At 34.3% G+C, this 144,179-nt stretch overlaps 1 protein-coding gene across 1 annotated transcript; it reads left to right on the plus strand.

Moving 5' to 3' along the window:
* Positions 1–28,977: 28,977 nt before the first annotated feature.
* On the plus strand, positions 28,978–108,578 carry SMPX (small muscle protein X-linked). The gene is made up of 5 exons (XM_031959492.1): positions 28,978–29,318; positions 38,230–38,286; positions 55,371–55,457; positions 68,689–68,834; positions 108,124–108,578. The coding sequence occupies exons 2-4, from the start codon at positions 38,248–38,250 to the stop codon at positions 68,818–68,820; spliced, it is 258 nt and encodes an 85-aa protein (XP_031815352.1). The 5' UTR covers positions 28,978–29,318; positions 38,230–38,247; the 3' UTR covers positions 68,821–68,834; positions 108,124–108,578.
* Positions 108,579–144,179: the final 35,601 nt, after the last annotated feature.

The raw sequence follows: 144,179 nt of genomic DNA on the forward strand, positions 1-144,179 counted from the left end.
TTTAAGAGTACCAGAGTATACTGGGGAAGGGGTAAAAATCTAATCTAACAGGTCTTCAGATTTTGAAGACCAGAATAGTCAGTGTTACACAAAAGGCAATAGATAAGGGCAGTTAGATGGCATAGTAGAGTACTGGCTCTGAGGTCAGAGAACTTGGGTTCAAATCCTGCCTCAGACACTTAACACTTCTTAGCTGGGTGACATGGGTAAGTCATTTAACCCCATTTGTCTCACTAAACAAACAAACAAAAACTCCAAAAGATAAGAGCTTTAGAGATGGAAGGGGCTTTAGAGGGACATCTTCTACAATTCTACATCCTCATCTTCAAGATGGCCAGAACAGGATAAACGAGTGACTTAACTCAGATAGTTTGCTGCAATAGGGATGGCAGTCATGCTCAGGTTACCTCTTCAGCATTCTTTTGCATCACGTCTGCAATTAAAAAATCATATTCACTTAGGTAACTAGCTTCCTGGAAAAAATGTTGAACAACATTGTGATTTTCATTTAATTAAAGAAATGAGAAGGTTGGACTGGACAATGTCTGAAGTACTTCCTTATCTAGCTCTATGCTTCTATGAAGTTAATTAGGGACACATGCTATTCTACTCTTCCTGTGTATTTTGGTTTCAGACATACTTGCCTGCTAATCAATACAAAAAGAGTGGATTTTGATGTACTTATTTGAATTTTAGAAATGAAAATAAGATTAATCTGGCATGACATGTTCCTACTAAAACTGTGATGACCCTTTGTAATCATTACTTCCTTTTATTATTCCCTTTGATAACAAATCTTAGCATTTGGACAGGAATCAAAGTCAAGTTTGTTGGCTTGTAATTGCATACTTAATTCTTTTTCTCCCCTCCTCCCTTTCTCTCTCTCCCACCCTCACTCTAGACCTTTGACTTTCTCTGATCTTGCAGTTTCTCTGCTGTTCTTCATTATTCTTAACAGCTCATTGATAATGGCTCAGCAATCATGTCTGCCAGTTCTTTAGATACCCTGGAGTGTTCATTTGGATTTGGTAAATGTAAAACATGAACTGAAACTAAGTATTCCAATACTAACTCTTTACCTTCTTGGATACTTTTCTATTTGCTTTATTTGTTCTGTCTTTTGTCATCCAAAGGTTATTCTTCTTGGTAGAGAAAATAGAAACAAAACAAGAGCAAATCCTTACTTAGTCTCTTTTGTCTATATTTTACTTAGCTTTTACTGTAATATTTAGAAACAATAGAAACAGATGATTCTGAAAAGGATCATCATTATTTATACCCATGTCAATTGCTTTTGTATATTTGTTTTTCTAGATTTCTCTTGATCCAATGTTTGCATTTCCAAGTTTCTGCTAAATTCTGATTTTTTATTTTTGCTTTTGAATCAGGAATACCTAAAGGTCCTCTATTCTATTAAACATGCATTTTTCCCTCCAGCAGAATTTACCCTGTTTTAGAGTGTAAGTTACTCTTGGTTGTAACCCTTTATCTTTTACTTTTTTGGAATGCTGTACTTTTGGAATACTGCTCTTTTATAGTAGTTACAGTCAAGTTTATAATGAGAATCCAAAACTTTCTTAATTGTATTTAAAGCATTGGGTTTATATAAAGTCTTGGTTCCTATTTACCTCCTTTCCTATGCCTCCAGCAACTTGGCTTTAAAATTAGCCTTATTTTGATGACATGAAACAAATTGTCAAGAAATCCTTTTGTAGGATTGGGGAGATTTGGACATGTCTCTAGGAAAAGGGGGAAAAGTTAGTAGTGAAGGACAGCTTGAAAGCAGTAAGAGATAACGGATGAATAAGGACCATGAAGAGATCAGAAGGGATATCTATAATCTAGTATATATTAGCATTTTAGATTTTTTGGAATGTTTTTCAGTTACATCTCTCTATCTTTAATTCTAATGGATCTAATTATGCAACTGTTAAAGAAAATCTTTTGAGGAAGAAAAAGAAGAAGGGTCTGGGATTAGAGCCTTGTTATACTATAATAGGAGTATAAATTGCCTTTTGTTATCCTTGGGCAAAAAATCACTCAAATAACCTTTTCTAGTACTATGTAAGAGCAAGATAGAGCCACAGTACCTTTATCTTCTAGTTAGACCTACATAGTTTTTCTTTTCTTTTCTGCTATTTAAGTACATTTCTTTCTATGCTTTTCTGACCTAATAAAGCCTTTTGTGAACTTAAAATGTTTACTAACTTCCAATTCCCTCCTCTCTAAATGTCCTTATCTTCAGTGATGAAGGTTGATGCTGTATGTCACATATTTCTAGTTGCTCCTGTTTTAAGTCAGACACACCAAGAAAGATTGCTGACAGACATCAGGTTGTAACTTCATAGGCATTTCTCCAAGTGCCATCTACAGACATTGGAAGACACTTTAATCCCATGTTGGTATGGCTCTCTTGAGATGCAGTTAGTAAGTTTTTGATGGGGTTCTCAATCAAGAAAAAAATTAAAAAGTCATCTTTTTAAATAATAAAACAGAGAGCTGATAAAGAGAGTTCTCCCTGTTTTTACCTGCAAGGAAAGCAAGGTCTACTTAAGTGGCATTAATCAATTCATGTAAAGCATTGAGTTAAATTTCACTGACCCTTGGACTTTACCCTTGTTAATCAAAGAACAAAGGAATAAATTACTATATATTAAGAAATCTGATCAGTGAGGGACCACATGAAAGCCACTAGAATCCAAACTTAATTGTTAACCTCTAATGCTTTTGGGGAAAACTCTTGAATTTCTCATTTCTTTTACTCTTGTTTTATTTGTAAACTGGATAAGATACTTGCCTTGATTTTATATCTTCAGAGTTCCTTAGATTACTTCAGCAAAATAAAGTATGTGAAAGCAATATAAAACTGACTCGACTAAAATTGTATTCACAAGTGCCTATAGGATTTAAATGGCCACATTTAAGGTTTATCCAGTTAAATGTCAAACAATTCTGCAAGTTTTTTATTCTGTATTTAATTGACTTTTTAAATAATAGCTTTCCATTTTCAAAATATATACAAAGACAGCTTTCAACATTCACCCATTCAAAACTCTGTGCTCCACTTTTTCCCCTCTTACTACCTCCCCCAGACAGCAAGCAATTTAATATATGTAAAACATGTGCAATTCTTCTACACATATTTCTATATCCATCATGCTGCAAAAGAAAAATCAGATCAAAAAGGGGGTAAAATGAAAAAGAAATAAAAACAAGCAAACAACAACAAAAAGATGAAAATACTATATTGTGATCCACATTCAGTCCTCATAGTTCTCTATTTGGATACAGATGACTCTCTCCATCACAAGTCTATTGGAAATGTCTTGAATCATCTCTGTTGAAAAGAGCCATGTCCACCAGAGTAGATTATCACATAATCTTATTGTTGCATATAAAATGTTTTCTTGCTTCTATTCAATTCACTTAGCATCAGTTCATGTAAGTATCTCCAAGCCTTTCTGAAATCATCCTGCTGATCATTTCTTGTAGAACAATAATATTCCATAACATTCATATACCATAATTCATTCAGCCATTCTCCAACTGATGGGTATCCACTCAGTTTCCAGTTTCTTGCCACTATAAAAAGGGTTGCCGAAAACATTTTTGCACATGTGGGTCCTTTTCCCTCTTTGATGATCTCTTTGGGATACAGGCCCAGTAGAGACAATGCTGGATCAAAGGGTATGCACAATTTGGATGTAGGATGGGAAAGGACCTTGAATTCATATCATAAGAATAGTTTGAAGAAATTAGAGATGGTTAATTTGAAGGGGCAGCTAGATGGTACAGGCAGGATAGACTGCCTGGCCTAGAGTCAGAAAGATGTCTCTTAGTTCAAATCTGGCCTCAGATACTTATTAACCATATGATCTGGGCAAGTCATTTGTGTGCCTTAGTTTTCTTATCTGTAAAATGATCTGGAGAAGGAAATGACAAACAAATAACTATCTTTGCAAAAAAAAAAAAAAAACAAAAACAAACCAACAAGCAACCAAATTAGATCAGGAAGAATTAAATACAATTGAAATGACTAAACAGCAACAACAATCTGGAGAAAAGATGACACTATGGGAACACAGTAACTATTTTTTAAAGTATTTGAAAGTCTGTCACATGAAGATGAAATGACACTTGTTTTGCTTGACCCAAGATGGCAGAATTTGGAACAATGGGCAAAAATTATAAAGATGCAAATTTAGACGAAACACTGGGAAAATATGTGCCAGCAATTAGAATTGTCTGAAAGTAGACTTTGATGTCTGGGGAAGCAATGGATTATAATTACCCTTCATATCATTGCCATAATTGTCATTGTATAGCTCTACAAAGTTTATGAAGTGCTTTGTATTGATTATAACTTGGGCATTATAGAAATACTATTACCCCCCTTTTATTGATGAAGATGCTTCAGAGAAGTTGCAGTTTGCTCAGAGTCTCTCAGGTAATAGGTGTTAGAAGTAGATATTTTAGGGTCTTTTAGCAAAGTTTGACTAGCCACTTGTGGAATTATTTTTTTAGAGAAAGAGTTTTCTCTCTGTGTTTCTCTCTCTCTCTCTCTCTCTCTCTCTCTCTCTCTCTCTCTCTCTCTCTTGTTTCATGGACTCCTTTGGCAGTGTGGTGAAATCTGTGAATCCCTTCTCAGAATTATGCAGTAATATGTATAATACTTATAAAAGAATAATGAAAAAAATAGGAATCAATAGACATATATATTTTTTTAAGTTCACCCACCCTAGATTAACAAACTTTGTTTTTGAGGTAATTATTGTTCAGGTATGGGTTGAAATAGTTTTAATTCTGAGATGCTATTATGCTGTGATGATGTAGCACAGTAGTTCTCAAACTTTTGTTTTCAGTATCTTTAGCCTATTAAAAATTATTGAAGATCTCTCCAAAGTGGTTTTGTTTATCTGGGTTATATTTATAGACATTTACCATATTGGAAATAAAAACTATTTTTGAATTTGTAGACCCTCTAAAAAGGGTTTCAGAGATCCCCAGGATTCTCTAGACCATACTTTGAAAACCACTGATGTAGCACATACAATATACAGAATGTCACTTTTGGCTATTAAAAGAAGATAGGGCTTTGTGAATTACAATGAGGTCACTAGTAGCAATGAATGAGACAAATCTTAGCACAAAACAATATTTCTTTCATAGAATAGACTTCATCACAATTGTTAAGAGTCTCCATTCACAATATACTTTTCCCTCAGAACTAAAAATAACTGCTTTAGTTTAGAATATCTTGCTTTAAAAAGCTCTAGGTTGATTTTTAAAGAAATGAATAAGAATTTCTTATTGGAAAACCTTATTTGGTTTGGTGAACTGCCTCTTCAAATATAGATAGAAATCTCTGGCTCTCCTTGTTGGGGAGAAAAAAAAAGATGATTCAATATGGCTTGAGACCATATGGGAATGTCATGACAGTGCTAATCCCACATTTCCTGATTTAGAAAGCAGTTAATGATCATTCTGGTTATTGTTTGCATTTCTTAACTAATCAAAGTCTTCTTTTCAGCTGTGATTCTCTTTTGTGCCACTCCAATGTGGCATAACAAAGAATGAATGTATTATTTTCTGTGTTCTGAAACACTTCAGCTATGAAAACCAGAAACGAACAATTTACAAGGCTGAGAACATCTGCTCTCTATCTAGAGAGTAGAAGTGCACTTGTATCACGAATAAGAACATTTCATCATCTATGTATAGCTAGACAATGTTCTCAAAAGAGTTTCTTGAAGAAGGAACTACTATAGGGAAAAGTTGATGTTCAGCCAGGACAAGACTGTTGTTATTATATATGTCCATACAGATGGGCATAGAGAATCTTATAGATTTAATGCAATAACACAAACCTGTCACAAAACTAGTTAAGAAAACAATTTGTTATAGACTGCGAATTGATGAATCCTCCTCTTTATTTAAAGTTTGAACACAAATTATATCGGGAATTAACCAGAATCTTTCTAGAAATTATAGAAACTGCATCCCTTCTTCCTGTTTTTTCCACATCTGGCTAGAATTTTTTCCTTCTTCTCTTTGGCTTCAAAACACCTCTTTTATTTTACATTTGATCACTGCCATACACAATAAATGTCTTATTTATTAAAAAATCTTATAGGATTTTATCACCTTGACCTGAGCTTGAGTTCTGCCTCTTGTTGTATTACTTGGGGGTAAATCAGGACCCAAAAAAGAAAATATCAATGGGGAGAGTTAAGTCTTGCATTATCATCTTTATAGGATAAGATGAATGAAAATGTACAAGAACACTTTATGTAAACAAGAATCATGTATTAGTCTTCAAGGAGAACCTACTTTTTTTTTTTGTCTTTTCTTCTTAATCTTGACCATTTTTTGATTATTATTGTTTAGTCATTTCAGTTTTGTCCAATTCTCTGTGACCACATTTTTTTCTTTTTTAAATTATAACCTTTTATTTCTAAAATATATACATGCATAATTTTTGACATCCTACAAAACCCTGTATTCTAATTTTTCCTCCCTCCCCCTCTTCCCCACTTTGCAAGTGATCCAATATGTTAAACATGTGCAGTTCCTCTATATTCCACAAACATCATGTTGCCCAAAAAAAATCAGATCCAAAAGGAAAAAAAAATGAGAAAGAAGACAAAATGCAAGTAAACAACAACAAAAAGAGTGACAATACTATGTTGTGATCCATACTCAGTCCCCAGAGCCCTCTCTCTGGGTGCAGATGGCTGTCTCCATCACAAGACCCTGAGGTGAGATTTGAACCCAGTTCTCTTTCTTTACTTTTTTCCAACATACCACAGGGACTCTCGTATTTGTTTATTCACTTTTTCCTCCATTGATGAAGATTTTACTGCTTTATTCAAAGAACAGATGGTATTTGAAATTATAACTTGGGCAATAATACAGCTGCTCAAGGATTATATTTCAGTGTTTGTATGGGTTATGTTCAGAATACAGTTTGTAAAAGCTTAATATAAATTCTTGGAACTCAGATAATACCTCTGTGGCTATTAAAAGAAGTTAGAGCTTTGGGGTTTACAGTGAGGTCTCTTAGCAACAACAAATGAGACAGGTCTCATGAACACAGAACACATTTCTCCACTGGACAGATTGTTATAATAAGAATGTTGTCATTCTTTTAAAAAAAAATGCAGAGTTAAAAAGTAAAGAAACACATTTTGCAATGAGGTAACTTGGAATCATTTGCTTATTTCCTGTCTTTTAGTGAAATTGATAATAATCAGAACTCAGCACTGTATGACAATTATGTTTGTGGAACAATTGAGAATGCCTCATCCTGCTGTTAATGTTTCTTATGTGGTTCTAAAAGAACTTGGTTGAGACTGGGTGGTATTTTTGACTTATGAAAATGGGCACAGGTGATCCTAAGAGAAAAAGAGTGAAAAGAGACTAGAGAAAGTGGAAATGGGATTATTTATAGTGTAGGTAATTCCAAGCATGGAAACTTCCCCCACTGATGCAGAGCAGTAAACCATGTGTAATTTACATAGTCTTAAATATCTGAATTACTGAGAGAGATTAAGTGACATTCACTATTTGTTAGAGGGAAGCTAGATGACACAGTTGATAAACTACTGAGCCTGGAGACAGGAAGACCTGAGTTCAAATGTTGCCTCAGATATTAAATAGCTGAGCAACTCTGGGCAAATTACTCACCTCATCTGTAAAACAATCTGGAGCAGGAAATGGCAAACTACTCCAATATCTCTGCCAAGAAAACCCCAAATGGGCTCATAAAGAATCAAACATGACTGAAATAATTGAACAAGTATGTGTCAGAATCAAAACTTGAACCCTGATCCTCCTGGTTCCAGCATCCAAAATCATTAAAGAAATAGCTTTCTTGACAGATGATAATATAGGCAGTTGGATGTAGAGAAGCTACTGGGGATGAATTACAAAAGATGAACAAAAGATGCCTTATGTACTTTGATGATGCAAAAGAGCTATGATTTCCTCAGTGTGAGAACTTCTATCATTTATATAGTTTAACACCTTCTTCCTTTTCCCATTGTGTGCTACTCTTATCCATCTTGTTGGAACTAGGTGACTCAATTGATGGAGTGCTGGGTCTGGAGTCAGGAAGAACTAAATTAAATGTAGCTAAGCTACTTATTAGCTATGTGATCCTGGGGAAGTCACTGATTCTCTCTTTGTCTCAGTTTTCTCAACTATAAAATAGAGAAATTAATAATACCTACATCCTAGAGTTATTGTGAGTATCAAATGAGAGAACAATTATAAAGTACTTAACATATGTCTAACATATAGTAAGGCCCATGTAAACATTTGCCACTAAGATGTACCATTACTATTCTTTAGATTATCAGTCCTGGAGACCTTTCTCTTTTTTCTATACATTGAATATACAATTATGTGACATGGATTGTCAACAAGTCAAGTCAACATGCATTTATTAAGGACCTATTATGTATCAGGTATTGGAGAATACAAAGAAAGACAAAAAACAAAATGAAATTCTAAAAACCCTCTAAAAACCTGACTCTCTATTGTCTCTCACTCTTAAGGAGACTTTTGATAACATGGCTCCAGTCTATCTTTCTAGGATTATTAGGCAGTAATCCTCTTTAAGCACTCTGTGTTAGAGACAAATTGGCCTTTTTGAAATTTATCTCATATATATAGAATCCCAGCTCCCAGGTCTGTGCCTTAGTGCTAGTTTTATACCTTCCCCACCTCTCTTCCCAGTACCAGCTTGTACCTAAAAAGTGATTTCTCCACACTACTATGTCATGAAATTCCTAGTTTCTTTTTAAGTTCAGCTCAAATTTTATCTCTTATATCAGGGTTTTAAAAAATGAATTCATCCTAAGGAGACCTAAACTCAAAGGAACATTGATCACAATTCTCTCTATTTCTCTGATCCATTGTCCTAATCTCAGAGTGGTGCTGAGGAAATCTAAAGGAAAGCTTAATATAGCTCATGTTTAAATTATTCCCCCCCCCCAATGTATAACAGTATATTTTCTAAAAAAAAAATTCATTGTGCAATATAGGCTTTATTTTTCAATAAGCAAAAATCTGCCTTTTTCTCCCATTTCCAATCCCTCTTCCCCCTGAGAAAAAAAGAAATAACAAATCTCATTATAAACATGTACAGTTAATCAAAACAAATTTCTACCTTGGCCATATCATCTATTTTTTTTTTTTTTTTTTGTCTCATTCTGCACTGTGATATCTTTATCTCTGTATCAGGAGGTGGGGAGCATGTATCATCATAATCCTCTAGAATTCTGGTTGGTCATGAGACCACTGATCAGAGTTTCTAATTCTTTCAAAGTTTGCCTTTACTAAATTTCTGTCACTGTACAAATTGTTTTCCTGTTTCTAATCCTTTATTTTGCACCAATTCATGTAAGTTTTCCCAGGTTTTTCTGTAACCTTGCTCTTCATCAATTCATATCTGAAACTTTACTCTTCATCATTTCATGTAATAGTGAATAATATACCATAACTTGTTTATCTATTCCCCAATTTATGAGTTCCCCTTCAGATTCCCATTCTTTGCTACCACAAAAACCCAACAAAACAACTATAAATATTTTTGCATATCATTAGAATTTCTTTTGCATAGAACTAATCTCTCCCTTAATCTTTCCTCCTCTAATTCCTTCTCACCATTCTTCTTTTTCCTTCTTTCTTGTTGAATGAAATATATTTCTGTACTCAATTCTCTCTCTGTTTCTTTCTCTTTGTCCATGTCTCTTTCTCTCCCTTCTTTCTTTTTTCCTCTAATCAGTGATGAGGATGTTATTAAATTGTCAGGTATTCCCCCTAAACTGTCATCCTTGTTTCTTTGTCTACTCCTGCTCCCTATGTAAGATAATTTCCCCTAATTTTCTTTCTTTTTTCTCACCACGTATTCCTGTTTCCCCCTTTCCCCATTCTTCTCTTAAGATCATTAAGGCATAATAGAATGACTTCCAAACCTCTATGGTCCCTGACAATGTTTATATCATGTATCATCTCTGAATATTAGACTGAAAGCGGTTTAGTTTTATTTAGTCAATTATCATTGTTCATTCTTTTTTAACAATTTATGTTTTTCTTCACTCCGATGTTTGAATTTCAATACAGCTCTGGTCTTTTCATTAGGAATGCATGGAAATCCTCTATATAGGATAACACACACACATATATACACATATATATTTATCTATTTTTTTTCCAAGTTTTTTTCCTTTCCTCCTCCTTCCCTCTATTCCTCATTGAGGAGGCAAGCAATATAATATTAATGATACATATGCAAAAATATTTCCATATTAGCAATATTGTAAAAAAAAGGCAAGAAAAATAAAGTGGGAAAACTATACTTCAATTTGCCCTCAGAATTGCCCTCAGTTCTTTCTTTGGAGGTAGATAACATATTTCATCATGACTCCTTTGGAATTATCTTAGATCATTGCTTTGATCAGAATAGCTATCTTTCACAGTTGATCATCATTACAATATTGTTGTTTACTGTGTACAATGATCTCATAATTCTACTTACTTTTCTTAGCATCACTTCATATAGGTCTCCTCATGTTTTTCTGAAATCACCTTTCGTCATTTCTTATAGTATAAAGTAATCCATTATAACCATGAGTTGCAACTTGTTCAACCATTCCCCTACTGATGGGCATCCCCTCACTTTTCAATTCTTTGATACCACAAAAAAAGTTATTATAAACATTTTTGTACATATAGATCCTTTTTCTTTGATTTTTTTTGGTGTATAGGGATATTTCTTGGGTTAAAGGGTATGCATAATTTTTTAGCCTTTTGGAAATAGTTTCAAATTGTTCTCCAGAATTTTTGGATCAGTTCACAAGTTCACTATTAGCTCATTAGTATATTTTCTCTCATCATTCTTAGTTCTTGTCATTTCTTATGGATGTCAAGTGGTACCTCAGAATTATTTTAATTTGCCTTTCTTTAATCAATAGTTATTTAGAGCATTTTTTCATATTACTATAGATAACTTTGATTTCTTCTTCTGAAAACTATCTATTTATATCCCTTGTAGATTTATCAATTGGAGAATGGCTCTTATTTTTAATTTTTTTTTACAAATTTAACTCAGTTCCATCTATATTTGGGAAAAGAGAAACTTGCTATAAATTTTTTTCAACATTACTTCATTGTCTATGGCACCTTTTATCAAAATGTAGTTTTTCTGGTTATTTCTTTTATTTTTGCTTTTCCTTCATGTGAGGTCATGATTGTTAGCCCTAATTTTTTTCTTTAGCTGAAGCATAATAAATTCTGCTCTATCTCTTTTTTTTCCAATTCTGTGTATGTCTTTCTCTTAAAGTGTTTCTTGTAAAATCATATTGTTGCATTCTGGTTTCTGAATCATACTGCTATCCACCTTAATTTTATAGGTGAGGTTATCCTATTCATATTCACAGTTATGATTATTAACTGTGTCCCCTTCATCCTCTTTTCTTCTGTTTGTTTCTCTCTCTCTTTTTTGTCTTATTTCTTCTCAAAAATCTGTTATTCTTCTGGCCATTACATCTCTTTTATTATGATCCCTACTTTCTATTATCCCTTTTCCCTCCTGTTTCTCTGTTAGATAAGGTAGATTTCTATATCTAACTCTGTGTGTGTTTGTGTGTGTGTGTGTGTGTATTTTTCCTTCTTTGAACCAATTTTTGAACCAGTATATATATATATATATATATATATATATATATATATATATATATATATATATGAAGTTTCCATTCATTAGAGATTTTTAAGTAAAGGTTGGATGATTAGTTGTTGAGTATGTTGTGTATGTGATTTTATACAGGTCTAGCTGGAACTATATGGCAATTCTGAGTTCTTCTCCAACTCTGAGATTCTATGGTAAGATACAATCATTGTGAACTAGGGCAGCTATAGGTGGTTCTGCAGAGTGTCAGACCTGGAATCAAGAGCTCATCTTTGTGAATTCAAATCTGGCCTCAGATACTTACTAGTTGTGTGTGGCTGTGTGACTCTGGATAAGTCATTTAACCCTGCTTGTTTCAGTTTCTTCATTTGTAAAGTAAGTTGAGGAAGGAAATGGCAAACTACTCCAGTATCTCTGCCAAGAAAATCCCAGGGGGGTCATGGAGAGCTGGATATAATTGAACAACAACAACATTGTAGCCAGTGAAAAGCTGTTTGGCTTATATAGTCCCAACCATTCTTTTCATTCTATTATTGGATTGACACAACTAAGGTTAAGTTCTTTAATTCCTTACTCCTCATTTCTTACTCCTCATTAGATAATTTAGAAAATGCCTTACTATTACTGGAGACAATAGGGCAGTGTCTCATTTATATCTTATTGGCTCTCAATCAAATGGTATCCAAGTTTGAGCCCTGATGAATTTGAAACTATTTCACTGTACTGTGTATTGCTCACTGCAACAATGGAGATCACATACTGAATTTGTCCCTGCTAACAGTTATCCTCCTCTATGTTCCCTTGTAAGTAGTAATAAAATTTGTTAAAACTGTCTTCATAGATACTGACATTATTCATCTGAATTCCCTAGCATTATTTTGATATATGACTTCAAAGAAACCACTTGTTTGAGAGAGGACCCTGGAAAGGGAAGTCCCTCAGATAAATAGAAACTTTGTGCCCCCAGAATGACTAATAAAAGCTCTTTTAAATTTATGCTTGTCTTCTAGAATTTATAAATAAAATTCTCATGTTATAAGGAAAAATCTCCTTTTTCAAGGATATAGGTAAAACTCAAAATAACCATTTATCTTTTGTAATATTCCTCTGGGTCCCAAACAACATCCTGATTGTGATTACCTATGATAAGGCAGACAAGAAGACTTTTCTCTAACAGACTTTCTCCAACAGACTCCAACATGTTTTACATCCTAGTGTTTCTTCTTTTTTATGTAGCTGTTAGGATTTTAAAATCAATTGTGCAAAGTTGTCCTTGTCTTAAGGAAAACCACATTATTTCTCCTAAATTCTTGTCATCTATTATACTTCACTTGAGCCTTCAATTAAGGATTGCCACCGGAGTTCATTATAATCTCTGTGATCAAACAAATCTTGCAAATGAAATTATATTTATAAAGCACTGAGCACAATTACTGGAACATAGTGGATACTATATAAATGCTTATTCCTTTTTTTCTTTCCTAATAAGATTTTTTTTAAAAGAGAAAGAAAAAAATCATCAAAATTAACCAACAATTAGCTGAGTTCCTTCCCTCTGTTGATTATCTATGATTTATCCTTTCTATAAAGTTATTGCACAGTTTCTTTCTCCCATTAGACTGTCAGCTCCTTTAGGGAAGAGATGTCTTTTGCCTCTCTTTGTAATTCCTGTACTTTGCACAGTGCTTGGCACAAAGTAGGTGCTTGATAAATGCTAGGTGATTGACTGAATATATTCCTTTATATCTATTATAAAGTCTTTCTAACTTCATTTTTACCCCTCTGCCCAAACAATCTTACCAAAAAGTGAAGGCACTTCCCCTTATCACATAGTTACACTAAACTTTAAAGTTATTACAGGACTGTATATATTTTATAATAAGTCCCAATCCCCACATCCTCATTTGGAACCTAATTTCCATTTATCTTTTAAAAGAGAATCAGACAATCTCTGAGTTGGGAGGCATCCTGGAGATCATGTAGACCAACCTAAACTTAATGGACTTATATTTTATGGGGGAGACAACATGTACATATATAAGTATTTACCGAATGAATATATATGTGTAGTATGTATATATACTTTTATATATACATTAAAAATTTTTTACATATTATATATATTTTGTTGCATACATACATATATGCATACATATGTGTAGGGTATATACACATATGTGGGTATATATATTCATACACTTATAAATTAATGCTTGTGTTTGCACATGTACACACTTGCACACACACACACACATACCACATACCAAAAAATATATAGGGAAGTAGGGCAATAGTAATTCAGGAAATGAGAAAAGACTTCTTATAGAAGGTGATGCTTAAGTTGTATTTTGAAGAATGTATTTTGAGAGATTCTATAACATGAAGGTGAAGAGGGAGTGTATTCCAAGCATGGGGAATGAAAAATCCCACTAATGAGTTCTGTGCTATCTTCAAATATTCTGTGCTATCCTACCTGTGTTATCATACCTCCTTATTTTTTTTTTAGGACATCTCTTATGCCTGGAACATGTTCTCTCCATATTTTCACCTTTTGAATTGCTATTCTTCTTAAGAAATATTATTGTTCTATAAGAAATGGTCAGGAAGATGATTTCAGAGATGCCTGGAGAGACTTACATGAACTGATGCTAAATGAAATGAGCAGAACCAGCTCATTGTACATGGCAACAGCAATATTATTCAATGATCAATCTGTTAGAGGTGACTTTTTCCAACAATGAGATGATTGAGGCCAGTTTCAATGATCTTGTGATGAAGAGAGCCATCTATACCCAGAGAGAGGACGTAGGAACTGAGTATGGATAACAACATAACATTCTCACTCTTTTTGTTGTTATTCATTTTAATTTTGATTTCTTATTTATTTTCTTTCCTTTTTGATTTGATCTTTCTTGTGCAGCAAGATAATTGTACAAATATGTTTACATATAGTGGATTTAACATATATTTTATTATCATGTATAACATATATTGGATTACTTGCCATCTAGGGGAAGAGATGGGGGGAAGGAGGAGAAAATCTGAAAACAAGGCTATGCAAGAGTCAATGTTGAAAAATTATCCGTGCATATATTTTGAAAATAAAAAATTTTAATAAAAAAAGAAATGCTATTCTTCCTTCAATGGCCAATTCCAGTGCCACACCATCTCCATGAAGCTTCTACTGATGTCACCCACTGAACGTAATCATTTATCCTTTGTTCAAAATCCTTGAGTCTTCTTTCTATTAGGCTTTTCCAAAGCCTCTTTCTCCTTCACTGCATAGCACTCTCCTTTCATAGGGTTAGTGCACAGTAGTCCTGGATAGCAGACATCATTTATTAGAAAGTGAACATAATCTTATGACACTAGGGTTAGAGAAGGGAGAAGAATTCTTATTATTCCTTTAAATCACAGAATATGGTCTCAAACCTCATGTCTTGGGATTCAAATAAAGATCCTTGTCAAGGTTTATCTTCCTCATGTAACCTTCCCCTCTCCCCCACAATCAATATAATTCCTTGGTCACTGTCACTGGTATAAGGAACAGCATGAGTCAAATTCTAAAGGCAACAAAATGCTGTGTATATATTAGCTGTGGTCAGAGAATAGCTTAGGTTAGAGAGGGGTATAAATGCAGCCAGAAAAGTAAGTTAGCAGCAGATGGTGAAAAGCTATTATTGCCAGATTCAATGCTTGGCAGTGTAAGTGCTTAGCAAATGTTTTTTTTTTTTTTTCCACTCATGCATTCATTCACTCACTCACTCATTCATTTATAGGAGATTGAACTTAGTAAGCAAAAGGACATCAATAAAGGCACTTAAAGGAAATCTATGTATTTAATTCAATTCAGCTTTTTAAAAAAAGTCTCTATTATGCATAAGGCATTGTGTTAAGTAAAAATTTACTTGGTTGCTGTCCTCAAGGAATTTATAGTCTAAAAGTAGGGATAAGTCATTCATAAATAAATGTGATAGCATATAGAAAGAGATACTTGCTAACTATGGATCTAAACAAGATTCTTTAAGGAGATGTGAAGAAGGAAAGATTACTTGCAGTTGTAGAAGTTAAGGAAGGTTTCACTGAGGTGATAGTAAGCTTTTTGATCCTGGAAAAAGAAGAGGAATATGTTTCAGGTATAGGCTATGTCTTGTATAAATGCATAAAGGTAGGATGTGAAAGATGTTTGGGAAAGTGCAACTAGTACAGTTTTTCTGAAACATGAAGTGTATAAAGAGGTGTTGTATAAAAGAAGGACAAAAAGTAGACCAGATACAGATTATATATTATTTTTTACCCAATAGAAAGTGGGGAGTAATTGAAGGAATAAAAGAAAGAATTAATAAGAGATTGAGGATGACATTCAGCTGTGACAGAATCAAGATGGAGCAGCATTATTTTTTTTTCTCCTCAGGTTATTTTTATCTTATTTCTAAATCTGATCTTTCTTGTGCAACAAGATAACTGTATAAATATATATATATGTTATATTAAACATATACTTAACATATTTAACATGTATGGGACTACTTGCCATGTAGGGGAGGGGGTGGAGAGAAGGAGGGGAAAAGTTGAAACAGAAGTTTTTGCAAGGGTCAATGTTGAAAAGTTACCCATGCATATGTTTTGTATATAAAAAGCTATAATAAAAAATTAGCAAAAAAAAAAAAAAAAAGACAGAGCAGCATCATGTGAACTATAGAAAGAATGTCAAAAAGTAGAATAACCAAAGTGTCAAATGTTAAAAAATGATCAATAAGGATGAAGACTGAAAAAAGGCCATTGAATTTAGTAATGAAGATATCACTGATGATCTTGGATACAGACATGTTAGTAGCTTGAAGAAGCCAGACTAGAATAGGAATAAGTGAGTTTCGGAAAAGCAGAAATGTGAATATAAGTTCTTATTTTTCTATAAGTTTAGCAGCAAAGAACAGAGGTAAAGAGTTTCCTGATTTAAAGGAAGGTTTTTTGTTGTTGTTTTTTTAATAATAAGGGAAACAAACATACTGATAAACAGAGGAAAAAGAATCAGTAAAGAAGAAGAGATTTAAAATGAGAGAGAAGGAATACTCAGGGGAGTAAGATTTTGGAAGTGATAGGAGGAATAGAATGAAAGACAAAAATGAAGGGGCCAATCAGAAATGAGCAAAAATGACTGGTATTAATTTGGAACTATGCACAAAAAGTTATCGAACTGTGCATACCCTTTGATCCAGCAGTGTTTCTACTGGGCTTATACCCCAAAGAGATACTAAAGAAGGGAAAGGGACCTGTATATGCCAAAATGTTTGTGGCAGCCCTGTTTGTAGTGGCCAGAAGCTGGAAAATGAATGGATGCCCACCAATTGGAGAATGGTTGAGTAAATTGTGGTATATGAATGTTATGGAATATTATTGTTCAGTAAGAAATGACCAACGGGATGATTTCAGAAAGGCCTGGAGAGACTTAAACGAACTGATGCTGAGTGAAACGAGCAGAACCAGGAGATCATTATATACCTCAACAACGATACTGTATGAGGATGTATTCTGATGGAAGTGGATTTCTTCAACAAAGAGAAGATCTAACTCAGTTTCAATTGATCAAGGATGGACAGAAGCAGCTATACCCAAAGAAAGAACACTAGGAAATGAATGTAAACTGCTTGCATTTTTGTTCTTCTTCCCGGGTTATTTATACCTTCCAAATTCTATTCTCCCTGAGCAACAAGAGAACTGTTCTGCACACATATATTGTATCCAAGATCTACTGTAACCTATTTAACATGTATAGGACTGCTTGCCATCTGGGGGAGAGGGTGGAGGGACGGAGGGGAAAAATCAGAACAGAAGTGAGTGCAAGGGATAATGTAAAAAAATTACCCTGGCATGGGTTCTGTCAATAAAAAGTTATTTAAAAAAATAAAATAAAATAAAATAAGAAAAAATAAAAAAAAAATGACTGGTGTTGAAGATCTGGTAAAGGATGAGTAACATGAATATATAGCTGACCAGGTCAGCAAAATTTAGTGACTCGCAGGTGGAAGCAAAGAAAGGTAACTCATAGTTGGAGATTAATGTCATAGGTGCAACAAAGGGCTTCTGAAGTGGCTATAAAGAAGGTCAAGACTAAAGGCAGGAAGTAAAGGTAGAAATGAAGCGAAGACTAGAAGATCCAGGTACTAGAGCATATGGGAAGGTCATCAGAATGGGTTCAATAGGAGTGAGAGAGAGAAGAAGGAGCATAAGGGATTGTGTCCAGAGCTGGATTGAGGATGTTACTAAAGATTGGAATGGAGAGGAAGATTGTGAGCCATATGCTGAAGTCTTAAGAAGGGGAGTTTGTGCATAACAAAAATCAGGCTGCAATCATAGGATAAGTGCAAATAATAATATAATGATTATAACTGTATGTAACATATAATTATACATATTATATTTATATATTAAACGTTTATAATAGATTATATATACTATAACTTATAATCATGTAGTTATAATTATAAATGAATACATAATTATAGTAACATGTTATATGACATTAATATAATAAATTATATAATTATAATAAAAACATTTATATAACATTTAACATTTGTAAAGCTCCTTATTTATATCATTTGATTCTCACAACAAGCCTCAGAAGAAGATGCTATTGTTATCTCAGTTTTACAGATGAGGTTAATAAGTTGGAAAGGCTAAATGACATACTCAGAGTCACAAAACTTAAAAATGTCTGAGGCAGGATTTGAACAAGAAATCTTCAGCTTGGATCTCCAGATCCCTAAGGGAGTAGGTGAATAGATTTCATGGTGTCTGTAAACTTAGGGGAAAATCTACAACTTTCTTTTTACAAACCTTTAATTAAAATTTTCACAGTTCTTTCCTTTATATACATAGATAGCAAATACTATTCTAAGTCTGGGTCAAAAGACTTCAGCAATTTTCCAATGATATGAAAAAGATAGGAAGTCCTGACCTAAAAATTGGACACCATTATAGTTGCACTCAATCTTACATGGATCCTGAAAGTATCAAATACTTTTAAAATCTTGAACATATGTATAGAAGTCAGTTATTAATACTTTTTTTTGTTTTACTTCACTCTGTTGTTTTCATATCACTCAATGGAATACTTGGTGTGGAAGGCAGGGCAGAAGTGAACAAAATATTAACAGTTGAATCAATAAGGAAGCAGAAGTAAGTCTAGCATAGATTCAACATTCCCTAAATCCTAGTGCAAGTGTTATATTCACATCAAGGAATGGGAGGGTGGTGCTAGAAATAGGGAGACAGAAAGGAAAGCACACAGCAAGCAGATGGTGCCTTGGTTATTTGCAGCATTGTGTGCTGACCACACCTAATCATTCCCATTCCAGATATATAATAATAGCAATAATACTTAGGGTTTCTATAATGCTTTTCCCACAGAGGGGAATCCATTTATTTTCAAATATATTATCTCATTTATTTTCAAATATAGAATTAATATTATTATTAAAATAGTTTTGCAGAGTACATAGAGATGAGTAAGCTTTCTATATAGTACAGAAGGGCAGATATGATTTTCCATGCTTTACAGGACTGAAATGAAATGAATCACAGAGGTAAAGCAGCTTAGTCCATACAAGCAGTATTAGGAAATCTGGCTCATGAGAAAATGAAGTAAAACATAACTTTAAATAAATTTGCATAATAGTAACTAAGGGTGTTAACTTCAACATAATATGTAACTAATAATTTAACCCCCCCCCAATTCAAGCTTTTTAATAATATAGGCCAATAAAATATATCTAATTTAAATGAGGATTTAAAAACTTTTTCTTATAGATACTTTTTTTGTGTTACCGTAACTTTCTGTTAATTACATCTTTCCACAAAACTCCCATCTAACAGATAAATAAAAAACAAAGTAAAGCAAAACTAATAACACTGCTTCTGGAAATTATGTGCCTCATTCTGTACCTTTTCTCTGAAGATCTCCTCCAGTTCTATTTTTTTACATTATTTTGCTCTTCTTGTAAATAGTTCTTCTGATTCTGCTCATTTGTCTCTGCATACAAGTTTTAGTACATTTCTTTAAATTCTTGTTATTTATTATTTTTATGGCACTATAGCATTCCATTCCATTCTCAAATCAAAGTTTGTTCAGCATTGCCTAATCAAAGAACAATGATTTTCCTTTTTTATATAAAACAATCTTATTTTTATTGACATTTTTTGTTTTATGTCACTTTTATTTCCAAACATACCCCATACTTTCTTCTGTCAGTGAACCATCCTTTGTAAGAAATATTTTTAAAGGAAAAAGAGACAAAAATGCTCTTTGGAAAAAAACCCAGCCAATCCATAAGAGCCAGGAAGGTTAACATATTTTAATATGCCTTTTGTATGTTAAGGAGGTATACTTAATCAAATCTAAGAGCCATAATGAGAAAGTGCACTGGAAAGAGAAAAAAAAAGTAATTTTGATGTTGGACTATATTTACAAACCACCTGTGCAGAAAGAGGAAATATATGAGGAGTTTGGAAAACATCACCTGGTACAGGTGACATCACATACTGGCAGTGATAGATAATTTATTCATCTATCTGCTGGACCTCTCTTTTTGCCAATAACAGAGCAGTAATAACTTCTTGACTGCCTTAGTTATAATTTCATCCTTCAAAAGGTGGAGGAACCATCAAGGAGCAAGTTTATTCTGTACTTAATTCTCAATAGCAGGGAGTAATTGGTTTCTGAGGCAGAAATAATAGGAACTTTTGGGTGAAGTGAAGAATAGAAAATGCAGGCAAAGCGTTTAATATGACATATACCTTAGATTTTGGGAAAACAGAAACAAGAGTTCAGAGGGAAGAAAAGTAGAATCATATGGATGAAATTTCTACAGGGGAAGTCAGCTCAGGAGAGATAGGAGATGCTCAGGAATTAAATTCTCAAGACAGAAAGGAAAGCAATTCCAATTAGCAGGGGAAAATGAGGTGTGTCTAAAGAGACCAATGTGGATACAGAGACAACTTTCCAACCAATTTACATTTTTAAAAGGAAGGTACAGGAGATAGAAGCAAATAGAAGTTAAATTTAGAGAAAAAAAAAAAGAGGATCAAAGAAAGGATGTGTGTTTATACTTGACATTGCAGTGTGAGCATTTACTGCCTTAGAAATCAGCAATCACTTCAAATAAGGGCTTGGTTTCTTATTTTGTTAATTGTGTAGGTTTAAATGATGATAAAAATATTGATAATATAAATTAAACTTAAAAGTATATTAATCATATCCCCCAGCTGGTTGTTAAATATTTACCGGCATATCCCTTCACAGGTAGGGTAGTGATGATGATAACAGAAAGAAAGAATAGCTACTCAAATCTTATTTTACTTTTGTATCTTCTGTCAAAGAAAATGACCTCTGTCCTGGAAATATCAGAACAAAAAAATTACTTGAGTAACAAATAGTTAGCTAGGAAGGTTATGGGAAATGGTAGAGTTGCCATAATTTTGGAGAAGGGTAAAATACTGTCCCTAATTTCAAAAAAGGGGAAAAAATGGAATATGAAAAAGTGTGGGTCAGTGAGCTTAACTGTTATTCTTTGGAAAGTTTTCCAAGAGATTAGTAAAAAGATGGTTAATGTATATCTATTTAGAAAGGTCAGCAGATTTCAGAGACATTGTGACTTCAGCAAGAAAGCATATTTCAATCATTTCATTGACTTTTATAAATACTCAAAGTTACTACAAAGGACATATGAAGGAGCTATTTGCACCCAGAGAAAGAACTGACAAATAGAAGTAGTTATAGAATGATATTTTATATATATATAAGTATATATACATTTATATATATGCATATTTGTCTAATGTTAATTGTCTCTAGGAAGAGAGGGAAAAGAAGAGAGGGAAAAAAGAAATTTACATGATAACTTTTTAATATTTAAAAGGAATAACAATTGTATATAATAGATTGCAGTTTCATGAGCAACATTTTTTATTATTCTATATTTCATAAATTAAAAATAAAATAAATAAAACAAAAATATCATTTCAGACTGACCTCATATCCTTTTTTTGATAGTAAATTAGAGGAATATTATGGATATAGTTAATTTGGATTTTTTCCTTTTTAAAATAATAATATTTTATTTTTTCAAATTACATGTAAAGATACTTTTCTTTTATAAAATTTTGAATTCCATTTTCCCCTTCTCTTTCTACCTTCCTCCTAAAGATAGCAAATAATCTGATTTTTTAAAAGCTTCTAATAAATTATCTCCCAGTATTCTTTTGGAGAAGGTGGAAAGATGTAGACTAAATAAGATAATTAAATTCAGAACTGTTCTTTTGCTTAATTCAGAGTAGTCAGTCAGTCAAGAAGCATTTATTAAGTTCTTGCTATGGCCCAGGCTTTGAAATATGAAGAAAGACAAAAAAATTCCCTGACTTTCAAAAAAGTATTCTATGCTTATAACTAGGGACATATGAGATACGTTATTCAATAGGTAAAAAAATAGTGAGAAAAGATACCAACAACTGAATGGGAGAAAATAGTTTGAGAAAAAATACTAACATCTGGACTTGGGAGATATGATAGCTATTGCCAAGTACTCAAATGGGTCATAAATTAAGTAGGAATGTGACTTACTCTCTTTGCCCTTGGAGGACAGAACCATGATCAATGAATAGAGAAGTTGCAAAGGAGCAAATTTAGTTTTGAATTAGCAAAAAAAAAAAAAAAAAAAAAAAAAAAAAAGCTTCCTAATAGTTACAGCTGTCCAAAAAGGTAATGGAATATCTCAAGAGGTAATGGGTTCTTTCCTCTTAGTTGTGTTTAAGCAGAGGATAAATGATCTATTTAAAGAATATATTATAGTGGGGAATTTTTTTTCCTATGGATTGAACTGGTGCATCTTTCAATGCTCAAATTTTGTCCTCTGTGTCTCTTAGGATATACAATATTCCACACCCAATCTTCTCTGAAAAACCTTCTTCTACAAAAATTCTAGTACAAATTAACTGAGGGTCTTCTAAGATAGTTTTTAATTTGGTCATTCTAAAATCATTTATTTGGTGTCTTTTAGGTACAAATCAAATGAGATATTCATTTAAAGTTCTTAGTAATGTTCCTGTTACATAGGAACCCTAATAAAAATATTTATTCCCTTTTCCTACTTTAATTTACAGTAAATATACACCTCCCTCCAAAAAATAAAATGAAATTGTCCCTTCTTCTAAGTGGCTCTATTTTCTTTTTCTTTTCTTTTTTTTTATTTAATAGCCTTTTATTTACAGTTATATGCATGGGTAACTTTACAGCATTAACAATTGAAGTGGCTCTATTTTCAACATTTGCCAATATGTGTCAAACTATGAATGTAGTTTTCTTTCTAAGAAATTAGGGAGAATGAGTGAGTTTCCCTCATAAACAAAATGTACTCAACATAATGGAGAAGAGGGGGTGCAAGCAATTAGAGGGATTAGGGTAGGTCTTGAGTAGAAGAAAACAGTTGAGATGAGTCTGAAAACCCCCAGATGTTCACTATAATATACATTTTCTAAATGAAAGTAATAAGTGATATAGCAACATGTACCTGTGTCTCAAAGTGTTCTCAGTGCCATAATAAAAGGCACAGTGTATTTATAAACAAAAGAAAATATGTCAAGTGATATTTAGCAGCTTTGAAGCAACAAACCTAAAAATGTATGTAAGATAGTCTAATGTTAATATTGTGACACAGCCATAGAGTTTCTATCTCTTAAATCATGATGTAAAGTTAAAAGCACTTTACCAAACATTAAATGCCTGCTATGTGCAGACCCTTATCCTAGGTGCTATAGTGTGGGCAAGAAACTGTCCCTGTCCTCATGGAGCTGACAGTCTAATTGGGGATATGACACATATGTAAATAATTTAACCTCATAGTTATGTAACTTGTCAGTCAGTAAGCATTTATTAAGCATCTACTATGTGTTTGGGGGAAGGATTTTTATTTGAGCACAAGTCCCCCCCTCCCTTCAAAAAAAAACTGGCAAAACAGACCGTGAGGAATATATCAGCTACAAATATGGTGCTCTCCAAGAATGAGCTTCCAAGAGTTAATTGTTAATAGCTTATAAACACTGGAAAGAGAGCAAAGGACAATATATTTATATCCATTGATTTTTCCCTGTTATAATCCATAATGCAAAATGTTTTTCTTGCATAATGAACAAAGGCCATTTTCTTTGTCTAAATTTAGCATATAAATCTAAGTGCAAACCTTATACATGACTGGCGTCTAGACATATGAGGGGAAAAGAGAATAGAAGGAAAGAAAAGTAAAATAAGAATGAACATTAGAAAGGGAGGAAGGAGACAAGAATTTAATTAGACACCTACTATGTGTCAGGTACAATGCAAAGGTTTTTATAGATATCTCATTTGATCCTCATAAAAACTCTGGGAGATATGAGCTATCCCCATTTTAACATTGAGGAAATGGAGGCAGACAGAGGTTGAATTGTCCAGTATTTGGGCAAGTTAAATTTGAACTCATCTTCCAGACTCTCAGCCTAGTGATCTATGACTAGTACCACCTAGTTTCCTCCATGTTATTTATCAATGGCAATATTCAAGACCATAGGATCAGAGGACACTCTGCACGTTGTAGAATGGGTACTTCAGATTAGGCTACCCCAGATTCAAGATACTCTGTGGGTCAGTCACTCAAAGCCATAGTTCATGAACTCCATCAATGACTAAAAACCTAAGCCCCATTAGGCTTAAATTTCTTTTTTGAACTGAATTTTCTGGACAGTGGTCTTATGCCTCACCCTAGCTTAAATTAGAAATTCTATAAGTTTTTTGACTTTAATCTATGATAACTAAACTACAGCTAGTCATTTTCTATGTAGAATCTACTTAAGTAGCAACTTCTGGGCTTCTGGGATCTTCTATCTTCTGAATTATATTATTTCATGGATATTTGAGGGAGTAGAAGTGGGAAAGGCACTGAGAGAAATCTAAGTCAAGGGGAAACATTATTGACTCTCCCCTTGTGTTTTCAGTTCAGTTGTTTTTTGGTCATGTCCAGCTCTTTGTGATCCTATATGGAGTTCTCTTGATATGGGTGTGGTTTGACATTTCTTTCTTTAGCTCATTTTATAGATGGGGAAACTGAGGCAAAGAGGATGTACTTAGATATAGATATGTGTATGTGTGTATATGTGTATATATAAGTATATATGTGTGTGTAATACATATATTCACACACACACACACACACACACATATATATATATATATCTACTATACATGTTATAGATGTATAGATATATTGTATGGGTACACACATATCTCAGCAAAATAGTAAAGTTTTTCAGGCTTTGGGCCTATGTTTCCCAGTAAAAGGAAATTTAAAATAAACAAAAAAAAATCCCTTTATTTTTCTTGATACTCCATCCTACTTATGTTTGTTCTTCTACTAGCCTCAGGAGTTTTTTGCCTGGTAATACATGAAATGAAATCATTTTTTTCTCCTTGTCTGAAGTAAAAAAAAGTTATTCACATTGAGAATCTAATTATTTCAAAAATATATCATGACTGTATATTATTCTTTTCATGATAGAATCCCATTTTGTCAAAGAAAACATCTAATTCTGAAGCAGAATCTATAATGTTGGTTTAATTTCATATTTTATTACTGTCAAATCAAGAGTTCTTTCCTTTAATATATGTTAGATGTCTACTTAGGAGCTCCAATGGCAATTTCATTGAAATTTATCAGTGCCTTTAACCAAAGCTGAAGAAGGTCTGACATGGCTCTAGGGTGAGAAGTGAATAGGAGGAAATATTCAATATCTGAATCATATGCTTACACTATTTTTCCTTTTCAAACTATTAGACCATGTTGGAAAAAGAAAGAAAAACATATCTTTAGGAAGCATGAAGACAGATGACCAGTAACCCTGTTACCATTAAAGACAGGTATGGTGAAGATTTAAAAAAAACAAATTAACTAACATTTGAATATATCTTTAATTACTACTGACTTGGGCAATATAAAGCAGGTCACTAAGACTATGGAATTTTTCTTTCTTAAATCTGACATCTAGTCTAATTGATTTTTCATTTTGTTGATTATTTCAATTTTCAATTATTTCAATATTTCAGAGGGATCCATTTATAGACAATTTTACAGATGTTATATATTGAATAATTTTTTTCTTTTTTTTTTTTTTCTATTTTGTCATTTAGTTTTTTCTTGGTTTTTGTCCCAAATTGTGAATAGTTTTTTGAAGACAATGTGCCTGAGACAGAAGGGTCTTAAATGAGATTTTAAAATGGTGATAGTTGTTATTTTAATGTCATAATTTGACATCACAAGCTAAATATTTCAAACTCATATAGTAAATTTAGCTCAACTTTATTTCTTTTTTGTGCTTTTTTTATTAAAGCTTTTTAATTTTCAAAAGATTTATATGGATAATTTTTTGACATTAATTCTTACAAAACCTTGTTCCAATTTCCTCCCTTCCCTCCACAACCTCTTCTAGATAGTAAGTAATCCAATATATGTTAAACATGGTAAAAATATATGCTCAACTTTATTTCAACGAACATTTGTTAAATACTTACTGCACTGCATTGGGTTTTGAGATACAAAGATGAAAAGAAATGGTTCTTGTCTTTAAAAAGCCTATGTTGTATCAGCATAAATGCATGCTTATTATAGAATATTCATAAAGTAAATAAAAGAAAATTTATAGATGCCATGAATTGGACTCTGTAATTACTTATACTTGTAGATAGAAATGACTTAGAGGATAGAATGCTGAGCCTAGAGCCAGGAAGGCTGGAATTCAAATCCAGTATTAGATATTTACTAGCTCTTAGTATGATTCTAATTGCCACAGTATGACTCTTGTGAGTCACTTAACCTTTTATCTGCCTCTGTTTTCTCAGCTATAAAATGGGGATCATAATAGCACCTATCTCAGAAAGTTGCTATGAGGATAAAATGAGCAGTAATTATATAAAGCACAGTGCCGGAAACCTATTAAGTGCTAAATAAATGCTTGGTTTTTTTTTTCTTTTTTTCCAAGCTCCATAACCTATGAAACTATGATGCAGACATGCTAATGAGATTATGGGATTAAACTAGATGATTTACAATGTTTCAACCCCACATTTATGAAACAATGAGGTTATAACCTAAAGAAGTGACTGATAGTTGGTACAAAGTGAGGAGCGAAAGCCTGGGAATCATAAGTATCTCATCTCAGAACTGAATATATTGTTGGAGGGGCTCAGGGTGGTAATGTCATTTCTATAGTTGACTTCTCTGGTTCTCAATGGGAGAAGCCAAACACTTCTGAGAAAGCATTAAGGTTTTCAAAGCCTGTACTTGTTTTTTAAGTGCAGGAGAATAACTCCCTCATCACAGAAATGTGTTTTAGAAGGGTGTTATGTAAAAATGAATCCTTATAGATCAAATCATATTTTAAATGGGCACTTGAGTCAGACTGAATAATCAGGCAAAAACCAGAACCAAGCCATGTAAATCAGCTGAATGCCAAAAAATACAGAACCAAACTATTGCCTTTTCATTTAACTGACAAATAAGTTGGTCAAAACCAAGTCAAACTTTCCTTATTCCCTTAAAAAAAAATTAGGTCAAATGAGACATGAATAAATATGTTTTGGGAGCAGTTGAGTGGCACAGTGAATAGAATGCAGAAACTGGGTTCAGGAAGACCAGAGTTCAAATCTAGTTTCAGATATTTACTAGCTATGTGATCCTGGGTAAGTCATTTAATTTGTCTGCCTCAGTTTCCTCATTGGTAAAATGAGGATAATAGAACACCTTCCACTCATGGTTGTGAGAATCAAATGAAATGTTCATAAAATGCTTTGTAAATCTTAAAGCACTATTTAAATGCAAGCTATTATTCTTATGGTTTTTAAATTTTGATTTAACCAGACCGCCACTGAAATCTTGTGATATCTCATCATGGCATCATTCTGAGTTCCATAAGACCATAACAATGAAGCACAAGCTAATACATTCTCCCAAGTCAGAAAAGCTTTTAGTAGGGGCCCAATGATGGACTGTGGGTCTTTAGTCTGAAGACTAGCCTAGCCAAGTTTAGCCAAGGCCATCACCAGATTGGCCAGAGTAATGATGATCTACTCAAGGTACTGAAGGTAATGATTTATAATTTGTGAAGGAAGTGCTCATGTTTACAAAATCATAGGGCTGGAAATATTTGAAGCACAGTGTGTCCCAAGCTCGAAAATATAGTAATGCTTTTGGATTAACCTGGAGAAAGCATTACAAAATAGAGCAACAAAATGCTTCCTGAAACAAACTGACAATTCATTCCATTCAAAGACACTAGAATGAAGTGCCCTGTAAAGGGCAGAACTTCTGTAAAGTCCAATTATAATTTTTCTGTTTAGTGGATTAGATTTGTCCATAAGATTTTCTTACAGTAGAAAACAATGGGTTTTCCTTTTGCAATTAAAGCAGAATTATTCCCAATTGTAAATTTTCCTTAAAAATATATTTATTAAGGGAACATACAGCATAGTGAAAAATGACAATTTTGTGAATCAGGAATAAGGGGAAGCCCCAAAATGGCCAATACTGATGAAAACTTGTTTATTTACTAAATGTAATCATTTACTTCAATCTCTTCATCTTACAAATAACCAAAATCTAGGAAAAGTCAAATGAATTGTCCAATATCTCAAAAGGAGTAAAAGATTTTTAACCCTGATTCTTTGATTTCATAGCCAGTATTTATTCCAAGGATCCTTAACTCTAAAAGGATCTGTAGATAGATTTTAATGAGTCTGTGAACTTGGATTTTTTTTTTAATCTTTATTTTCACTATCTCTAAGTGACAGCATTTTTTCCAATTAAGAATGTAGGCAACAAACATGATTCTGATAAGGGAGGCATTGATTTCAGTATATTGTCAAAGGAGTTCATTAAACAACAAACAAACAAACAAAAGTTGAGAACAGCTGCATAATCCTGTATTGCATTAAGAATGTTTGATCTCATTTATTAAGTCTGGACTCTTTTCACATTTTCCTAAACCTCTTATCAACACTGTTTATTGTCTTTAGTGCTTTGGGATCACATTTGCATTGGGCACTTACTCCAATCTGCCCACAGAGCCAGGTCTGGAAACTTTCTATTTCTCACACTTTGAAATGCCCCCTTCCGACTGCATAAAAAGATACAGCATCAGCTGTGAGAAAGAGGAGGCCAGAGAATTAACAGCCCAAGGTGTTTTCTTAGACACTTACTACTGACATTTGAGCCCTGATTTTAGCATGGCTGAGCCTTTTAGAGGGAATGGAGTTATGAGTTGTGTCAAACTCTATATTTAGGAAGAACAACTGTAAGCAATGACAGGAATTCTCTTTTAACACTTTACTTCCAAACAGAGTTCTACTCCAGGCTGGAGTGACTTTCAGTGCCGGCTGGGACACAGAGCACTTGAGTTATTTCAGCCACATGAAGAGAACCAGAAACAAGATCACAGCTTACTGAAGACAGTATCTTCTTCCCAGCCTCCAGGAAGCATTGTATTCGCTCACCTGACTGCTTGGATTTTTTCCCCCCCTTATGCACTAAATAAATAAATAAACCAGGTAAGCTAAAGGAGTTGGCTGTGGAAATTGGGCTTTCTTCTAGGACGAATTCCTTCATAAATGACTTTGAAGTGGTTACTCCTTTCACAGCTTTGTCTGCTCGTTGGCAGAAAACAGGGGCAGCTGATTTGTGAGTTGATCGTACATTGCAATGGCTTTTAGGCATTTTTTTAAAAGTTTGTTTGGCTCCAAAGAGATGTTTAGCTGAAAGCTCTTCTCCTACCTAGTGAAACAAACAAACGACAACCAAAAAGAAAAAAAAAAAAAAAAAAAAAAAGCCAAAGTATTGGAATGAAATAAGTGTGACCTGAAAAAATGCTGTAAATTTGGGATGAATTAAAGTAGGCAAACTGCTGCAAACATATTTGGGTCTCATTTCTAAAAGGTTATGATGCTTAATCAGAAGGGTGGTGGTTTGAGAAAATTTATAATATTGCTTTTGTTTGACTACAAAGCAAAGTAGTGGCTATGTGTTATTACACCTTTTCAAGTTCAGAAGGGTTTTTAATGTTTCGAATATTCTTCTGAATGCTAGCCTCTATTTAAGTAGTATAGTTCCTGTCCAATCTATCCATGATCCTGTTGTTGTAATAGTGTGCATCTATTTACAGTATGGGTAAGAGGGCAGCATTTATTGACTGTTCTTTTTGTTGTTGTTAGCACCAAATTATGAAACATGGAGAGGATAAGGATATTTTTCCTCCTGTCTCCCCCCCTCCCTTTCGTCAGTGTATTTGAGGCAAATTGAATAAGAAGTCAGTTACTCCAGACAGCTGCATATCTTTCTACACCCTTCTCAGGAATTATATTTAACTGCCAGGCAGAAGATAATTCCCTATGGGTTTTAGATTTACTTTTATATTTGACCTTTTAATAAAATTTTCTCCAAACCCTGCCTTATTTCTTTATGAGTTCTTCTAATGTAATTAACAACTATTCACCTCCTTGATATGATTTTGCTAAGATGTATAACAAGTTTGCTTTAAAAGGAGAATGTTAAATACCTGAAATATAGGGCTTGCACTATTTCCAGTTTATATGACTAAGCATAAAATCCATGAAAGGTTAATGTTAATGTGTGGAGTAGCCAATAGACAGACTTCATCTTTTCATCCTAAAGTGGGAAGAGTATCCAGCTCAGTAAGGTGTTTCTGAAAATCAAAATCAATAGAAGACTTTTTGGTTATATAGTTTTCAGATTTTAGCAGAATACTAAAAGCAAAAGGGACATTATTCTTGAACTAAAGAGCTTTATAAGACCTTGGGATGTGGTATGAGTAAATCTATCTGTGGCATAGCTTTGGTAAAAGGTTTGAAAATGTGTTAGAAAGATGAAGCAGCATTCAATACAATAATGGAGGTGAACCGAGGGATAGGGAAACAGCCAGGAAATATTGTCTATTTTTACTCATTGGTCTGCTTTTGCCCTGATTTCTCTGGAAGTAAATGAGGACAGCAGGAACAGCCGCCTAAGAGATTTATATAAATGTGTCATTCGTATACCTTCTCTTAGGAGCTAGGGTTGGAATCTTACCAATTCCCTGTAGACATTCAAAACAGTTTAAGGTATGTGTCAGAGAGATTTGTATGTATATCTGAACTGTGTAGCAGGTTTGAGCCCCAACTATAATCCATCTATAATGCTCAGAGATGTACAGGAAGACAAGGGAAAACACTAGTGGAGCAGAAGACTTAGGAGATGCTTATTATAGATCAAAATAAGGTGTTAGTTCAGACAATACAATGAAAAACTTAGTAAAAACAATTTCATGATTTTCCATGAAGTGAACTTTTTCACTTTTTAAGCAGTTAGTATAGGATAGAAAGCAGGATTAGAGATCATCTAGTACAACTACATTCCCTCATATGATAGATGTAAAAATTGGGGATCAGGGAATTAAAATAACTCACCCAAAGCTGAACTGTAATTTAAATCCAGGTCCTCTGATGCCAAATCCATCAGCCTTTCCTTTCTTAACATGATTATCCTTATCTAAAAATAAATTCATTGTATAACTGTCCATGTCTGTCTGTCTATCCATGTGTTTATTTTTCTCTATATTTCTGTATGTATTTATATATCTATCATCTATCCTCTCTTTTCTGTCTCTATCTCTCTTCTCTGTCTGTGATTGCATCCATTTCTCTGTCTCTGGATCTGTCTTTCTGTCTGTCTGAGAGAGAGCCCTCCTTTCTGGTGCAGATCTGTGAGTTCATTTCTGCAAGGAACTTCTTGTATGAAAACATCTTCTCAGGATACAAGTTGTGCATAACTGTGTCTGTTATGGAATGATTAAATGACTTGCTCCTGCTCATACAGCTAGCATGCCAGAGTCAGGACTAGGACTTAGGGATTTTTCTACTTCATACTCAGTCCTTGTAGTCTGAGAACCAATACAGCAAAATTTGGACAGGATCATTACCAGCTTGAGCTGGTATAGAGTGCCGGGTCTAGAGTCAAGAAGACTCATCTTCCTGAGTTCAAATCTGGCCTGAGACATAAGCTGTGAGACTCTGAGCAAGCCATTTAACCCTGTTTGCCTCAGTTTCCTCATCTGAAAAAATCTTTTCCAAGAAAACCCCAAATGGGTTCACAAAGAATCAGACATGAGTGAAAATGACTAAACAGCAACAAAGTACCAACATGGCCACAGAGTAATGAAATTTTTGTACATAACCACTTGTACAATGATCATCTATTACTCCATGCTGTATCATAACATTATTCGAGACTTAAACATTCACCTTTAGTAACAGAATAATAATAACAGCCAGATCTGTATAGAATTTTAATGGCTTACAAAGCATTTTACAAATATTATTTCATTTGATCTTCACAACCAGTAGGGTGCTATTATTATCTCCATTTTACAGATAAGGAAATTGAGGCAGGCAGAGATTAAAGTGACTTACACAGTCACACAATTGGTAAGTATAAAAGATGAGATTTGAACTTCAATTCTAGCACTCTATCCATTTTGCCACTTAACTGCCTCTAATATATGGTGTATCTTCTTAGATTATAAATAATATTTTTAAATGTGCTTTTGGGGTATGGTCTTTTAAAATTTGTTTAATTTCTAATTTCAACAGGAAAGACAGAGTATATTTTTCTGAATACATTTAAGATCCATTAGGAGATTGTGGATTTGTAGGACTTTAAATAGCTATTGAGGATAGATGTATTAAACATCATAGTACTATAGTTTTCCTCTGAGAATTCCATTGTGTCCTAGATCCAATGATTCAACACCATTAAAAATGTACGTTCCTCTTAGTTCCTACTATCTTCCCCACCAACTCTGAAATTTTATATGTACTTTGCATATATACATATACATACTAATATATGTATGTATAAATAAATGTTTGTATACATATATGGCTACATATTTCTTCTATATAGATTATATATACATATTTCTCTATATACATATCTATACATTCATATACACACATATACATTTGTATTTACTTATATATGAACTCCTTGGAACCAGGGGAAATTTCATTTTGCCTTTGTATTAGAGCCTGCTGCTTGGTTCATCCTAGACACTGAATCAATACTTGTTGATTTAAATTCAAACAAGAAAAACAAAAAAGGTGGCATTCAATCAAACTATATACAATACAGCAAACATATCCGCAAATTTCCTGTTTCATTATTACTTTTAAAATTTGGAAATGGGCTAACAGAAAAAAAAAATAATCAAAATATCAATGAGATATTATCCAAAGGTGCATAAAGGAAGCTTGTATCTAGATAACAACAAGGCAATGATTTACCAGTTTTGTCTTCATAACATCAACCACCTGCAAGTTTGATGGCAAAAATGATTAGCAGCATTTCCTCTTTTGATTGTTTTGTTTCATGTAGACACATGACAACATAAACATGTTTCACAAATCCCTTTCTCCTATACTTTACCTTCCACAATGTTTACAGGTACCAATATTTATGTTGATACTTTATTCTGTTTTTAGCTACAGACAAGACAGGAAAAAAATCACTTTGTGTTTGTTTTTATAATCACTTTGTTATTAATATAGTGTGAACTTTGTTGTTAGGCAGTAAGTCACTCTAAAGTTGAGCCTATATAGGGTCCTGTCACTGAAATTTTGCAATGAAATTTTGACCTGCAGAAAATGTTAACACTTGAACTCCCTTCGAAGTAGATTAGCAACTATATTTAGTTACTAACTACTGGTTTAGCATCTTATTAGCAAGAATGATTATTTTAAATTAGAATCTACCAGATCATATTATTAATAATACCTATATATGAGCCCCCATCATAACTATTTTCCCTTTCCATGCAACTGAATTTGTCTTATTCCTTTGAAATACATTTTGAAATCTTGGTAATTGTATTACTTAGGTTTTTCCCCTGTATTGCTCCCCTCGCCCCACTCCCATCAGCCTTTTAAATAAAGATTTTTAAAAGAAAAAAAAAAAAGAAAACATTCAATTAAACTTAATAATATATTTTAAAAAACCATCCAAACTTTATGTGTAGTGTCCTACATGTCTCCAGGGTAAGGTGTTTTTTTGCCTCATTCTTTATAGTATTGTGAAATTCATTTTTAAACTGTTTTGTGATTCTTTCCAAACCACAATGTTGCAGTCATTGTACATAGTGCTTTTTTGGATCCATTTTCCGTCAATTTATGCAAAATTTTCCATGCTTCTCTGTATTAATGTTCATTTTTTTTTTTTTTTTTTTTGCTTTCTGCAGTGTAATGTTCCATTACATTCATGTGCAACAGTTTATTGAGCCATTACCCAACCAATGGGAATCCATTTCTTGTTCAGAACAACAGATGTCTCTATTATACTCTTGGGATATAGGACAGACTCTCAGGAGAGTTGTGGGACTGCTAACAGATTTCACTTTCATTTTAATCTGCAAGATTTGAAAAAAAAAAATAACCTGGAGTACAGTTCTTTTGGCCAACCAGGGCACGGCTAATTCTCCAGGCAGTGGTCATCTTTTCTTCCAAGAAAAGTATATATTCAGTTCTCTCTTCCCATTGACCAACTACTGAAGCTGGAAATAGCTATCTCTTAGGATTGCTATATGTTTCCCTGTGCTCAGAGAAAGAAACATAAAGCAGAAGAGGCAGCTAAGAATACAATTTTGGGCTCTTACTGTTCAATGTTTGACTATCATTGTTGCTTCTAGGGAGAGGTATGGGAGAAAAATCTCCCCATATTCTTCCTTCTTGAATTCCAAAGGAAAGCTAGAGGAACTTTGGGGGAATACACCTGAAGGAGAATAAGAGAGAAAGAGGCAAATTATCTTCTCCTCTTAAACCTTTGGAATGGATTACTTTTCCTGGATCATTAATTAATTGGGTTTGACTCTTTGTGCCATGGCTACCTCGACACATAAATTAAGTTCAGGAAACCTTTGTGAAACTACAGTTATTAGCAAGGATACAAAGAATGTTTTAGGGATACAAAATGAAAGTATAAGCCACTTCTGTCTATATAATCTAATCAAGTCAATTCACCCTGGGGCTGAGATTCCTTATCTATAAAATGGGGGAGATTGGGCTAGATAACCTCTGATATCCCTTACAGCTTGAGATTTATAATACTCTTTTGATCCTATAATGTCAACAAATATTTCTTAACAACCTATTCTGTGCAAGACACTGAAGATACACAGAGAAAATTACAAACAAACCCTGTCCTCAAAGTATTTACAGCCTAAGGAGGCAAGGATAAAACATGCACACAGATTGCTTGAATATAAATTAGAATATGATCAGTTTAACAAAGAATATTAGAAAGGGAACTGGCTCTGAAATAAGAAAATGTATAAATGTTTATGTACAAAACTAAGCTCTGCACTTTACTGACTGTGTGACTTTGGGTGAGTCACCTCAATTTTAAGGACCTACAAATGAGGGAATTGGACTAGATGGCCTGAAAAACTCTTATCCAGCTCTAAATCTTTAGTATGTAGGAAAAGTTCTTTAAAGAACAAGAAAGACTTGGGTAAGGAGGGAGCTGGAGTCTGGAGAAGATGTCCTTTAGAAAGTAGTGCCTGAGCTGGGATTTCTTTAAAGGAGGATTTCAACCAGTGGAGATATTGAAATTATTTCATTTGCTTTCATAGTAACCCTTTGATGGAGTTGGGGACAGAATTTTTAATCTCATTTTTCAGATGAGGAAACAGAGAGTCTGAAACTAAATGATTTCCCCAAAGTGATGCAATTATTTATTAATTTTTTAAGAAAAGGAATTTACTAAATTGTCAGAGCAAGTACAATAATTACAAAGCATTTTCTTCCAAAACGTGCGGCATGTTTTCTCACAAATATACCCATAGTTCATATGGGGAAAGTTAACATAGACAAGTTGTTGCTGTTCATTCAGTCATGTCCAACTCTTTGTGATCCCATGGACCATAGCATGCCGGGCCTTTCTCTCTTCCATTATCTTCCAAAGTTTGTGCAAACTCATGTTTGTTATTTCCATGACATTATCTATCCATATTATCCTCTGCCATCCCATTTTCTTTTTTGCCTTCAATCTTTCCTAATGCCAGGGTCTCTTCCAGTACAATAGCATTAAGGCACATATGCACAAACAATTCACAACTCTTTATGATCAGAGCCTTCATGCCCTTTTCTTTTCCAGAGAATCTCATGAATTTTGCTTCTTGGTATGGTATCAATGATGCTCCAATGCTGTTCAACTGGACCGGCTTCTTGCAGGGCATGGCATTTCTGCTGGATGGGCAGCTCTCCTTATAGGGGACGCTGGATGGCCAATCTGGTGTTTGTGCCAAATGGGCCACTTGGCTGCTAAACTAGCTTCTCACTAGGCTTGGCTGCTACTTAACTGAACAGGCAGTCAGTCACTCAGCTACTGGGCTCTTCTCATGGGATATACTGGACAGATCAATCTTCTGTGTTGCCTTGGTTCATTTTTTGGTGGATAGTTGCTATCTTTATTCCTTCCAGACTTTAACTTGGCTGGGTATTTTGGTGCTCTTTCCAGTTGAAGTGTTACAGTACTTTTTCCAGCAAAGGGTCTTAGGACTAGAAATGGCAGAAGCCTTTTCTTAGAATGTTGACTCTGAGGTTTGTCACCTTCCAGCACCTTTCCTTTTGATATTCTTTCCTGGTTCAGAGGGAGCTTCCTCTGAGTGATCCATCTTTATCTATTTTCAATTAACATTTTTTTCCTTCTTCTCTTTCTCTGTCTACCCCTTTCTCAAATGACAAAATTATTAAGTAGACTCTAAATCTCTCTTATTGCAAACTTGGTTCTCTTTCCAAACATACTGTAGACTAGAGTGGAGAAAGTCCAGTACTAAGAAAGAACTTTCCAGATCTCAGAGATTTAAACAAATGATGTAACATTAATTAAACTGAAATGCTACAAGGTATAGTAAAACAGATATTGGACTTGCAGGCAGGAAAGCTGAATTTTGCAATTTGAAATTGGGCAATTACTAGCTGTGTGCCTTCAAGCAAGCCACATAATCTCTCAGCCTTACATTACTTGTAAAATGGTGATTATTATACTCACACTACTTACATCACAGAATTATGGTGATATTTTAAGAACTTTAAATGATATACAAATATGAGATTAATACCATACCCTTTAAAGGTAAGTATTTTCTTGTTAAAAGGAGAGAAACAATGCTTGTTAAAATCCAAAAGAAATCAACCAAAATTTGAAGAAGATGTCAGTTTCTTCAACTATAAAATTAAGGATTTAACTAGACTATCACTAAAATGTTTTCTGGCACTGAAATCCATGCATTTCTAAGTATTATGTGTGAGGTACTGTGGTAAGTACTGTGGTAAACTCGAAGAAACAAGATACGCGAAGAAACAAGTCCTCACAGAGGGGTCAGTCCAGTAGATAAAAAGACATGCACAAAATTAAAGAACATACAATTATTTTCTTAAGTGGGCAAATCACTTAATCTTCATGATCTCAGATTCTTCATCTATAAAATTAGGGAATTGGACTAGAGGGCCTCTGAGTTTCTTTCCAATTCTATATCTTCAGTTATGTCTGACTCTTTGTGATTTTATTTGGAGTTTTCTTGGCAAAGGTTCGAGAGTGGTTTGTCATTTCCTCTTCCAATTCACTTTACAGATGAGGAAACTGAAGCACACAGGATTAAGTGACTTGCACAGGGTCACACAACTACTAAGTGACTGAGACCATGCTTGAATTCAGGTCCTCCTGATTCCAAGGCTGGCACTGGATCTATTGCACTACCTAGCTGCCCATTAAGATTTTATTATTCAAATAAACATTTAATAGTTACCTATTGTGTGCAAGACAATGTGGTAGACATTGAGCACCCAGAAATAAAATGGAACCTCACAAAACTCACAGTCTAATGAGGGTGAGTAAAGCACATAAAGTTACAACTAATAACAGAGTAGCCCAAGCACCAGTGGGATGATTTAGATAACAAGTATCAGAGAAGTTCAGAGGAGTGTTTCTCATCACCTTCCTCATTCACCAAGTCCAGCTTTAAATGGAAAGCTTGCCACAGAGATAGATAAAAATGGACCGGTGACTACCCAAAATGGTAATGGAGGGTCACCGCCCACAATGGTTTTTCTTTGCTCTCCTTATATGGGTAGGATGGGGCAAGGAGATGATAGTTTCTGATTGCCTCTCATTAACATTAGGTGCAAGGGAGAGCATCATTTCTCCTATGAATCATTTATAAGGAAAGCTCAGGTGTTCCCTCTCCTTTAGGTATTTGAAAAGGGAATAGCTAAGTAACTTTGAAAACTGAGACTGAAAGGATATATGACCAGTGAAAGGTATGACTGTCCAGTAGAATAATGAGTTAAATTCTAGTTTATCAAGGTGGAGAATCTGAATGCTTCAGGCTCTAACATTTTCTTATTTGTTTTTCAGGGAGAAGACTTCTTGAATATGTCCAAACAGCCAGCTTCCAATGTTAGAGCCATTCAGGTAAGCGACAATATTTACATTTTAGTAACAACTATGGAATCTCTATTTTATTTGCTTGATAAAGTGTATATTTTTGTTGTTCTTGATTTTGTTCACTGCAGTCATACTGGTTGATCATTAACTCAAGAAGAGAAGGAAGTTCTCTTGCGGTTATATGCACAAGTGAAGAATAAGAAGTTGGTTTTACTTAATTCTAAATAAGAAAACAAAAAAAATGATTTATGAATGAGAATTAAAATTCTTTCTTTCTTCTTCTAAATGCTTATTTAAAAAAAAAGTCTTCCAGATAAAAGGGAATGTTCATTGTTTCCAGTTTCCATTCATTGATCTGGACTAGAAGTATTGCTTTCTTGAAGAACCATGTTCCTGGGGATTGTGTCCTATGATATTTTCCTGTCTCATCTTTTTAAGCTTTTCTTCCGTTACATCCTCCCAAATTTAGTCTCCATTTGTTAAAAATTATTCCTAAGCTTATTCCCAAAAGAAGGAGGTGCATTTTGAAATGAAGTAAAAGAAACATTTTTAATATTGCATGAACAATCATCAATTTGATTTGTTAATTCTCTTAAGGAGTCTAAGGAACTCTTCAGTTTTACTTTCCTTCTATTAGACTTACTGCCAAGCAACATCCTGACTCCAGCTTTGCTCCTTATCAGTATCTGCTGATAAAAATGGAGATAATTGCTTTCCCTTAGGGAATAGTTCTAATTTTTCTTCTAGACTTCCTTCAACACAATAATGCTCTAAAAAGTTCCATTTTAATTTTAGCTCTGACACTTTATCAATGTCAAAAATAGAGTGGGAAGCCATGAATGCTCTTGAGTGATATAGGTATGGTGATGTTGCCATGGAGTCATCGAGCTGTGGAGAAATCCTATCACAGGGTGTGATAGGAACTGTGAAGGAATTCACAGCACTTTATCAATCATGACTAATGCATATCCTTGAATTAATGGAGCTCTTAATTAATGGAGCAAGATGTCCAGCATGCCCTGGATATAATATGGTGAACAAAAGGCCAAGGATGGGCCTCACTAATTGGCAAAAATGTCATTTTGCATAGCCTTTTTATCCAAGTAGATGAGCTTCTGTCTCATGAAGTAAGACATATCCTAATTTCTTGTGTATTCAGCTGCAATGACTTGAGACCTAGGCCTAAGTATTTAATTATTCTCTCTTCTGGGTTCATTGACTGACATTTATTTCATGTGTCTTTATGTAGTGGATAGAATGCTAGACTTGGAATAAGGAAGACCAGAATTTAAATTCTATCCCTGATACTTACAAGGACAGTGAGGGCATTTTAAATTAAGCAGGATGATATAGTGCCCCAAGTCCTATATTTCCTTGCAGTCTAAAGGATTTAGGCTTACTTTTACCTTCTAATGCTTATTGGTTGTGTGATCATGAACCAGTTCTGGGACCTCACTAAGCCTCAGTCTCATCTATAAGATGAGGACAATAACACAATCTAACTTACATGGGCTTTGTGAAACTCAACAACTTATTTATGTAAAGTATATTATGAATTTCAAAGATCTCTACATAAAGCTATCATTCTCTAATGACATCCCATAAATCATGCTATGTTATAGCACTGACAATGCATTAAAATGAATTTTGTTGTTGCTCTATAATATGTCAATTTGAGAGGACGTTTATTTCTCTCCTTTGACCTAATCTACTCTCCTATTTTTTTAGGAGGAAAAAACCAACTTCCTGATTTTCCTTTATTCATGGTCTTTCTTAATTTTTCATTTAAAATGTTCCAGCATTCGCCCTAATATTTTGGTAGATGTAGAAAAGTCAGTATCCAGTTTTAAAAGAAAATATTAAGCAATCTTACTAAGATTTATTCTTCTAAAAACCAAATAGCCAACTAACTGAAAAAACAAAAAAGTCTATACTACCAACAATTCCTTTTCTTGAATGGGATATGACTTCTTACATTAAACTCTATCTTCTCTAAGTGGATTGATTTAAAATGCCTTCAAAAAGGAAGACATTTATTCTTCTTTTCCCTTAGAAGTAGGATTTACTGCTATTTGAAATCTCTTAGCATCATAGATGCTTGGGTGAAAAGAATTTCAGAGGATATATAACCTAAAACTCAACTTATTACAAAATGGGGTTCACAGAGGTTATGTTAGTCTTGCAAGGTTATACATATTAGATGTCAGAAGTAGAATCTTAATTCAGATCCTGTGCCGCAGCCATTCTTTTTTTTTTTTTTTTTTTTTTTTGCTGTACCTTATCTTTGAGTAGCTGGTGTTATTTGAGGGGTGCTGAAAAAATATCATATCAAGTTAAAATTAGATATTAATTAGATAATTAGCAATATCTAGTGCCTTAAAGTTTGCAAAGCACATTTCATTTGATTTTGTCAGCAATCCTGAAAGGTAGATGTAATCATTATCCTCATTTGATAAGATAGTGAGATGAGGAAACTGAGGCTGAGAAGTAAAATCTTGCCTATGATCAGATAGTAAGTCTCATAGGTGAGATTTGAATACAAATCTTCCTGACTCCAAGTCCAACACTCTATCCACTATCTTATCTTGATAAATAAATAATTTAATAAAAAAGAAAGATTGCAAAGGAAAGGGGGAAAAAGACTCTTACTAATCATAAGGACTAAAAATTTCATATCAGTGTATATCAATACCCAGCTTATGCTTTAATTCTGAGATCCTGCGAATTAGCTGTCAAAGATGGAATTCCTTCACTAAGGAATATTTTGATTGAGGGACTGAAATAATTTTCTCCATACACTCTACATTTTTCTTTTCTGTTACTATGTTATCTATTTTATCTGGATCAAGTCAATTTGATTTATTCACACTGAACCATGTGGACAGATATTAGAGGAAGAGGAAAACTGCATTCTTCTTGGGTAGATGCAATAGAGCTAAAAGTCATCATAGTAATTTCCAACATGGTTTGTTTTCTTTCCAAATGATTCCATCAACTCAGTAAGCCTGTCTGGTAAAACAAAAAACAAAAAACAAAAAAACCAAAACAAACAAAAAAAAAGAGCTCAATGGTTCTCTGCCCACTTCTAGAGTAGGTGATTCATGATCTACCACTCACTCATCACATCAATTTTCATCAGGGAAAAGAATAGAATCCCATAACAAAATTCCTTCTAGTCTGGATGAATAAAATCCCAGGCCATTCAGGAAAAGTACAGATCAAAATGATTTCAGTTGATGGTCACCCAAAATGGAAGACTTTTGTTCTGTTAAATTTTTGGTTGAACTGTGCTATTTCCTAGCATAAGATGTCTTAAATACAGGCTCTTTAAGTGTTGACATGAAAGTAGAGGAAGTCAAGAAGACATTTAGGTGCACTGAATCTGATATCTACAATTAAAGAATTTGACATGACAGGTTGTGATGAAAGCTAGACCCTCTGTGATATCTAATCCTATCAACAATCTGCATAGTAACAGTTCCTTAATGAGACTAAATGATATACAGTTCATTGGCACCTCCTGCTTTTTGCTTTTCAGAAAGTGCTCCCTATTTTGGAAACCATGGTGGTCATTTCCATTTTTTTTCCATTTTTTAAGCTCAAAATTTTTAAAAATCACCTCCAAAGCTGAACTGAGAATGGCTTCTTTATTCTGAAGTGACCATCATAGTATCTGTTGGCTATTCCTAAATTAAACTTAAGAGCTTCTTTAGAGTAACTCTAAGGCTCTTTTCAAGTTGAACTTTCCAGTCATATAACATTCCTCACTCTGGGTTCAAAGGGCAAGATTTCAAAAATGACTCAGGATAGGTTAAAGAAAAAAGAATATATTAGGTGTCAATGCAGATATATACTACTCTGTTACTTGGAGGATGCTTCCCATGTTATAAAGTATAATGGATTCAGAGAACTTCTATTAATATTATACTCTTTATCATCAGAATCTCTTGCAAGAAAGGAAACAAAAATAATTTATTTTGTCTCAGAGAGAAAAAAGAAGCACAGACAAATTAATTCTAAGTCCCAGAGAAAACTCATGCATTGCAAGCAGAAAAAATCCAGGTCCTTTGAATCTCAGTTTAATTCTTCATTGACTAAATCATTCTTGTTAAGATAAAATAAAGGCTCTCCTCCTCCTCCTCCTCTGAAGGGCTAGAATTTTTATTTTGTTATATCTTCTTTTTCTTTTTTAAATAGTATTTTATTTTCCCAAATACACGCAAAGGTAGTCAACAATCACCTTTGCAAAACATCGTGTTACAAATTTTTCATTCTTCTTCTCTTCCTTTCACTTCCCCAAGACAGCAAGAAATCCAATATAGGTTAAACATGAAGCATTGAAAATTAAAAAAAAAAGAAGTCCTTAGTCATGAACTTGTGGTCTTATGAAATTGAGAAAAACTTTCCATTGGTACCTTTACAGGGTGCTTTATTAGCCAGTACTCAGATCCAAACCTGAGCAAAATTTTTCTCCCCTTTTTAGCATTTTTTTTTTTTGATCTCCCAAGGTTCTCATGGACCCACTGGGGAGAAAATCAAATTATTCATACTAAGATTTTAGCAACTTAAAGATTTATAGTTTCCAGGATATATTTAAAAACTTCTTTTAAAAAAAAGTCACAGAAAGGGCAATTTTTGATACAAAATAATATTTAATATCCTTACTTGTAAAATAAAGGTTTTTTTATAGGGCTTCATAGACTATTTTATTTGATCCTTGTATTAACTCCCTCTCTTTGTCTCCCCTTTCTTTTCTTCCTCTTCCCTCCCTCCTTTCCTCCCTTCCACCCTCCTTTCCTTCCTTTCCTCCTCCTTCCCTCCCTCCTTTCCTTCTTTCCTTCCCTCCTCCTTCCATCCCTCTCTCCCTTCCTTCCTTCCTTCCCTCCTCCTTCCCTCCCTCCCTTTCTTCCTTCCTTTCTTCCTCCCTTCCTCCTTCCCTTCCTCCTTTCCTTCCTTCCTTCCTTCCTTCCTTCTTTCCTTCCTTCCTTCTTTCCTTCCTTCCTTCCTCCCCTCCTCCCTCCTTCCTTTCCTTCCCTTCCTCCCTCTCTCCCTTCCTTCCCTTCCCTCCTTCCTTTCCTTCCCTCCCTCCCTCTCTCCCTTCCTTCCTTCCCTTCCCTCCCTCTTTTTTCTCCCTCCTTCCCTTCCTTCCTTCTTTCCTGCATTTTAATTCTTTAGTGTATATTCCTAAATATATATTTTTATTTTTAACTTATAAGGACTTAATAAGAAAATATCTCACTTTTAAACAACTCACCAAGAAAACTCATATTTTTTTTCCCAGAAACTCTTTGAAGGAAGTTCCCATTGTCTTAGCAATAAATTACAATAAATTATAAAACATCAGCTTGTTAATGAAATGATAGAATGAATCTGGTAAGAGAAGAGAATAACTGTAGAGATAGACTATTACACTTCAAAATGAGCCCACTCCAAAAGTTCATTGATCACAGCTACAGTTAGCAAAAGTTATATGGGAGGAATACTAATCTTGGCAAGGGTTTCTAGGAGGGGACTGAAGATCTTTGAAAACTAGAACGATACCAGTGGAAAATAATCTAAAAAACAAATATTCAATGGGAGAAATCTTGAAAATGGCAAGTGCCATTTCATGAAAAATTTTCATTTTCATGAAAATGGAGAGAGAAGGAGGTGAATAGGAGGTGAACAGGGGAGGGAATAGTATGAGAGTGAGAAAAGGTGGTTTATAGCAAACAATGGCAAATAAGAACTAATAGTGTAGAAAAGCAACACCACAAAAGAGTTGGGAAAGAGAGCTTATTCCATTTAATTTAATGAGGGTTATGATTATGTAGAGGACTAGTGTTTCTGGGATCCTCGGTACTCAAAAGATGGGGCCAAATAGGAGGCAACGTAGAGAGCAATAGCAATAATTAAGAGAGTGGAGGAATTGGCTTACAAGGACTTCATTTTTACTCCTGTCCATCTGTTGAGATCGATTGTAGGATCAGTTTCACATCAGATAGGGCTCTTATCAGGGAACTCAACCCAGTTCTGGCAGAGGACAAGCCTAGAGATCTAATTGGTCTTTTCTGCCCTCAACTTCTAAAATGTAACTAGCAATGTCTAGCTTGGAAAAGTGATGAGCAATGCCAGCTGAGGCAGGGGGGTCTTTTAAAATGATTGGCAGATGTAACTACAGAAGGGTAAAAGGAAAAAAGGAAGGATAATGAGAATTTGCATTAAGAAAAGAAAACTATTAGAGGCTGATTTCCTTTGTGTTTGTTCAGAACTACTTTTATAATAATGAATCTACATGGCTACAGAGAGCTCCCTGATCAGTTTTATAACTATTTCTATTCTATTCGTTGAGTTTATTTATTTATTGTTTTTGTTTTGGGATGTTTTGTTTATTTGGAAATTAGTTTGTTATTCTGTACAGCCCTTTGAAAGAAGTAAAATATGTTGTGTCCAACTATAGATGGAAAAATGAAGTCACCAAGAGAACTTTATTTGCTTGCAGTCACAGGAAATTAATGGATATATGGATACACATATATTTATATCTCCATACAAATATATTTATATAAACAGCATAAATACAATATATTTCAGAAAGGAGAGCACTAACAGTAGGGCTAGTGTCAGAGAGACTTCGAGGAGAAGGTGGTGCTTTTTCTGGGTCCTGAAGAAAGATGGCAGTGAAAAGGATGTGTTTCCAGAGTAAAAGCCAGTACAAATGCATGAAGATGGGATAGGGGGTATTCTATAATGGACAGAGAACACTTTGGCTGGGTTGCAAAATATGGGAGGGAGAATAATGTGCAACAAAGCTGAGACCAGGTTTTGAAGGGGCCATTATGGGAAATACCCTGAAATGGGAAGAGACTTGAAACCAGAAGACCAGTTAGGTTAAGTTCAATTGTTTTTCAATCATAGTTAATTCTTTGTGATCCCATTTGGGATTTTTCTTGGTAAAGATATGGGAATAGTTTGCCATTTTCTTCTCCAGCTAATTTTACAGATGAGGAAACTGAAGCAATCAGAGTTAAGTGACTTGCTCAGGATCACATAGCTAGTATCTGAGGTGTTCTTTGAGTATACCCTTTATGATTCTAGGACCAGTCCTCTAATTCACTATGTAACTTAGCTGCCATAGATGGGTCTAGAAATATGTGAGCCAAAAATCGTATCTATGATTTGGCAATTAAGAGATCAATTGACACCTTTAAAAAAAACACTAGCAAATAGATGTTTAATTCTATCCTATGCTATGTTGTTTACTTCTCCAACTCTTTGTGGTCTCATTTGGTGTATTCTTTATTTTCTCCAAATACATGCAGACATAATTTTCAACTTTCACCTTTGCAAAACTTTGTGTTGCAATTTTTTCTCCTTTCTTCCCCATCACATTTCTCCAGACAACATAATAATTCAATATAAATTAAATATATGCAATTCTAACTCTTTTAAATATATTTCTATATTCATCATGTGCACAAGAAAAATTAATTCAAAGGGGAAAATGAGACAGAAAAAAACACAAGCAAACAAATAATAACAACAAAAAAGATGAAAATAGGATGCTTTGATCCACATTCAGTCTCCACAGTTTTCTCTCTTTGAATGTGGATGGCTGTAGTGTTCTCTTCTTTTCTAAAATATGATGGTTCTCTCTGGGAGCAGGTTTCTTGAGGGGGTTTTCTGGAGGCAGCCTTAGTTTCAGTTTCAAGTAATAATCACCTTAAATGCAGCCAGGAGTTAAAGCACAGTCCTTTATTGTCTCTTTCAAAATAGACCGCTTAGCTTTCTTTGGTTCCAAGAGCTCTCGTTGCTAGTCTTTTGCCTCTGCCAGCTTCAGCCTCTCCTCTTCTGAATCCCCAGTTCTGCCTGACTGCAGTCTTTAGCTTCTCAATCTCAACTCACTGACTTCACTGGCTCAGCTCCTTTTATGCCTTTTTAGAGGTGTAAACTCAAAGGTTGACTCCTCCTCTGAGAGTGGGATTGTGGGAAGTGTAAACTTGTGAATCTCATACTGAATCCTGACTTGTGAATCTCCCAAACTTGTGAACTAATGTGTGAGCTAATGTGTGAACTCTCAAAGGTATAAACATAAGCATTGTTTCTATCAATTAAGGATTCTAACAGATGGCTCTTTTCATCACAAGTGTGTTGGAATTGCCTTGCATCACCTCATTTAACTGATAATTTTTGAGGCCAGTTTCATTGAATTATAGCCCCCAAATCAAATTACAAGGGGGTGAGGACTGCATAAGAGGAGAGGAAATGGAAGAAATGAGTAAATAGTTAATTTTTTTCTAGGAACTTGATTGATAAAGTTAGCAGGCATATGAGATAATAGTTTGAGGGGATGGTTATCTGAAAATTTGAGGGTTCAGCTATCTGAAAATTTAAAGCTTATAACAACTGCTTTACTGCATAAACATGTTACCTAAATAGCTAAATTTTGAAAATTTTAATTCAGTGCCTGTGACCATTCAGAATTCTCTAAATCATATTTATGGTAAAAAATATTCTGATGTACTTTCTATAAGTCTTAAGTTCCCTGCAAAAGAAACTATTCATGTAATCATCTCAGCATTTTTCAGATGGGTCTTTACTTATTTTCTGTTTTTAGCATATACAATTTTGTGCACTTATTTTGGAGACCTTTCTCAAAATATAGAACTGTATAAAAGATTTGGACATGGAGGGGGTCTTCAAAGTCATCTAATTTAATCCCTGAGTTATACAGATGAGAAAATTGAGACTGAGAAAGATGAGGTAATGTGTCCAAAGTAAGTTACTGGAAGAGATAATACTCTCATGTAGATCTTCTGATTCCCAATTCAAGGTTCATATTTCTACCATCTCAAACTTTCCCTCACATGTGTTGAGATAGAAATGTGAGCAGCCAATTTACATGTGAGGATAGTGCCTCCCCTCTAACCCCAAATCGGTTTTAGGGGATGATAATTTGGTTACATAAAATCCTATGGGAATGGGTCTGTACCATTTCATCAAACATTTTGAGTTAGAAATCCCTTTTATTTATCTGTACTTTGTGGTTCAGGACCTGGAGGAAATTCTGGATTCACATGGAACCTAGCTTATGCTGGAAGTACTAACACCAAAAAGGGTGTCTGTTTCTCTGACTATCCCTACCTTGGATAAAAATGGGTAAAATCTCTTTTAAAAAGATTAGTATTTATGTAGTAAATTAATCAGTCAATAAACACTTATTAAGTGCCTATTATATGCCAGGTACTGTGATCTATGCTGAGGCTACAAAAAAAGGAGCTGAAAAGTGGGAGTGTCTTCTCAAATTTGGGCAATAGAATACATTTTAGAGTGTCAGGTATAAGAAAATTTCAAAAAGAATTCCATCACAGAAAATACAAAGTGAAAATGACTTGATAAAGGACAACATAAAAAACAAAACACTAATTTTTTTCCTTTGTCCTACCCTGCCTCATCCCACTCTCTAAAGGCAAAAGTATTTTGTGTAATTTCTAAATAGATATTTCACATTTCTCTCAGATCTGTGTTATTTATGAAATCCATAGCAATTATCATGGAGGATTGGCAAGGTCTAGATCTTTTGACCAGCCAACATTATTTTCTTTTGCTCTTCAGATACAGGGCAATCTTGGCAGTGGCCCTTGTCTCCTCTGAGAAGTGTGCTGTTATGGAAAATTTTTTCCCTCTGGTCAATTGATACCTGAACACTAAACTCAGGAATTCTCACACCACAAGATAACTGTCAAGATTGGAATAAATTCCATCCATCTTATTTGCTATTTGCTGACCTAGACTCAGAAAAGGAAATGAAAGATAAGAAAAGCATCTGGAAATTGAATGTTCAAGAAACTCATATTTAAGACAACTCTGGACAAATCCATGCCTTTTATTGAATGTGCTTGTTTCTGCTGTCAGCCATCATTGTTTTTTCAGTTTTGGTGGTAGAGGAGGAGGGAAGAGAGATCCCCTCCATTTCTCACTGCTGAAAGGTTAAGGGATAGAAACTTTGTGATAAGAAAACAGCATTTAAAAAGAGAAACAGATGGAACCATTTCCCTTAGCTCTAACAGACTGTGGTTCTTTTGTTCCTTTAACAAATCCATCCCCTAGACTCTCAATTAACTATCTTTGAAGCAGGCTTAATTATTAGAAACCAATCAGAGGAGGTCACTGCATCCTCCCAGTGAGGCTCATTCTTCTCAGTCTGTCCACATTCTATAATCTCATTAAGTGGATTGGGGTATCCATCAAATTGATTAGGCATTCTCCTGATCACAATTCTATACTCTAAATATACAGGAAATATACTTCTTAGATTTTATTAGTTATGAAAAAAATGTCCATTTGTTAACTTCACTTATCTCTTTGGAAGTCATGCACATAACAGGAATTAATAAACATGCTGCAATGCGGCTGACCTCACTTCAGTTAGTTAACCTCTGAGCAAATAATATTTTTCTAGTTTTATTCCAATTTGGAACTTCTCCTTTACCCACTTGAATCCAGTGGACAGAATTCTAGGCCTGGAGTCAGGCAGACTGAGTTAAATCCAGACTCAGGAACTTACTATCCACAGGACCCCGAATAAGTCTATTAATCTCTGCCTCAGTTTCCTCAACTGTAAAATGGAGATAACATTAGCCCCTACTACCAGGGTTCTTGTGAGGATCAAATGAGATAATATTTGCAAACTTAGCACAGTGACAGAACATAATAGGTACCTATTAAGTAACACCTATTAAGTGTTTGTTTCTTTCCTTCTTTCCAAGAGTGATTAGTATGTGATAAAAGGTGCACCTAAAGTTCCTAAGAATTGATTATAATATCTTATCTTTTGGTTTGAGCATGCCAGTCCACTATTACCAAATATTTGTTCATATACTTGGTAGGTATTCCTCTTACAAAGGAGCTGTGTTTTATGGAAACAGCTCAATATCCTTCCCAATCATTGAGGTAAGAGCAATCCATAATTGTTTTTTTAAAAAAATCAGTTTTCTTTAACAGGTTAATTTTTTTGGTAAAATTTTGAAAAATTAAAAAAATAATAGATTTTTATTTTCAAAATATGTGCAAAAATAGTTTTCAGCATTCACCCTTGCAAATTTCTCTTTCCATTCCTCCTACCCTTTCCCTTAGACATCAAGTAATCCAATATGTGTTAAAAATGTGAAATTCTTCTATACATATTCTCACATTTATGATGCTGCTCAAGAAAAATTAGATCAAAAAGGAAAAAAAAATGAGAAAGAAAAAAAAAAGCAAGCAAACAACCAAAAAGGTAAAAATACTATGTTGTGATCCACATTTAGTTCCCACAATCCTCTCTGTGGATGCAGAGGGCTCATTCTATCACAAGTCTATTGGAATTGGCCTGAATCACCTCATTGATGAAAAGAGCAATGTCTGTCAGAGTTGATCATCATATAATCTTGTTGCTGTGTACAATGTTTTCTTGGTTCTACTCACTTCCCTCACTTCATGTAAGTGAGGGAAATCATCCAGCTGATCATTTCTTACAGAGCAATAATATTCCATTACATTCACATACCATAACTTATTCAGCCATTCTCCAATTGATGGGCATCCACTCAGGTTTCAGTCCCTTGTTACTACAAAAAAGGGCTGCTTCAAACATTTTTGCACATGTGGTCCATTCCTCCCCCTCTCCCCCCCTCTTTTTTTTTTTTAAATAATCTCTTTGGGATGCAGACTCAGTAGAGATAATGCTAGATCAAAGGTTATGCACAGTTTTATAGTCCTTTAGGCATAATTCTAAATTGCTTTCCAGAATGGTTGGATCAGTTCAGAACTCCACCAAGAATGTGTTAATGTCCCCAGTTTCCCACATCCCCTCCAACATTTATCCTTATCTTTTACTGTCATCTCAGTCAATCTGAGAGGTATATGTAGTAGTTACTTCAGAGTTTTCTTAATTTACATTTCTCTGATTAATAGTGATTTAGAGTATCTTTTCATATGACTAGAGTTTTAATTTCTTCATCTGAAAATTGTCTGTTAATTTCTTCATATGAAAATTGCTAGTATTCTTATAAATTTGAGTCAATTCTCTCTATATTTTAGAAATGAGATCTTTATATGATCATATATTTAGAGGTAGATAGGACACACACTCTGACTCTCATTTTATTGGACATGAAACTGAAGTTCATATTATATTAAATGAATTGCCCAAGGGAAGTGACAGAGCAAAAGTTTGAACCCAGGTTATTTTATTACATATCCATAAGGCTTTGCAATGCTTACTCCTTTTTTTTTCTTTTTTTTTTTTTAAAGAGGACATAAAACTTGAAGGCATTCTTGTCCTGTATTGGTAAACACTGAGTTTTAAGTTACTTAAGTAATCTAGATTAAAAATGACAACAGATTGTTTACTTGACCTTTTTATGAGCCTAAATAAATACTGTCCTCAGGATGATGAATATATATTTTAAAAATTATAATAATACCCAGCAGTTTCTTCTTTTAGGTACTCTTACCTATGTTTATAAAAGTAGAATTGTTGATATCAAGCATTTCCTCCTGCTTCTTATCGGGTTCACAACAATGACTTCTGTATTCTTAAGGAAATCAACTGTTTTCAAGAACCTACAAATACAAATAATTTCTATGAAACCAACAAACCATTCATATTTGTTCAGTAAAATAATTTCCTAGGGGCCTCTACTAGGTAAAACTTTATAAGCTGAGTGTGACTGAAATGTACCTGAATGTAATAAAACTACAGTTTTTGCTCTAGAAGGATATACAAATGAATAGTTTTGCACATAATAGCCTTTCCCAAATGTATGACTTAGTTAACTTTGGTTATATGTGCCCTAATTCTGTTTATTTGAAAAATTTAATGTTTACTTTTATCTGATATATTTAATATTCAAATTTAATTGTGTATTATTGAATATAGGTCATATAGAACATAGGTCAGAGAATTTTAGAGCTAAATGGGGCCTAATTGATAATTTATTCCAACTGATGACTAAAATAAATTCCACAGAAGTTAAATTGTTTCCTTGATATTCTATAGCAAATCCAGGACTAGATCCTAGAAATCCTGACTGTTTTCTCATTACTATGTGTTGCCTCTCTAAGTTTTTTGGTCCTTTTGAACTTTTGGTCATGGTCACTTTCATATGTTCACTCTCTCCAGTGGTGCAGATAGAAATCCATAATTTCTCATTCTTTGAAAGTTTTGTCCATATTTTTTCTGAAGGAGCAGTTAAGTGGTGTGGGGATAGAGTGCAGGGCTTGTTTGAAGTCAAGAAGACTCATCTTCCTGAGTTCAGATCTGGCCTCAAACACGTATTAGCTATGTGACACTGAGCAAGTCACTTAACTGTGCTTCAATTCTGTATCTGTACAATGAGCTAGAGAAGAAAGTGGCAAACCACTTCAGGATTTGCCAAGGAAACTCTAAATGGGATCATGATGAGTCAGATACAACTGAACAATGATCATAACATTCCCCTTTCCCCCCAGAAATTCTCTGTAGAGATGATTTCTTCAACATGCTAGTGGTAATCCTCTAGGGCTTTTGCTATATTACATGTATCAGTGAAATGCTTGTCTTGTTTATGTATTGTTCTTTGCTTTTCCTTAAGAACTGGCCACTTTATTTTCTAATCATCCATGCTCTTGATGATGCTTTTTTTTGTAATACATGTCATTGTTAATGATCAGCTATCATCTTCTTACATTGCCTAAAAGTTATTTACAATTTTGATTTATATTGGTCCACAATTCACATCCATCACAGAATTGCTAAGACAATATTCCTGTTAAATCTGAATTAGCCATAGTGAGAAGTTTGGAATTACTAAAAATGGTGCACAATTTCCCAAATATGGTATGTTATGCTCTTCTTATTCAATTCTGGCTTCACCTTATTATTCATCTTGAGTATCTATAACCAAGATTTATGTACTAATGCACTGTCAGTGGACTGCCCATTCAACTACATTCAATGACTACTTGGGAAATATGCATCAATTTGGCACAGTGGTTATGGATCTAAGGAATATCTGAATTCATATCTGGCCTCAAAAAGTTACTAGCTATCTGACCCTGAACTTTTTTTTTTTTTACCAAAAATATATTTTTTTATTTTTTTATATATTTATTTTTTTATTATAGCTTTTTATTTACAAGATATATGCATGGGTAATTTTTCAGCATTGACAGTTGCAAAATCTTTTGTTCCAATTTTTCCTCTCCTTCCCCCTCACCCCCTTCCCCAGATGGCAGGTAGACTAATACATGTTAAATATGTTAAAGTACATGTTGAATATGATATATGTATACATATTCATACAGTTATTTTGCTGCACATGAAGAATTGAACTTTGAAATAATATACAATTAACCCGTGAAGGAAATAAAAAATGCAAGCAGACAAAAACAGAGGGATTGGAAATGCTATGTAGTTGACCCTGAACTTTGTGATCCATACCTCTATCTGCCTTAGTTTCCTTGTTTTTAAAATGGGAATAATATTAACAATGTCCCAAGGTTGTCATGAGGATAAAATTAGAATATCTGTAAAGTGCTTTGCAAATTTTAGAGTACTATGTAAACACTAGATATTATATTTATTCTTCAACTTAACTTATCTTACTGATCTCTTTTCAGTAGCCATGGGTCTCATTGAGGAAGCTCTATAATGTTTCTGGACTTAACAGAAATAATCTGTATTGATACTGATATGATCATCTGGAGAACCTTGTTTATTAAAGTGATTCTTCTGTTATCTTTGATCCATTATAGGATGTTCTTCTAGATACAGAGAATCACCTTTGGTTTTGTGAGGCAATATGGAAGACATGGACAAAAATCACATAGAACTAATGGGTTACAATTTGCACTATTGGATGGTGTACTTGGTATTGTAGAAAATGAAGTAGTAGAATATTGATTTATTAGTTCATTCATAGTTTGGAAAATAAGTTAAAACTCTCAAAAACTTGTTTCAAAAGATATCATTAGCAGACGATTCCTAGAAGTAACATTCTGGGTCCTTTAAATATCATCTTTCATTGCTCCTTCAAATGTATTTCCTTTAACTTCTCATCTAATCAGTCTGAACTTTCAAAATTCTATCCAAAAGCTCTTAATCACTTTTTTTGGTGGATGGTTTGAGGTACACTTTACAAAATTAAACTACATATTCAATATAATTATCTTATGTCTACTGTATGTGTTAGGACATTCTTTTCACTCTCTTTGCTCAGGAAACAATCTTTATATATACCACTGAAATGAAATTCATAAGCCAAACAAAACAATAACTATCTTGAACTGTTATATTTCATTATATTATACATATTCAAATGTTTTTTAAGTTCAGGGCTTTTCCCCTTCTCTTTCCCGATCTTAAAGCTGAGGGCCAGATTTGATAAGTTCTAAGTTCTCAGGAAATTTAGTTAGTTGGCACAGTGGAATGAACTTGAAGTCAGAAAGACTCACCTTTGTCAGTTTAAATCTAGCCTCAGACACTTATTAACTATTGGGATCCTAGACCACTCATTTAACCCTATTCATCTCAGTTTCCTCATCTAGCTGAAGAAGGAAATAGCAAACTACTCTAGTATCTTTGCCAAGAAAACCCCACAGAGGATTACAGAGAGTCAGACACAACTGAACAACAAAAGTTTTCTCTCAGCTCTAAATCCTGACATATACAGATATTTTTATTTTGTTTTTCAAATTATTTGAGAAACATAAAATGGGGTACTGCATAGATTATTGTACCTGGAATCATAAGATCATATATTTAGAGTTGAAAGAATCCTTAGAGGCTATCAAGTTCAAGTGTCTCACTTTACAGATAAAGAAACTGAGGCTCAGAGAGTTTAGGAGAATTGAGTTTAAATCTTTTCTCTGACACTAGTTGGGTGCCCTTTAGTGAATAAAAAGCTTAAGTTCTATGAAATTAATTTTCCTTATCTGATAATGGGGGTAATGATATTTATTTAAAAGGGCTATTATGAGACTCAAATGAAATAATATTTCCTTTAAATCCGAATGATTTAGTTTCAAATGAAGGACCACTAGGTCTTACCATTTGCCTTGCCCCTGGGTCTTAAGATCCTTTGGGTTCTATCATCTGCTCTGCTAGTATAATTTTTAGAGTCTGAGCCACTTGACTAGTTCATGGACTCTCAGAATTCCTAAACTTTACCTTCCACCTCATTCCTGTACTCTTAGTCCTTCTTGGCCTTTCCACCTGCCCTGCAGCTGAATTCCCTTATCTTTGCCATCTCTGACAATTAGAACTTGAGCTTCTTGAGAACAAGACCTGTCTCACTTTTTCCTCTTCGTATTCCAATGGCTCAGTACAGTGCTTGCCACATCCTCAGCATTTAATAAATGTTTTATCATTCATTCATTCATGAGTGATTCTATAAAACTCATAATGTCTTAAAATTCTTCCTAAGGGGTTTTAAAATTTAGGGTGCTTAAGTTTAATATCATAATCCTGGCATGTTGTTGATTAGTATAATTACTATATTAAATCATCTGAATGGTATATAGAAACCTTCATTCCCCAATCTGCTGCCCTTCTCATTCACTATCACAAATGACTACATAATGGGGAATAAAGACTCATTTATATGCTAGTAATGTCTGTGAACTTTTATGGAATGAGGATATGGAGAGAGACTGTCTAGCCTAGCTAAATCTCCCTTATACTGCAAATAAAAGCCTTAGGTGAATGAGGAGGAATGGAAGAGATTCAAATCAGGCTAGAGGATGCTTGCCTCTCTGTGCTTAGGGAATATGCATTCTCTTCATGGACAGAAAAGAACAGAAGAGGAAAGAGCAATACATCCCAAGAAATGAGCAACCCTATTGTTTTTGGTTCATATTCTGTAATCTGAAGGGTAAACCTCTAGATAGTAATGAGGTTGGCTATACATAGCTTTGAACTGACATGCTGGTAGTTCTGTTATAACAAACGCATGGTGTCATTCTTCCTTTGAAAATTCAATAACCGTATACATTCTCTTCAGTCTCCTCCCCTTTCTGGTAGTTAGATGTGCAGGAAGATGCCTCTTTGGGAATTCATTGCAGATTCATTATTTTCCTGTAGTCAATCTCTCAATGTTTTTCTCTCATAGGCGAATATCAACATCCCAATGGGAGCCTTTCGGCCAGGAGCAGGACAGCCTCCCAAAAGAAAAGAATTTACTCCTGAAACAGATGAGGTAAGGGAAAATTTTTAAAAAAGCATGGGCTGAGACGCTTTTTTTTTTTTTTTGTGAGTGCCTTCTCTTCCCACTAGAGGGGAGCAGAGGCCAGGAGCTCATTCTGGGCCTGGGAAAGAACAATTCAATCTAGAGACAGCTCCTTTATGTATCTCCTCAATATATTCAGAAGAAGAATGGCTTTTTTTCAGTACCCACCTTAATTAGTTTCAAGTCTATTTTCCTGTGCAAATATATTTCAACACTTAGTTTGATGCTTTATTTGACAAAAGGATTCTCTAAATATTTGTTGATTGATTTATGGGATGATTCATATGTGTGTATATGGGGAAGAAGAGTGATGTGAGGAGAGAGTTTGCAGGTTCATTTTGTTTTTTATAATTATATTCAATCAATTTGCTGAATTTGTTCTGACTTGGAGATTTGTATCTGTCTGAGTAGGTATGCCCAAGTTGCGTGGTTGGGCATGTAGTAAGCAAAAAAGGTTGTGCAGGAGCATTAGACCAAAAAAAAGTATTAAATATTTTAAATCCAAAATGTCCTTTTCAAAGCAGTAATAACAAGAAAACAACAACCCATTTTCGATAAGCTCTTCCAGATAATCCTCCTTGCACCCTCTCCCCACTCCCTCCTTTTTTTTTTTTTTTACAAGAAATTGCTCAGATAAAATGGAGGTCAGACTATAAAGGCTAATAATGAAGCCCAAGCAAAGATTCTTTATTTCCTTTAAATATTTATTTCTTTCCCTCTATGTAACATCCCTGATAAAATTGGGAGAGTTTGTCTTTAAAGAAATAATAATTTAAAAATTTTAAAGGCATTTGCTACAATAAGGCAAAAGAAATAGAATTTAATGGGGCCCATAGGGTAGGTATTAAAACTTTTTAAAAAGGTTTCTTTAACTCCTGGACTAAATGTTTTGATGTTGAACACCACATCCAAATTTGTGGTTTCTAATAAAACTTTATTCTTTGTATCCAATCTTTTCCCTATGAGCACACTTAAAGCAGCTTTAAATTCTCATGCCACAGAGAAATATGCAATTCAGAAGAAACAGAGGGTTTATATCCAAGGCCAGAGAGGCCACTCCTCTCTATTTCCTCCATTTTTAGGACTAGGGTTCCTAATGCTAACTAGACATTTTGAACTAATATAAATAGATAGATGGATAAATAGATAGATAATTGTATAGATAGATAAATAGATGGATGGAAGGAGAGATAGACCATTATTTACATGTGCCATATACTGTGTCAGATGCTGGGGATATAAAAACAAAGAATTTACATTCCTAAAGAGTTTACATTCTAATAGGGGAAAGAAAAATGTAAAGGAGAGCTGGAAAATAGGAAAGGGAGGAAGTTGTCCATGTTAAGACTAGTGTGGAATATTTTAACCTAATCTGCTTTTGTGAATATATCTGTTCCTCTGATTTACAGTACTGACTGTCATTACCATGGTGTTTCTGATCTCACATCATGAGACCAGGGTACTGAAATAATTACTTACATGTATGATCCCTAGTTGCCTGGGGAAGTATGAAACTCAAAGTTTTCCAATAGTGACTAGAGAGTCAAGACAACAGTTTTCAAGGGGAGATAGTATAGGTTCCCCTCTTTCAGGAATCCCTTTGGTCTATTAGAAAAGAGAAATGTTAGTTTTCAATGACAAATTTTGGTTGCTGTTGAATCCATAAGGCAGTCATCGCTGTTGTGTGTAAGATGAACTAGGACAATTTTGCATGGGAATACCCTGATGTATCTCCCAATTTAACTTTGAAGATGAGAGGCTGATCCAAAAAAAGTTAGTTACTTGTAAAGATAAAAAGAAACTAGCCTGAGGTGAAGATTATAATGAAATGAATAAATATTGGGGCATCAGCTTAAAAGATAGTTCAGTGGGGTGTGATAGACTTGATTTTCTTGGAATTCTTTTATTCAATCTCCTAGTTAAAGATTTCAAAAATAATAAATTGGGTTATACCACACCAGAGCATTGTCCAACTTGGTAACACATTGACCTCAACTGAAAGTCTCTCCCTGCTCATTTACTTATGAACTATTTTACGGACATTTTAATGACCTATATCTATGGTGCTATTACTTCAGAATCCTTTTAGGTAGTCATGGCAATAATTTTTCTCTTAGGGGTTCATTCATGTGGCTTTTGTTGGCCTGACTGCCCTAGGGACCTACATGAAGGAATTTAGGACAATAAAAACAGCACATTGGCCTTACAATTGTGTTCCCTACTTTCTTTCTTTCCTTTATAGAACCACATTGTGTGAAAGTAGACAATTAAATGCTAATTCAGCTGCCTTCTTTGAGTTTACAATTCATTTTTATTTTACACAATACCCATCTAGAGATGAGGTCATATTCATAAAACACAAACAGGGTTAATTATAACAATGAAAACCAAAGATAGACTATTCAGTCTAAGTTTTCTCTGTTGAGTACCCACAGGAGACAATGTGAGGCACCAGAAATTGTTTACATTTATAATGTATTTTTCTTCTAAAAGATTTCAAAGCAAAATCTTTCAAGACTATGCTTAGGTAGATCTGAAAGTAATCATTTCTCTTTTAGGAAAAGGAAGTGATATTATTATCCTTTCAATATTACACAGAGTCACTGGTAGAGAAAATACAGAGGCTTCAATTCTTAACCCCGAGTGGGATTTCCTTTATCATCCTATATATATCATTTATTTAAAATATTATTTTTAATTTTAATTAATTAATTACATTTAATGTAAAACATTATTGTTTATTAAAACCATTATTTATTATCTATTTAAAAACATTCTGAGAAAGGATCTGTGGGCCTCATCAGTTTGCTAAAAACATCCATGCCATAAAATAATTAAGAACTCCTGGATTAGATGGTTCCTTCTAACACTATGAGACACTGAATTCATTAACTGATTATTTTGCCTTTATGATGAGAAACTGTGTTTTTTTTAAATTAATTTTGTCAAGAGATAGATGATCTGGCTCTTTTCATTAAATTGAATAAAACTTTGCATGAGAGACAGCAAGTTCCTTATAAAAAAAGTAGACTTGGAACTGGGAGATAGACTTGAATTCTAGTCCAAAAGTTATTATTTAAACTTTCTGGCAGAGGTGAGGCTTAAACCTAAGTATAATCTCTGCCTCCAATGCCCTCTCCCTGTGTAGATCAACACCCATACTTGGATGTCAGATTGAATAGATGAGAACAATTTGTTTCAATGGCCATGAAGGCAACTGACACAGGTCCTGTAGAATGCTTAGAGCTTGATCAAACATTGAAGACATCAAGGTCATTCACTGTACCTTAGGCCATCAATAGTCATCCTGACTTTTGTCTTGCCACTGGATTTTGATGATTCTTGGAAGAGAGAGAATAAGGTAGATGACTTTGTGCAGTTTTGTCTCACTTAAATCCAATTTATGATCCATAATGTCATTTATCCTCTTTGAAAACAAAGGCTGCACGATTTGGTTTGAGACTAGATTTGAACTAAGAAGTCATCCTGACTTTAGGCCCAGTACTTTATTCACTGTACTACCTATAAGAATAGTGCAATTATTGATTGAAAAAGAGTTTGCTTTCTCTCTTTAATTTTTAAATCAAACAACTTGCCCTACCTTCAACTGCATCTATTCACAAATTAGAAATTATTAAAATAAACACACATGTTAGTTAAGATACTTAGCTGAAAGGGGAGTTAGAGTTAAACTCTAGTTTAAAGTTAGAGTTTAAAACTTTAGTTTGTATCAACCAAACTAAATACCATAAGGAGTGAGTAACAGCTCACTATAGGAACATTATTGTTCTGTCATGTTTTACTCTTCATGATCTCATATGGGGTTTTCTTGGCAAAGGCACTGGAGTTGTTTTCTTATTTCCTTCTTGAGCTCATTTTTGTTTATTTTTTTGTTTTATAGAACTTTATTTTTCCAAATACATGTAAACACAGTTTACAACATTCTTTTTTTTTTGTAAGACTTTGTGTTCCAAAATTTTCTCCCTCCCTCCCCTACCTCCCCCTCTCAAGACAGCAAGCAATCTTTAAAAGGTTAACTATGTGTAGTTCTTTTAAATATATTTCCATATTTGTTGTGCTATGCAAGAAAAATCAGACCAAAAGGGAAAAAATATGAGAAAGAAAATAAACAAAAAGGTGAAAATACCATGCTTTGGTTCATATTCAGTCTTCATAATTCTTTCTCTTGATTCAGAGGGTATTTCCCATCCCGAGTCTATTGCAATTGCCTTGAATGACTGAATTGTTGAGAAAAACCAAGTTAATCACAGTTTATTATCACATAATCTTCTTGTTACTATGTACAATGTTCTTTTTGTTTTGTGCACTTCACTCAACATCAGTTCATGTAAGTCTTTCCAGGATTTTCTAAAATCATCCTGCTCATCATTTCTTTTAGAACAATAATATTTCATTACATTCTGATATCATAATTTATTCAATCATTCCCTAAAAGATGGGCATCCACTCAATTTCCAGTTCCTTTCCACTTCAAAAAAGAACTGCTACAAACATTTTTGCACATGTGGGTCTTTTTATTTCTCTTATGATCTCTTTGGGATACACATCACAGTAGAGACACTGCTGGATCAAAGAGTATGCATAGTTTGATAGCTTTTTGGGCATAGTTCCAAATTGCTCTTAAAAATGTTTGAATCATTTCACAACTCCACCAACAATGTACTAGTATCTCAGTTTTCCCATATTCCCTCCAACATTTATCATTATCTTTTCTTGTTATCTTTTCAAATCTTAGAGGTATAAAGTGGTGCCTAAGAGCTGTCTTAATTTGCATTCTCTAGTCAATAGTTATTTAGAGTATCTTTTCATATGATTAGAAATGGCTTTTATTTATTCATCTGAAAACTATCTGTTCATATCCTTTGACAATTGGGAAATTACTCATACTCTTAAGAATTTGAATCAATTCTCTATATATTTTGGAAATTAGGCCTTTATCAAAAACACTGGTTGGAAAAAAAAAATGTTTCCCAGCTTTCTGCTTCATTTTTAATTTTAGCTGCATTGCTTTTGTTTGTGCAGATTCTTTCCTTCTCCAAGGATCTTTCAGTTTATTGTTTACAGATGAAGAACTGAGACAAACATGATTAAGTGACATCTCCAGGGTCATGCAGCTAAGTGTCTGAGGCCAGATTTGAACTCATAGAAATGAGCCTGACTCCAGGCACAGCACTCTATCTACTGTACCACCTAGGTATTTCTTAAGAAATATTAGTAGTAGAAATATCAAGTAACTCACAGATGACAAAGGCCAAGAATAGAGCCAACAAGAAAACCCATGTTCACTTTTATAAGCAAATGGACAATGTATGAATAATAAGTAAAATGAGTTAGAGATCCTTAATATTAAGAGGCAATTAATAGTTTTCACCAAAACTTGAGTGAGGTGGATCAGAGGCTTGCTGAAACTAGCTTGAATCATTTTGAGAAAGCTGATTTTATCTTTGTTCCCCCTACTTTAGGCCTCAATATTTAGTAGTCTACCCTTATGACAGCTAGAACAGCAATATCAAATATTTCTTCCCAAAATCTGGGGCAATCTTTTGCTTATACCAACTATGTCCTTAGAGAGAGTTGGTTTAAAATTAACACAGTTTCTATATAGGTTTGGTCCTAACCTACCATGGACAGGGTTCTTAAAGTCATTCTTTGGGACATTGATAATGGATTATCTGGTCTCTAAAACCAGAACAGACTCTGTTCTCAGATCTCCTGGCAATAGATCTTCTGACCTTCAGAAATTTATAAGGGAATAGCTATCTTTCATCTTTTGTTTTTTTCACTTAAAAGCAAGAAAGAATAGACACAAGAAAGACAAGAAACAACAGCAGGGCATTGCTCTCTCAATTTCATGCTAGCTACTAGGGAGAGAGTTCCTGAAGTCCTGCCTCATCCAAAAGCACTCAGCAATTCATCCACTTTCTCCAGTGTTAAATATTCTAGAAACAGTTCCCAATAAGAGAATTGTTCTTATTGACTAAGACCTGTTAGATTGTCTTTCTTCCCCCCACCCCCCTGAGGTAATTGGGGATATGTGACATGCCCAGGGTCACACAACTAGAAAGTGTTAAATGTCTGAGGTCAAATTTGAACTCAAGTCCTTCTGACTTCAGGGCCGGTACTCTATCCACTGTACCATCTAGCTGCCCCTAGATTAACTTTTGGATTTTGATTAACTGCAGAGTCAATCTAAAACTCTTTCATCATATCCTGTAGACCAAAAACCTTACAATAAGTGCATTTTTCAAAACCTGTGTGGGGATTGCATCAGTCAATTCTTCTACACATATTTTGGTTCTTTGGATTGATTGGTCAGTTCCTCATTATATCTTCATGACACTTTCATTCTTCAAAAAGTGGAGAAACCAAGAAAGGGGAGGTGTTATTCTGAACATGATTTTGACTAACAAAAAAGAAATGGTGGTTGAAACAAAAATGATGAGGACATTGGATAAAAGCAACTTCTTCATAGTAGAATTTGTGTTGAAGGAGATGGAAGCTCAGAATAATCAGACATTCACCCTAGATTTTGGGAAAAGAGATTTCAAAAACGTTTTTTAAAAAGGATTAGAATTTTTTAAAAAAATCTTTTTAAAAAAAGGATTAGATTTTATAAGTGAAGCCAGCTCAAGAAGCTCTCAAGAATGATTTTTTTTTTGAGGCAATTGGGGTTAAGTGGCTTGCCCAGGGTCACACAGCTAGAAAGAATCGAGAAAGAGCTATCAATCTGTCAATCCTTTCCGTGTCTGGGCCGGGTGAGGTTTCTCATTACTTAACCCCAATTGCTTCAGCAAAATAAAAAGAATCTAATAAATCTAATGTGTGATTTTCAAAGATGTCCTGTTAGTCTGTTTTTTTCTTTTGGTCCTCTTTCTAATCTCTTTGCGTATTTAAAAATGCTTCAATAGTCCTCTTGCTTTTCTTTTTTGACAACTCCATAGTTAGTTCTTCTCTTTTCTCCACCCTCTTCAATGAAAAAAAAAAAAAGGAAAAAAGTCTTCTAACAAATATGAGTAATCAAACAAAAGAAATTCTCATGTTGGCTATGTTCAAAAATTTATGTCTCAATCTTCAGTTTGAATCTATCACCTCTCTAAAAGGAAGGAGGTAACACATTTCATTACAGTTTGTCTGGAATCATCATTGTTTTTTTCATTATCTGGAGTTTAAGGAATACAGGTCTAGAGGCACAAAGAGGAAAGAATTTCATTGAGGGAGAAAAGAAAAATTGTCTAAAGAGACTGACATAGATAGATACCAAGGAGGTCACTGATCAGCTTGGAGCTGAAAAACAATCACTGAAGATAGAAACAAGGGCAAGTAATGGAAAGTGAATATAAAAGAATATCAGGATTCATAAAGGCTAACAATGAATACTCTGGATAAAAGGACATTTCCTGCCTCATATTTAGGAAACAGAAAAGTATTAAAGAAGAGATAAATGACAGATATTGTTGTTTGTTCTTTCTTTTCAAAGAATACGACACGAAGAAGATGATGCCATGACTTATAAGTGAATTGGATTTAAGTGAGGGAGAGCTGTGCAAAGTCATCAGTTTCCCTTTCTCCTCCAGAACCATCTGGGTCCAGTGGCAAGCTTTAGATCAGGACGAATGGAGATGAGAGAATTTGGCCCTTTTAAGCAAAGGTTTTTTTCCAGTATGACTGAGACAATGTCCTTTCAATGATTAAGGCTGTATAACAGATGACAGAGAGAAGACAGAACTATTCAATAACTGTTTTTCTAATTTTTTTTTAAGGACAATAATCTTTGGATTAGAAACAACAAAACAAAATGGCTAGTAGAGATGTAAATCCAAGATAATCCAAAATAATTTAAGATAAATAAGAATATAGTAAGACATTACCTAGCTGCCCTCAAAGAATTTAAGCCATCAGGCTCAGATCAGGTATATCCTAGAGTTCTGAACCAGCCAGTATAATAGCTGAAATGTTATCAGAAATCTTTGAAAAATAATGGAGAACAAGAGAGGTATCAATCTAAAGAGGGAAAAATATCCCAGCTTTTGAGAAAAAAGAGAAAGCAGTATTTACAAACCATAGGTCAATAAATCAATAAACATTTATGGAGTCCACTATGTGCCAGGCATTGTGTTAAGAGCCGACTCAGTGATTTTAGGTTCAATTCCTGAGAATATTTTAGGATGTGCTATTAAATACGTAGTTCATGAACATACACAAGGGGGAATGGTGCTTTAGAAGTGTAAGAATTTGTCATGTCAGACCAGCTTTGTTGCATTTTTTTAAAGAATTACTATGCTGGCAAATCAAAGGAATGCTGTGAATTTAGTCTAATTTGATTTTAGCAAAGCATTTGGCAGATACAGATGGATTTAGACCAGGTTAAATGGCTACCCAAAGAATAGCCATTAATAGATCTTGTAGAGTGCTTAAAGTATTTGTTCCTGGCCTCAGAGTGCCCAACATTTTTATCAGTGTCACAGATGAGTCTTATGTAGGATGCAGATTAAATATACAAATGTCACAAAGCTTTGAGATAAAAAATATCTTGGGATCTGAGTGGGTCACTTCCAGAAGGTTCAGAGAATAACCAGGAGTGAATGAGTGAAGTAACTACAGATATTTAGCTAGGAGAAAAGAAGACTTGAAGCATTTGAAAAGTTGTCATGTGGAAGAAAGATTATGCTAGTTCTTTGTTGTTCAATAATTTCAGTTTTGTCAGACTCTTCAAGACTCTATTTGGGATTTTCTTGGCAAAGATACTTGAATGGTTTCCCATTTCCTTCTCCAGTTCATTTTTACAGATGAGGAAGCTGAGGCAAAAGGATTAAGTGACTTGCTCAGTGTCACACAGCTGGTAGATATCAGAGGCTGAATATGAGCTCAGGAAAATGAGTCTTCCTCATTCTAGGTCTAAGCCCCAGCATTCTATCTACCGCTCCACTTAGATGCCCATACTTGTCACTTGGCCCCAAAAGGAAGAACTAAGAATAGTAGATGGAAGTTGATGGGAAACTGCTTTAGATTTGATATAAGAAAAAACTTGCTAATAACTAGAATTATCTAAAACTGTAACCAAGAGCTTTGGGAGATAATGGCTTCCCACCTCATTAAAGATCTTCATTTGAAGCTTGAATGACTACTTCATGACTATTCTTACAAGGGACTTTGGAGATGAGATTCTTTGGTAGGATTTATTTGGACTAGATTGCCTCTGGGGTCCTTATAATGTTGAGCTTCTTTATCACCATTAGTCTGTAAAAAGTGACCATCTACTGATTTCCTGCCCCCCAAAAAGCAAGATTTTTAAATTCAAGTAAATGAAAGAAGTTAGTTTAAAAAATAAAAAAAGAAAAAGCTAGAGCTCTGTTAAATAAACAGTGCTCTCACTTTTATAGCACACAATTTGTATGCCTAATGTGAAAAACATATTTTTAAAATCATATGCATCTTCATCAATTGAAAACAAAATTCGATATCTTGTCAAAGTAGAATTTGATATACTAAGAAATTCCTTGGAAGAAAAGTCCCATTCAAATATTAGATACTACTCTTATAATTATTATTTTATTATTTTTATTCTTTGAAAGTTCACATAACAGTTCTTTGCAGAGAAAAATACAAATACACATATTACTTTTGTGCATAAAGTTTACAAATGCATCATGGTAATGTGGTACAGAAATACAGAAAGTGACATTACCCAGGAACTTAACAAGTTGTATAGGAAACATTTTTCTTTTCTATTTCCTTATTAAAATTTATCACTTATCAAGTGATAAGATAACATTCTTGAGGAAGGAAGCATCATTCATGTCACCATTATATCTATTAAAAACCATCTTTATAGTCTATTAAACATTCTTTCCATGGAAGTTCCTATAGAATTTCTAGAATGCCATTTTCAGCAAATGTTTTTTAAAATTCTCCATTCTTATTTATAAATGTACATACAAGGGAAGGAAGTATAATCCTGTGGCTCATAGTTTATATACCAATGAGAGGGCAATTATTTTCAAATGTATGCTGTAGGTACAGATGATATTGTGCTATTTTGCTATTGTGTGAAGGTAATAAATATTGCTAGCTGGAGTAGCAAAATACCAATAGAATCAAAAGCATCAAAGGAAGGAAAATGCCATTAACCCTTAAATACTTCAATATTTTATTTTTTCATTTAGCTTGTGAATTAGCCCTACTAAAAGACCACCAATTCATCCTACTGGTGATCTGAATTACATTAGGGCTGTTCAGTGTAGCAATATTAATGAAGGCATTAATGTGTGGATTGTATCAAAAGTCTCTCTAAATAGGTGATCATGTAAAAATTCAGAGTCCATGCAAGGGGTAGGAAAAAAGAAAACCTATGCATAAAACTCAAGTTCAAATGAGATTTATTAATGGATATTTTTGTAAAGCTGGTAGAGACCACAGACTGGAGATAGAGAGACTATAAATTTCTGGATCTATGTTCAGATTAGAGTGGTATCATGGCAGTCCCATTAGATTGGAAGAGTAGAAATGTGACAGTTCCTCCAAATGTGATTTTTCTTGCTTTCCTTTTTGGTATAGGACAAGTTTCATTGCCACCATATGTTAGGTATTCTCCCTCTCTTTTCAGTGGCTCTAGATGGTGATAATAGAGTAACAAGCATTTTTCTGTTATTTCTGCTTCCAGATCTATGCTTTGGAATTTTTGAGCATTGTAATTACTTGATAAGACAAAGGAAGGGGAAAGAGAAGTTAGGGAAAGAATCTGATTAATTTCATGGCTAATTTGAACCCTGTATGCTTTTTGTGGCCCTGGTTAGATTTCAGAAGAACAAAGATACAGAAGCTTATTCCTGGACTGAATTTCCTTTTTCAAAAAGTTATTCCTATTTTGAATTAATAAACATCCTTCCATTTCTACCCCTTCTCATGGGCATTTCTACATACAAATTAGGTCAGAAAAAGAAAGTTGTATATGAATTCGAAGCTCTCTGTTGCACATAGATTATTTTCTTTTTAACTTGGCCTAAATTTCTGATTTGACTCCTAGTTTTTCTGAACCAGTCTCCAGACATTGTAGGAGGTGGGTTTTTAACCTGGGATTTGTGAACTCAATTAAAAAAAATTAATTCTGTTTCAACAATTATAATTTCTTTTCTTTGTAACCATAAAGAAGGGAATCATAGGCTTCACCAGATTACCAAAGGTGTCTATGACATAAAAAAGCATTAAGCACCTATGCTTTTTAAAGGATTTTAAGAAGCTTTAAAGCCTATAACAGGTTAACATTTGTCTTGTGGAATTTTTATGTGTACAGAAATCTGTTATATGAACAATAGCTAATATTTCAATGGGAATTTCCCCTCAAGGAACTTTTAAAATGTTCTTAGTTGGCAAGATGCCTCTATTTCAGTTGATAAAGTCGTATGTGGTGGAAAATAATTGTATTTTAAAATTTAGGCATCTAAACAGTATCATGCAAAGGTGGGAATATTGTTTATTCAACATATACTGGAGTGCTTTGCATCTATGAGATATGCTAGGATAGTTGCTTAGAGCTTTAATGGGCCCTCAAGCCAGTCTAGTTCATTAGATTGTGAACACTTTGAGAGAAGGAATTTATTTATTTTTTGCCTTTTTTTTGGTAGTCCCAGCACTTAACACAATGCCTAAGACATGGTAGGCACTTAATAAATGGTAGTTGATTAAGTGACTGATTTAAAAGCACTTCCTAAGCACAACTTCAAATTATGACTAAATGTGAATTTTTTAAGCCATTTACAGAAACTACATTGTCAAACAACATACATATGTAACATTGCATGGATACATATTTGATATTTATGACATAGATTATCACTGTTAATTCTGTGGTTTATTAATAAACTTTATTGATCTGTATCAGTCCTAAATTTTAGTTTAGATTTCTTGAAGACAAAATTTGGACAACTTCATACTTTCAAGACTTTTTTTGCATCTATAGCATTTTATGGATTCTGTGTTTCAATATTAACAGATATGTTTTGAACAACAATTGTAAGCAAGGCAGTGGGGAGTGATGCTTAGAGGAGTATGACATAGTCTCTGTTTTCAAGGAGCTTAGACAGGCAAAAAAAGACATAAAAAAGACAAGACATGAAAAATTAAAAAGAAAAGAAAAGAAAAGAATGAAATAGCAACTTAAGAAAAAAAGTACTCAAAAGATATAATATGAGGACCATAGAAAATTAATTTTCTGAATTCTGAAGGTTGTTTATTTCAACTCTATCATTTTATTGAAGATGAAACTGAGCTTGGTGATAAAATGACTTACTTTGGATCACACAGTTTAATAAGTGACAGAGCTGGAAGTCATCTTGCCTTCAACTGCTCAAGAGTACTTTCCTATTCCTCAGAAAGGTAGCTAATCCATAAAGAGAGGTCAAATCACATTAAGAAGTTAATTTCAATTACCTACATGAGATACTTCTTGTTGTTGAGTCATTTCAACCATGTTCTGACTCTTTGTGACTCCATTTGAAATTTTATTGGACAAGATACTGGAATGGGTTGCCATTTCCTTCTCCAGCTTATTTTACATATAAGGAAATGGAGGCAAATAGGGTTAAGTGACTTGCCAGGGTCACATAGTTAGCAAATATCTGAGACTCGTATTTGGAGAGAGAGAGAGAGAGAGAGAGAGAGAGAGAGAGAGAGAGAAAGAGGGAGAGAGACAGACAGATAGATGGACAGAAACAGAGAGAGAGAAAGAGAGGGGGGAGATTGAAGTTTTTCTTTAAAGGGGAACAAAAGGAAGTTCTAAACAAAATATACATAAGCAAGGCAGTTTTCAAAGTAATTGTGGATTTTAGATATTTAAAATTTGACAAAATGGAGATTCATAATTTTCAATGTAATCCTCTTTTTATATTATTCTGTGTAAATAGAGATGAACTTTTTTTTTCTGTTTACATTGGAAAAAATTTTTTTTAAAAAAAAGAAGCAAGTTTGGAGTCTCAAGACATGGAATGGAGTCCAGGTTCTGACAATTACTTTGGCTATCAGTCCCTTCACTTCTGGAGATTCAGTTTCGACATCTGCAAAGTGAGAGAGTTTTTCAGAAGATATATAATAATCTGTGATCCTTCTGAGTAGTGTGGTGATGACTGGAGGAAGAATCTCGACTCTCTCTTAACTCTAGTGACTTTTTTCCTCCCTTTTTGTTCAGAGCCTTCCTCCTACCACAGAAGAGAAGAAGGTACCTCCAGGAGCAAAGAAACTGCCGGGACCTGCAGTTAACCTATCAGAGATCCAGAATGTAAAAAGTGAACTGAAATATGTCCCCAAAGCTGAACAATAGTAAAAAGGAGAAAGGTGAGTATTTTCTTAATTTCTAAAACTTTTATTAAATGATTGAAAAAAATCCAAACAGATGATATCTGGAATTTCAGAGGTGGGGTGGGTGAATGGGAAAGGACAGGTATTTCTAACAGCAGTTGATTAGTATGATGGAGTCCAGCCACTTTTTCTTCAATTCCCTACATATAGGATAAAAATATTCATGTGTACAGACACGAACATTAACTTAGCTATTACCTACATTTTTCTTTTTTCTTAAAAATGTGTTTTATTGATACCTTCTGTCTTAAGACAATCATTTCCAAACCCATCCTTCTAGACTGAACCTCTTTTAATGGCAAAGAAAAACAATCAACAACATAATTTACAGAAACCTTATCTGGAAATATAAGCAATATTCTATCCTAGAATTTTTAATTTTATTTTAACAATATTTTATTTTTTCCAATTATGTATAAAGCAATTTTAACATTAATTTTAAAATAACTTTCTTTTTAAAATCTTTATTTTTTAAATTTTATTTTTATTTTATGGAATAAAATACTTTTAAGGATGTCCTTGGTTATTGTTACTGTTCAATATTATGATAGAAATTCTAACTATAGGAATAAGAAGAGAAAAAGAAATTGAGACAACACTACTACTCTTCTATGAGAGAGAAGGTAGCTTTAATTTTGTTTCATAGGGACTTTTAGTAGTTTTTTATTACTCAAGATATAGCTTCATATAACTAATCTTTTTATTTATGTTGTTAAGGTCAAGGTTATGTTGTTAAGGTGTAAAGATCATTGGATCTGCCTTTTGTTTCATTACAGATTAAAAAGAAAAGGGAAAAACGGTAGTCCAGCAAAGTCATTTAATACATTGACTAGGTCTGACAGTATATACAGTATATATATTTCAAACTGAAATAATTGGGTTGGACCATTTTACAACTCTAAGAACAGTCATCAATATGCCCATTTCCCCAAAGATTCTTCAACACTGACTATTTTTCATTCCTGTCAATTTTCATGGTGTGAGGTGAAATGTTGTCTTAACTTACATTTCTCTATTAGTAATTAGGAGTGTGTTCTCATATATTTATTCATAATTTGAATATCTTCTTTTACCTGGCTACCTTTTTCAAATACTTAACATACTAGTGAACTTTTGAAGCCTCCATTCTTTTGATTACACATGTGGTTTTGGAAAAAGAGAGAGAATGCATAGACAGGGGACTTAAAAAGATTTTTAATCTCCCCTTAACTTTTTCTCTTTCTTGTTGGGAATCTAGGGAGTAATAACTTCATGTTTCCATTTTTTTTCTATCTGAGATCTAAGGACAGAGTTATAATTAGAATAAAATGAACGCAACTTTGTCTCATCATTGAGTCTAAGAAGGTGATGAAAAAACTGATTCCTTCAGCAATTTAAATATAACTGAACATAGTGACTATTTAGAAAGAATAGTCAAAATAGGAAGCTTACATGTATATGATATACTTTCTATCCCAAGAGATCCCCTATGCCAGGTAAGGTCTTTTCTGATCATGTTCTACTCTGCTCCCAGAATACCCCCAGTAGCAGTGTCCTGAGGTCTCTGCCTCTGTTAGAGGGCATTATCCTAGAAGATCCCTCTCAGGAGAGTAATATATTAGGGAAACAGAATGACAGATATTCACACATGGGCCAATCCTCCAAAACAATTGTCCCTTGGCTGGCTTAGTCAGAGTCATAGGAACCTAGAATCAGAGCCCAGTACCAATTTATAGACTCAGAATCCTCTCAGCGAACTTAGAAATATGAACAGATGAAACACCAAGATCACAGACTGTGACTCCTTTCATTATGGTTTCAATACGCACAACAGTAATCTCCTGCCTGGGGCTCCATCCAATACTCCATCTGTGGATCAAACTCCCATGGACTTGAATGGGAATTCAGCCAGCAGGAGGAGCATTAGGCTCAAATCATTCCCCCTTTTCTCTGGACATGTGGGTTAAATTCTGTCCTTGTCTAAAATGTGCAACAAAAGCATTTCTGACCCTGATGGCACTACTTCCCCCTGCTTTGCAAGTAGACTAAATTGATGAGAATCAGTCAGGTCACAATGAGAGAGGGTTACACTGGGTTAATAAGAGAGGAATTTGTTCATCCACTTAGAAAGAATCCTTCTTCTTCTGCTCCTAGAAGTGACACACATTGGCTTAACCTTCCTTGTTGATATTAATGAAAAACTTGCTAGTTATATAAATAGAGAAGTAAGATTTAGAAGGCCAAGGGTCCTGAAGTGAATTTGCCATCTACTGGGAACAGAATCAGAACAAACATTCTGTTCTGAGAGCATAGCTCAACCTTCCTTCAAGGAAGCCAAATTATTTAGGTCATACATAAACTGACTTAACTGATACATTTGAAAATGTCTTCCTGAAATTCTTTCCTTTTAGGCTAGAAAAAGAAAAAAACTGTTGTATGTAAAATAAAGAATAGGTTCTGATTTTTAGCATACTTAAACAAAAGAGAAAAACAAAATGTAGTGGACCAGTAATTGCTAAAAAAAAATTCCAGGGACTTTGATGTAAATGAAGTTTATTCAGAGGGATTTAGCTGGAAACATGTTGCAACATAATTTACTTTTATGACACATCAGAGCAAACTGATATTTCATTATTCTCATTCAATCCTTCTTTTATATATCTTGGCAACTCGGATAAAAGTTTCTAATAAGGTTAAGAAACTTCAGCACTTCCTTGTAGGAAAGCTCATAGAAAAGAAATCAACTTTTTGTGATCTTTAATGATATGTTTGTCAAAGAAAGTAACTTAGTACATAAATTTCTTTGGAAATAAAACAAAACAAAAATCTTTGAACTTAAACAATAGATAAACATATAATATTTACATATTGTATGATATATTGTGATATATTATATTTGTTATAAATTACAATATATGGGTATATTATAATTTGATATAATTAATATATATTATAGATATAGATATTATAAAATGATCACTTCCACAAATACAAATAGAAAGCAAGGATTGTAGATAACATTGTAAATTAGGAATAGGGTATGGAGTTCGCTTTTCTTTTTCTAAGCATATAGTAAATTCAACATGTAACTTTCAAAATTGCCCTATTTGTGTTTCCTTCTGGCCTTCTTTCTATTTTCTTTTTATTTAATGGGAAGGAAGGAAATCCTATGCCTAACCCCTACTCTTTCCTTTTCCTTCTATTGTAAAAACAAGTCCCAAACCATAACAAATGTACATAGTCAAGAAAAACAAATTTCCATATTTGTTGGACATATGAATTTCTAATACTATCTTTAGGGAGTTTGTTTTTATTAAATCTACATCATTCTAAATTTAACCTCATCTATGGTTTCAGAAAGAATTTAGTTGGAAGGACACAAAGCATGTGTTAAAATTAGATTAAGGAACAGTCTGATACGATGATTAGTTGTCATAGGCAAGAAAGTTGATTTGTTACTCTGGGATAAATGGTTAAAGGGAAAATTTCCAGTTCAGTAAAATGTTTATAAAAGTATAAGGTTAGAAAATCAAAATTACATTTTTATTACTTTGAAAAAAATACCCCCAAAGTCAAGATTTGGATCATGATTTTTTTTTCTTAAAAATCAGAATTGTGCAAAACATACTATAGTTTTTTATATTATTATTCTTGCAAAAAAACTCAAAGATACATTGAAAGTTGTATTTGCCAGAATATCTATATTAATTGCTCTAAGTTAGAGGTAAAACTGGAATATATCAGACCAATATATGAAGAAGATTAAAGGAGTGATCTTATTGCTGTGTAGGGCTAAAGGGAACATAATTCCTGATGACAGTGCTCATCAATGCTGCTCAATGTTTATTTTGCTTTGTTTTTCTCTACCAAGAAGAATAATCTTAGTGGGCATCATATTTCTTGCCTTCTCAATGGATATGGGAGAGAGTAGATGGAGGAAGAAAAATTGAAACTGAAAATAACTTTAAAAAGAATAATTTTTAAATTGGAAGAAATAAAACAAATATGACTAACAGAAGTTGAAAGCAAAGATAGCTGCTTTCAGAGAAAGTAAGATAACATCTAACTGGATTTTATGAGTTTAAGTCATGCTGCATTTGAAATTCAGTCCCTGATGCTGAAAAGACTAGTGAGTAAGGTTACTAAATACCTGTCACTGATCTTTGAAAGATCATGGAGAATGGAAGAGATTCCAGAGAAATGGAAAAGGACCATGTCCTATTTTTTTTTTTTTTTTTTTTTTTTTTTTAGGGGAAGCATCTACGTCTAAGGCCAATTAGCATGACTCAAATTTTAGGCAACATTCTAGAACATATTAAATAAATGAATAATGAACAGAAAGAAAAGGAAAAAGTGGTCACAAAGAGGCACTGAATTATGCCAGACTAATCTTATTTCCTTTTTTTTTTTTTGACAAGGTTACTAAGTTCATAAATGTAAAGAATTTTATAGATAATAGTTTATCTAGATTTTTGCAAAACATTTGATAAGAATTTTTCCTGTTATTTTTCCTTAGAAACAAAATGGAGAGCTATAAGCTAGATAATGGTTTAATTTGGTAGATTTGGGAATAATTAATGACCATATCTAAAATACACTCATTAATCATTTAATGTGAATTTAGAAGAGTTATACAGTGGCACAGGGATTTGTGCTATTTGATATAAAAATGATGGTTTTCTTATTAAATTTGTGGTTGATGTAGAAAATTACACAAAATCTACCAATATGAAATTTAATGGAGGAAGGAAATAAGCAGCTATGTGTCAGACATGTCACATTCAGCTGCCTATAAGTATAATAATTGCTTTGATAGTAGAATTTTCTTACCAAAGCTTGAAAGATGGCCTACTTTTTGGATGTATTGGAGTGGAGATTTTTTTAAGGCATGAATTGAGCCCAGTAACTATCCCTTTCAAATCTGAAATTCAGTAGTTTTGTAAGTTAAGTTGGTAGGAAAAAGGACATTCAAGGAAAATATGTATGTGTATGTGTATATGTAGGGGACGTATTTTCTCTTTTTTTTTACTTTTTTACTTTCAATTTTTGGTCTATTCCTTGCATTTTTTCTTCTTAATTTTTTTTTTTTCCTGAGGCAATTGTCATTAAATGACTTGGCCAGAGTCACTAACTCTAGGAAGTGTTAGCCAGATTTGAACTTAGCTCCTCCTAACTTCAGGGCTTGTGCTCTATCCACTGTGTCACCTAGCTGCCCCTTAATTTTTTTTTAGAAGAATAAAGAAAGGATCATAAGAACCAGAGTCAGGAATATATAGTGCATATTCAGTTAATGACTGATTGCCCAGTCTAGGTGAAGAAAAAAAAGGGATTTGTATGAAAGTAGTATGAGAGAAGGACATAGAGTTAGATTGTGGAACTCAGATATTTTCTAATTTCTCAGAAGAATCCATAATCTCTAGTTTCACAATTCTTTTCTGAAGTAGGACTGACCTTGACTATGAATTTCATGGTTTACATAGAACCAGAATATAAAGGAAATATTTAGCTTTTCCATCTAGAGAGAAATCTTTAACCTCATGGTAAAATGATTATGCACTAGTGTAGTTCTTTACAATTAATCAACTACCAAGCATTTATCAAGTGCCTGTTGTGTGCCGGGGGATAGAAATGTAAAGACAAAAATAAAACAGTCTTTGCTTGTACATTTTATTAGGTCAACTGGATCCTACTACATTCTCCAAATTGCGTTTCAGAGCAAATGTCTTGGGAACAACTTACATGTGAAATTACACCAGTATCTAGCAAGGGCTGAGTGCATTCTTTCCATGAAAAATTAGTTCAAAGTCATGCTCCTTAATTTATTGATCCCTTCTTTATTTTTATGTAAACTGAAGGAAGAAAAATGCCAGAAAATAGTTCAAAGATTTTGGGAATTTGGATTGCTTCTTAGAGAGGAAAAAAAGAGAAAGTATGGAAAAACTTTGAGAAAAAATTTCTGCAATGATTCAGCTGAATTAATTGAACAGATAGTTTTGCTTCTGGATAAGACCTATTTACAAACCAATAATTCAGAGGAAAGTCATTTTTGATTGAAGTAGACATGACACATTCGTTACTTTAAAACTGTATTATGTATCATTATAATTGCTGCCAAATTCAAGAGATGATTTTACTAGAGTTGGTAGGACAGAATAACACACGAAATAAGATGATTGTAGCAAATGATCTAGTTTTATGAGAAAGACTATATAGCTATTATTCTTTCTTTTAAAATTATTTTTAACCATTCTTTTCCTTTTAAATTTTGAGTTCCATATTCTCTGCCTGGACTCAAATTCTCTCTCACCTACAAAGATGGTAAGCAAAATAATATCAATTAATTGTATATGTGGAATCATGCAAAACAAATTACCATATTAGCCATATCCCTCAAAATAAAGAAAATAAGAAAATTATACTTCTTTTTCCACTCTGAGTACATTGGTGTCCGGAGTATACCTCTGAAGGTGGATAACAGTTTTTCATCATGCATCATTTGGAATTATCTCAGATTATTATACTGATTAAAGAATAGTCAAGTCTTTTAAAGTTGATCATTATAATATTTCTATTACTGTATACAATATACTCCTAGTTCTTCTTATTTTAATTTACATCACTTCATTTAGGTCTTGCATGTTTATTTTTGTCTTTTGAAATCACCTTCTCATTATTTTTTATAGCATAAAAGCATTTTTATCACAGTCAATTGCTACACCTGGTTCAGTTGTTTTCCAATTGATGATCATCCCCTTGATTTCCAATTCTTTGCCACTACAAAAGGGCTTCTATCAATAGTTCTCTTTCTATAGAGGCCTTTTCCTTTGTCTTTGATTTTTTTGGGATACAGACCTAGAAGTGGTGTTGCTGGCTCAATGATCCATTAGTCATAGTTCCAAATTGTTCTCTAGAATAACTGGATGAGTTTGCCACCCAACCAATAGTTTATTAGTGTATTAGTATAAGTTTCTTTTATTTCCTTGAGCATTTGTTATTTTTGCTAGGTGTGAAGTGGTACCTCAGGTTGTTTTAATTTGCATTTTTTATTCAATGATGATTTGGATAATTATTTCATTTGACTGAAAGTGGCTTTTATTTCTTCTGAAAACTTTCTATTCATGTTTTTTGACCATTTATCAATTGAGGAATGGCTCTTATTTTTTATAAATTTGACTCAGTTCCCTATAAATTTGATAAATGAGGTCTTTATCGGGGAAACTTGCTGCAAAAATGTTATATCATTATCTATGATTTTTTTTTTAGCAAAATATGGTTTCCCTGATTACCTCTCTTTTTAAAAAAAATATTTATTTATTTTCAACAATAGCTTTTTAGTTTCAAAATACATGCAAAGATAGTTTTCAACATTCACTCTTGCAAAACCTTGTGTTCCCAATTTTTCTCACTTTCCCCACCCCTCTCCTAGACAGCAAGTAATACAATATATGTTAAATATGTGCAATTCTTCTAGAAATATTTCCACATTTATCATGTTGCACAAAAAATTGATTATCTCTTTTAATTAGGTCTGTTTTTACTGTTGTTTTGTCAGAGACTATTACCTTTGCCTTTTTTATTTCAAAACATAAGAAATTCTGCTTCAGCCCTTTATTTTAATACCAGATGTGTCTTTCTATTTCAAATATGTCTCATATAAACACTATATTGTTGGATTCTGATTTCTTATCCATTCTGCTATCTGCTTCCATTTTATGGGTCAGCTCATCCTATTGACATTCATAATTATGATTACTGTGTATTTTCCTCCATTCTGTTTTTTTCTGTTTCTCCTTTTGTCTATATTCTATCCCTCCTAAAAAGTTTATTTTGCTTTTGACTATTGCCTCCCTTAATCTACCCTCTCTTTTACCATCCCCATACTTTCCCTTTCTTTTATCCTCTTCTCCTATTATTTTTCTCTTGGGTAAGACAGATTTTTGAGTGTGTCTATATGTGTAAATGTGTCTCTCTCTATATAGACACATATAAATAGATGTGTATATATGTATTTATATATACATATATGCATGTGTGTATGTGTATGCACACATATGTGTGTATATGTGTATGCACACCCATATTCACACACACACCCATATAGTTCAACCTTGGTTCAATTATTGCCCATTACCTCCTCATTTTCCTCTTTTTTTTTCATGTGAGATTTCTCCCATTCTACATCTACCTTTTCCCTTTTTTTAGTGTATTCTTTTATCTTGCCTCTCTAAAAATTATTCATGTCTTCTGTGTCTATGTAGATTAATTTTAATAAAGAAAAAATTCTTGGGTATTACAGTTATTATCTGCTCATATAGGAATGTAAATAGCTTAACTTTATTGAGGCTCTTATAATTATTCTTCAAGCTTACCTTTTTATGCTTTTCTTGAGTCTTGTGTTTGAATGTCAAATTTTCTATTCAACTATTTTTTCCCCCATCAAGAATGCTTTAAAGTCCTCTATTTTATTAAATATTTATATTTCTCCTGAACAATTCTCAATTTTGCTGGTTAGGTTATTCTTTGTTATGATCCTAGCTTCTTTGCCATCTAGAATATCATATCCTAAGCCCCCCTCTTTAACATGGAAGCTACTAAATTCTGACTTCCATGATATTTGAATTATTTCTTTCTGGCTATTTGAAATATTTTCTTTTTGACTTGAAAATTCTAAAATGTGGCCATAATATTCCTGGGAGTTTTCATTTTGAGATCTCTTTAAGGTGACAATTGGTGATTTTTTTCAATTTCATTTTACCCTCTATATTTAAGATTTTGGGGCAGTTTTTCTTTATAATTTCTTGAAATATGATTTCTAGGCTCTTTTTTCCTTCATGGCTTTCAAGAAGTCCATTAATTTTAAACTATTTCTTTTGTGAGCTGTTTCACAGGTCAGTTGTTTTTTCTGATGAGATATTTCCTACTCTATTTTTCTTTTGACTTTATTTTATTGTTCCTTGATGTTTCATGGAGTAATTAGCTTTCACTTGCCCAATTCTAATTTTTAAGGAATTATTTTCTTCAGTGAGTTTTTGTACCTCCCCCCCCCCAAAAAAAAAATTTGGGCTATTTGCTTTCTTCTTCTTCTTCTTCTTCTTCTTCTTCTTCTTCTTCTTCTTCTTCTTCTTCTTCTTCTTCTTCTTCTTCTTCTTCTTCTTCTTCTTCTTCTTCTTCTTCTTTTTCTTCTTCTTTTCTTCTTCTTCTTCTTCTTCTTCTTCTTCTTCTTTTCTTTTTTTCTTCTTCTTTTCTTCTTCTTCTTCTTTTCTTCTTCTTTTTTAGCTTTTTTGTGCTTCTTTTTCCAAGTTATTTGTTTTTCATAATTTTCTTGCATCATTTCCATTTCTTTTTCCCTATTTTTTCCCTCTATCATTCTTATCACTTTTAAAAATTCTTCCAGGAACTCTTGTTAAGTTTGAGTCCAATTGGCATTTTGTTTTGAGACATTGTTTGTAGCTACTTTAATATTATTTTCTTTTTCTGAGTTTATGTCTTGGTCTTCCCTGTTACTGAAGCAGGTTTTTATGGTCCAGTGGATTTTTTTTTTGATGTTTACTCAATTTTCCAACTTATTTCTTGACTTTGAGCTTTATATTGAAGTTGTACTCTGCTCATCTTGGGTGGCAAGCTTCTGTCCTAAGCTTTCAGCTTTTTTATACTGCTATTTTCAGAACTCTAGGGGTCTACACGATTTTGGTGTTTCCAAGGTTGTGTAGTCACATGGGGAGAGATATAATGTATTTTCTGGTCTGTACTCTGATCTTTATCCATCCTGGTAAAGGATCCTGGATCCTATTCTCCTGAATCCACAAACACCAGCCCCCTTCTTGGCCTTGGACTGTGATCAAGTCACCCCTGTCCTGTGGCTCCAAGTACTAGTCTCTTTCTGCTTTGGATCTAGGACCAGGGCCTCTATTTCCTTCTGATAGGTCACTTCTTTCTACCCTGGAACTATTATCCAGAACTGTTTATGAGAAATAAAGTTGTCAATCAGCATTAACTGCACACAGTGCCAGCAAAAGGGTCCCTGTAATGTCTCTTTGACCATTTGTCTGACCCCCCGTACCATCTCTTGGCAAGATCTCCTGAACCTGCTGCTGCTGCTATCTGACCACCTTCTGATCTGGCTCACCATTGGTACTTTTGATGTGCTCCAGGCCAGCTCCCATCCCAGTGCCACAGACTTCTCTTGTAAATCTCCTAAGTTTTCTTAAGCTAGAAACATGTCTTATTCTGACCTTTTGTTGACTCCATTGTGCTGTAATTTAATTGGAAGAGTTATTTTAAAGTTGTTTGGAAGGGAATACTGGGAGAGGTCAGTTGAGTTACTGCCATCTTGGATCTGCCTCCCATAATATAATTTTTTTTTAAAATGCACAGAACAATGATACAGGAAGCAACACATTTAGACAAATGTGCCTTTCAGTTTAAAAATGAGGTTGCAATTTTTTTTTAGTCCAGAAGGGGAATTATTATAGCTAGTTGTTGCAGGAGGAAAAACAATGCTCCATTTCCATATAACATTTCAGCAATTTGGCAGTGCTATTAGATGATTACTCTCTTTTATCACAGAGGATTTTCTATTACTTCTGAATCTGTATGCTTATTTACTCAGTTTTCTGCCCGATTCTGAAAAATCCAAAGCTGTTATCTAGAGTGAAACTCTGATATACAGAGTGAAAACATTTATAGTGTAAGATCATCTTGGATTTGTTTTTATATTTCCCCTTAAGTTAATAATTCCCACTTCATTAAGCCCTAAGGATATCTCCAGACCACTTCCTATTTTAAAACCTAGGCATCATTAAGCACTTTCAGAATGCTTTTTTTTTCTTCCATGAGGGAAAAAAAATATAACCCATTTCTATAAAACAAATTCATACCAATCGTAAATGATAATAATGAATATTTAGCATTTATGTAGCATCTAGTATGTGCCAAGTATTGTGTTAAGTGCTTTACAATGATTATCTCATTTGATCTCAGAACAAACCTAGAAAGTATCTGTTATTATTATCCTCATTTTCCAGATGAGAAAACTGAGGTAAGCAAGAGGTTAAGATATTTACCTGATGTCACAGAGCTATTAAGTGTCTGATGCCAGCTTTAAATTTAAGTCTTCCTGACTCCAGGTCTAGTGCTCTTATCCACTGTGCCACTAGTTTCACATATGTAATGAAGAAATGATTTTGGGAGACTCTACTTTTCCAACCTCATTCATGAGCTCCTAATAAGCTGTCTCGGTTTTTGTGTACTTTGCGGATGAGAATACTCCCCTTTTACTAGTCAATTAAAGAATACAATTCACAATAGAGGCACTGATAAAATAATAATGAAATATCAATAGAATATCCCATATCTATACTCATATAATTTGAGTTAGTCCTCATTTTTTAATTCTAGGAGTTTAACTGTTTCTTGTTAACAATATATTGTTGCATTCTGCTTTCTAAAATATTCTGTATTATATTCCCTATTATTGGTGAGTTCATCTCATTCTTTTTTTGTTATAGTTGTTAATTATGTATTTTTTTCCATTGTATCCTTGTACTTTTTCCACTCTTTGCCATCTTTATTTTGTTTGTGATTCTTCCCTTTCTAACTCTATCTTCCTTCTAAATCCTTCTAAAATCTCTCTCTTCTCTTTCTCTATGGTTTTCAGTTTCCTTGTTGAATTTAATCTATGACTATAATTATAAATGTGTATTTGTGAATGAATATTCAACCCTCCTTTGTTTCTCAGATAAGATTCAGATTCATGTGATGCCCACAGTTACCACCCATTACTCCATGTTTATAAATTCTTCTATTCATACAATTTGTGGGATGGAGAAAGTTCAATTCTTTTCTTTCTTATCTCTTCCTTGATACAATATTTTTCCTGTCCTTTTGTTCAGTCTTTTAAGAACTTTGAAACAACACAACATCTAATTCTTCAATTCTTTTTATTTAATGCTTTTTTTTCTATCCTTGAAGACATTAAGATTTCTTCTGTTAGAATGTACATACTTCAACATTGTTTAAATCCTTTTAGTTGGTTAAATGTATTTACATTTTCAGTGTTTTCTTGTGTTTGAAAATTAAAGGTCTTACTCAATTTATTTTTACAAGAGATACTCAAAAATCCTCCATTCCACTAAACAACCTTTTCTCTCCTAGCCCCCATAGGTTATACTGAGTATTACAAGGAAGTTATTCTTGGATTTAATCTTTAATCTTTTGCTTTTTGGAATATATTATTCTAAGATATTCTCTTTTTTATAGTAGTTGCTGCCACTACTTTTGTGATTCTGACTATAATGGGTAGTATGTTTTCTTCATGAATCCTGTGGAATTGTCTTGGATCATTGTATTGATTAGAGTAGTAAAGTCTTTCAAAGTTGATCATCATCACAACACAGTTATTACCATGAACAATGATCTCCTAATTCTTATATCTTTTCTTTTTATCAGTTTATATAGGTCTTGACACATTTTCCCCTAAAACTATTCCTCTTGTCATTTCTTCTTCTTTTTTTTTTTTTTACTTTTACTCCATCATAATCATATGCTACACCTTTGTCAGCCATTTCCCAAATGATGAGCATCCCCTTCAATTTTTCTTATTGCCACAAAAAGAATTTTGTACATATAGGTCCTTTTTCTTTTCCTTTGATCTCTTTGGGGTACAAACTTAGAAGTGACATTGCTAGATTAAAGGGTATACACAGTTTTATAGTCTTTTTGGCATAACTCTAAATTATTCCCCAGAATGGTTAGACCAGTTCATTACTTTCCCAACAGTTAATGTATCTATTTTACCTTGTTCTTTCTACCATTTGTCATTTCTGATTTGTGATTTTTGAAGTAGTATCTAAGGGTTGTTTTAATTTGCCTTTCTCTAATCAATAGTGATTTAGAGCATTTTTCATATGTCCATAGATAGCTTTGATTTTTTTCCCCCCTGAAAATTGCCTTTTTATATCCTTTGACAATTTATTAAATGTGGAATGGCTCTTTTTTAAAAAATACATTTGACTCAGTATAATAATGTATATTTGAGAAATAAGCCTTTATAAAAAAAGGAATACAAGAAGAGGCAAAAGACAGTTCTTATTATCAAGGAATTTACATTCTAGTAGGGGAGACAAGAACTAAATAAGTATAAAAATAATATATAGAAGAAATTGGAAATGATTAAAGAGGAAAGGTGATAAAATGACTATTCAGAATTCTAGGAGAGTGATGATGAAACATGCTATCCACCTTCTGACAGAGATGATGAATTTAGAATGCAGAATAAGTTTTTTGCGTATCATAAATGAGGGAATTTATTTTGCTTGACTATGCATATTTGATAGAAGGAATTTTTTTCCTTTTCTCTTTTTTAAAAATTGGTGAGGGGTGTGTGGGAGAGAGAGAAAATAGAGTCTAATTAATTATGTTCTCCTCCTCTCCTCTCCCCTCCCCTCTTCTTCCCTCTTCTCTCTTCTTACCTCCCCTTCCTTCCTCTTTCCCTATCTTCTTTTCTCTCCTCTCCTCCCTTTCCCTTTCTTTTCCCTCCCCTCCTCTTTCCTCTCTTTTCCCTCCCCTCCCTTTTTCTCCACTCTCCCCTCTCCTCTTCTTCCCTCCTCTCTCCCTTCACCTCCCCTTCCCTTCCCTCTCCTTTCCCCTCTTCTTTTTCCTCCCCTTCCCCTCCCCTGTCCTTTTCCCCGTCTTTCCTTTCTCCCTTTCTCTTCCCTACCTTTCCCCTTCTCTCCCCTCTTCTTTTTCCTTTCCTCCTTTCCTTTCCTTCTTCTCCTTTATTCAGTCCTAGGCTTGATGAAAGAACTAATTATTTTTTCTCCTTGTATTCCTCATTATTCCATTTAGTGTCTTTTTTTACGTCATTGCTGTAATGGATCATTGCACATCCAGGTTCTTCTATAACCTTTCACACCTCCATCTTAGCTGGAATTTCTTGGCTGTGTTTTCACTTTTAATGCTTTACTTGGGCCTGTTTCCATCTGCAAAACAAGACCAAAAGATTACCTAATACAGACATAGGAACATATGGGAAATTATGCAAAATGAGGTTGGGGGGATAGTTTCAGTTTTGCAACTTGTAACAAAACTTTTAAATTTCCTTTATATTGTGGAGCAGGATAAATGGCAAAGGAATAATCAGTGATAACTTTTCCCTATTAGGTATAGGCTCTTCTGTAGATGATCCCTACATAGTAATATTTTATTACTTAATCAACAATTGTCTAATAGAAGTACTTTTAAATAGAACTAGGGAGGAACCCTAGTTTTAGATCTACCATAAAGCACATAATAGATTGGTAAAGGGAAAGGGAAACAGAGATCCACTAGTCCTGCCTTTTCATTTTACAGATAAGAAAATGGAGGCTCAGAGGTATCAATGAGTTGCTCAAATATCCTATTTCCTAGTCTAGTTGTCTTTCCAGTATACTATTTCAATGGAATATTGGTACTTATTTGATGGTTTACTATTCATTTTTGTTTATGGGTCAAATGGTGGAGATCTATGTCACCAAAGGTTAAAAAAACAACCAAAAAACTAACATCTCACATAATTTGGAAGTTTACTCTTTCCTCTCTCAGCTAGAATTAGCATACTGAATAAATTATAGTCACTTAATTTGACAGATGATGTGAAATGTCATCTCTCTGACATGTAATCAGGATAATTCATTTGGCATCATCTTTTTCTTATTATTTCACACACTTTTCTTCCCCTCCATCGATAATGGGGCCAGCTATTTGACTTACACAGATATAAACTAAGAATTCATTGCATGGAAATTTCCATTCTTACTGTACTGAGTAATTTTTTTTTTGTCACCAATTTTGAAATATGTGATGCTTTGACCTGATTCTAGGAACTGTGTTCTTTCTTTTAGAATAGAATGTCTGTATGCTGGAATATGCTGATGTCTGGTTGAGGATACTTTTCCTCTGGCTTTATAATGTTCTCTTTTATTGCTGCCACTTAGTGGGTCAGAGTTTCAATGGATTCACCAGGTCTAACTACTTTAACATTTCATCCAATTTTTTTCTTTCTGGAAGAAGTCCTTGTTCCAGAAACTACTGCAACCAGTGCAGACATTTAAAAAAAGAGGAAAAAAGAAAGAAAGAAAGAAAGAAAGAAAGAAAGAAAGAAAGAAAGAAAGAAAGAAAGAAAGAAAGAAAAAATAAAAGAAAGAAAAAATGAAAGAAAGAAAAAAGAAAGAAAGAAAGAAAGAAAGAAAGAAAGGAAGGAAGGAAGGAAGGAAGGAAGGAAGAAAGAAAGGAAGAAAGGAAGGAAGGGAGAAAGGGGAAAAGAAAACTGAAAAGAAAGAGAAACCTTTAAGGCTAAATAAGAAAAGGCCTTGTTAGTCATGCCACTGGGCAGTAAATTCATTTACTGTATTTCTCTTTTAACCAATAAACCAGCATAAATGGCATTGTATTAAAATTCATATTTGTAAACTCACATTTGATTTCCTTTTGGATAGGCAATACAGCCTTTTGTGAGTACACATGAAAGCAGAATAAAAAAGGCCCAAATGAAATTCTGATGAAACACAGAGATGAGTAAAATTATACAGAATCTTTTCAGGTACAGGTTTTGAATATGGTGTTAGGGAAACAAATACCCACAGGGAAGATTGTTATATATAAATATGAAAACACAGAAGGGATTTATATAATCTTTCATGGGAACTCCTCAAAAATCCAAATTATAATTTTCCAAAGTCCAATTATAATTGATATTGTCTACATTCACTCCAAGGGACCTAAATGCTTAGAGGATTTCCCCATCCAAGATCATTCTTCAGGGTAATGGGTTAATGTTAAGGATAGAGTTTATGATTTATTGAAAGCTTTCTTTCCCTTTTAAATTTAAGATGTCTGACATGATCTTTAGAGAAATCAAACCCGTTGGTTTGTTTATGGGAAAAGTATTTATGGGAAGAGCATTAGTAGAGTCATATTGTTCAACACTTGGGACAGCTAGATGGCCTAAATGGAGTCAGACATGACTGAAATAACTTAATAACAACCTTACAAGATACTATTGAAATATGAATTAGATACACTTAAATGAAATATTACTACAGTCTATAAATAACAAACATTGCTTGAATACTCACTAAGAATTATTCTTGAGCTCTGGTATTGAATCTTAAATATAAAGATTTCCCTCCCTTAACAGCTATTTGATGGGTAATTTTTACCTTAAAAGTGCCAAAATTCAGTGATTAGTTAGAGCAATCATTTAAAATTACTTCAGAGCTACAATACTAAGCCTTATTTGAGATGTGTTCTCTCTAGCCTGGGTTTTATAAAGATCTGCTTTTTTTTTTTTTTTTTTTTTTTTTTTTTTTAAATGTAACTCATCTGTTACAGGAAGCCTTTCTTGGTCTCCCTAGCTGCTAATGATTTTTCTTTTCCTCCTCTCCTCTCCTCTCCTGTCTTCCTGTCTTGTCCTGTCCTGTCTTTTTCTTTCCTCATCTATCTAATCTTTTTTTTTTCTGTTGTTTATATGTTGTCCTTCACATTAGACTACCATTAAGGACTTTTTTTTGGCCTTTCTCTGTTTCCCCAGTACTTAACCAAAGCAAGAGCTTCATGATTGTTAATTGATTGACATTGTATGTATGTATAAGGAAAATGGAGAAAAAGAAGGATCAGAAGTGGGACACAGAGATAGGAGCAGAAATAGAGTTGAGCCTACACATGCTCCATTTTTACACAAATTAAAACATATTGAACCTAACACTATATAAAACCTGGATTTACCAGACAGGTGAAGAGTTGTCAGGGATTTTGATTTCATTCCCTTGCCCCCTGCCCTAATCCTTTTCTACTTGGACCTTTTCTCTGCCTCTCTTCTCATACTGAGCACAGCCCACACAAAGAGCTGAGAGGCTGAATCACATGGCATGCAATCAGGCAGGAAGCCTTTGCATCGTGACAGCACTGTTTGTCTCAGCTTCCTCCACATTCTGTGGTCCGTGGGCAAGAGGAAGAATCATGAGGGGAAAATCAGGAGTCTGTAACTTAAATTTAAATTTCTTACCTAAATATCTGATTATTAGCAGCACTTTTTCTTCAAAACCACTGGCCTGGGCCCAGAAACATAGGATCACTTGTAAAAATAATATGCAAACAAGGTTTGGGTTGCTGGATTGATCCTGAGTAATCCAATTAGCCCGGTGCTTTAAACTTTTTCTACTTGTAACCCTTTTTCCCACCAAGAAATTTTTTCATGACTCTGGGTATATAGATATATAAATTAGGTGTACAAATAAAAATTTTACTGATAATAAATCATAAAGAAAATTATTAATAACATTATTTAATTCAATATTTAATATATTTGGTATACATATAATTTTACTATTTATTAAAGATACAAGAAAATTTGCATACTGTTAGTATGGACATGTTTGTTTATTTGTACATAAAGAAATAAATCTTGGCAGAATATTTAATATCTTTTACTGTTGCTAAATATTTTATGACCCCCATATTCGGTTTTGGGATCCCATATAAGTATTGACTCATAGTTTAAGAAGCTTTGAATTAGCCCACCCAGAAGAAAAAACAAACAAATGTTAAACTGCTAAATATCATTGTACTGGACCTGTGTGGTGTTTTGGGAGAATTCTGGGTTTGAGAGTTTTGATGGGTTGGAGCAATTTATCACTGAAATTGAAAGGAAAAAACTGCTAACAGATGGCCAAGAGCATTGATGTATAGGAAGGACAGAACAGGTAGTATAAATTTCTCTTTCAAAGTCTTTTCTTGAAAAACAACATATATTACTCTAATACTGAATAGTGTATAAACTTTTTTGACTGCTCTCAGTTTTGAATATGATGAAGATGGTAGGAGACCTTTCAGTCCATAAGACCAATTAATTCAGGAAATTTATCAAAAAGCTCTATTAAATTTAAAATAGATCACAAAATTCACATTCATTCATATTTGATCAATTTGATATTTAAAATGATTTAGAGAGTCCATAATGACTTTATATTGACTGAATAAACATATTTTTATAGGTACAAATTAATAATGTGAACAGTAGAGAGAAGAACAGGACAGAACAGAGTAAAGCAAAAATACATTAAAGGTGGAAGGGACCTTCCATCTCCAGTGCTATAATCACTTCATCTTATAAAAGAGGATACTGAGACCAGACAAGTAAAATAGTTTATCTGAAGTAATGGAGCAAAATGTTTAGAATAAATTGTTTTCAAGACCTTGCCAAACCTCACATCCATTTATTATACACAAATACATATGTAATCTGTTTCTAATCAAGACTTGAGGGAGAAGGGGATGTTAAATACTGCTAAGTAATAGCAACTAAATAGTGTAGTGGGTAGAGTGTTGGCCTGGAGAACAGAAGAGGCATTTTTTCTGAATTCAAATCTGGTTTTGGACACTTACAAACTGTGTGACCCTGGGCAAGTCATGTAATACTGGTTGCCTAAGTTTCCTCAGCTGTAAAATGAGGTAGGGAAGGAAATGGCAAACCTTATCTAGTATCTTTGTTAAAAAAAAAACTCAACCCTCCCTAAACTTCCCCAAAGAGTCAGACATAAATGAAAAATGACTGAAAAAATATATTGGAATGAGTCAAAACTCCTGATTGGAAAAGAATCACATTAGTGGGCTTAGTGAGTTGTTTCCAGAGCATTTTTTCTGAGAGACACATGGAGAGTGAAGCTATAAACATGCTAATTATTCAACATTCTTATTTATCCATCAAGGTTCCCTGAAGTCACTTACTAAGGAACATAAGTTTGGCTTGAGTTTGGTTTTAAATTAAAATTCAAAACATTAAGGCCTCCCACATGCAAGGGACTCTAATATACGAAAGATGTAAAGATAAAAAGAAAAACAACCATTAAAACCCATTAACCATTTAAAAAGTTAGTCATCAAGGAACTTACATCATACTGGAAAGGGAAGATAGAAATAAGGTAATTTTAAAAGAGAGAGAGTGTGTATGTATTTACTTTCAATTTTAGAAAAGATGATAAAAAAGGCACTTTTTATTTTTTAAATAGCTTTTTATTTCCCCAAATACCGTGCAAAGGTAGCTTTCAACTAAAAGTTAGGTAAACAACATATATGATGAATGCAGAGAAGCAGAAAAAGACTTGCATGAATTGAAACAAGAGAGATAAATAGACTCAAGAACACAATGCACACAATGACTTCAACAATGTAAATAAGCAATTACAAAATACTCAAAATCCTGTGATTCCTAGATAAAAGTAGTAGGGAAGTTGGAATACTTCTTGTTCCCCATTACCCCTTCTAGGCTCTTTCTCTACCATCATACCTCAGCATTCTCTCCTGGAATTCTCTCACTTGTGATCTCTGCCTCTTGGCTTGCTTCAAGTCTGAGTTAAAATACTATTTCTACAAGAAGCCTTTCTTGAATCTTCTAAATGTGAATACTCTGTTGATTATCCCCAACTTATTCTGTACATATGTTGTTTGTATATATTATTTACATGTATCCTGTTCCTTGAAACCAGGAACCTTTTTTGGATTCTCAGTACTTGAACACAGTTAACAAATCCTTGTTTAATAGACTTGAAAATAATTGTTGAGAATTTTTTGGAAGAGACTTGAGAGGACCCCTCTTCTTCCTTGCCATCTAACCTTATCTCCTCCTCTTCCTTGTCCTTTTTCCCTTCTTTATTCACCTTTGACCCACAGATATAGAACATTACATATATTGATAAGAGATTTTTTTTTTGTATATGTTGATTAGTTTTGCTGACTTTCTGTAATGGGTGAAGGCTATAGCCTCATGTGCTTGGGACCTCAGTGCATCAACTCGAGCTTCAGCCCATTACAACTTTCTGCTCTTTTCCTTGTGGAAAAGGGAGAACAGATGCTGGGGAAAATTTAGATGGTATAAAAACTGGGGATTTCAATGAAAATTTATCTTAAATATATATATATATATATATATATATATATATATATATATATTAGCTTTTATATACACATATATGGATAACAATAGCTTGTACTTTATAGAGGAATTGTGAAAATAAAATGAGATAATATATGTAAAATATATAAACTTCAAGCAATTATTATAGTTTCCTCAATTTGTCCAAGATAGATTTTTTCCTTGACTACTCCTTGAGAAAATTTATAATACAAGTATTTATCTATCTGTCTGTCAATATTTTTAATCTGAATTTCTTTGCTTAATTTCCCTTTTAATACCTATTTCATTGGTAGTAAGAACAATGATAAAAAAATCCATTTTGTTTTGACAGGTATAATTTTTCAGTGTCCCTTTTTCATATGTGCCCAAATGTGTTGAAAAAGTCCATGGTGATGTGGACTGTTACAGACCCAGGTCCAACAATACTTTACTAGAGGTTGCGAGTGATCTATTGTAGCTCAAGTACTGGAAGTCCACATATTTACCCATAGAATATAAGAAACCTCACTGAACATAGAAAGGCTTATTAATTTTCACTGCCTGAAATAATGCTGAAATGTCATAGTCCTTTCAAACATCTAAGGAGGATTTCCAAGCTGAGGGTTTTCCATTTAATGGGCCTGGTGTGCTGAATAAAGTGCGGGCATTTTTTCCCCAGAAGGAGGCAGTCAAGCTCCATGTGGCTCTTGGAATATTCAGGGACTTCCAGACTGAAAGATTTAGGATTAGAAAATAAAATTACAACCACTTTGTTTTAAAGCTTTTGGGATAGTTTGTTTCGAAATTTTCAAGGTACGCCTCTCCCCCAGTCCTCTTTTCCTTGTGTTTTTGACTAGCAATTCCCTCTGAATTTTTATATTTTTTTCCAAGTCCTGTATGAGAAAAAAAAAATTGTTCCAACATTTTTCTAACTTGTAACTAGAAATAGAACAAAACACTACAAGCAGGGCTTAATTTATTTTTCTTTTTTGCCCCAATTACCAGAGTTTCTTATTATTTTCAACAATACTTTCCTTTCCTTGCATTCTATCATAATTCTATTCAACAACATAAGAACATATCTCTGTATACTTTGACATTGATTTAAAAAATACATAGATATACATATGTGCATCTTCGTACATATACACACACATATGTACATGCATTTCTGTGTGTACTTGTGTGCATTTGTGTGTGTATGTCTGTGTGTACATAGCTCAGAAGTATTCTGAATTTTCAGTGTATACTTTGTCATGTCACTAGCCTCATCAACTCCTTTTTCCAAGTATTGTAACTTTGGAAAGCATCATTTTTATCCCAATTCTGCAGATTCTGACATCTCAGTTCAATTTAATAAACATTTATTAAGCACCACCATATCCCAGGTACTGTTAATTAAATGATAGGAAGGTTCAAAGAACAAAACATATATCTGAGGTTTTGTCATGTGCCTAGCAATGAAAGGACACTTCTTTGTCTAAATTGTCAACCTTAAGAAATATGATAATATCTTACGTTTTGTACTTTTAAATCCATTATTTCACTTGATCCACTAAAACCCCTTGTGAAATAAATGAAACATAATTTTTTTAAAACTGTCATTTGATAAGTAAAGAAGTTGAGATACTGAGATTTCAAGTGGCTTTCTCAAGCAAGGAGAGGTTTTATATTTTTCCTGTATAGTTGAATGTGGAATATATATTTTCTGAAGTGGAAACCAATTGGAAAATTAATTATTAACTGAATCTAATTAAATTCATACATATAACACTAAGTATAATTCCTCTTAAGCTGAAAATTAGGACCTCACTGTCTGCAATAGGTTCTCAGCAAGAGGATTGATCAGCGGCAGCTGTGGTGGTTTGATAGAAAAGGTAAACAATCTCAACTATACCCAGAATGAAAAAAGAGTAGATTTCAAAAAAGAAAACCTAGCTGGTTCTTTGATCATGATTATGGAAAATAATCAGCTTGGCTTTAAATGACCTTATTTATTTACTGATTAAGAAGGCATAGTAGGGACTAAATGCTTTTTTCTCTGATACTCATGACCTTTCATACCTCTCCAAAACAGAAATTATATAGTAAAGTTATAGCACTTTCAACAGTCTCCATAGTCTATAGCATCAAGTACTGAAAATAAGATTTTAAAAATCTCATGAATTAATGCTTACCTTATGGTCACTCAATATTCCTTACCTCACCACCCACCATGTTGCTGGCAGCAAAGCTAAACTAATATACCAGACCTTGCAACAAAATATAATCTTGCACCCTGATTCCCCTCCCTCTTTCCAGTGTCATAGAGATATGAGCTCCAAATTGCAGAAATTTTCTAAGGCCTCAATAGCCAGAATTGTGATATTTTTCAGTGCTTTGAAAGATCTCTGGAGGAGAAGAACAGAGAGAAAGATGTAGAACACATGTTTGGGCTTGAAGTAGAGTTCAACCTCCCTGGCTAACTCCCCTTTCCCAGAGCTTCAGAGACCCAAACTCCAAATGACAGAAATTATTTTAGTTTTCACTTTGAGATCTAATCCTTAGGGAAATCATCATCAGAGGAGAGGGAGTTAGAAAGTGAGTAAAAAAACCAAACCAAAACAAACAAAAAAAAAAGAAACTAACAAAAAAAAACAAAGACTGAAATTACCAAAGATAGGAATTATCAAATTACCAAAGAAGGAAGAAAACTCAAAGATTTTGGCCATAAGCAGGTAAGTCAAAAAGGAAAATATTAGTAGCAGAAGGAAATATGCCTTCCAGATCTAGTAAAAGATTTCAGACATGCATGAATAAAGGAACATGACTAAGCACTTAAAGAGACAGAAGACTAGAATTTGAGGGAGAATGTGAACCACAACACTGTTTCTAAATAATTTTGAAAAGGAAATAAGAATTGTGAGAGCATAATTTATGGCCTTCACAGAGAAATAAATGGTAGAATGGAAAAACTTGGCTCTGTAATGTCAACTTTTACTATGGAAACAAAAGGGAGGTCAATTGGATGGAAATGTAGATACAAAGAAAAAAGGTTAATCTAGAAATAGAGAAGAGCAATATCATATTCTCTATTCAAGTAAAACATACTGATCTTAAAGACAGGTTGCAATGAAACAACCCAAGGATCATGAGTCTCCCAGAAGAATATGACAAGTCATTAAATCTGAATGCAAGAAATAATACAAGAAAACTTTCCAGAACTTTTGGATACAGGAAATGAAATACCAATAGAAAGAATGAAGAGATTACCTTCAGAAAAAAACAACAAATAAACCCCAAATTCAAGGCAGCAGATTCTAAGACATATAGATTAAATTGAGCAATTTAATTTAAAAATAACAAATTCTGCAAGTGACCAAGAAAAGTCCTTCAAAGACAAATGAAAGGAAATGCAGAGAACAATAGATTATCGTGCATATACTAGAAAAATCAGGAGGGAATGTAATATTATGTCCTAAATAATAATGGAGCACCAGAAGCAGTATGACCTATCCTGCAAATCTAGGCTGTCTCACAAATCAGGAGTGCTGTCCTTTGATTTGGCACAAAATGTTCAAAGAATCATGAAAAGGTACTCACTGGATGAACTGACATATTCAGTGATTCATGGAGTAATATTGAGCCTTGACCAAGATGAGTAGAGAAAAGGGACCATGTTGGCATGTTATCAGAATAACACTATTTATTAAGTTTTCCTGTGTAGGGATACCTGTTCCTCCAGGTACAACAAGCTTATGTTCTTAGACTTTTTGATTGCTTTCTGCCATCCTATAAACAATCTAGGAGTATTTGCTATTCATTTTAGCCCCCTTCATATCCTCCAAATAAATTCAATTCAATTCAATAATTATTTATAAGGTACTAATTTTTTTTTGCCAAACATTGTGCTAGTTATGGAAATGGAAATTTGCACATTCCTTGTCCTCAAGAAAATTACAGTCTAGTTGGTATTGTGTGTGTTTTTTAATCATCTAAGAAATCTGATTAAAATGATACAATTAATTTCCCACTTTTATGCCTGGTAATTTTGAATATAACCCTCTCACACCAGTCTTAAAAACCAAAAGTGGCCTTGCGCTAAGACATAAAGACATCTAATGTAGACTCCAATTTTCTGATAAACATGTAACTTACCTTTTCCAGGACTCTCTAAATTTTGATGCCATGAAATAAAACTCCAATTGCCCTTCCCCAGTTATATCTCTGTTTATTTTTTATGATTTCATTTTTGTATCTGGGTCTCATAAATGGATGAAGTATTTATTATGCACTTCTTGTGTGCAAAACACTATGCTGAATGTTGAAAGTACAAATAGAAAAGTAAATCAGTTCTAGTTCTTAAGGAATGCACATTCTAATGGAGGAGATAGTTCTATATGGAAGGATTCAGCTCCAAATTAGATGGGAAATTTCCATAAATCAAAACAGATCTTTTAATGTTGTTTCCAAAGATAAGTGATATTAATTAGTTTTTGATCTCAAATCATCTGAGAATACTAAGGATTTGATGGCAAGAACTTTGTTTTCTGGGTCTTTATTATCTGTGGCTATATCACCTATAAGAACAGTTGTGAATCATTTTTACTCGTGTCCAACTCTTTGTGACCCCATTTGGGGTTTTCTTGGCAAAGATACTGGACTGGTTTGCCATTTCATTTTCCAACTCATTTTACAGATGAGGAAACTGAGGCAAACAGTGTTAAAGGATTTGCCCAGAATCCCATAGCTAGTAAGTGTCTGAGGCCAGATTTGAACTCAGGAAGTTGAGTCTTCCTGCCTGTAGATTCTACATTCTATGCACTATGGTGCCACATAGCTGCCCAATAGTAACAATTACCAGGTTTCTCCATAGTGTAGCTTCCCAGGATAATTCCTGCAAACATGGAGCTGGAAACATTGTTATTTCTAAGGTTCTCAGGTTCAGGATCTTGGACTGTCTCCACCAGGAAGGAATGTGGTGATCTAGGTGGTGATGGGTGGTACATGCTGCCTTCTGTCTCTCCCTCAGGGTACCTAGCTTCTGCAAATACATCCCTCATGAGTGAGAGTTGGTTGGCAGTTGATGGATATGGCTGACTCTTCCACAGTAGTTGTTTCTCTGGATAATAACTGTGAAGAATGGGATGTGAAGGAAGCATTGGTGTTCTGGGATTGGGCTAGAGGGATCCTGTGTAGCCCCTCCCAAGGCTCTTGTACTTTTTTTTAACCTCATTCTGTTTAGTCAAATCTAATTCTTTCTGTGGGGTTTTCTTGGTAAACATCTATTCATTGGTCAGCAGCAGCTGCTGGCAGTCATAACTAAGGTCAACTCCTTCTCCCCTCATTAATGCCTATGGAAGTGTGTGGGGGTTGGTTTTCTATGGTCTGGGAGACAATGCTATTCACAAGAGTCTCCAATTCAGGATCCTGTTCCATCTCCTTTGGGGCAGAGGGGAGATGGTATTCAATATAGTGGTGAATTATTTTTGACTTGCCTGACACATGGTACCCCCTTCCTCCCTCTTGGAATCTGGCTCTTTCATATGGACTGACTTGCCTGCTATCTCCTTCCTAAGTTGTAAGCTTCATATTAAGAGGTTAATAAATAGTAATTGAATGAATGAATGAAGCTCAAATAGAGATAATGTTTGTGAAAACACTTCTGTTTTCATAGAAGTTATGTTAGAACTTAATGCACAGGAGTATTGGGTACAGTGCCATGAATTCTGGGTGCTCAATATTTGATGAGGAGTCAGAGGATTCACTTCCATAATCTCAGTTATAATATTTCCAAGACCGCTCTTTGTCTTATTTCAGACAAGTGTATAAACAAAAGATTGGGTTTTGTGAATTTTATTCTAGCATAATTACTTTGAACTTCCACATAGTGGGGATGGAGCTAAAAAGAGAAGCTGTGTTTTCTCTCTGTAAAAATTAAAGAGGAGCTAGAACTTTGGAAAGCCAAAGTGTCTGATTGATTGATTGGAAGTAAGTTTTGAAGAAGAGATAGGCCTTACATCTGTTCTCATATGACATCAGGAACAAGGTAGATTACCTAATAAGTAAGAATTAAAGAGTTTGGTCCTCTATAGAGAAAGTTTAATTCTATTCTAACCAGAATAACCCTAAATTCAGGTAACTGTAGAAAGCTGGGTTATCAAAGGTTATGAGGAGTAGATGATTCTCAATGTAATCAGAAGTTCTTAAGTCATTCAGGGTCTAAGAACTGTCAAATAAGGCATTAGGGCTCAGGAGTCATGATTCTGGAATCAAAAGATCTGTGTTCAAATTTTATACTTTGATACTTATAGGCTGTCATTTTGAGCGAGTCACTTAATTAACCTGGATCTTGGATTTCTCATCTGAAAAATGAAGGAAGCCTCTTAGGTCTCTTTCAGCTATGCTCTATGATATCCGTGGACCAAAGTTTGCCTTTCTGTAAAAAAAAAAGATGTTTGGGCTAGATGGCCTTTAAAGTCTCTCCCTGAACATAATATAGACATTGTAAAAGTCTTAGTGTGATTTTATTTTTTTTTTAAATTTAATAGTATTTTATTTTCCTAAATATATGCAAAGATAGTTTTCAACTAGGTGAACATTGAAAACTATCTTTGCAAAACCTTATGTTCCATTTTTTTTCTTTCTCCTCCCTCCAAGACAGCAAGCAATTTGACATAGATTGAACGTGTGCAATTCTTCTAAACATATTTTAATATTCATCATGCTGCACAAAAAAAAAAATCAGATCAAAGGGGGAAAACATGATAAAAAAATAAGCAAGCAACAAAAAACAATGACAGTTGAAAATACTATGCTTTGATCCACATTCAATCTTCATAGTTCTCTCTGGATGCATCCCAATTCTATTGGAAATTACTTGAATCACCACATTTTTAAAAAGAGCCAAGTCTATACCAGTTGATCATTACATAATCTTGTTTTCTTTGTGTACAATATTCTCTTGATTCTGTTCTTAGTGTGATTTTAATAGCTTAAAACCGCATTATGACTTTTGGGATACCATGTATGCACTATTTGCCTTATTTTCTTACTGCAATAACTTAGGCGTCTTTTTTGTTGTCCTAATAAGTCATTCTCAGACTTATCCCCAAACCTACTGAGATAGCCCAATAGGAAAGGACTGAACAAAATCATACTACTCAGCATTTTCTCATATTAATTGGACTTAAATGGTTCCACCCTGGAAATGTGTTCTCTTTAACTATGTATACAAAACACTTTTTATTATATGAGAAAAATGCCTGAGTAAAAGGCTTGGACTGTGAAAAGCAGCCAAGAATTTCTGGTAAAAGTGAAAACTTTGTTACAGATGTTCAAATATACTTCTACAATGACTTAGTGGTGATTAAATGCCATGGGGAGCCATGATGTGAGATGGATGTGGGACTGGGAAAGAGCTGAGGAATCTGGCCTGAATCACAACACATTAGTGCTGATTAGGTGATCCAATCCTCTTATTTCACTCATGAGGAAATGACCAGACCAACTGTTGGCCAGGATACCTCTATACTCACATTCCTCCAAGCAACTGAGAAAGTAGGAGTATAACTAAGTTTCAAAAAATGAACTCCTTTCAAACACCGTTAGACAGATAATATGTATTCCAGAATTCTCTTCTTCTTCACTGCTATTTTCTAGTTCCCCTGGCTTCTTTTAAGTCTCAGCTAAAATTTCATCTAATTGTTTACATGTTGTCTTCCTCTATGAGACTATGAGTTCCTTGAAGGAAGGCACTAATTTTTTATATACTTTTTTTGGTATGACTCTATAGTACAGTATCTAGTACATAATAGACACTTACTAAATGTTTGATTTGATTTGTGTATGTTGGGTGACATAGTTACTTAACCTTTCTCAGCTTCAGTTTTCTTACCTATAAAATGGAAATAATAATAGCACCTGCCTCACTGGGTTGTTGTGAGGCTCAAATGAGATAATATATGTAAAGCCAAACTTTATCAGCCTTAAAGATTGTATAAATGCTATGTGACATAATACTGTTGTGTTGTTGCTGAATCTAAAATTGAGTAATAAAACTGATTCTAGGGGGAATTAGATGGCAGAGTGCTGATCCTGGAGTCAGGAGAACTTGAGTTGAAATCCTGCCTCAGAAACTTAAAACACTTCCTAGCATGTGACCCTGGGCAAGTCACTTAACCCCAATTGCCTCGAAGGAAAAACAAAAACAAAAAAACAAAGAAAGAGAAGAAAAAAGGAAAAAAAAAAACCAAAAACCTGATTCTATCCAGATGAATTCAGGTTCATTATTTTTCTACTCCTCTCCATCTCCCTGATGTTCCAGGCTCTTTTGATCTGTTAGAAAAACCTGAAGGTGGCAATGAGCAATGAGCAAAACTAAATCTCTCCTGTGGACTTCAGTAACCTCAAATAAACTTGAACCACACAGAATGAAGTCACTCCCTGAAAGATTTACTTCCTCAAGCCGAGTGGGCTTTTAAGCACGAATTGGCAAAAAAAATAAAATGATTGCATTGACTTCTTTCTGTTCAGGGTCAAATCTGAAGCAGGAGTCATCTAAGAGAAGGAGCCAGGGGAGAGACCTCTTTTCTATCAGAGGTAGTCTTTCAATTAACTGAAGAACAATAAGGCCTGTTGCTCTGATCAGCACAATCAGTCAGAAAGCACAACTTCTTTCATGCCTAGTTTTCTTAGTAGAAAGAGAATAGACTGCTTCTTCCTCTGCTTACAAATCGAAATGTTTTTCAAATTAATTCAATTAGCTAGATATTTATTATGAATTTGCTATGTTCAAGTCATTATGCTGAGTTTTGCATGACCATTACTAGTAAGTTTTATTTGCAGAAGATCAAATCATTAGAAATAATTATGTACCTAGGTGATCTTGGGCAAGTCTTCCTTGACCTTCAGTCTGCAATATAAAGAATATAGACTATACAACCTCTTAGATATCATCTAGCTCTAGGTATATTATGATTCCTCCTCAAAAATACCATTTTCCTACACATACTAACCAATTAAGGTACCAGGACAGAAATTTACTCTGTCTCTAATTTTATTTACTTTTGTCTCTACTTTGTTTAAAACCCAATTCCCTGGAAGTCCCAGAGCATCATAGAATATTGAGTAAGAATTTAATATGAATTCAATATGAACTTGTCCAGATTTTCTAGAGGTTCATATTCATTTTTTGTTCACTGTTAGTTTGTGAGGCCAAGAGAGCTTTTCTTATATTAGTGTCATAAATTTAAAATCTGAACCCAAAGTAAAATTTTTTTCATAGGGATCCCTTATTCCGAATTGTGTTGATAAATGTTTAAAAGTATTCTCTCTGGAAAAAAAAAATTCCTTAATTATGTTATCAAAATTTTCTCCATCACTTTCTTAAGTCTATACCCCTCCCACATTAATATTATTGTGTTAGTAAATTGGGCTATGTTTTGATTCATTTCTTACCTGGCCTTTAGTCATGAAATAGGTGTTGCCTCAGACAAACTGAGACCTGGGAAACACTTAATTTAGAAAGGTCAACATTACCTACTACATCCCAGGCCATCACTTGGTTATCTTGACTTTTGTCTTGCCACTGGACTTCATGGCTCTTGGTGAGATAGTGAAGCTGATGAATTTGCACAGCTCTAACTCAACTAACAGATTTCTTCTAATTGTACAAGGGCAACTAGTGATAACATTTTAGTGATAAAACTTTAGTGATAACAATTTAGTGATAAAAGGGCAACAGTGATAACAGTTTTCTGTCAATTAAAGTGATTCACTGGGAAACATAACTTGTGAACTTCTGAATATAACTCAAGAACAAAGAAAAATGTCTAAGACAGTATAGAATAAAATTAATTATAAAAAGGATCAAAAATAAAATGCAAAATCAAAGTTTGATTTTTTCAGCTATAATCATATATTGATTGGGGTTAAGGATTAAAGTTTTCCACTTTTTTGTTTATGTTGATAATAAACTGTGTCAATGTGTAAATGCTGGATTGTTTATCCTAATGGAGGAGGGGATCTAAATAAATAGATAGATAGAGTCAGCAATTACATTTACCTTGTATTTTCACCTTTTATGTATATATGTGGGTGATTGTGTATGGAGATAGACTTGTGGGGCTCAATGTGATAGAGAAAGAAGAATAGTCAAGGACTATTTATCTTTTTGGATGGTTGTAAGGGTGGTGTTTTCTGAACCATGAGATTTCATATAAATATAAATTAAATTATTATTCTTACCACTGACCCCCATCAGTAACCTGGGGTCACCAATGGCTTAAAGAAGCACAGAATCAGAGGTTTGGGTCTTGCTTTTAAAAATAGATCAGTTTTTTTAAACTTCCTTTGCAACTGACATTACTTTTGAGGCTGGAACTCATTATGACCTGTTATTTATACTAAGTGGTAAGTGTCCTGAGGAGATTCCAAGAGTATTACTAGTCAACATAATGGGGAGTACAGATAGAAATATTGGCAATTTTTTCTCCCAGCAAGACACATACACCCACACCCACACACAGAAAGAGACTACACTCCTTAGACTGCTTAGTAGACCCTATTACAGAAGCCTCAAATAAATGAAGGTGTAAAGAAATGAAATATGAGTGCTAATTTAAAAGTTTTGAATGAAAAGAACTGAAAGACAAACACCTATATAGTAGTAAATATTTATATTTAGTCTTTTGGAGGAGTGTAGTAGATCAGTGTTTTTGATGCTGATGACTGAGGGATTAACCAAGGAATGAGAAAGTTAACATGCTTTGGTGGTTAGCAGAATGATTATGTTAAGATTCCAACCCTATAAAAATGGCCCCTATCAGTTGGAAGAAGCAGACTTGAGAAAGATTTCAGCTGTCATTTTCTTTCTATTTTTTCCTTTTATAAAACAAAATTTTGGGCAGCTAGGCAGATGCAGATAGAGCATCAACCCAGTAGGAGGACCTGAGTTCAAATCTGGTCTCAGACACTTAATACTTCCTAGCTTTGTGACTCTGGGCAAGTCACTTAATCTCAATTGCCTCAGCAAAAAAAAAAAAAACAAAAAAACAACAAAAAAAAACCATATATATATATATATATATATATATATATATATATGTGTGTGTGTGTGTGTGTGTGTGTGTGTGTATAATGAAAATTTTATTGATATACATTTATATACACTCTTTAAAGGCTTCATCTGGAAATATTTTGCCTTTAGTGTCCTCAGGGTTTGAGGTGTGTTCTTTCCTGTCTCCATAAAAGCTATGTGTGGTCAGAGCTCTTTTTGCTTTTTTGCTCATTTTTAGAGCTTGAGGTCTGCTTTTAGGTCAAAGGGGAGCTTGTCCCAAACTTCCTTTACAGGTGACAGCAGCTTCACACTGCCCTGGTGCCAGTGCTTCTGGTTTCCTTCCTGTACTGGGTGACATGGCCAAGTTCTTTCTTATGCAGGGCCTCACTACTTACCTTTTGTATTTGCATTGGAGGTCTCACAGCTAGTCTGTTGATCCATTGGCTTCTGAACCAGGACAGAGTAGCAAATGCTGCTATATTTTGGCCAAGAGGCTCCCATTAAATTCCCCCAGTATGCAGAAACCTCTCCAATCTGTGTCTCCCTGTGCTACACTGCACCTATGATGACCTATAAACCTTTCCCTTTCCCCTACTGCCAGATTGAGACAGACCTTTCCTCAAGTTTTTCCAAAATATCTTCTGCTGGAAATTTGTTATACTCTAAGTCAGTGGTTCTCAAACTTTTGTTCTCAGTATCTTTATACTATTAAAAATTATTGAGGATCTGTCCAAAGAGTTTTTGTTTATGTGGGTTATATTGATAGATATTTACCATATTAAAAATAAAAGCTAATTTTGAATTTGTAGACCCCCTGAAAAAGGTTCAGAGATCCCCCAAATTCTCTGGGGCACACTTTAAGAATCACTGCTCTAAATATTGTGAGTTTTGTTACTCTAGAACTCATTCAAAGGCTTGATCTGGTGTTGATCTGAGGGAAGCCAAGAAGAGCTCGGACAAAAAAAACCTGTCTATTCTCTGCCATCTTGGCTCTTTCCTCCCAGAATAATACTTTTAAATAAATAGAAAGAAATTGCAAATATCAGTAAGAAGTTAGATAAAATAAAGAGAAAGGATAATATAGATGAATATAAATAATATAGATGAAAATAAAAGGTTTCATTTCTATGTTCCTGGACCTTCTGAAATCTATTTTGGGACACTCCTTTTAAGAACCTCTAGACTAAATGACCTCTAAAGTCCTTTCCACTTCTAAATCCTATGATGCTATATTCCCTACACATGATAGTTATTAATAGTAGACACATTTCCCTGAGCTTGTTTGTTCAGAGCCCAGATCTTATTCTCCCTATATAATCTTCTCTCTGTTCCCCTCAGATGAATGTGATCACTTTCTCAAATTATCCTAGAGTGCTTTGTCTGGACTTTTCCTTTGCCCTCATTGCATCCCATTTTCTTTTTCTTTCTTTTTTTCTTTCTTTCTTTTTTTTTTTTTTGTTAAGGCAATTGGGGTTAAGTGTCACATAGCTAGGAAGTATTAAGTGTCTGAGACCAAATTTGAACTCAGGTCCTCCTGATTTCAGGGGCTGGTGCGCTATCCACTGCACCACCTAGCTGCCCCATGCATCCCATTTTCTAGCTGATCTCTTGCTTGTAACTATCTTAAATCCACTTTGTGGTTGTTCACTCATGTCTTACTTTTTGTGATCCCATTTAGATTTTTTTTTTTTTTTGGCAAGGACATTGATTTGCCAAAACTTGAGGAAACTGAAGTAAACAGGATAAAGTGACTTGCCCAGGGTTACACATTTAATAAGTGTCTGAGGCCAGATTTTAACTCAGGAAGATGAATCTTCTTGATTTTGGACCCAACCCTGTCTACTGTGCCAACAAGCTGCCCCTTAAAACCACTGTTAGTTACCTCCTTGTGGGCAGAAAGTGTGTTGTTCTGCAACTCTGTCTCCTCAGACACCAGTGTAGTTTCTTGCAGACACTGGATCTGGAATTCTTAACTTTGTGTGTGTGTGTGTATGATGGGCCCTATTAACAGTCCAGTGAAAGTTATGGACATGTTCTTAGAATGAATTTTTTTTAAAATAATAGCTTTTTATTTTCAAAACATATGCAAAGATAGTTTCCGACATTCACCCTTGCAAAATCTTGTTTTCCAAATTTTTCTCCCCCTCTTCCCCCACCTCCTCCCCTAGATAATGAGTAATCCAATTAGAATAATGTTTTTAAATGCATAGAATGAAACACATAAGATCATAAATGAAATTAATTATATTGAAATAGCTATTAAAATGTAAAAAAAAGAAATAGTTCACAGATTCCCAAGTTAAGAATCCTTGTAGGTGGTTAAGAGAAATCTGTTGATTAAGCTTGTAGGTGTTTTCTGTCTTAGGAAATAGCTTTTATCCAAACTTCTGTCATACTCCTATCCTTTGCTAATTTCCTAGAGCTTTTGAATATTTTGAGAATTGGCCAGTTTGCTTAGTTATATGGGCTGGTACAAATGTCCCGAAAGGAGCACCAGGGGGCATGTGGTACTTCCTTTCCATCAGCTTTTTTCAAACTTGCCTGTGTTTCTAGGTTTGTGATTTAATACCATGTGTGAAATTAATAATGTTAGTGTAGAGCTAGCTGAGTGTCTGGTCAAAGTGTGGAATGAAAGCAAGGGCATGGAGTGATCTACATTTCCTAAAATGATGCCTGGGGAACTGTGGCAGCAGTGAGTAACACATCTATAATTGGATTATGGCGAGGAATAAACATCACATGCTTTTCAGTCTGGACTAATGGAGAGATATTGACACAAGAAGAGATATTCATGCGTCCTCTTCTAGTCAGCAAAATTTATTTTTTCCTAAGTATGACTTAAACATCTAATCTCTTTATGTTTAAGGTTTTAGTGAATGGTTCAAGTGCCATTAGTAGAATACCTCAGATTCCCACATATGTCTTTACATGCCATCCCCAAACAGAATACACATGCATGCAAGGATTGACAGCTGTGACCCTAGCAGTAAAGCTGCCTTCCTAAAGGGCATATTAGGAAAGAGTATTCTGCTCAAATGCGCTTGGACTCAAACAACATGAACAACAAGTGTGGCTTACGGGATGGGACAATTTTAGCTCTCAAATTCATTCCAAGTTCTTCCCTTTTCAATATGACTGGCCAAATCTAGAGCTTTGAATCTGGGACTATAAGTCTTTAACACATGCATTATCTTTTTCAGGGTTGGCAGGGGGCAAATATTGAGCATCACCTTAGCATCTTGGGCATATGGGAGGAAAGAAGGAATAAGTTAGCTACTGCAAAGATATACAAATATCTCTTGGACACAAAAATCTCTGGAATATCTCTTGGAGCATTTGAATTGAGAATAAAGATTATTGCCTACCTTTCTTGACGCTGTAGCCCATTTGTTGAATTACAACTAACAGCTGTGACTCCTGGAATAAACTTCACAAAATGTGCAGAGATTGGAAGGAGTACTAAGAAAATATGAAAAGGATCTTACCTTAAGTAAAAGAAGGATGTGCCATTTATAGCTTCTTATTTTACCTAATTATTTTTATTAATTAGATGCCAAACTCAATTTTTTCAGAATCCTTAATATTTCATTCCCCTTCAGACAAAACCCTTGTTTTCCTACATTAGTTATGAGTATATTGTTGTCCTCCCTGAATATAATTATATTTAGTAGTCAACTGCTTGAAAATTGTTTCAGTTTTTTGGAACTATATTGGTATTTCTTGCTTCAATTAATCACAACATTAAGTCAGTTGTTCATACCACATTAAGGTTTACAACAAAACGGTTATCCCACTATAACTCAATGAGATAGGTAGTGCATCTTAATTTTTTAAATAAGGCAAATAGGGAATTACATTTATTCAACCATTAGTTATGGAAACAGATTTAAGTCTTGATCTGACTCTGAGATCATTTCTTTTTCAATTGTCACTTTCCCCAATCTCTCTTTAATTTTGCAGAGCAACATTTTCCTGTGTTAAATGGGAAAAAGAAGACCAGAGAGGAACAATAATAATACTTTAGGCAAGAGAAGGAATAATGTATATCTTCTTTTAACACAGTGATCCATGGATACAACTCTTTTCTTCTCTTCTTTTTTTTCCCCCCCACATATGGCATTGTACAGCTTAAGACTCCAATGGAAAACCCAACAATTTATAGATAGCATATGTATTTTAGAAGGGTCTATATAATATATAATGGCAGGATTGCTGCACCTGGAATGAGGAGAGACATGGATTCAAATCCCATCTCTGATGCTAATTTATTGTGTAATCTCAGGTTTTTTTATTGATAAAATGGATTATAGTACTTGTAGATATTATTTCACAAGGTTATTGTGAGACTTAAATGAGAAAATTTTTGTAAGACCCTACACAATCTTTACAAATGCTACATAAATATCAATTATTACTTTTATTATTATTATTATTTTTGGTATTAGAATTATGATTTCATTGATATAGAAAACTCCCAGTGAAGAAACTCATTCTAGCATTACAGATCAGAACTTGCTCTGCAATCCATAGTTTTAGAGAGCTGTCTCAGAAACTGAGAAATTAGGTGACTTATCCAGGGTAACATAGCCCATATGTGTCAGAATCAAGATTTGAATTCATATCCTCTAGGTTCCAACAGCTTCCTATCCACTATAACTGGCTGCCCCTCTTTATTGTTATTGTTGTTTAACAGTCACTCTTTATAACTGTGTGTTAATGTGCCTAGGGAACATAGATTATAGATAATATTCTTTTCATGAAGGATTTGCAGTGTTTCCCTTCTGTAGGAAAAATTGAACAGCTGGTTTTCTGGGGAGTATTTCCCTGTGCAGGGTTCTTCATTTGCAAACACAACTTAGAAAGAATTACTTCAGCAGATGCTCAGTAGAATAGTGAGTACTTCCTTGTCAAAAATGATTCTTGAGTCATATTTTCCAAAGAAAGAAACAGAGATGGAGAGAAGGAGGGAAGGAGAAGTGGAACAAAGGAGGGGAATAAAGAAAGGAGAGAGAGAAAGATAGAGAGACAGAGAGAGGGAGGAAAAACAGAGAGGAATAGAGAGAAAAAGAAGAAGAAAAGGGGGAAAGGAAGGAGGAAGGGCAAGAGAGACAGAGACAGATAACTAAAGATACAGAGAGAGAAAGGAAAAAAGGGAGGAGGAGGGAGAAATAAAAGGGGAAAAAGAGAGGGGGATGAAAGAAAGAAAAAGAAAGAGAGAGACAGAGAGAGGGAGAAGAAGAGAGAGAGAAGAGAGAGAGGAGAGAGAGAGAGGAGAAAGGGAGGGAGGAAGGGAGAGGGATGTTTGCTATATGGCAAGTATGGTGATCTTAGCAATAAATTTTGTTGCACACACACTGACTACACAATATCACTAGGACACAAGCTAGGATGTAGTCACTGAGGTGATGGCATATCTAGTGTTGCATATTTTATTGGTGAGTTAATTTTGATGGTGTTCTTGACAAATTCAAATAGAAATGTCTGTCTGGGTTAGGCTTTAAAGAGTAGGGACTCCTTGAACGATTTATTTTCCAGCTCCTTCCTAGTGTTGTTGCAATACAGTATATTCATTCCTAGCTAGACTGAGTGATGAGATAGTAAAAGATCTTTTTTTTAGAAATTTTAGGAATAATGAAGACAACATAAGGCATAATAATTATATTATACATGGAGGCACACTTGTATGTACAACATGACTTGCTTGGGGTGAAAATAAATATTTCTGGCAAAAATGAAGGCTACGGAAATATGAGTACTGGAGCCAATTAGTTACATGTGCAGGCTTTCCCCAGGAGGGTTGATATTGAAAGTGTTTGTTTCTAATTGTACAATTATCAATACTTGCAAGATTTTCTTCCTGGAGATTTTCTGCCATTGTGTTTAGCATAATGCCTGACACAAAGTAGATTCTTATTGATGATTGACCAACAAATTCAATTGGGAGGAGATGTGGTGGGGCATATTGAAACATTTATTTAACACTCACTCTGTATGAGAAACCATACTAGGAGCAAAAATAAATATATTCTCTGCTCTCAAGCAGCCTATACTCTCATGATAGCAGCCTCATGATAGAGGCCATGTCACCCATAATTTATTCTTGTTTATACCTGTGATTTCATCATTATCGAAAGCTTCTGGGGGAAAAGCCCAATGTAGACAGGCAACTTCTATTATATACATATATACATACATATGGGTATACATACACTCATGTGCATGTTTGTATAGTCTCTAAGAGTTGAGATGCTAAGTGAATTGTTCAGCATCACATAGTTAGTGTCAGAGGCAGTAATTGGACTGAGTTCTCTCTGCCTCAGTGGCCCGATGTCTATCCATTACCCCAAGGGGGACTCTCATTTATGTAATATTTTACACATAGAATATCATTTTATTCTCATGTTTCTCTATGAGATAGGTAGTCCAAGGAAAATTCTCCTTATAGGTTTGTAGGATCATAGGATTTTAGACATGAAAGACACCTCAAAGTTTCTCTAATTCAGTGATTTTTAACCCAGAGTTTGTGAATTGTAGAAAAAATTGATAACTATATTCAAATACAATTGGATTCCTTTGTGATTGTATATCTTCTCTGTTATGTATTTTAAAACATTATTCTATCAAGTCTATAGGCTTTGTCTGCCAAAAGGGTCCATGATGCCAAAATGGTTGACACCTCTTGGTCTTGTTCCAGTGTTTCATTTTATGAAAAAACTGATATTAAAAGGAACATGTATCTATCATGAGCGCAAGAAACAGAGCTGGCATATGGCAGAACCAGGACCTAAACTCTTATCTCCAAACCCAGGGGTATTGCTACTATATTACAAGCAGTAGATAGAGTCTTGGACTTTTTTACTTTTAGTGAGCTTTTAGTGATTCATATCTTGCCCAAGGTCAATTGGGTCCAGCTATGGAGGGAGCTTTTCTGTTCATGCATAAACCTCCATCTTGAACAACAGGAACCTGTTCATTCCAGAATCATAAATTGGGACCTTAATGGTCTCTCTCATTTTCACTCACCTTTACCCAGCAACGATTAAAAAGTAAGAAGATATTGAGCATATTATATAACCTTCTTACTGCAATCTGAAGAATGAAATCAAGATGAACTTTTTGCAAAGTATGACAGTCTTTTAAAAATAATTTAATGTTATTTTTCTCAATTACATGTAAGATCAATTTTAATTCTTTTTGCAAATATTGAGTTCCAAATTCTCTCCCTCCCTCCCTTCCTTTCATTGAGAAGACAAGCAATTTGACATAGGTTATACATGTGTAGTCATGCAAAACACTTTTCATATAAATTATGCTGTGAAAGAAAACACAGACAAAAACCCTCCAAAGAATAATAAAGTAAACAAAAGTATCTTTGATCTGCATTTAGGCTTTACAAGTTTTTTTTTTCCTTAGAGATGGACAGTATCTTTCAGCATGAGAACCTTTAGAATATAGATGCTCTGAAGCATCCCTCTTGGATTGTGGGTGAAGGGAGGACACCAAAGGAGGTCATCCTACTCATCAGCAGTCATCAAGCTGCAAAAGGACCCTTTATGATATTTTGATATGGATTCCTAAGAAGCAGCAATGGCAAAGTGAATAGAAAACTGGCCTTGCAGCCAGTTTCAATAACCTAGGTTCAAGATCTGCCTTTGACTCATACTGATCATATGATCCTGGTTAAAGCACACCCTATCTTAGTGCTATCTCTCTCCCCTCTCCCTCCTCCTTTCTTCTTTTTCCCTCCCTCCTTCTCTTCTCTTCTTCTCTTCTCTCACTCCTCTTTCTTTTTACCTTCCTCCCTCCTTAACTTTCTCTCCTGCTCCTCATCCTTCTTCTTCCTCTCTCTATTTCTCTCTTCCTTTCTCCTTATCTCTCTCCCTCTCCTTCCTTATTTCTCTCTCTTCTTCTTCGCCCTGTGTCTCTCTGTCTCTGTCTTTGTCTCTGTGTCTATCTGTCTCTCTCTCTCCTCATATCTTATTCCTGAATTTTAATTTAGAATAGTGTCTGAGACACAAGTGAAGATCATCTTCCCTAATTATTCAATTGGAATTACATTTTATAGATTTACTTATTATGTGTGGTTAAAAAAATCCTCAGTTCATTCCATTTATCTGCAATCCATTGTTACTTGGATTGATACTGATGGCGCAAATCTTCCCCTTGGCGTTCATTTTGATTATTGGAGTTGAAGGGATTTTATGTCCTAGAAAAGCTGGAGCTGAAGTTTTACTTGTTTCTGCACTGATTTATTTATGTACTTTTCCCCAAAAATAACTTGTGAAAACTAAAAAGAGATCCTTTGGTTTTTCCTTTTGCAGGGCTTGACTTGAAGACCTAAGGAGAAAAAGAATGGATTGCAATGAATGTAGATCACTAAAATATTTTATATATTTATATGAAGATTATGAGCTTCCTGAATACTGGAGACTCCAGAAGAAACATTCTATTTATACATTTATATCTTCTCTTTCCTGTTGGCTGCCATTCCTAATTTAAAAGATGCTTATGGCACCTGCAGAGAAAACCACACAAGAAAGACCTCTTTGGGGGTAGGGAAGGGGTTGTTTTAAAACAAGTTATGATCTGATGAATGGAAACATAAAATGCTGAATAATTTTCATTCTGTTTGGAAATTATATCATTTATTCCCATGCTATTTTACCAATATTTAAAAGGAATAAAATGAATATTAGTTCTCTCACCTGTATAACTGCACCAATAAAACTTTTTATGACCTAAAATAAATGTAGAATGTGAATCAAGATCCAATTAATCTGGTATACTGTCATGTTGACATACTTTCAAGGTGAAATAATGGGATGGAAAGGTTAAGGGAATAGACAATGGACTACATTTTTGCATTAACTAAGTGGGCTCCATTTGGCTTATTTTGAACCAGGAAAAAAACATGTTAACATTGGCTTGAGGAGCTGAATATTCAGTTGACAACTTTCTAAAAGGAAAGATATTTAGAATGACAATGGAATAATGATTTATTAAAGATCAAAGATCTAGAGCTGAAAGAAACTTTACAGGTCATCTAAGATAACTCTGGCCATCATGAGGAAGCTAAGTTTAAGATAGCTAGTAAAGTCCAGAAATGGGATTTCAACTCATTTCTTCTGTCTCCAAATCTACTTATCTTTCCACTATAATCTATTCTTTCAGTCTTTCTGTTGTAGGTGGTAAAATTGGAAATCCTTATGAGGATCACTGATTGATTACAATTATTGATTGATCCAGGCCTGTTCAAATCTCAGTTGGTATTAGTCAGTTACTCAGTAGTAACTAATATTAAACTGTAGTTAGATTCAACAGATTTACTAGTTTATATGCTCAGGTAAAATATTGTTATTACTGAAAATTCTAGATAAGAAGCAGTTGGTTAGTAGTCATTATATAACTGGAAAATAAAGTATACACTTCTTTATAAAGTCTGTTTCCAACTGTAAAAGGGTATGGTCTGATGTCCATGTATATGTCCTTATGAGTCTATCTAGATTTGGCTTCAGTGAGGCATGAATATATATCTCCAGAGCTTCTTCCACCTACTATTCTCAAAAAGAGACTTTGATTCTTGCCAGGAGAAGTAGGAGATCAGGATTAGAGGCTGGCCACTAGTCACCTCAAAAGGAAAAAAAAGGGTACTGGACTAGAATTAAAACTATCGAAATTCTCCTGCTCTTTCCCCAAGGTATTTAAGTTTAGAGGAAATAATTTCTAGCATGAAACTGAGCTTCTAATAGCAAATCCTGAGTAAGGAAGTGGTGCAACCAAACTATATAATCCAAGGTTTGACTCCTTTCCCACCAAATGCCAGTCCCCCCCCAAAAAAAACACCACCACTACAATGAAAAAACCCAAAATCATATATAGCAAAAAGCAAATAAATTCATTTAACTAAGCCAATAACAATTGTTATACAGATATACAGATAAGAATGTATCAGACAGTATATAAAATGAATGAGCTCTCCCATTGATAATGATATATTTCAGATCAACCAAGAGTCCCAAATTTCACTCAAAGGGAAATGCCTCTTTGGAAGGTCTCTGATGCAGTTAATCTGGCAATATGAACATGGTTGAAATGGTTCATTCCCATGGTCTTTCTTTCCCTTTAGGGAATCTGAATAGAATCTGGAACTATATGCCTCTTTTCTTTCTCTGTTAAGAGCTTGTCAACTCTATCCTTCATGTGGGCATGGGTATTGAATAATCAATCTCCACTAATGAGGAAAGTATTATGCAAATTGGCTTTGAGTTTCAGATTACACAGTAAAGCATGAATTCCATAAATATGAAGATAGAAAGAGCAAATATAGAGGAAATATTATCTTCCCTTATAATTAAGACATGAAGACTAAATAATTGCTATATTTTTGGTCACTCCTAGTATTATCCTAAATAAAAAAATAAATCAATAAGAGATTTCCACCAGCAGCTATAAACCCCTTCTACTGTCTGGTCAAAGAACAATACCAGGTACTAGGGACATATTGATGATATACTATGTAGTCTCTGACTTCAAGGAGTTTATAATCTAGTAAATGATTATTTGTGGCTTCCTCAAAGCCTGACTAGTTAACTGACAGAGTTCAGGCAAATTTCCCATGGAGGTTTCAATGAATGAGGCTCCTGGAGAATAGGATTTACAAATTACCTTATCTGTTCCACATTAACTATTGGAGGTATTACCTTTCTTGGGATGAACAGTTATACATTTTTGAGTTGCTACTTTTTGTTTTCTAATTTTTTGTGACTTCTGTAAAAAATCAACAAGCTTTTAGGAATCCAGCTTATATTAAGATGGTCATTTTTATAATTTGTTATAATTATAATGATTGGTTTCCAAAGTTGGAAAGAATAACACATTATCCATAAAGTGTTTCTAGATAATTCTTTTATAAACTGAATATCCTACTCATCAATAGAGTAGTCCATCAATAAACATTCATCAAATACCTACAATGTTTGAGATACTGTATTAGTGCTAGGGATATAGATGGTATAAAGACTGAAACAATCCCTACTTCATCAATTCAATTCTTAGTATTTTCGATATCAAACTTTAAGCTTAATATAAATATAAAATAATTCCCTATGGACTCTGTTATATAGCTTAAGATTAGTGAAATAATATCAGTTATTATTTGGTCTTCAATTCCATAAATCTGAATTAAAATTATAACAGTTTTTATTTCTATTAAATATTCTCACAAAGAGACCTCATCATCTTTTTTTTTAAACACCTTAAATGTCTTGTTCTAGTCATGTTAATTAATTATTATAGTGTTATCAGGGAGACCTAGGCAGAGTTTATGTTATTTAATTGTATTGAAAAGTTATATTCTTCAGTTTATTTTCCAATTACTATGCAAATTCAATTTAAGAACTGGATTTTTGGTTTAAAATTATTTAAAATAGTTTCCAACTGTTAACATAAGTGGCCAAGTCAGATTTGCAACATAATACTAATTAGTCATTAAGATAACTCAAACAAGCCTTGTGAGTTGTCTTTCTAATATTTATGGGCATTGTTTGATTGAAATCTATTTAACTATGAAGGGAGAAGATCCACTGAGTCCTAAGAGAGGATCATCTTGAGCTCATATTTCATTCCAAAATGGCCTCTGAAAAATATTTATGCAACATGGAACATTAGGGTTTTCCCCCATTTTTATTTCTGTTACCTACAAATATTTAACTAATTACTATGAAGGTCTTTGAAAAGTACAGGTGACATGAAATTAAATGAAAGAGAAATCAGGAATGTTTCTGGTTTTACAAAGGAAAGTATAACATTGGATATTGCTTCATATCCCATTTAAAATTATGTTGCACCATAATAGCAGATTTCATGCTCAACAAAGAACCTTATGTTTTTCAAATAATACATGTAAGCTTCTCTCACAAAAACTGAGATCCAGATTTAAACTTTGCATTATGATAAAGATCAAAATGAAAAGGTACATTGTTGTATAATAGCAAGGAAAGTCTGGAAAGATTAAAGTCTGAAAAAAGGAGATGCTCAAAACTCAACAGCACTACCTCAAAGACAAATTTAGTATTTATTATAAATTGTCCCTAATATTCCATGTATGACTATCTAGTGCTAAAGAACATATTTAGATGGCCCAACAACTTGATGATTTAGTGAATAGCAAGATATGAGATAAAATTTTGCCTCAGACATTTAAGAGATTTATGACTGTAGGCAAGTCATTTAACTTCTCTCTGCTTCAGTTTTCTCACCAATAAAATGGGCATAATAATAACATTTATTTCACAAAGTTGTCAACAAGGTAATCAATAAAACATTTTGAAAAGCTTAAAACACTATTTAAATGTTAGCTAATGTTAATATTATTTTTAAAAATACATTTATTCCAACCCTTAATGGATATTTGTGATATTAAATGCTCACATATATTTTTCATTTTAATTACTACCTTGAAACAGTCGAAATGAGCATCCATACATTTTGCTCATGTCTTTTTGAATGAGGCTAATGGTACATACAGATCATCTTGTACAAATCATTTGAAGAAATTTTAATTGGAAGGTGATGAGTTTGAACTATATGACTTTGGATAGCCTTTCTATCTTTAGATCTAAGATGACATGGAAGATTTTCTTCTAAATCTCTTGCAATCTCCTAGCTTTGAATTCCCTCCCTACAAAATTAAAAAAAAAAAAAAATTAGGTCTTTAAAACATAAAGAGAATTTGTTTCATTTGGATTTAAAGGAAATACATATTGTTCAATAAGAAGTGATTCCCTTAAATGCCAGCCTGTGTTATAACAATACTTTGCTACTTAGCTTTATGTAGAAACAGTATTTAAATTAGTAATTGGTAAATCTCCTTAGAGATTTTATTCTGATATCGCAAATGTATGAAATTAGCATGGATGAAAGGAGGCTCTTTACCTTACAGGAAATTTACAATGCCTCCTTGTTTCTCATGGATAGAGGATGTGGTTATATGCAATTTGGGAACCAATAATGTCTGTTTGCCTTCTTCATGAATCACCTGTGCACCTTGAGAGGCAAGAAAACTCCTGCTCATGAATGGAAAATTGTTTTTCTTCTCTAAGGAAATGACTCAACTTGCTCAGATTCTGCACTAATGTCATCATGCTGCCTAAATAAATGCATATCCATTATTTTTTTTTTGACCAATTCAATAGTTTATTAAATGGAGAGAGTACTCAGAGGGTACTTTATGGGACAACAAGAACAATGACACAATGGGGGAAATACCTGGATGGGGATAATAACCCAATGGGGGGTGTCCCCAGGATGACACAATGGAGGGAGGTCACTGACATTCCAATGACATCTAAAATGGATAAACCTTTATCCTGTCAAACTTTAAGAAGGAATGTCTATAACCTAAAGCTATGAAACCTTTATCTCATCAACCCTTTAAGAGGGAATGATTATAGTCTGGGGTTTTGGGGCAGAGCAATTGAGGTAGACCTTTATCTCATCAAACATTAAGAGGGAAAGGTTATCTTTCCCTAAGGCAGAATAACTAAATAGGACAATTGGAGAAACTGGGCCAAGACCTTCAAAGGGTACAACATTCCCCACTCTTTCTCTTGTAATTATTCAAATCTTTGAATTACCTTCCTCTAGAAGGTCTTAGCACCATAATTTTGAACAACCTTATGTGAAGTAAATAGACCAAATAAAAATCAAAATAAAGCTAGAACAATGCATATCCATTATTTAAAAAAAAAAAAGATTTAGTGGTAGAATCAGATTATACCCCAAAAATATTTTTGCCTAAAATTTTTTCTCAAAGTAAGAAAAAATACCTCATATGAGCTACCATGTCAAGGCCTGCCATACTTTTAGCTTTAAGTCCATCAATATCAAAAGGATTCCTTTATCACTGTTTAGGATGGGATATCCCAATACTTGATTTGCCCAGTTTAAAAAAAAATAGTGATATCATTAAAAGAGAGAATGTTAAATATCCAGTACTGAAATTTAAAAAAAATTATTATTAATATTTCTAGTCTTTGATTGGAGATTTAGGACAAAAGGGCTTTTTCCTTCATCTGAAGAGTCAAATGAAGGGATTGCAATATAATCCCCAGTTATTACTATTTTCTTCATGAAAAAAATAAGATCCCCATTGCATGTATAGTTCTGAGAGGGGAAAGAAAATTGTGGAATAGTTGATAATAGGAACCTTGAACCTAAGTGGTTTCAAGTAATATGTAGTAGATAGGAGAGCAACAACTACAACAATAACAACAACAAAGGAATTTATATACTACTTCAAGATTTATAAAATTCTTACTATACTTTATCTCATTTGATAATTTTAGGTTATCTAAGTTTAATCAGGTGCCACAGGGAATAAAGCACTGGACCTGGAACCAGAAAGACCTGAATTCAAATATGGCCTTAGACACATGAACAGTATGTACTTGGCAAGCCACTTAATTTTTGCTTTCCTCAGTTTTTTAATTATAAAATGGGATAATAATGGTACCTATCTCCCAGGGTTGTAAGAATCAAATGAGATAGTATTTGTAAAGTGCTTAGCACCATGCCTAACACAAAGTAGGTGTTGTATAAATTCCAGTTGTTGTTGTTGAAGTTATTATTCCTTAATATTGATTTAGCACTAACATTGAGCTAAATGAAGGTCTTGAGTAAGTGATATTCAGGAATGGTCAGAAAAATTTGTCATTTATTCAAATGATAGTAATAGTTCATATTTATAAATCTCTTTAATATTTATAAAGTGCTTTACATACATTATTTCATTTGATCCCCATGTTCTTTAATATAGGTCCTCATTTTACAAATGAAGAAATTGAGGACCAAAGAATTGATGTGACTTGACCAAGATCTCACAGCTAGTGAATGCTAAAATTGAAATCTGAACACAGATTTCTGACTCCTGAAGAAGTTTTCTTTTCTCAGCTTAACAAACATTAACATACATGGACACCTGCTTATATGGAGAATAGCAGAAAAAGAGCATTATATGTGAAACTGAACATCTCTATGACATAAAGTCTGTTTCTAAAAACAGTATTTAATAATCAACACATTAGCTTCTAATCTATCTCTCTGGATTTCTCTGGAGCTGTTCTCTATCTCACTCTTCCCTGAATTAAAAAAAAAAATTCTTAATTATACTCTTTTCTTTCTTTTCTCCCCCTTTTATGGCAGTACTGTCTTTAATTGCACTCTATCCACCAAAATCACCTCACCAATTAAAAAAAAAAAATCTCTTGTAAAAAATAAATGCATCTAGTTAAGCAAAGTATATCCATTTGTTAACTAAGTCTAAAAATGAATGTCTCATTCTGCACCCTGAGTTATTAACCTCTATTTTGAGGTGGGCAGCACACTTCATATCATTCCTCTAGAGTCATGATCACTCTTGTATTGATCAGAGTTCTTTAAGCATCAAAGTTACTTTTCTTTCCTGGTTCTTCCTTTATTATTATCATTTTTTGGTGAGGCACTCAGGGTTAAATGATTTTCTCAGTCACATAGTAAGTGTCAACTGTCTTGGGATCAGATTTGAACTCAGTTCTTCCTTACTCCAGTGTCAATGCTCTATCCACTGTGCCACCCAGCTGTCTCCTCAAGGTCTTTATTTATTATACAAATTGATTTTCTGGTTTTTCTCATTGAAATGAATGAAAAACCTGAGACAGTTTCTGACTAATTAATAATCAATTGATTCAAAAGGCTAACTAACAATTAATAAATTAATGATCATTAGTTTCCCTTAACATCCAAAGACACATTCTGAAGACAGTAAATACCTTAGAATCAATCTCTACCCAGCGTACTTTGGTGGATTTTCTCCTTCATGAGCTGTATTACTCTAAATGCTTTTATGGCATATGTGGTTGGTAGGAATAAACAACACTTTGGAGCTAGAATTTAGCTTGATTATATTCTGTTTGACCTCTAAACAATCCTCTTAGTTGGGTAAGGTCCTGCCCAAGATCAAGGATCACTTTTCAGAGGATTTGGGCAATATCATCTATTGGAAATGTCTTTTAGAGACTGACTGAATTACCTGGGCTGGTCCCCAAATGAAGAAATAGAAACAGCCTTAACCCTAATTTAGTAATTGGTTTTTACTATGTAGAAAATAATTTCTCTCATTATTTCAGTTCTCATTAGTTCACAAAAGTCTCTAAGTCAATCTCTTTCACCATTTTTTCTTATACCATAATAATCTATCCCATTCATATACTATAAATTTTTTGGCTGTTCCCTAATTGATGGGCATCATTTCAATATCCAGGATTCTACCAAAAAATATTGCCATAAACATTTTTATACATATGGTTTTCTCTTTTTCTTTGATCTTTTTGGGGCAAATGCTCAGTTTGGTTTAATGACTTTTTAGGTGTATGGGTTGGGTTTTTTTTTTTTTTTTTTTTTTTGAGAATAACAGCTTTTTATTTTCAAAATATATGCAAAAATAGTTTTAACATTCACCCTTAAAAGCCTTGTGTTCCAATTTTTTCTCCTTCTCTTCCCTCCACTCCCCTCCTCTAGATAGCAAATCATCCAGTATATGTTAAATACATGCAATTCTTCTGTACATATTTTCACATTTATCATGTTGCACAAGAAAAATCTTCCAAAAAATGAGAAAGAAAAATAAATCAAGCAAACAACAACAAAAAGGTGAAAATATTATGTTGTCATCTACATTCAATCCCCACAGTCTTCTCTCTGGATATAGATGATTCTCTCTATCACAAGTCTATTGAAATTGGTCTGAATCACCTCATTGCTGAAAAGAGTCATTTCCATCAAAATTGATCATCACATAATCTTGTTATTGCTGTGTACAATGCTGTCTTGCTTCTACTCACTTAGCATCAATTCATGTAAGTTTCTCCAGGTCTTTCTGAAATCATCCTGCTGATCCTTTTTTACAGAACAATAATATTCCATAATATACATAATGCAGGTGTAATTTTAAATTGTTTTTCAAAATGACTAGAAAAAATTCATGGCTTTATCAACAGTGTGTCTATCTTCCCACGATATGTTGGTTTTTAATCATCTTAGCCAATTGGATGGATATGAGGAACTTAAGAATTATTTCAATTTTCATTTCACTCAGTAAATTAGAACTTTTTTTTCACATAGATGTTTATTTTGTGCGTTTCTTCTTTGAGAATTGCCTATTCATATCCTTTGTTAATTTATCTATTGAGAAATCATTCTTGTTCAAATGTTTTTGAATGAGATCTTTTATGTTTTGGATATCACATCACGGAAAAATATTCTATAAAGATGCTTACCAAGTAACTTTTTCTTCTAAATTTAACTGCATTTTTTTTGTTTGTGCAATATCTTTTCACTTTTATATAGTCAAAATTATACATATTATCTCCTTTGATCCTGTCAATCCCTTGTTTGGGTAGCAGCTCTTCCTCATTTCTTTCCCTGTTCTTCAAATTTGTTTATAATATGACCTTTTATATCTAGGTCATGTTTCCATTTGGAGCTCATTGTGATAATGTCTAAGTCTAATTCATTCCAGTGTTATTTCTAGTTTTCAGTCATATAAGTCAATTAATAAATGTTGTTAATACTAGGTGGTTATATACTACTCTAAGTGCTAGGATACAAAGAAAGACAAAAGAGTTCCAGATCTTAAGGAATTCTGTCTAATGTTCATGCAAACAGCTATTTCCAAATAAGATACACAGGATAAATTGGAAATCATCAAGAGGAATCAAGAGAACTTATCAAGAGGAAAGGCATTAGCATTAAGGGGAGTAAGAAAAAGATTTCTGCAGAAAGTAGGATTTTACCTGGAACCTGAAGAAAGCCAGGAGATCCAGAGAGAGGGTGGAAGTGAGGAGGGAGAGTATTTCATGCTAGTGAAAAATTCCTGGAGCTAGAAAATGGGAAGACACTGAAGATTAGAATGGGAATGATTGGAGATATCTTAATATTTTTATTATCTTACTTTTAACTTGTTAACCTGAACTCACAATGACTTTCCTGGAGTGATCCTGTGTTTTTCTAGCTATCTTTTATTATGTATCCCCGGGCTCTGATGAAGGTACTCACAATTCTTTCTCTTTGCATTTCTTGATCATTATCCAGTCTAATTCTCTTTTAAATGTTACAAACTGGATTGTATAGAATGGGGTTTTTAGCCAGACATTTGTCCTTGGTTAACCTTGATCATTCCTTCCCACTCTAAGTTATTTTATTTTCATCCTTATGTATTTCTTTTGTGTGATCTAAAACTCAGACATAATAAAAGATTATTCCTTTGAGCACCATTAGCTGTGGTATCTTTTCTGTGAAAACCTCTAAGTCCCCAAAGCAGCTGCAATGGACTAGGATAGATTTACTTTTGGATGTACTTTGTGTCCTGCCTTCCCAGCTGTACAAGACTCAGCTAGGAACTACCCAAGTTTTTTAGGGACACTCAGACATCTACCCTCCCAGAGTTACATAAGTCAAGATGATAGGCACAATTGGGAAAGACTGCTAAAAGGCTTCTCAGAACTTTCTACTTCCCCATTCTTTCATCTCTTGCCCTAGAATTGAACAGGATGAACTAGAAGACACTGAAAAGCTGACTTTATCCCTACTAGATATGAAGTTTTTATTCAAATTTCTGATACAGGCAACTCGGTGGTGCAGTGGATAGACTACCAGATCTGGAGTTAAGAAGGATTTCTCTTCCTGAATTCAAATCCTGGCTTAGACATTTACTAACTGTGTGACCCTGGGAAAGTCACTTAAGCCTCTAAGTCTCAGTTTATTCATGTATAAAATGAACTGAAGAAGAAAATGGCAAACCACTTTAGTTTAGGGTCATGATTAAAAAATAGCAATAACAAAGCCCTAGCTGAGCTCATGTGACACAGCTTGTTGCTAATAAATAGAAGTGAAATTAAAGAAAGGAAAAAGCCAGAAGATAACAAGGCTTGAACTTAAGTGTCTGGGAAAGTGGTAGTATATCGGATGAAAATAGAGAATTTAGGGACAATTTTTTAAAATGATGCATTTGCCTTGGGATACACTAAATTTGAGGTGCTAGTGTAATAAACAGGTACAATAATCTAATAGGCAGTTTCAAGCAAGATATTCAAATTTTAGAAAGAGATAGAAATATAGTTTTGTAACTTGTCTGCTATAATTTACTATAATTGAAGCCATGGGAAAGGTTTAAGAGCACCAGAAGAGAGAGTATTTGGAGAAAAGACCAAACACAGACCTTTGAAGAACACCCACATTTAAGAGGATAGGGGGCAATAAAAAGTAGCACATTGGGTAAAGTGCTGGACTTGGACTCAGGAAGAACTGAACTCAAATTTGGTCTCAGACATTTACTATGTGACCCCAGATAATTCACTTAAATGCTGTTTGTGTCAGTTTCCTAATCTATAAAATGGTGATAATAATAGCATCTTTCTCCCAGGGTTACTGAGCATAAAGTAAAAAATTTGCAACGTGCTTTCCAAATTTTAATGTATTATATAAATGCTACTTATTGTTATTATTATTATTTCTATTATGATAGGAGGAACCAGAAATAGAAACCTAGCAGGATTATGAGCATTATAGCAGGAGGTATTAGAGTTCAGTATTGTGAATGCCAAGAAAGAAAGGAGATACTTAGGAGACAGATCTAATATTAATGCCACAGAGAAGTCAAGAAAAATGAGGTTAGAATGAAGCTCACTGGAACAGAGGTTTGAAGTTACTGAGAAGTATACTTTGGTTTGGTATAAGGAAAACTTCCTGGAATGTGAAGTAGGTTGCTTTAGGAAGATGGTGGATACTGGGGATGTCACATATGAGATGTCTGTTCAGACATGGTTTAGGTTAGATGAATGCTGAGGTCCTTTTTTATTTTTGTTGTTGTTCAGCCATTCTCAGTTGTGTATAATTCTTTATTATCCCATTAGGGGTTTCCTTGGCAAAGATACTGGAGTAGTTTTGCTATTTCTCCAGCTCATTTTTCAGATGTGGAAATGGAGGCAAATGAGGTTAAGAGACTTGCCTAAAGTCACACATTTAGTAAGTATCTAAGGTCACATTTGAGCTCAGGTCTTCCTGACTTTAGGTTCAGTGTTCTATTCATTGTGCCAACTAGTTTCTATAATTTCTAGAACAAAAATAATTCTAATTAATTTTATAGACAGCGATGGTCAATGTTTTAATAGTAATGATAATAAAGATAATAATAATAGTTTCTATAATTTCTAAAACAAGAATGATTCTAATTTTATAGCAGAGATGGTCAATAATAATAATGATAATAATAATAGTTGGTTCAATAGATAAAGCACTAGGCTGAAGTCAAGAAAATCCAAGTTTAAAAATGGCCTCAGATACTTAATTAGCTGTGTGAACCTGGGCAAATCATTTAACTCTCCTTGCCTCAGTTTCCTCATCTGAAAAAGGAAATGGTGAACCACTTCAGTATTCTACTAAGAAAACTCCAAATGGGGTCACAAAGAGTAGGATAAAACTGAAGTGATCAAACAACAAACAGCAATCTGTGTAGTGCTTTAAGATTTGCAAAATACTTCATAATACATTAACATTACATTTCTTACATAATCATTGTTATTATCATAAAACAATCTATGTCTCAGGGATATGTTTACTATCTACCACAGTGAGTAACTAGGAGATGACCTGTGACTTCAGGCACTTAGCTCTTGAGGGAAAGTACATATGCTATTCTTCCCAACTTTGAACATCATGACAATGATGATAACTGGGATTTGTATAGTATCCTGACATTGTTGAAGTGTTTTACAAACATTTCAGATCCGAAGAACAATTTTGTAATATGGTTGTTACTAGTATTATTATTCCCATTCTACAGGTGAGAGAACAGTCTTGAAGAGGCAGAATTTCTTACCTAGGGCAGAAGTTTGCTCACTGACTCTGAGTGGTACATTCCATTCATAACTTGGGGCTTCTGGATTCCAAGTCCAGAGCTTGATTCCCTACACTACAAAACAGAGACACGTTATCTATCTGCTCTTCAAGATTGTTGCCAGATTCAATAAAGAACACAAAGTGCTTGTGTGTGACAAAGTGCTCTATAATTCAATCACCTACTGGTTGGGGAATTTTGCCCTAAAAACTAAAAGATTCGTTTTGGTTTTTTAAATAGTTATGGTTATATCTGTTTACTGATTTTTCTTAATGTTTTCCCAAAATATTTCCCTTAATGGCAAAGGGGGGAAATAAACTCTACCATGATAACACTGGAATTGCAGTGTCTCATTAATTGGATCCCTTGCCACAGATAGACCAAAATGCCTACTGCCTTAATTTCATAAGAGATCTTGCTTCTACCACAGATTTTCCTGTTTTCTTCACTGGGCAAACTGAGTCACCCTGGATTAATTAGTTCTCTTTTGGCTCAGAATAGAAAATCAGAGCCTATTGTTGGCAAGGAAATTAGCTCTGAGAATTCAGAATATGGTCACTGTGAACAGCACTGGCCACAGAATTCTCAGCTCCAGTCCTTCCTCCTTCTGACACTAGAAAGCCCTCATAATTATCTGTGACAACTGAATTAAATAAGACCTAGATCTGAACGTATTGATTTTTTTAGGCTTTCTCAATAACTAAATTATGGACAAGAAAGCAGATTATTTGCAATCTCATAAATTTCTAATCAGTAATTACACAAATATATCATCATCACTTTTGCAGAGGATGATTATTTAACAATCTTTAGCTCTTGAAAAAAAGAGCTTTGGTTGCCTACCAATCAAAGTGAATAAAAAGGAGACCTGGGGCTTCAGGGACCCAGATCTTGAAGCAGTGTACATAAATCTCTGCTCCTGAGGAGGTGAAGGATACATTTTATCTGGGAGAAACATGCTATATTTTCTGGCAAGTTTTTACATCCATACAACTTTAAAAGAGCCTAACAGGTAGTCATTCTTGGTCTTGAAATTTAATTTGCATGAATAAAGATGAAAGGTGGGAAACAACCAGTGGAAGAGATGAGGTAGGTGAGAGGGGGATAATTCCTAGTAGACAAATAAGGGACGGGAGGTTATTAGAAAGAGAGGAAGTTTCAAACCAATACCTCTTAAAGCCAGACAGAGATATCCAAATGCAAGCAGAATAACTCAGAATTTTTTCTGCCTCTTAGCACTCATCAAAATTCTGCTGTTTCAACGTTTGTCTCAGGGATTGAACACGCACCACCTATTTCATTCTGAAGAAACTAAGGAGGCCTGAAAGCTTCCAGGTTGTTTTTCTGAAGCCAAATGAGGCCTAGTAGATAATCTGGGTCAACCTAACCTTCTAAATGTCACATAGCCTGAGTCAACATGTGACTGGGAACCAGTACAGACTGGGTGCATCCCCCTCTGCATACAAATGACTCAGTCAGTTACAGAAGCAGATAATAGATTTCTTCTCTTCTTTTCTACTTGATCTGGGAGCCCAGTTGAGGAGAGAAGGAAGAATAGCCCAAGAAAAGGTGAATGTAGTCCTATTTTCTACTCATTATCTAATTGATTTCAAAGGGATATTAAGATGCCAATTTGTTTCTAATTAGATAATCAAATCCTAATTCTAATTTCTAAAAATCATGTATTGAGAGGGAGAAAAATCATCATTCTGCACCCTTTCTTTTTTTACAGCTGAAGAACAGAAATTGTCCAATGGAGAAATTGAAGTTAATAGGCCCTCTTCTTTCTACTGTATTAAATACAGACCCAATTTAACCAAAACAGTCTTGACATTACATTATCTTTTCTATGGCTGAAACTAAAGCAGTATCAACAGAAAATCGTAAAAATTAAAAAAAAAATTCACTGAATAACCTAGGTTTTCTGTTCTGTAACTGCTGACATTTATATAGGGAGTTAAAGTTTTCAAAACTCTTTACATCAGTTATCCCATCTGATCCTCACAACAGCCCTAGGAGGTAGATGTTACTGTCATACACATCTTAAAGACAAAGAAACTGAGACTCAGAGAAGTTATTCAATTTGTCCTTGTTAGAACTAGAATTCTAAAATACTTATGTTTCCTGAATCCAAGGTTGATGTTCTTTCCAAACCACCACAATGCCTACCCATGTAAAGTACCTAATGTCTGGTCAGGCTAATTTTGTGTTTCCACCAAATTAACTGTTCAACCTACTGCATCTAATTGTTGTTTTCTGGCATAGTGAGGTTTACCTATGCCAATATTTTCAGCAAGTTCAAGAAAAATTATTGTTAAATTATGAAACATTCTGTTAATCTATATTCTAGTGCTATGATAAGAAAACATCTGAGTGAATGCCTGGATGGATTTTTGTGCTATAGAAGAAAAAAAAATTCTGTATTAAGTATACTGGGAAGAATTTGTTGTTGCTCCTCAGTCATTTCCAACTCTTAATGACCTCAATTGGGGTTTTCTTGATAAAGATTCTGCAGTGACTTGCCATTTCCTTCTCCAGTTCATTTTTCAGCTGAGGAAACTGAGGCAAATAAGATTAAGTGATTTGGCCACGGTTAGACAACTAGTCAGTATCTGAAGTCAGATTTGAATTTGGTAAGATGAATCTTCAAGACTGCAGGACTAGCACTCTATTCACTATACCATCTATCTTCCCTTGAATACCTGGGTGCAAATCTCAGCTTCCATACTAACTCTGATCTTGAGCAAATCACTTAATCTCCTTAAACCTTATTATATTCATCTCTAAAAAGAGGAGACTGGTTAAATCCATATGTATCTATAAATTTTCATCCATTAAACTGATATTATATGACTGTTAGGGCACTTTAATATCCTATGTATTTTAATATACAAATAAGAGTTATCGTGAGGAGCAAATGGAATAACTAACTGGTATAAGTAGTTTTGAAACAAAGTACATGTAACTACTAATTGTTTTTCCCTATTTTCTCAAGTTGTACCTGGTACTTAGCTTACAGATCTATGGTATAATGTAGGATTGGTGAAAGAAATTGGGAATAAGGAGATCTGGAAAAGGGGGTACTCAGAGGGAACCAATTGCTATGTTTAAATATTTGAACAAGAAATTAAATTATTTCTATTTGGTCCTAGAAGATATAAAGAGGAGAAAGGGATGGATATCTCAAAAAGACAAATTTAGGTTTGAGGTCAGGATAAAGTGCTCAAAAATGAGAGTTGTCACAATTATAGTGGTACATCAGAGAGTAGTGGGTTCTCTGTTATTAGAGGTCTTTGAACAGAGACTGAATGACCACTTGTAGAATACATCATAGAAAAAGTTTCATTCAGGTACAGTTGGATTACCAGATTCCTTCTATCCCTCCATTTCTGTTAGTTTGTAATCCTGTGAAGTGGTTTAGCAAAGCTCACATAGTCAGAGTTAGTGGCAAGCTAGCTCCAGAGCACATCTCCTGATACAGCACTCAGTGACTGTTCTTTCTCTAAAACAGTGGTCTCTCAAGTTCTGGATATTAACCCTAAGGATTTATAATTAACCAATTGGAGTCAGACTCTCTTACCCTCTTTGAAATAGCCAAGCATGGAGTTTATCTCCAACACAACCTATTTCCTTGTATTTCCAGACCTGATGCTTCCCTCTGCTATTCAACTTTCTAGCACCCTCCTGTTCCCCACTTCTGAGTGTAGCATCAGCCTCTCAGGACAATTAAAAACCAAATAATTGCCCAGGAACCTACAGTAGAAGCTTCTTGGGTGCCATCATGAAAATTTCTCATTTCCTCTTAGTATCCATAGAATACCACCTAACTACAACAGGTATCTCTGAGAATTTGTGCTGAGATAGCCAGTCTGTTGCATTTACTAAATGTTAACTGTTTGCCAGGCATTGTAGTAAACACTGTGGGTATCTAAAAAAGGCAAATCCTCACAATTCTTGACCTGGAGTTGCTCACATATGAATGGGGAAGACAGAATGGAAATAACTAGTAATTATGTTCCTACAAGATCTCTCTCTCTCTCTCTGTATATATTTATGTATACATGTATACATACATACATATATATATATATAAATACACACACACACACATATATGTAGTGTAGATGAAATGTAATCTCAACTGGAAGACATGAGGATGGGAATGAGAAGTGAGGGCAATAGGAAAAGCTTCCTGCAGAAGATAGGCTGTGACTTTCAAGTAAAAAATTCCTCCTTCTGTCCCCATTTTCATTTTGGGCATGACAGAGTGAATTTTGGGCATGACAGGTATGAATAGGTATGAATCACATCAAAAATTGCATTTTTGCAATTCTAACTTCATTTCTTTTCCCCCAAATAAATAAAATATTATTTCATCTTCATTTCATTCCTTTTCATTTTTTTTTTGTTTTATAATGTAGAAAATCATTGCTGTATGCCTATAATCTATAAGTAAATATACAAGGTATCCCTAAAAATGTTTAAATATAGGCTTAAATATGGCTTTATATTAGTTATATAAAATAAACTTCAATATAAACTTTATAATTTAAAACTGCACTAAGAATTTTGGGAACATACTTTATATTTTGGTGTATGTTCAAAAATATTTTATTTTTAAAATTTTTTTTGCAAGGAAATTGGGGTTAAGTGACTTGCCCAATGCACACAGCTAGTAAGTGTTAAGTATCTGAGGTTGAATTTGAACTCAGATCCCACCGATTCAGGGCCAGTACTCTATCTACTTCACCATCTAACTGCCTTATCAGTAGAAGTGTGAGATCAAAAAGTTTGGAGATGTCTATTTTAGATGTTCTGGTGGTTTCCTAGGAGCAGTCAGCTGAAAAGCCACAAAAATGAATATTAAGAATAATCATTTCATTTCTTTCTCATTTGGATTGTTTAAGCAATTAATATTCCTATTCATTTATTGTTCTGGACCCACAAAATTGATTTTTTGCCATTGTGTTTTTAAGAGAAGGTAATATCCTCTTGTGATTTTGCATTCAAGTGTTTTTCTGGGTGAGATCCATTCACAAACTTTCTTTTTTTTTTTTTTTTTTTTCCCAAAATCAAGATGAAAGTAAATGGCCTGAATCAAAGCTAGCATGCTTGGCTTCAAAATTTAATTCTATCTATCCAAACAGTGAAAACTACCTTTAATTTGCTTTAATGCATTGGTGAAAGTGTTCTCTTAGTAACATTTGAATGCATTTATCTGCTGAACACTAGCCTGGATAAGTATATATTATTTCTCTGTGGTTTGTGTGATAGAGGTTTATGGAAAGTATTTGACAATATTAAGACTTGTGCAAAAAAAAAAAAATCCTGACATTCAGTTTTTCTTGGGATGTTTTCTTTTCCTTTTTTTTTTTTTTTTGATGTTAAGTGATTTGACCAGGGTCATACATCTAGTAGGTGTCTGAGATTGAATTTAAACTGAGAATTTCCTAATGCCATTGCATACTCACTACACTACTGTACTTTATCCACTGCGCTACCTGGATACTCCAGGGAGCTTTTGTTTGTATGTGTATTTGATTAAGTCGTTTATTTTTTCTCAGTCACACATAAAAACAGTTTTTAACATTCATTTTTAAAACTTTAAATTCCACAGTCTCTCCCTCCCTTCCCATGACTCTTCATGGAGAGGGCAAGCAATTTAATATAGGTTATAATTATGTAGTTTTGCAAAATATATTTCCATAATAATCATGTTGTGAAAGAAAACATACTTAAAAAAAACCCTTCAAGAAAAAATAAAGTTTAAAAAATGTATGCTCTAATCTGTATTCATATACCATCAGTTCTTTCTCTGGGATGGATAACATTCCTCATCCTAAATCCTTCAGAATTATCTTGCATCACTGTATTGTGAAAATAGCTAAGTCATTCACAGTTGATCATTTTACAGCATTGCTATTACTTTGTACACAGTACATTTCACTTTGTATCAGTTCATGAAAGTCTTTCCAGTTTTTTCTGAGAGTATTCTGCTCATAATTTTTTATAGCATAATAGTATTCAACTATAATTGGTTTATTCAACTATTCCCCAATTGATAGACATCTCCTCAGTTTCCAATTTTTCCCCCTAGAAAAGAGCGATTAGGGGTGTGTGTGTGTGTGTGTGTGTGTGTGTGTGTGTCTTTCCTTTTATTTTTTGTTTCACTCTTTTGAGTTACAAACCTAATAGTGGTATCTAAGTCAAAGGGTATGTATGAGTTTATAGCCCTTTGGACATAGTTCCAAATTATTCAACAGAATGGTTGAATCAGTTCACAACTCTACCAAAAATGCATTAACATCTCATTTTTTCCCACATCCCTTCCAATGTTTGTCCTTTTTTTTTTTTTTTTTTCCTTTTCTGTCCTATTAGCCAATCTATTAAATATGTGGTAGTTCTTCAGAATTATTTTCATTTGCATTTTTCCAATCAACAGTGAAGTAGATGGCTTAAGAGGACTTCATCTGAAAATTGTTCACATATTTTGATTGTTTATAATTGGGGGAATGGTTTATATTTTTATAAATTTGATTCAGTTCTCTATACATTTAAGAAAGGAGGCCTTTACCAGAGAAACTTCCTTTACATTTTTTTTTTTCACAATGACTCCTACTAACTGTATTTCCTTTCTGTTTATTCTATTTTCTCTGTCCTTTGACCCTGGCCCTCCTTAAAAACGTTTTGTTGGGGCAGCTAGTTGGTGTAATGGATAGAGCACTAGCCCTGAAATCAGGAGGACCCGAGTTCAAATCTGACCTCTCACACACTTATTATTTCTGGGCTGTGTAACCCCTGGCAAATCACTTAACCCCAAGTGCCTCAGAAAAAAAAGTGTTTTGCTTCTGATTACCCCTCCCTCAATTTGCCCTCTCTTCTATCACCCCTCTCCTCTATCTAGTCCTTTTCTCCTCCTACTATTGTGTAGAATAAGATAAATTTCTATACCCATCTAAATGCGAATATTATTCTTTGAGCCAAATCTGATGAGAGTAAGGTTCTCCCACTAACCCTTTCCTCCTTCCCTCTTCATCTCCAGTATAAAAGTTTTTTTTCTTGCTTCTTTTGTGGTGATAATTTATCCCTTTCTATTCTATCTCTCCCTTTCCATTTCTCCCAGTACATTTCTTTCTGGCCTCTTAATTTTAGATATGCTTTCACATTCAACTAACACCTGAATATACTCCAAATAACTGCTCTAATAATGAGAAAGTTCTTGACAATTACAAGTATCATCTTCCCATGTAGGAATGTAAACAGTTTAACCTTAAGTTCCTTATAATTTCCCTTTCCTGATCACCTTTTTATGTTCCTCAACAATCTTATATTTGAAAGTCCAATTTCCTATTCAGCTCTGCTCTTGTCATCAAGAATGCTTGAGAATCCTTTATTTTGCTGCATATCCATTTTCTCCCCTCAAGAATAACACTCAGTTTTATTGGGTAGGTGATTCTTGTTTGTAATCTCAGATTCTTTGTCTTTGCCCTGTGGAACATCATATTCCAAGCCCTCTGACCTTTTAATGTAGAAGCTGCTAAATCTTGTATTACCTTACTATGGCTCTTTCTGCCTGTTTGCAGCATTTTCTCCTTGACATGGGAGCTCTGGAATTTGACTATAATATTCCTGAGAGTTTTCATTTTGGGATCTCTTTCAGGAGGTGAACAATGGATTCTTTCAGTTTCTATTTTCTCTAGTTCTAGAATCTCAGGGCAGTTTTCTTTGACAAGTTCTTGAAAAATGATGCCTGATATCTTTTTTTGATCATGGTTTTAAGGTAGTCTAATAATTTTTAAATTATCTCTCCTGAATCTATTTTCTAGATTAGTTGCTTTTCCTGTGCGATATTTCACATTGTCTTCTATTTTTTCATTCTTTTAATTTTGTTTTATTGTTTCTTGATTTCCCGTAAAGTCACTAGCTTCCATTGGATTTACTCTATTTTATTTTTCCAATTACATATAAAATAGATTTTAACATTCATTTTTGAATTTAGTCTAGTCTATTTTTAAAGTGTTATTTTCTTCAGTATTTTTGCATCTCTTACAAAGCTGTTGACTTATTTGCATGATTTTCTATTATCATTCTCATTCTCTTTCCATTTTTTTTAAAATAAATTTCTCTTACTTGATTTTCAAAATCTTTTTTGAGCCTTTCCATGGATTGAGACCAATTCAGAATTTTTTTTTTTGTGTGTGTGTGTGCATGTATGTGTGTGTGTCCGTGTGTGTGTGTGTCTGTGTGTGTATGTGTGTGCTTTGGATGTAGGAGCTTTGACTTTATCTTCTGAGTATATATTTGTTTTGATCTTCCTTATCACTATAGTAACTTTTTATGATAAGAATCTTTTTCTATTGTTTGCTCATTTTTCCAGCCTATTACTTGACTTAATTTTTTTGTTAAAGTATGGCTCTGCTTTTAGCCTAAAGGGTGTACTTTCCCAAGTTTCAGGATTTTTGTGCAGTTGTTTTCAGAGATGCTTCTAGAGTCCTGTGAATTTTCAGTTCTTTTAAGGTGCTATGGTCTAAGGAGGAGTGTATTTTTACTACTCTCCTGGCCTATGCTCTGGTCTGTGTATTACTTCAAGCACTCTTATCTGCCCCAGAACTGTGGGGAGGATGCCTGTTCCCCTGTGTCTGTGAGCTCTGATGTGATAGTACTCCTCCCTGCCCTGAAATTGCCATCTTAGACCTTGACCCAGAGACAATTATGGGCAAAACAACAAAATCCTGCCTTAGTGCTAGCAAAGAGATGTCTATAATCTCCTTTTGTCCAGTTGTTTGACCCTCTTATTTTCTGTAGACTGAGAGAAGCTGCTACTGCTGTTGTTGTTTCAGCAGTTCCTAAGGCCTGCTGTTGGTTTACTGGGGCTGGAGCTGTGCTGGCCCAGTCTGCACTGCACTGTGCTGTGCTCTCATCCAGGTGTGATAGACTTTTCCTGCCAACCTTCCAAATTGTCCTGGCTAATGCCACGCCATCTTTTTCTGTGTTCTGCTGCTCAAGAATTTGTTTAGAATCATTTAAAGATATCTGGAGAGGTTTGAGAAGAGTTTAGCAAGTCCCTACCTTTATTCTGCTATGTCCTGGAGTTTTCTTTTAAGTTTTTCTTTTCTTTCCTTCCTTCCTTCCTTCCTTCCTTCCTTCCTTCCTTCCTTCCTTCCTTCCTTCCTTCTTTCTTTCTTTCTTTCTTTCTTTCTTTCTTTCTTTCTCTTTCTTTCTTTCTTTCTTTCTTTCTTTCTTTCTTTCTTTCTTCTTTTTTCTTTCTTTCCTTCCTTCTTTCTTTCTTCTTTCTTTCTTTCCTTCTTTCCTTCCTTCCTTCTTTCCTTCCTTCCTTTTTTCCTTCCTTCTTTCTTTCTTTTCTTCTTTCTTTCCTTCCTTCCTTCCTTCCTTCCTTCCTTCCTTCCTTCCTCCTTCCTTCCTTCCTTCCTCCTTCCTTCCTTCCTTCCTCCTTCCTTCCTTTCTTCCTTCCTCCTTCCTTCCTTCCTTCCTTCCTTCCTTCCTTCCTTCCTTCCTTTCTTCCTTCCTTCTTCCTTCCTTCCTTCCTTCCTCCTTCCTTCCTTCTTCCTTCCTTCCTTCCTTCCTTCCTTCCTTCCTTCCTTCCTTCCTTCCTTCTTCCTTCCTTCCTTCTTCCTTCCTTCCTTCCTTCTTTCCTTCCTTCTTCCTTCCTTCCTTTCTCCCTCTCTCCCTCCCTCCCTCCCTCCTTCCTTCATTCCTCCTTTCTTTCTTCCTTCCTTCCTTCCTTCCTTCCTTCCTTCTTTCTTCCTTCCTTCCTTCTTTCTTTCTTTCTTTCTTTCTTTCTTTCTTTCTTTCTTTCTTTCTTTCTTTCTTTCTTTCTTTCTTTCTTCTTTCCTTCTTTCTTTCTTCTCTTCCTTCCTTCCTTCTTTCCTCCCTCCTTCCTTCCTTCCTTCCTTCCTCCTTCCTTCCCTTCCTTCCTCCTTCCTTCCTTCCTTCCTCCTTCCTTCCTTCCTTCCTTCCTTCCTTCTTCCTTCCTTCCTTCCTTCTTCTTCCTTCCTTCCTTCCTTCCTTCCTTCCTTCTTCCTTCCTTCCTTCCTTCTTCCTTCCTTCCTTCCTCCTTCCTTCCTTCTTCCTTCCTTCCTTCCTTCTTTCCTTCCTTCTTCCTTCCTTCCTTTCTCCCTCTCTCCCTCCCTCCCTCCTTCCTTCATTCCTCCTTTCTTCCTTCCTTCCTCCTTCCTTCCTTCCTTCCTTCCTTCCTTCCTCCTTCCTTCCTTCCTTCCTTCCTTCCTTCCTCCTTCCTTCCTTCCTTCCTTCCTTCCTTCCTTCCTTCCTTCCTCCTTCCTTCCTTCCTCCTTCCTTCCTTGTTTCTTCCTTCCTCCTTCCTTCCTCCTTCCTTCCTTGTTTCTTCCTTCCTTCCTTCTTTCCTTCCTTCTTCCTTCCTTCCTTTCTCCTCTCTCCCTCCCTCCCTCCCTCCTTCCTTCATTCTTCCTTCCTTCCTTCCTTCCTTCCTTCCTTCCTCCCTCCCTTCCTTCCTCCTTCCTTCATTCATTCTTCCTTCCTTCCTTCCTTCCTTCCTTCCTTCCTTCCTTCTTCCCTCCCTCCCTCCCTCCCTCCTTCCTTCCTTCCTTCCTCCCTCCCTCCCTCCCTTTCTTTCTTGTCTGAATATGTAGTTTTCCATACCTTGTATGGAAACTCTCAATCAATGTAGGCTGACAACTGGTTTGTATCTTACAGTCATAGAAAACTATCTAAGGGCATTGAGAGGTTTAATGACTTGCTCACCCTCATTCAGTTTCCAAGGCTGACCCTTAATATCACACACTCCATAATAAGTATTAGTAATATATTGAAGTTAACTTAACAATTATTAGATGTCTCCTATGTGTGAGCCTCTAACAAACTCTTTCTTAATGCTTTTTATGAGCACACAGATAATCCCAGGTTTTTAAGGACAATGCCAATTTTTTCCCATTTTCTTGATCTCTTTGGGATAAAGATTTAGTAGTAGTTTTATATGTCTAGGATATGTGTAGTTTTATAGTCTGTTATAACTATTTATAGAAATAGTTCTAAATTATTCTGTAGTGTGGTTGGACTACTTTACAACTATACTAGTACATTTCTCACCAGCATTTGTCATTTCTGGTAGGCCAAATGGAAAAAAGAGGTACGAAAAATTCACTGAAAAAAAGAACTCATTGGAAAAATAGCAGACCTAGAAAGTAAATCAAGAAGACATAATTTAATATTATTCAGCTAACTGAAACTTGATATTGAAAAAGAGCCTAGACATCCTATTTTAAGAAATTTAAAAGAAAAACTGCCCCATTATGAGATCTAAAGGGTAAAATAAAAATTAAAAGAGTCTACTGATTAACCCCTGAAAAACAAAAATAAAACTCCCAGGAATTTTAAAAGCAAATTTCAGAGCTCCTGGGTCAAGAAGAAAATATTGTAAGCAATTACTAAGAAATAATTTCTAATATCATGGAGCCACAGTTCAAGATTTAGCATTTTTCACATTAAAGGATCAGAGAGCTTGAAATATGCTATTCTGAGAGGCAAAAAAGCTAGGATTTAAATCAAGATTAATCTACCTAGCAAAACTATGTATAATCATTAGGGAAAGGACAGAGATATGCCTTCAGAAATTGTTTTATTAGTCAGATAGTGAAGCCACAAAAATTTTATTAAATGCCAAGCACTGTGCTAAGTTTTGGGACACAAAAAAAGGCAAAAATTTTCCCTTCCATCAAAGATCTCCCTTTCTAATGAGAAGGCAGCATGTAAGTTTTTTGTTCAATCATTTAGTTGTATATGATTCTTCATGGCACCATTTGGGATTTTTTTTGGCAAAGGAACAAATAAGGAAACTGAAGTAAATAAAGTTAGATGATTTGAACAAGGGCACCCAGCTAGTAAGTATCTGAGACGGGATATGAATGCTGATCTTCCTGACTCTAGGCCCAGCAATCTCTAGCCATTCCTCCATTTAACTATTTTTTTCATTCTTTTGATTTTGTTTTATTGTTTCTTGATGTGTTACAGAGTCATCAGCTTCCACTTGCTGAATTCTAATTTTAAAGGAGTCATTTTCTTTTTTTTTTTTTTTCATTTGACAAATTCTGTTTAACATGTAAATTTGTCATGTAAATTACTAGGTGTAGATAAGATATATAAAGGCAATAGATGGAAGGTAATCTCTGAGAGAAGGCATTAGCAATGGTGGTGGTGGTGGGGGAGGAGGAGTTAGAAAAGAACAGAGAAAGGACTTCTAAATAAGGCAGTATTTGAGCTGAATCTTGGATTCAGCCAGAAGATAAAGGTAAGGAGGGAGTTTATAAAGGAGAACAATAGAGTTGTGAGATGAAAATGTTGAGCAACAATGCTAATGTTCCTGGATTTTGGAGTTCCTGATGGAGAATAAAGTCAAGTAATGGAAATGTAGGAAGGGGACAAAGTATGAAGGATTTTTAAATGCCAAAGAATTTTATAGTTGATCCTGGAGGTAATAGGTGCCATTGAAATTTATTGGGTGCAAAATGTGACATAGTCAGACTTAAGGAAAATCACTTCAACAGCTAAACAGAAGAGAGATTGGGAATGGGTGAGACTTGAGGCAAACTATAGCCAGAAGGTCAATGCTATTGTCCAGATATTAGGGGATGAGGGCTACAAAAGGATGATGGCTGTGTGAATGAAGAGCAGGGAAATTACATACACACAATATTTGCATATGCATATATTTTATATATAAAGAAATATGAAAGTAGAAAATATAAGATTTGACAGCAGATTTTATATGTAGGATGAATGTAAGAGAGGAATTGAGGATGACAATGAAACTGCAAAGTCTGGGTATTGGTACTATACATAGTAAGAATAGGAAAGTTGGGAATAGAGTTTGGTTTTTGGGAAAAATAATGAGTCCTGTTCTGGGTATGTTGAGCTTGAGAATCCAATTTGAGCTCAGAAATCCAATTTGATATGTCCAAATGTAGTTGGAGACAGAAGATTTGAGATTAGGATATCAGTCAGGGCTAGATATATAGGTATGGAAATTATGGGGAGATGATAATGGAAACAGAAAAAATGCCAATGACAATTTAGGAGCAAAAGAGAAGAGGATCAAGGACAATACTTTAAGGAACACCCACATTTAGTGGGTATGACTAAATTCAGGAAAGTAATTTCTATTATTACCACCTATGTGTGAACCTGGGTAAGTTATTTAATTTCTATTTGCCTCAGTTTTCTCATCTGCAAAATAGAGACAATAATAGCACCTCCTTCCCAGGGTTGTTGTGAGGATCAAATGAAATAATTATTATGAAATACTTAGCATAGTGCCTGGCACACTAACATATAAATGTTGTTTATTATTGTTGTTGTTATTATTATTAAATATTTCCCCCCCCCAACTTTTTGTACTGTGCTCTCAATTCAGATTATCTATCAAGAACCATTTGTTTAACAGTTATTAATATTTTTTGTTTTTACAGTATAGTCACTGAATCCTTCTGAACCTCAGTTTCCTTGTCTATAAATAGAGGATAAGAGTATTTGCCTCATATGGTTGTGGGAGGTTTAAATGAGGCAATGCATGCATGCTAACTATTTTACAAAATCTAAAGTACTATCCAAATGCCAGTAACATACCTTCCAAAGCCATGAAAATAACTTTAATTGTAGCAACAAAAGTTAATTAAGATTGAAAATATGCATTTTTTTCTTGCTTTTTGGAAACCTTCATATGCAATATTAACACATATCACTTGTAAACTTCATATAGAATTGCAGAGTGATAGGTCAACTAATACAACCATCTTTCCAATATGGAAAATAGGTAGTAATTTCCAGAGTCAAAGGATTTACAATCAAGAACTAGAAGGGAGCTTAAGCAGTATCTAATACCTCTACCCTCACATAGCCCTCACCTTGTTTCCCCCACCCTACCTTTTTTTTTTTTTTTTTTTTTTTTTTTAAACAAATGAGGATAGGGAGGCTTCTATCTAGAGCCATAACTAAGGCAGGGTAACTGGGTCTTTGCCACAGGGTGCTGAATTTAGAGCACATTCATAGTACTTCTTGTCCTTCATTAATGTAGAATGAATAGAACTTACCACCTAGTTAACAAAATAATTAGTAAAATTACAAAGCTACCAGAAGGCAGGCTAGAGCAAAATTTTCCTTTTGTTTTACCTTGCTTCCCAAATCCAAAATGGGAATATGCTTCAAGCTACTTTCCTGGACATGTTTCACATTATATGTCCCAATTGCAAAAATCCCTGCTTCCCATTCTGCCTCTGTTCTTTTCTACCTTTTATTACTAATTATTATATATTGATATTCTCCTTAGTAGATTACTGGGGCAGGAACTTAAACTTTATATGTTCAGTGCCTAACACACAGCAGGCATTTAGCAAGTATTTGTTGAATGAATTGCCTAAGATGGCATAGGTATTAACTAGCAGGGCTGAGATTCAAACTTACGTCTTCCAATTCTCAACCTAATAGTGTTCTCTCCATTACACTGCCTCATCTAAACCATTCCCTTACCTTGCTGAAGGAATAAACACATAAATAAATAGGTCACCAGTCACAGTGCAGAGCAGATGCTGTATGCATATTTAGAACACCCGGTCCATTTTTTCAGGGAGTTAATTTAGTGCATATAACAAGGTGCCTGACAGAGCTCCAGGGATGCCAGTTTCTTAGTGCCCTTCCTAGCAGCTGCAATAGCACATTCCTCCTTTCCATTTCTGCCAAACAGCCCTAGCTGTGCTCTAGAGAGACCACCTGTAGGGGTCAAGGACCTTCTTAGCGTGGCTGCCAAAAGCTTTGGAAAGTCCACATTGTGGAAAGAGCTTTGGGATGCTGTCCAGTGCTTGGGTAGCCAAAGCAGTTTGCAAAGGTAGTGATGGGCACTTTGGATCACACTTCTGTCAGGGGCGGAATTCCAGGCTGACCCAATGAAGGGACAAGAACTGCTAAAAATGACAGATCAACTGGGGGATCTGATTTCAGTTGAAAGCCATAAATTCTCATCTAGAACAGAAGCCAGCATATTCTACTTGGAAGTTTTGCCTTTATATAAAACTAAAAGCCCTGGTTGGTTTGCTATTGATGAAGGAAAGAATTTTAAATATAAAACCATTTTAGTGTTTGTCACTCTCTGTCTGTCACTGTCTTTGTCTCTGTCTCCACTTCTTTCTGACTCTTTCTTTACCACTGCATCTGTTCTTTCTTTATGTGTGTGTCTGCACATCCATGTATGTATGTGCTTGTCTCTGTCTTGCTCATCCTGGAATGGGTAAAAGATGAGATAACTAAGGAAACAAAGGTTTGGGTTTCTGAGCAAATTGATTTATTAGGCAATGCATGCCAATTGCATAACAATTTGGGACCAGGTTCTACAACTTGGCACATGGACCTTGAATACAAGGAGAAACAGCTTTTTATGCATTAAAATGATGGCAAGACAGAATAAAACATGTATAATTAGATAATCTGATTTCTGATTAGAAGAAAAATTAGGGATTTTTTGAGTTGGGAGGGGGAAAATTAACAGGTGTGATTCCCTGAAATCAGAAAATCTTACTCTCCATGAATCCCTGTATTCAATCAAAGGTACATAGAACAGTAACTGATTGACCATTATGAGGCCAGTTTTCAGGTAAGATATATGATTTGCTTGAGATGCATAATTGTGAGAAAACTTGTTTATATCAATCTTCAGGTCTAACTCTGTCCCTAAGACATCATAATGTATGTAGGCTTTAGTTAAGGGTCTCTAAGTAGCAGTTTAGCGATAGTCCAGCTTCCATTCAGGGATAGGTTTAAATAATGCTATAAAGTTCTCTCACAATACTCATAACTGAATAATATTTTCTTGCAGAAATTGGACTAGACCCAATAGAAAGAACACTGAGCTAATTCCAGAATCATGAGTCTATTGGAATAGGCCTGACTCACCTCGTTGTTATAAAGAGCTATGTCCATCACAGTTGATCATCACATAATCTTGTTGTTGCTGTGTGCAATGTTCTTTTGAGTCTACTCACTTCACTTAGCATTAGTTCATGTAAGTCTCTCCAGGTCTCTCTGAAATGATCCTACTGATCATTTCTTATGGAACAATAATATTCCATAACATTCATATACTATAATTTATTCAACCATTCTCCAAATGTTGGGCATTTATTCAGTTTCCAGTTCTTTGCCACTATAAAAAGGGCTGCCACAAACATTTGTGCACATGTAGGTCCTTTTCTCTTTTTTATGATCTTTTTGGGATATAGACTCAGTAGAGACACTGCTGGATCAAAGGATATGCACAGTTTTATAGCCTTTTGGGCATAGTTTCAAATTTCTCTCCAGAACGGATGGATCAATTCACAATCCCATCAACAATGCATTAGTGTACCAGTTTTCCCACATCCCCATCAACATTTATCACTATCTTTTCCTGTCATCTTAGTTGGGGCATTCTTATAATCAAAATATGATATATATATATATGATATTCCCAAAATTTTAGTGCAAGTAGAATATCCTGTATAAAACATTTTGTATATTTAAACCGCTGTATGTTGCTATATGATTTTTTTTTGTTTGTTTTGATTTTGGAAAAGGGGTTGTTGATTTAGACTTGTGATATTGTTGATAGAGAAAGCTATGGGTATGAAAAATCATCTACTGGGTAGCAGGGAGTAAATAAGCATTTATGTAGAATCTATAAGATGCCAGACACTGTGCTGAGCACATGTTTTTTGGGTGTGGAGAGGGAGGAATTTATTAAATTGTTTGAATGTATTGAGAATTTAAGTGACTTATCAATCAAGACTCTTGATAAGTTTATCTGCAAATAGATACTGGCAGGCACTATTTGAATTCATGATAGTGCCAAATTCCTTCCACAATACTGTTGCTGTTGCTTCTTCTTCTTTTCCATCTCTCTCTTCCTCTCCTTATCTTTCTTCTTTTTCTTCCTCCTTAGACTCAGCTAAGTGTTGAACTAGGTAGAGCCCTGGATGCACCTCTCAGAGTTGTGAGGATCAAGTGACATAATGTGTAAAGCATTTAGTACAGTCCTCAGCATATAGTGGATGTTTAATCCTCTCTCCTTCCATCATCTTTCCATCGCTTCCTCTACTGCAGCATTTTTTAAATTTAAAATATTTTCCTTCCTTCCTTCCTTCCTTCCTTCCTTCCTTCCTTCCTTCCTTCCTTCCTTCCTTCCTTCTTTCCTTCCTCCCATCCTGTTTTATTTTTTCTGCAGCAAATTTAGATGAGGAAATTTCAATAATCATCATATCTTATTTTCTCATTTTATAGGAAAGGAAACTGAGTCACAGAGACTTTAAGGGTCTGACATAATTATCAGACAGGTAGTAAGTTGCAGAGCCTGGATTCAAATCCAGATCTTTGGCTTCAAGTCCAAGGCACCAGCTCAAACTTCCTTATGGAATTACCCACTAAGTAAACTAAGTAACTATTTGTCATATGAAGCAAAGCTCCCTTTCATCACTCATTTTTCATATTCTCTTGTCCTCAGTTTCCTTCCTTATCTGTAAGTGAGAGTTTGGGACTAAATGATGTCTAGGATAATGTCCTGACTCTAGAGAATGATCATGCTCATCAATTTATTTTTCAAATGTCTTCCTCTTCTCTTTCTCTTTCTGAGGCAATTAAGGTTAATTGACTTGCCCAAGGTCACACAGCCAGGAAGTGTATAGTGTCTGAGACTACATTTGAACTCAGGTCCTCCTAACTTCAGGGTTGGTTCTCTAGCTACTACACCAACTAGCTGCACCCCCCCCCCCTTTTTTTTTTCTTCTGATGACTCATCTCTCAAATATTCATTCTCAGCAAGGTAGAATGCTTCTCAAAGTATCTTAATCACTTTTGCAATGGTGGATTGTCCAATGAGTCCTGTGTTTATGAGCATGTGCATTGTGATCGACATGATTTAATCCTTTACACTTGAGGGGAGTCACTTGAATTTCAGAGTTGATTTATACTATGTTGTTCCCTATTTATTTTCCAAAAGCCTTGTGGTTGGTTGTGGGCCCAGGGTTGAGTGGGCACACAAAACACTTCCAAAGGGCAACTAGATTTCTTTGTTGAAGAAATCATTTTCTGTCACATTTGTCACATTCCTTCATACCCAACACAATCTTGCTCTCTATCTCTAAATAGGAAAGGTTCATTTATTGGAACTAGGGAATCTAAGGGTAGAGTCCAAGATTGTGGGAAGAATGTTACTCTTAAGATTTTAAAATAATTTTTCAAAAATTTCCTGCAATTTTGGAAAGCTCCATTGTGGGTATAAATAGGTTACACAATATTACCAAAGATGACTTTTATTGTGAGAAGTGACATAAAAATCTCCACCAAGAAAAAAAGGGTGGGAGAGTCAAGTAGCAAAAGTGAGAGATGACATAGACAGAATGAATGTTATCTTGATATTCCTAAGATATCAAAAGACCCTTTGGCTAGAAGACCCCAACATTGAATGGATAATCTATAGTACTCTTATGAGGAAAAATAAATGAGAATCACAGAGGAGAATAAAACATTTAGAGGTTGTACTGTGTGTGTATCTACAGGGAAGACAACTCCATCTAAATATATAAATATTCAATTTGGATACATAATTCCTCTCAGGGCAAAAGGGGATATCTGGCTGTATTCTTTTAAATAAAGTAGCCCCTGTTCATCAGAAAAACTATTTAAGATGTGGCTTTCCCATGGAAAAAAAAGACTCAAGGACTCCACACTGAAGAGAGTTAAATCCAGTTGAAGGACAAAGCAAGTAAATTCACCATATCTAGCAATGACCAGATGCACAAGATGATATTTGCAGATGAAAAACATATTGGCATGAATTTTTGTTTTTAAGTTTGGCCTTTTATGTTTATGTACAGATCATTGGAACTATTCAGATAAAAGATCTGTGTAAATTTAAAATGCAGTTTTAAAAAATGCAGTAAAATTAAAATGCTGGGTTTTTTTTAAAGTTAGTAAATATCATGAGAGGTCTGGTCTGTGTGACATTTTTCCTCACCTCTGGAAACCTTTAACATTCCTTCTAAAATGAATTCATTAAAAGGATGCTATTGAACATTCAAGGGAAAACTTTTTTTTAAAGTGTCCACACCATCAGCAGTTATAGCCATGAGACTCTTTTATCAGCTAAGTGTTTAGAGATAAAATTTTGCTATAAAAATGGTGGTCCCACTGAAATCTCTCAAGACGTATATGAATTGATGCTAAGTGAAATGAACAGAGCTGGGAAAAACAGCTTATATAATGACAACTAATGTTTTTAATGAATAAAACCCAAAGAGATTGTTATTTTTCCAAGATCAAGCAAATAGTAAATGGGAAAGAGGAGATTGAACTGTGGTTCTTTGACTACCAATCAATCCAGCATGATACCATACTGCTTCTATTCATTGAACAATTTATATGTTGGGGGTGAGTTCAGCTGCACCATGGTGGTTGAATTTATAAAGCGTTGTAAAATTCTCTATTAAGAGTGAGTGACCACTAATGGAATCCTTTTGCTGTAGGATAGTAATAGACTGCTGACTTTAGAGGTGGCACTGAACTATAATTAAACCACCAATGAATAAATTTTCTAGACTATTTCAGGTGACATAGAAGATGGGAAAGCTGTACAAAATGCAGCTTCTGGTTAGCATCAACTGCTTGAAACTATAGAACCTCTTTAGGTTCCCAGGAAAATACTCACAATGGGGGATACTTTGAAATTAATTTTTAAGACTTACTTACAAACAGTTTCATGCTGAAAAAAGGAAAAAGGTACTTGACAACAAAAGCATATGTATCAGTTATGCAGATCAGCTATTGGGATCTACAATACACACTTTTGTTTAGAGGGGAATCTCTGGAGAGAAGCTTTTGAGCTCTAGTTAGAATGTATCACTTCAGTCATCATTTGAAGGACCTGTCAGTCTTCATGGAGGCATAGGCCCCCATAGGTAAGCTCATACATTTTATCTGCAGTTAGATTGGTTCTTTACATTTAGCATTTGAGAGGGATGACTACTGGAGTGGGATGATGAATGGGAGAATGATAACTCTTTAAGCACATGGATAGCTTTGATGAGAGAACTAAAATAAGAGAGATTATGAGAAAGTAGATGAAAAGTTCATAAAGAGGCCAGGTTATATTCTTGGAAGGAGCCTCAGTAGTTACAACTTTATGTCATAATCAGAGGCTAGAATGATATAAATTGGTTAGATCTGGGCCCTTAGGAAGGAGGCCTTTATCTGTAGATAAAATGTGTAAATAACCACAAGTGTGGTAAGTGTGGTACTTGATGATACTTGATTCTAAAGGAATTCTACCAGTGCCTTATCTGACCTGTTTTTGATCAGTGCATTCAAAGTACTTCAAGGGCATTTATCCTAAGATAGGTTTATTGGAAAGAGACTCCAGTTCCTCCTGCTACTTCATTATAAGATCACATATCCCATAAAATATTTGCACTATCAAGAATTGATCTTTGGCTTGGCTAAAGATTTATAATTGCAATGTAGTTTCATTTCTCTGAATTCAGACCAAAGTAGGGATCAAAGGTGGCAATGAAGATGGAAACACACACTTTTTGTATCCTTTTTGTATGGGGATGGAGATCACTTTAAAGATTATCAATAAACTTTGATCAACCAAATGGTTTTTCCTATGTATTTTGAAATTCTACAATGATCAGTACAACTTCTCAGGAACCTTCCAGTTGTAGTATTTCTCCTACTCTTTCAGCATGACAGCAAGCCTTTAAAAGGCACTATGGTGCTATTCCAGACACAGACTCTCATGTTCTGGACCCTAGTTCCACCCAGACACAGACCTAAGTGGTGAGAGGAACAATACAATCACTGCATTCCAAGCAGATCTGATTCCCCAAGCTATTAGGAACTTGTTAGAAACTGTGATAGGTGTCTCGATCTGAATTACAATGAAGGCTGAGCCAAACTATAATGAAAAATATGAAGCTTTGGGGGCAGGGTAGCTGTGCTGCACAAAGAATGACTGGCTTTGAGTCTAGAGAAACACCTCCTGAGAAATGATCTAATTTTTGGTCTTTGCCCTTCTTTTCCCTCTTAGCCCATATAAGTAGTTTTCCTAGTCTCAGAATTGATAGAGCAGGCTGCCCACATATTCCCTACTCAATGAGTGAATATGTTCCAGCTTTGAGGGTTCCCTGCTGTAACTGAGGCTCTGAATGACCCATTTTGCATTAAATCACTGTATCATGGAGAATCATGGAGGGAATACTTTTGTTGTAGGGGGTTGGAATAGCAGAGCCCTAGGCCTACGGTCCAAAGGACTGAGAGAATCTAAAGGTTATAATATAGGGGCTCCTTTGGACACAAACTTTTTCCAACAATCCTGAATGTCATCTCACATATATAAAATAGGGAAATTCTCCCATCTGGAACTTCCAGGATGTTGGTTATTCTGTTTCAGATTCTGACAGCTGTTATAGTCTTCAACCAATTGTTTGAACATAAAAATAGCCCAAAGTACAGTTGCTAGTACAGTTGTAGATGAACCTAAATTTTGAGGTACAAGAGAAGTGCCTTAACTTAGAAATAATATATCTAATTACATGCTGCATTGTCCCTCAATAGGATGCAATATCCATGAAAGAAGAGATTTTTTTTTTTTTTTTTGGCTGAGGCAATTGGGGTTAAGTGACTTGCCCAGAGTCACACATCCAGGAAGTATTAATTGTCTGAGATCACATTTGAACGTAGGTCCTCCTGACTTCAAGGTATACCAACTATACCAACTAGCTGCCCTGAGATTTTTTTTTAATTTGTTTTTGTGTTCAACATGGTGCCTTGCCCACAAAACTAAAACACTAAATGATTATAATTTATTGATTTGGTTTTCTCAGCATAACCTGAATATTGTTAGCAAGCAAGATTGATCCTGTCTTCCATACAAAATTTCACAGGAGGTAAGTAATCAGTCTGGCTACTTGTCGAATTATTGCATTGTTGGATGCAGCAGATCCAGAATTGATTGGTATCCAAAGGGGGTTGTTATTTTAACAAAGACCCAAGTCTTCATAACTAATTTAATAGCTTGGGCCTCATTTTTTCAGGATATATTGATTCATTGATATAAGGAAGGGTACCAGGAATTCAGATAGAAAAATGTTTAGAAGAAGCTATTCATGTTTAGATCTTCCCATTCAAGGTTCCAGATTGCTTATAAGGAAAAAGAATAGAGATTTAACATCCCACCCCACCCCACTAGATTTATAATACCATTAGGATGTAGAATTGATATCATTCATTATATATTTACAGTTTCCTGGATCAGGTTCATCAAGCAGACCTTCAAGATAGGGTAGGGCTATGATATGATTTAAACTTGGAATGGGAATGAGAAGATGATATTTTATACAATTGAGCAGTAATGTGAATACAGAATTATGCTGTTTAGGATAGGTAATGCCCTTATAGTTTTCCAAGATTCATGAATTCAACTTTTTAAGACCTACTAAATTGAAAGATTTTTTAAAAAGTATTTTAAAAGTTATTTAAAATAACATTTTAAAATATTTTAAAGTATTATTGTTGTGTCAAAGTTCCCTTTTAATGTCATGACCCAGTTTCTCCAATTGTCCTATTTAGTTACTCTGTCTCAGGTTATAACCTTTCCCTCTTAATGTTTGATGAGATAAATGTCTACCTCAGTTGCTCTGCCCCAAAACTACAGGCTATAATCATTCCCTCCTAAATGGTTGATGAGAGAAAGGTTTTATATCTTTATGTTATAGACATTCCTTCTTAAAGTTTGACAGGATAAAGGTTTATCCATTTTAGATGTCATTAGAATATCAATAACCTCCCTCCATTGTGTCATCCTAGTGGCCTCCCCTACCATTAGGTTATCCCCACCTAGGTACCTCCCCCATTATGTCACTGTTCTTGTATTACTATAAAAAAGCTTACTGTTCCAGCCCTGGGACCAAGACCCATCTCTCTCCATTTAATAAACTATTGAATTGGTCTCTAACCTCTGTCTTGCTCTGTTTCTTTGGCATTACATTATGACATAGAAAGAGGACTGGACTGGGAGTCAGAAAATATTCAAGTTCAAATTCTCCCTCTGACATTTATTATGTTATCATGAGCTTCAAAGCCTCATTTTTCTTCTATAAAATGGACTGGATATTTGTTGCTCATGCTTCACAAGATTGTGCTGAAGTTCAAATGGAAATCTCAGAGGCTTATGTGGCATTATTGTGATGATGACTTTTTTTTTTTAATCTATTTACTAAATTTCAGCTAGGCAAAATCTAGGGGCAACTAAATGACATAATGGATAGAGCTTTGGGTCTGGTGTTAATGATCAACCTCAGACACTTAACTAGCTGTGTGACTCTGGGCAAATTACTTAATTCTGTTTGTCTCAGTTTCTTCATCTATAAAATAAGTTAG

Source organism: Sarcophilus harrisii, chromosome 3 (assembly GCF_902635505.1).
Source record: "Sarcophilus harrisii chromosome 3, mSarHar1.11, whole genome shotgun sequence".
Lineage (NCBI taxonomy): Eukaryota > Metazoa > Chordata > Mammalia > Dasyuromorphia > Dasyuridae > Sarcophilus > Sarcophilus harrisii.

Excerpts from the sequence above, each read along its gene's own strand:
- SMPX (XM_031959492.1), top strand. The coding sequence starts at position 38,248 with ATGTCCAAACAGCCAGCTTCCAATGTTAGAGCCATTCAG. Across the intron at positions 38,287-55,370 it reads CCAATGTTAGAGCCATTCAG|GCGAATATCAACATCCCAAT; the intron begins GTAAGCGACAAT and ends TTTCTCTCATAG. Across the intron at positions 55,458-68,688 it reads TTACTCCTGAAACAGATGAG|AGCCTTCCTCCTACCACAGA; the intron begins GTAAGGGAAAAT and ends CTTTTTGTTCAG.